A 144,179-nucleotide genomic window follows, 5' to 3' on the forward strand; every position below is an offset into this window, starting at 1 on the left:
AAGAACAAGAGAATGATTTCTAGTGGTTTGGATTTAACTTTTACTAACTAGAAATTGTTGATCTTGAATTTGCAGTTGAAGGATGAAATGTTTTCTGTTCTGCTTTCTTTTTGTTCTTGGTTTGTTGAAGTCTGTTCTGTGTTTTGATGATTGTCTGCTGCTTCTGTCTTTAAGTTTTAATCAACAGAACTGAAATGAACTGGCATGACAATTAGCATGACAATCACTTGTACTAGGAAGATAATCGGTATGACTATCTATTGTACTAGCATGACAATCTGATTGAATTAGCAAGACAATCCTCCTTCTAGTAGAACTTTCGGTATGACAATCGAATGAACTAGTATGACTTTCGGCAAGACTATTGAATGAACTGGTATGACTTTCGGTATGACAATTGATTGTCATACCAGTTCAAATAGTTGTCTTACTGAATTAAAACTGATTTTAATTCAATTATAATTCAGAAAATTCTTAATATTAATTCAGAATAAATTGATCAATTAATTCAATTATTCAATAAATTAATCTTTGCAGATTTAATTTATTTTCTTAATTAAATTATATGACTTAATTAATTAATAGAGAATTAATACTACTCTTGAACTGCAACCATTCTTCTGAAAATCTTCTGATAATCACTGTCAATTATAAATCAATTTCACCACTTCAATATTGACACTCGATGTACTGTCTGGTTCATGAGTGACTAACTTTCATGACGTTTCTTCATGTCTTGACTTTGATAACTTGATTTTCTTCAGATTAAATCCCTGTAATTCTCTGATACCCTGACGAGATCTTTGTCACTTGATTAAATCCACAACCTAGATTTATATCACTGAGGCTTGATCAATTTCTTGAACTTCTTCCAGTGAATTAATTCCTCAAGTCTGTAGATGAACCTTGTTTCTGAATCCTTTGACGGATGTTACTTTGTGAGATCTCTTTGACGGTAGATCCACTATTTACTTGTTACATTCTTATTTGATTTGAGTTAAATCCTCAAATAAACAAATAGGCTATGACATATGCCTTTCAATCTCCCCCTATTTGTTTGTTAGACAATAACAACAAATACCTAGAGGATAACTCAACTAACAAATAAGAAAAAGATGTAATCAGAAATGCAAAGTAAATAGCAGAAAAGTTCTGGATAACATTTAACATTTTCCAGATTCCAAATAGATATTCCTCTAGACTGAACATATCTTCAAGTAGTTTCATCTTCTTTTGCACAACCACATTTCCTGCTGAGAAGCGCATATCTTTCTTGCTTCTCCCCCTATGAGAATCAACTGCTTAAAGAAGATCACCTTCATTTACCACATCTCCCGTACAATAGGATCCGCAGATAAAAACCAATGGTACTCCCCTTTTGGAAAAAAGCTTCTTCCCTTACTAGAAAATCACCTTGTGTTTACCACCTCTCCTGTACAATAGGATCCGTAGTTACAAACAACATGGTGTGGTGTAGTGTACATATGTAGGATCTTTTTCTTCCTCCCTGCTCTTTCTCCCCCTTAGTTGAGGAATCCTCCAAACTATTACTTAAGCTTTTATCTCCCCCTTAGAGAAGGAATGTATGCCGTTGTCTGAAGGAGTTCTCATATTCCACTTGGTTGGAAAAGAAATAACAAGTAGTTTCTCTTTCTTCCTCACTGTGAGTGTGTGATTCTCTTTAGTGTACCTCCCATGTATTTCACTCTTCTCTCCACTCGTGTTTACACTCATTCTCACAAGTGTATCACTCCTCTCATAGCTTCAAAATTCAGCTGTACCTGCAAGGAAAATCACCTTAGTCATCCTTAAGGAGGTCACATGTGGTGCAATGGGAGTTCGCAAATCCCCATTCTTGTTAAACTCGTCAGATGAATCTGAGTCATAATCTACAAGTTGTTTCCCTTTTAGGATTCCAGATTTGAATTCTGGGAAGGTAAACAATGATCCAACGAATTTAGCATAAAGATCAAAGTTCCCTTCTAATGTCTGTGAAGACATTTCCTTGTGACTCATCAGGTAATATCTGAATCATTGTCAACAAGTTGCCGATCTGCGCCTATGTCAGATCCACTATCCGCAGATGCATCCGGGGGATTTAAGCCTGGAGAGGTAGACACTGACCACTGACATATGGCTTTTGGATCAGTATCCTCTCCTAACACCTATAAAGGCAATTGGTCCATTAAAGAACCTTGAACAATCGAATCTGACCTTAAAATGGTCGAAACTCTTGTTTCCGTCAACTCATCCTTTGTGTGTGTAACCTTCCCTTGTGCATCAAGAATTGTTTATGTTTGAGGCGGTGACACTACAACGGATACCCTGGCCGATAGGCAAATTTCAATAGACACACCCTGTTGAGAGAATGAATCTAGTAACTGTTTTTATGCCTTTTCAGCCATTACATCTTTTTGAGAAGATGTATGGGGGCTAGCAGTTGTCTCGGTTTAAATACTACTCATCTATGTAGGAGACAAAGCTGCTGGGTTGATTTCAGAACCTTCCTTATGTGGTGCACTAAGGCACTATCTCCCTCAGGCTCATTCATACTTCATTTTAGTGGTAAGAGAGTGTTGGTTGGTTCTGTTTTTGTGTTTGTCTTTACAGTCTGGGATAGAAGTTGTGGGTTTTCAACCTTATGACTGTCAATGATAGAAAGCCATTGGAGGCTGAACCTGTATCACAGAACATATGTCAATATATATAAAATGTACTTAAGATCTTTAAGGAATGAAAATTATACATTTAATCTTTTGAGAGAAATGATGTACAATAGTGATTTCAAAAGATTTTAATGAAATAAGAAATCACTAATGTAGAAAGAAGTTTGATTTTCTCCTAAAACTCACTGCACATATAAAATAATATGTTTGTGCCTAGTAATAAGAGAGCTATTAATATGACGACTCTACTAGTTTATATTAAACTGTAACTTCAGTTAGAGTGCCATACCATGTTCATGACGATTGCTTGAGTAGTACACTAGTTCATACCAACCTGAAGTGAGATTGTGAAGAAGAGATTGCATAGTCCAATAGACCTGCAACTGCAAAGTCCATGAACTGTGGTGCACTGACTTCCTCTTTTGACTCACCAACCAGGAGTACACTTGTACACATCTTACTAGAGTCCAATTCCAAGTGTAATGTGCATCAGGTGCAATGATAACATTTCCAACTTGCAAACAACCATATCCCTCAGTTAAACCTTTGTTGTTATCTCCAAAGGTAACCAGTGGGCCAGCTTTCTCAACCACATTTGATAGCAGGGCTCTATCTCCGGTCATATGTCTTAATGATCCATTGTCAAGAATCCAAACTACCGGTTCCACCTGTTTACTGCCCTGCACTATAAATGGATTAGACCTTCTTCGGAACCCAAACTTGGTTGGGTCCGACATACTTGTAGAATTGGCCTTTATCAGGCAAAACAACATTTTTAACTTTTATATTTTCAACTTTCTCACTGACTGAACATTTGACCTTGTAAACTGCCTTAACAAATTTCTGTTTAGGCTTAGGCACAAATGTCTCTTTTCTAGCCTTAGAAGGACTAGCAGTCTTAGACCTATCATGCTTCTAATTATTCACATGCTGACGAGGAGTAGTCTTATCACTAGAAATATGCTTACCATTAAAATAAGCATACATCAAATTAAAAGCACAAGACATACAATTAGCAACACCACATGCTTTATGAGAGGGATTAACAGCAGGCAATTTATGCATGGTAGACATGGCATTTTTGCTATCCAACTCATGTGTGTCTGAGTTAGTCTCAGTTACTTTCACAACTTTGACTGGAACTTTCGACACACTTGACTTGGAAACAACCTTCTTATTAGCATGATCTTCAGCACGTATTTCTTCTTGAATAATAGAGGAGGTCGTATTAAATGGTTCAACAATTGATGCCTTATAGAGGGGTTTATCAACACCCTTAAGCACATGTGGTACTTCCCTACCTTTAGCACATACATGAGGAGGGGAGATCATGCCTAATTCTCCAATAGCAGTATTATAATCATAACCTATACCAGATGTTTGATTAACAACTTGCTTACTGTAGAACTCTTTAGCCTTTGAACAAGAATTGAAGTATGCTTTAACTTTAGTCTCAAGACCGGTGATCTTTTCTTTGAGAATAGTTTCGAGTTGTTTATAACAGTTAACTCTATTCTCTAGAAAAGATACTTGTTATTTTAACTTGTCTTGATTAATGTGCACAAGTCTTAATTCATTGACCTCTTTCTCAAGGTCTTTGATATGTTGACTTAACAGTTCATTATCACGACGAGCACAATCTAAGGAACCTCCTAGATGATAAACTAATTCAGCATCAGTAAATTTTACCTCTTTTCTTGATGATGAAGCTTTTCCATCAATAGCCATAAGAGCAAGATTCTCATCTTCTTCATCTTCACTATCAGCATCATCCCAGCTTCTTCCCTTTGCCAGATAAACCCTTTCAGAGTTACTCTTTTGATTTGAATCATAAGAGTTCTTCCTTACTTGCTTTGGCTTCCTGCATTCTGCGGCAAAGTGTCCCAACTCATTGCAGTTATAGCATCTAATGGTGCTCCGATCAACCATCCATGTTTTGTATCCACCACTACTGGTGTTAGAGGATGAAGATCCACCTGTCTGGTATCTGTTGTAGTTGGACTTGTACTTGAACTTGGGATTTCTCTTGAATCTGACATTGGAGAATCTCTTGACAATTTGGGCCATTGACTCATCTTCCAATTTCTCCAGCTCTTCCAAGGAGTAAAAATCATCACTGGATTGATTTGTAGTAGGAGGATCATATTCTGCTACTAATACATTTTCCTCAGCCTTGGAATACTGTACCATTCTCTCTGACTGTTGAGATTGTTGTTGTTGTTGTTGTTGTTGACCTTCAGCTACTAGAGCAGTAGATGTGTTGACCACTCTATCTTTCCCGTAGACTTCCTTCTGCTGAATCTGCTCCAACTCATAGGTTTTTAACACACCATAGAGTCTATCCAAAGAAATCTCACTCAGATCTCTAGTTTCTCTTATGACAGTGATTCTATGTTCAAGATGAGTTGGCAGTGTTAAAAGGAACTTTTTGTTGATCTCCCTGATTGAATAATATTTACCATTCATGTTCAGGTTGTTGATCAAAGCATTGTACCTCTCGAACACTTCAGTAATTCCTTCTCCTGGATTGGATTTAAAATGTTCATACTCAGAGGTTAGGATCTCTAACTTGTTCTCCCTAACTTCCTCTGTACCTTCGTTAATCACCTCAATAATTTCCCAGATGTGTTTGGAATTTTTACAGTTCATCACATGTCTGTTCATCAAGGGATCGAGGGAATCAACTAAAATTAACTGAAGGCTGACATCCAATGAGGCTTCTTCTTTTTCAGCAGGGGTAAAATCCTCAGGCTCTTTTGCGTAGGTTCTAGCTTTGGTAATTACAACATTATCTTCTATCACCTCTGGTTCAATAACCATCGGAGTTTTTGGACCCTTCTTTAACAAGTTCAGATATTTGGGATTTGCAACTTGTAAAAACAAGAGCATCTTCTTCTTCCACATGATATAATTTTATTTATCAAATAGTGGAATTTTAACGGTTCCAACTTTTTGTGAAGTCATTATGAATTTTTGAATGAATAAAAATTCAAGGAGTTGAAAAATCACAAAAGTCTATGATCTTGATTTGTTCGTTAATCTAAAGGCTCTGATACCAATTGTTAGGTCCCAATGTGCTTGTAGAGGGTGGGTTGAATACAAACTATACCGAATAATCGAATATAGTGCGGAATAAAAATTGAAACAAAATTCAAGTTAAATAAAATATTATTAAACTTGAAAGGTGTTACAACAACGGTATCGATTACAAGGAATTAATCTCAAATTAATTATCATAAATCTAGAATAAATTCGACATGAACTTTTTCTATTTTTGCAATAAAAAGATTCAAATGCTAAACGCAATTTGAGATTAAGTTCTAGGGATTATGATCCGCTAGATAGTTACACAAGAACAAGAGAATGATTTCTAGTGGTTTGGATTTAACTTTTACTAACTAGAAATTGTTGATCTTGAATTTGCAGTTGAAGGATGAAATGTTTTCTGCTCTGCTTTTCTTTTTGTTCTTGGTTTGTTGAAGTCTGTTCTGTATTTTGATGATTGTCTGCTGCTTCTGTCTTTAAGTTTTAATCAACAGAACTGAAATGAACTGGCATGATAATCGGCATGACAATCACTTGTACTAGGAAGACAATCGGTATGACTATCTATTGTACTAGCATTACAATCTGATTGAACTAGCAAGACAATTCTCCTTCTAGTAGACTTTTAGTATGACAATCGAATGAACTAGTATGACTTTCGGCAAGACTATTGAATGAACTGGTATGACTTTCGGCAAGACTATTGAATGAACTGGTATGACTTTCGGTATGACAATTGATTGTCATACCAGTTCAAATAATTGTCTTGCTGAATTAAAACTGATTTTAATTCAATTATAATTCAGAAAATTCTTAATATTAATTCAGAATTAATTGATCAATTAATTCAATTAATCAATAAATTAATCTTTGCAGATTTAATTTATTTTCTTAATTAAATTATATGACTTAATTAATTAATAGAGAATTAATACTACTCTTGAACTACAACCATTCTTCTGAAAATCTTCTGATAATCACTGTCAATTATGAAACAATTCCACCACTTCAATGTTGACACTCGATGTACTGTCTGGTTCATGAATGACTAACTTTCGTGACGTTTCTTCATGTCTTGACTTTGATAACTTGATTTTCTTCAGATTAAATCCATGTAATTCTCTGATACCCTGACGAGATCTCTGTCACTTGATTAAATCCACAACCTTGGTTTATATCACCGAGGATTGATCAATTTCTTGAACTTCTTCCAGTGAATTAATTCCTCAAGTCTGTAGATGAACCTTGTTTCTGAATCCTTTGACGGATGTTACTTTCTGAGATATCTTTGACGGTAGATCCACTATTTACTTGTTACATTCTTATTTGAGTTGAGTTAAATCCTCGAATAAATAAATAGGCTATGACATATGCCTTTCAGTCCCTTAACAATATGACAAGAATTACAGAAGGGGGGTTGAATGGAATATTTGAAACTTTTTCTTGAAATAAAATGTTTTAACTCAAATATAAATATAAGTGTATTGATTAGCACAATGCGGAATAAAACTTAAGTGAATCAAAACACAAGTAATTAAAAACAAGAGTCTTTAAAAACTTTCTGGTGGATTTGAGTGATTCCACTAGAGATATATATTATAGATCGAGAGAACTCTGTGTAATGTTCATAGCTGCTTACAAATGTTGAACTACTGAGAATACAGAGAAATGCTAAGAATTCTGCTTACAAATATTTCTCTATTGTTGTATCTCAGATTCATATTTCTATTTGCTACTTCTTGGTTTATATATATTACCAAGATTACAAAGTCAAAAGACAGAATCATTATAAAAACTATCGGGTCTAATGCTTTGCAACTTTGTTCTCTATTACCCAGTTAATAGGCTTCCTCATTTCATTTGCATACACTTCGACGCTTGTGACTATGCTGTCACTGTCAACTGTTATTTGAATTCTTTATCCGTTGAGTACATGATCATCCGTCGATTTTATGATCATCCGTTGATGGCTTCATTGATCATCCGTCGACTGCTATATTGAAAATCCGTTGATAGCCATTTGATCATCCGTCGATGGCTTTGTTAATTATCCGTCGGTAGCTATTTTGGCACTTGACTTCAATTCATTTATGCAGAATTACAAGACATCATCTATGTACAATTAATCAACCTATTCTGCATATCTAGTTAAAGTCTACATGACTTATATGCTACTACAGAATCTATACAAAGGTGTATGTAGAAATGTGCTACAGACTCATTATTACATAAGCTACTCACTCGATGGATAATAAGTCATCATCCGTCGGGACTGTAATGAATTATCCGTCGGGACTATAATTCTTATCCATCGAGTGCTACATTATTTCACCAAGTAAAATCTACTAAGGTGTTTTGTTCATGTAATCATCAAGTACACAACATATGCACAACATACTGCATAAGTAAAGAGTTTACTAGAAAGACTCTACGGTCTAATTAATGCGTACATTCGAGAAAGTTTGTGTTGTCCAATCTGCGAAACTAAGCAATAAAATAATCGTATTTCTGTGTGAATAACAGATTGATGTAAATAAATGGTGAACAAAATAAATAAATAACGAGAAAATAAGAACTAAAAACCCGAGTACAGTACGTGACTGCCTCCTTAAAGTGTACACGCAACATTCCAATTATAAACAAGAAATTATCACTTGTTGCGACTATCCATATGATTGGAGCACACATTCCAAGTATCACTTGTTGCGGATACACAATATTTGCGTACTCAAGTATGACTCAAACATGACTTTAAAAATGTGGGGCTAAAACCCACGTTTTCCAACAATCTGAATTCTCATGTTTCATGATAACTTGCACTTCATGATGAGTCACAACCCCTATAACAACCAAACATAATTTTGTATTTTCCGGCTAGGTCTGTTTACGAATAGAGTTGTTCGCAAACAAACTCGAGCACGGCTCGGTAAAAACTCGGTTCAACTCGGTTTGTTAAGAATTCGAGCTCGAACTCGAATACAAAAATGTGTTTTAACAAAAACGAGCTCGAGCTGAGTTTTTGTATGTTCGGCTAGGGTTCGGCTCCAGTCCGGCTCGAACTTGTTCAACTCGGGCTCGGCTCGAGCCCGACTCGGGCTCGACTCGTTAAAACTCGAAAAAAAAATAACATTTTCAAGATATTTTCATAAGAATTATAGACACCGAATACATATAAATACTTTCCCTGACCTCCATTCACTTCCTCGTTGGATTCTAGAGTATTGCTCCTTACGAGCCTAGCTTTTTGGCAGCATTTGTATATACCTTATTAGCAACTTTCACTCTGTTGATGAACATTATGTTTAATTTGAATGAATGGCTTAAACCCTTCAAAAACATCACCATAAAACCAACAAAGATCGAACCAGACAGAATCTCCAAAATCAAGTCGTTCACACATATAAATACAAAACTCACCACACAATATACATACAAAACTCACCATTAAAATCACAAAAAAAGGACATGCAAAAGATTAGACTAAATAAAATGGGATTTAGGAATTTAGGGATTTAGGGATTTAGGAGATCAGAGAGAAGGATAAAGATATAAATAAGAGAAAATGGGCGTTACGATTTCTCCCGACAAATATTTTGATAATTGGGTTGGGTTTAAATCAGTTGGGTCGGGCCAACCAAGGTTTTCTTTAAACTGTTAACGAGCTGCTCGATTATAGCTCGGCTTGGTTCGGCTCGTTTTTGTTCGTGAACAATCTCATGTTCGGGTTGTTTGTTAACGAGCTCGAACACGATTTTTCGTTCGATAAGAAAGATCGGCTCGGCTCGGCTCGGCTCGATTCGTCAGAAAAAAAATGTTCGATATTCAAAACTCGGCTCGACTCGGTTCTTGAATAGCCCTGTTTCCGGCTATTATAATTTGCAAATCGAATACAACTTAGAGCATCTCCAGGGTTAATAGTCAAAACTGTTAGCTAAAATATGATTAGCTAAAATTTTATTGAACCTGTAAGGGTTTTTACTCCGGTGGTATTATTTATATTCATTAGCTATATTCAAAATAATAAATTTTTATTAATTGTAAATATATATTATTGAAAGTAAATTAATTAACATTATTATATTTATGTCAATATTTTAAAGTAAACATTATAAAATGAGAATAAAAAATTATTATGATCGGTTGAAAATATATTAAAAGACTTAAAAATTAATAGAAAAAATATCTTAATATTATTATATTAGAATTTTTTTAGATTTAGCTAAAAAATAAAGGAACATTTTTATACTTAATATTACACAACATTAGTATTTTATAAATAAAATATAAATAGTACATCAATACATATAATAATAATGACATATATACATAATTTTCATAATCTTAATTAAGTATTTGAAAGGTACCTTAAATATTGAAAATATGACTTAAAATAGCATGTTATATATCTTAAATATAACAAAAACTTTATAATAAAATATAATTAGAGTTACATATAAGAATTTAACATGGATTAATATAGATGATGGGATATGAATCAACATGTAGCGTACTAGTTTCTCGTTATCTAAAATTATACCTAATAGATGATAGCGTTGGAGTGATGTATATTTTACATATTAGGTATAATAGAGTGAGAGGTAGATATTATACCTAACAGTGACTAACTATAAATTTTCTTTTCTAAATAAAAATATAAATGTAAAATTTAATTCAGAAAAAAAATTTGAAAAAAAATATATGCAAATATCTTTTTTTAGTATCTTAAAAAACGTGTCAAAATTCAAAGCGACACTTATTTTGGATAGAGGGAGTAATAATAACTCCCTGTTGGCATGTTTCCAACCAAACAAATACTCAGGGTCTAAGATGAAGATAAGTCGAGAAACAAGTAGCAAGAACTTGCTTAGAAACCGCGGAGAAGACTAATGTCCTATTGGAATGCAATCTTTTTCCAGAAGTAAAAGATGTCCAGACAATATTATTAGCAAAACGTGTTCTGCTTAATTCTCTTTTTTTAAGATCCATCCATCTTTTATTCTGCAGAGACACAGCCTGATTATTTAAAAATGGTGGATTGTGCAGCAGAAAAATGTTCACAACTCAGTAGTCCATCATCTATTTTGGATCCGGAAGATGCAATTTATTTTTCCAAAAAGTTCGAGTTTTCGAGTGAGGATACTGGAACAAGGAAAGTAACTTCTGATGCATTTTTGGCTGAAGGCTACAAGTGGGTTGTCGATTTTTACCCGAATGGTATGAGGTTGGAGGATGATCAGTACATAGCTTTGTTTGTTACACTGGAAAGCAACAGAACTAATGTGATTGGTCATTTTGAATTGATTCTTGTTGATCAAAGTGGGAAGGGAAAACATAGAATTCGGACCAGTTTTGGAACGGATGCTCATTGTTTAATGAAACATCAAGGAAGTCAGTGGGGGTGGTCGCGATTTATAAAGAGATCGCAGTTGAAGAATCCGTATTTGAAAGATGGTTTTCTAGTAGTGAAATGCAGAGTTGGAGTTTTGCACTTGGAGCCTGTTTACTCGGCTATAACGTTGGATGATCAAGTTGAAGAATTGGAAGATTGTAGAATCGAGTAAGGTGAAGTTTCGTTATTGGATTCAGCTGTGAAAATAATATTTGGATCAGAATTGGGAGCTTCCTTTAATAGAAAGTTTGTTCATAGAAAGTTTGTTCAAGTTGAAGAATGGGAAGATTATAGTTCCGAAGATTATAGTTCCGAGGAAGGTGGAGTTTCCTTATTGGATTCAAATCTGAAATTACTACTTCAAACAAAATTGGGAGCTTTCTTTAATGAAAAGCGCGACAAGTTTGATCAGTATTTGCATGCTGTAGATGAGATCCAACAGTGGATGAAGCTGAGGAATATATCAGATTACAAGATTAGAGGAGTTAATTTGATCCAGATGGCCATGGAAAGACTCTTGTTGGAATTCCGGGACATATTACATTGGTCAATCAGTATGGCGGAAGCTGAAACTCTATGTTGCACTGATTGTTCAAGTTGCATCGCTACAAGCTGTAGCCAGGACTTACTGGAAGGAGATTATAAAGGCCGTGGAGCTTTGTCTTCTAAGCAAATATATCGTCTTCGTTGTATGTCAGAGAGGCTTAATTGTGCAGGACGCCTTCAAGAATGTGTTGATGTGTACAATAGTTCAAGGAAGTCTGTGGTAGATGCAAGATTTTCAAGATTTGGTATTGGGAATTGGGTTGATTGTGACATTAGGAGTTTGGACTGGGATGAAGTCGCAAAAAAGATCAATTTTTGGATTCGAGCTGCTCAAATGTGCTTTGTAATCACTATTCCCAGGGAGAAGCAAGCTTATGAGCAAATTTTTAATGGTTTGGAAGATGCTCCATCCAAAACTTGTTTTCTGGTTATATTTAAAGATTTTGCAATTCAGTTGTGCAATTTCGCGGAAATTATCAGTTACAGTCCTGTATTACTACAAAAGCTGTTTCATATGTTGGAATTGTACAAATATTTGTTGCTTTATTTACCAGATATCAAAGCTACATTTCAATCTGCATCAACTAACTGTTTACCTGCTCAAGCTGAAAGGACTCTACAAAGGCTTGCAGAACTTGCGAGGCAAATTCTTTCTAGCTTTGAGGATACGGTGCTTCATGAGCAGCTGAACACACCAATCTCAAGAGGAACATTGCATTCCTTGACAAGGTACACAATGGAACGCATTACTGGTATGGTACAATACAATGAGTTATTAACTGAAATTATCACTTCCGAGCCAACGACGAGTTCTATAGAATCTAATGAAATGGAGTTCCTGGAAATTAGAGGTCAAATACCTTTGGCACGCCATATACTTTGGATCATCATAAGCTTAAAATTTAATCTGAAGGCTAAGTTTGGAAGATACAAAGATATCTACTTGGGTCATTTATTTCTTATGAATAATATACACTATATTGTTAAAGAAATTAAAGGATCTTGTGAATTGCTAGAGATGATTGGAGAGGAATATCTAACAAAATTGAACAAAGATATGATGGAGGAAGCCGAAAGCTTTCTAAGATCCTGGGACAAAGTCTTGTATTGTTTCCGAGATGAAGGATTATATTACAAGGGTTTCTATAAGTGAATTTCAAAGAATGCGTTGAAAAATAGATTCAAGACTTTAAATGCTACATTTGAAGAGATATTCCAGACTCAATCCTCATGGTTTGTTCCAGATTTGCTGCTTCGCGAGCAGCTTCACAGGTCCATTTTAGAGAAGGTGTTGCCGGCTTACGAATCATTTCTCCAGAAATATAAGAATAAAAGGTACATTGAGAAATACATCAAGTACTCACCAGAGGAACTTCATAATGTGGTCCATGGTCTATTTGTTGAACAAAGTAACTCTGTAACAAGAGGAACCACGGGTTCAAGACGTGGTCTTTGAAGACGAGCTTCTTGTGGACTCAGATGAGGAGGATGAGGATTTGTTCATCTCTTTTGAGTAGTGTTTTAGTCAGTGTTCTATGTGTTGCAGGCTTTTATGTCTTTGCTTTGTCTGTCTCTAGTTACAATTTATCCTTGTTTTAGTTAAGCATCTAGTTTAAGTCTCTGTTGTGTTTTCAACCCTTGGTGTAGAAGCTGCAGCCAATATGATTAATAGGTTTCGCATATCTATGAGGCCATATTGATCTTCCCTCAGAGCTACCTACACATTCTGCTACTCTTCAACGGGTGTCTATCATGATTCAATGAAGGGTATTAATAGGTTTGCAACTCTAATTATAATTATCCATGCATTCTTTGAGAACGCTGCTTAATTAGCACGGTAACATTCATACTTAAGAGTATAAAGATGCTATTGCATAAAAGATCATTTCTAGTCATGAAAGAACAGGAAATATTGATCACATTTACAGTATTTACAAGACATCTTGAAATGTACCTTTCTATAGCATATCAACTCAGCTAACGATTAACTATTTCAATGTCAAACTGATATAAAAGGCCTCTTTGACATCCCAAGAAATGTCTTGGCAATTTTATGCGAAAGAGTCTGGAAATTCAGATAGAAAAGTCATGTTTTCTCAACAAATATTATATGAAGGCTTCTGGAAGTAGATTACAAAGACGTAGAAAAGTAAGTCAATGACACTCACCCTCACTAATCTGATAGTGAGGGTGAGTGCCATTGATTTGTGTATAACCGGATGTCATCTCCTTGGAAGTACGAGCGAAGCTTTCTGCTGGCAAATCAAAGAGAGTATACCATTTTTTCTATAGTGGAGTATCTTGTCTCTGCATCTCGTAAGACGTGGCTGACATAATATACAGGGAATTGTTTGTCCCTTTTTTCCCGGATTAAGCATGAGCTTACAGCTCCAGGAGCCACTGTCAGATATAGATACAAAGGCTCACCAAAGAGAGGTTGAGAGAGGATGGGAGGAGAGGACAGGTCAACTTTTAGAGAGTCGAAAGCCTCTTGACAAGAAGGATTCCATTGAACGTCTTTTGACTTGTTTATTCCCTTTAATGCATCGAAAAAGGGAATTCTTCTTTCGGCTAATTTGGAGATGAACCTCCATAAGGACGTTAAACATTCGTTTAACGACTGAATCTGTCTATCCGGGAGTTGTTGGTGAAGGCATGACTTCTATACCACCCCCACTGATCATGTGACCTAGGAATTTTCCATTGGACACTATGAACGTACATTTGGAGGGATCGAGTCGAAGGCCATGGCTTCGGATAGTCAAAAATATTTCTCTCAAGTCATGAAGGTGATCCCCCTTAATTTTGGACTTCACAATCATGTCATCTACGTAAACCTCCAAATTTCTTCCGATCCGGTTGGAGAATATTTTATTCAAGGTTCGTTAGTACGTAGCTCCCGCATTCATTAATCCCATAGGAAGGACCCGATAGGCGTACACAACTCTGTGGGTGATAAAGGCTGTCTTGGCCTGGTCTTCTAGAGCTAGTTTAATTTGATTGTACCCTAAGAAGGTATCCAGGAAACTGAAAAGAACGTTTCCAACAGTATCATCTACAAGCTGATCGATGATAGGGAGAAGATAATAATCTTTAGAGGTAGCTTTGTTGAGATTAGTGTAATCAATGCAAACCCGCCATTTCCCGTTAGCTTTCTTAACCAACACAACATTGGATATCCACTCAGGAAACTGGATTTCAAAGATGAAATTGGCTTTAAAGAGTTTGTTGATTTCTTCATCAATGGCTTGCTGCCTTTCTGGTGCAAATTTCTTTATTTTCTTTTTTACTACTGCTTTATTAGGGTCAACATGAAGTCTATGGATGGCAACGGATTCATCAAGGCCATGCATGTCTACAGGTTTCCAGGCGAAGATGTCCGGGAACTCTCGGAGAAGCTGAATAAGCTCTTGTTTTAGGGAATCTTGGAGATGTTAACCTATAGAAATGCATCATGTAGGGTCTCCTTCTGTTAGTTCGATATTTTTCACAGGCTCTCCAGGTTCATCTTTAGGGGTACGGTGCCACTCAGCCTTTGTCAAGGAGGTTTCTGAATATGAGAAGGAGCTTTCTATCAGAAAGATTTGAGAGACTTCTGCTTTCGGAATTGTAGATACTCAGGAGGGGCTCTCTTCTTTTGGTTCTCTGTGGGTTTTTTTTTGGGTTGGGTTTGGGCCAATCTTAGTGAAGTGGAATAGCAATACTGAGAGGTAACATGATCAATTATCAATTCACCAGGTCCTATAGGTGTGGAGAATTTCACTTACATGTGGGGGGGTGATATAATTGCCCCCAAGAAAAACAGAGTAGGTTGACCGATGATGGCGTTGCATGGGGAGACCATGTCGATGATGTAATATTTGACTATAGCATTTACCTCTTGCGGAGAAGTCCCGAAAGTGGTGGGAATATCGATGGCAACCTGAACTGGAACAACATGGTTTCCGAATCCGTAGACAAGACCTTGCACATCTTCGAACTTCATTTCTTCAAATGGGCTACTCAAACTCATCCTCCTTAAGGCATATTTGAAGATGACGTCAATAGAAGACCCGCTATCTATTAGAAATTTCCTGACGTCTTGGTTAGCCATATCGAGAGTGACAGTAAGCGGGCTATTTCAGCCAACATATCCAGTGGGATACTGGGCATTAGAGAAAGAAATAGAAGTACCAATGAGGCGGAAAGCCTAAAGAGGGGTATCCAATTACATGTTCATAACGAGGTATATATTTACCCTACAATCATATCGATCACATGCCTAGGGGGAGCATTTTTTACCGGACCTTCCGGATGTTGGGGATTCTGCCGATCCTGAGGGGGAAGGTAATCGTTTAGTAGCCCTCTCTTTACGAATCTTTCCAAGAAATATTTAAGAGAAGTGAATTCATCAGTGTTGTGTCCTATTCCAGCATGATAATCACAAAAGCGTGTTCGGTCTCTCTTTTATGTGGGTGTTCTCATGGGGTTGGGTGACTGAAATACTCTTTCGTTCTTATCTGCTGAAGCACGTAAGATGAGGTTTGGGTTAAAGGAGTGAAATTGGCTTCTTCCTGAATCTGCCTGGGAGGAGCCCTTTGATCTGTAGGGAAATTCCTCTACCCCTACCTCTGAAATCTTCCATCCCATCTACCTGCATTGCCCTCCGGTCAGACGAGAAAAATTCTCCTCGAGCGGAAGGGTAGTAAGCACAGATTTTCTCATCAGTGGCTATGTAGACTGAAGCTATATTGTAAGCCTCAAAAAGATTTGTGGGTTCCCGGTTGCATAACTCCTTACAACAATCTCGACACTCCTGGTAATTTATATTGCGAATGAAGGAATCAACAACACTGGTCTATTTTAATTCTTTAACTTTTGAAGCCGCAGTCTTAAACTTTTCGATGTAGTCCCGTAAGGTTTCACCCTGATCCTGCTTGATATTCTCCAGAAATATAGTATGAACTGCATGAGGGGTGTTGACATGAAACTTTGACAAAAATAATACTTTGAATTCTTCCAAAGAGCTTATTGACCTAGGAGGTAGGCTTGGTGTAGGCTTTGAATGTCGATATGGCTATTATTCTTTTTGATTCTCCCAGCATCAAACGTTACAAACAAGTTATGTGTAATGCTCTATTGTAGATATTTGTCAACGGAGTGGGGTAATAATGTACAGTGGCCACTAGGAGAGTGAATTGACCGTAAATCCACAGAGGATAGCAAGTGAAATCAGAGATCAGGGAATTGAATCCATGGCCATTTTCAATGCTCGCAAGCTCAAAATCAATAACCTGCAATTTGTTGCATATGTTTTGTGAACATCATAGAAAATAACTAGGGAGATGTTAGACTTGTATAAGATCCTGCGTGTGAAATTGAGGCCTCTTCTCGTTGAAATTAGACTTGTTCTGTATGAACTTCACAAGTGTGAAATACACAACATCAAGTAATTAATATCTACAACAGAAAGGACCTTGAGTAGAAACAAAGTTTAAAATATCATATTATAAAGAAGCTATAATGTAATGAATAACAGGCTGTTAACATAGCCTCACCCCAAAAACCCTCACTCAAACCCAAGTAGGATAACAAGGAATTAACCATTTCTTTCAAAGTCCTATTCTTTCTTTCTGCCACACCATTTTGTTGTGGTGTATAAGGAGCCGTGGTTTGATGTATTATACTAGTAGACCGAAAATATACCGGATCATAATACTCTTCTCCTCTATCAGTACGTAGATTTTTAATCATGGTACTCTGATGTAGCTCTACTTCTTCTTTATATATTTTAAAGAAGTCAACAGCTTCATCCTTTGCATGCAACAAATATACATAACAATATCTAGAAGCATCATCAATAAAAGTAACTACATACTTTTTATTTCCTAATGATGGTGTAGAATGAAAATCACATAAATCACTATGTATTAGTTCTAATACATCAGACACCCTATTAGCATCTTTAAAGGGCATTCTAGTTATCTTTGTCAACATGCATGTTTTACATTTTTTATTGTTTAAATCAATAGTAGGTATGAGACTCATTTTTGACATATCATTTATTCTTTTATAATGTACATGTCCTAGTCTAGTATGCCATAATTCTGATTTATTCAAACTATTGCTAGTACTAGTATAAGCCATACAAGCAGATCCTTTATTAAATGGAGTATTTACATTCAACATAAACATACCATTACATAAATAGCCAAAGCCAACAAAATTACCATGTTTTGACAAGATATACTTGTCACTTTCATAAACTTGTTTATATCCATGATTATTTAATAAAACACCAGACAAGAGATTCTTTCGAATTCCCGGAACATACAACATGTTATTTAATAATATACATTTTCCAGAAGTAAAAATTAGCTTGACATTTCCTAGTCCTTTGATCGGTTCAGTTGCAACATTTCCCATCTTTAAGATAGATCCATCTTTGATTGGTTGAAAGTCTATGAACCAACGAAGATCTTTACATACATGACTCGTTGCTCCTAAATCAATCAACCAAGCAACATTATCATCCTGCACATAAAATGCCTCAGATATTAGTGATACATAATTCTGACAAGAATTATAATTTTGTATTAAAATCTGACCTTGTTGCTTTCCTGGATCCTTGGATCCACTTGGACCAGCATTTTGCTTTTCCAGCTTGCCTTTACCAACCCGATAATCCTTCTTGAAATGTCCAGGTTTGCCACACTTCCAACATGCCATCTTAGGCTTTTTGTTGGAAGAGTTGTAGTTTTCTTTAAACTTCTGTTTATCACCCTTGCCATCCTTAGATTTCTTAGAAGGTCCACCATCTTCAACCATATTTACAGAAGAATCACCAACTTGGTTCTTGCCCTTAGGATTATTCTCAATTTCTTGAGTTCTCAAAGCCTCTTCAATTCTGAAGTGACTTCCAAGTTCAACCAGCGTCATATCATCTTTATTATGTTTCAAGGTGTGTTTAAAATCCTTCCATGATGGTGGCAGTTTGTCTATAACACCATAAACATAGATATATTCATCCATCTTCAAATTGTGTTGAACAAACTGTTCCAGAATCCTTAACAATTTTTTTTATTGTTCCATCACCGGTCTAGAATCGACCATTTTATAGTTCATAAAATTACTAACCAGAAACTTCTTACTAGAAGCATCTTCTGCCATGTACTTGGATTCAAGAGAATCCCACAATTCTTTCGCTGAATCAACATTTTGGTATACATCGAAAAGGGAATCAAACATATCGTTCAAGATGTAACCGCGACATATGTAATCATCATTTTCCCATTTGCAGCGCTTCCTTGTTTATTCAATAGTTTCATTCTCAATCACTTCTGGCATGGGGTACTCAGAATATACACAACCTTTAGCGTGGTCAACAGATATTGCATCTTCTTCTGCCATCTTCTAAAATCCTGATCCTCAAACTTGTCCAGTTTTGCAAACTTTCTTGTCATATCTTTTGCAGATTCTCCATTCGTCATCTTCAGAAAAAAAATAACTTCAATCTATGTTGGGAAAATATGGTAGTAACTTGGATTTTTCAGAAGTCGTGTGAACACTTTCAGATTGAAGTTATTTGTGGTTCACCCAAATAAATCAATCGGATAAAGTCAGAAATTCTGCAAGAAGAGAGAATGTGTTTTTATTATAAATTTCAAGAAAATGAACCAACCCCTAAAATTGATCAATGCAACACCTATATATGGATGTCAGCAGATGTGTCTTTTCCCAACAAACACATCTCAGTCTTTTGCCAACAGACACATCTAAGTCTAACAGTCATGGCTAAAACTAACAGACACATCTTATTTCAACAGGTGTGGCTGCTACCACTGGACATGTCTCATAAACAATAATACCAAAATCACAATAAACTCGAACAAAGCGTGCACTCTGCACTCTCCCGATTTGTTCAATTTAATATTATGATTATATTGATCAACTAGTCAATCCAATTACACTAAAATATCCAACAGAGTACACTTAGGAACGCCAGAAACTCTACTATAACCCCTGAACAGTTCTTGGGCAAGTAACGCATAGCTAAGATGCTACGTCCTTTAATAAATGCTGACCGATACTTGTCTATAATGAGAGGCATGATCAACTTGAGTCGATTAGCAATAATTTTAGTTATACACTTGTAGGCTATGGAGCAAAGAGATATAGGACTAACGTCGCGCATGTTTGAAGGAGTAATCACCTTAGGAATTAAAGCAATGCTAGTTGAATTAATACCTTTATTCATGATTGAAGTGCGAAACAAATGTAATATCGTAACACAGAAATCCATCCCTACAATGTCCCAAACTTCCAAGAAAAATTCAACTAAAAACTCATGTAGACCGCTCTTGAATAAATCCAAAAATAACACATTAATTTTCTCTCCATACTATGTGAGAGTTTTATGTTTCTCTCCATTCAACCTCAATTCTAAAGGGTGAACCGTGTGAGTTTTATTTTCTCATGGCTCGTGTTATTGATTTGAATGAACAGTTTGCTGGGTTAGATATTGAGGAGGAAGAGAATTCTGTTTTTGTAATTGAAGGAGAAGGAGAGGTTGAAACCAATAAGTATGAATTATGTATGGTCGGTAGATTCCTGACGGGGAAAAGCATTAACGGTAATGCCATAAAAACAAAGATGGCTGAGGTCTGGAAGCCGACGATGGGTGTAAACATTAAAGAGCTGGAAGTAGGGATCTTTTTGTTCCAGTTCTTTCACAAGGAGGATAAGATCTGGGTTCTGAAAGGTGGTCCATGATCCTTTGACAACGCAATGCTGGTGTTGGCGGAGATCCCCAATGGTGAAGATCCTATGAATGTCCCTCTGTGGCACATGAATATTTGGCTGTAAATATTTGATCTTCCTGCTGGGTTCATGTCTGAATCGGTAGGAAAGCTTTTGGGAGACTTCTTTGGTGAATTTTTAGAATATGATTGCAAGATTAACTCAAGTCTGTGGAGAGAGTTTATGCGTATCAAAGTTAGATTGGATGTCAGAAAACCTCTCAAATGGAGGAAGAAAATAACAAAAAAGAATGGAGTGGAGGTGATGGTGATGGTGTCATGCAAATATGAACGACTAGGGGAGTTTTGCTTCACCTGTGGTATGCTAACTCACACAGAAAGATACTGTAAGAAATTTCTTTCTCGAACGAATGATGAGGGTAGCCAGGAGTGGGGTAGTTGGCTTAGAGCCCCGCCTAGGAGAGCTGGTGGCCAGGCAAGAAGCAGATACCTGAGGGAAGACGATGACTCAGGGTGGGAGGCGCGTCAGGGACGGTACGGGCCAGGCCCGAAATCAGGGGGAGTCAGTTACGCAAATGAGGATAACAACATGATTTTAGGCAATGAGGTAAGGTTGGAAAGGCGAAATCAAGGGGATAATACATACGCCTTAATTCCAAGAACAAGAAACTTGGAAAGTAGGAGGGAATATCTAAATTTGGAGACTCTGGGGGAAATTGGGAAGTCAAATATTGAAAGTGGGTCGGATAATGATGAATTGTCTGGGCTTTTAGTTGCAGATAGGAAAAGGATGCGGGGTGGACCGGGCAACTATGACACAATGGACACACCAGGTGGACTTGGACTAGTGACAGACTCAACTGTAAGCAATAAAATAAAGGATGGTGGCCTTTCTGGTTTGGATTGTACATCAACAACTAACTCTCAACTGGCTACGCTTGCTAAGCAAGCTATCCGGACGTCATGAAAATCCTAAGCTGGAACTGCCAAGGCATGGGGACGCCTTGGAAGATTCAGTTCCTTCAGAACGTTATACGTCAACATAGGCCTGATGTAATGTTTATTTGTGAGACTTTAAGTAACTCAAAAAAGATGGAAAAGGTAAGAACAAGAACAGGATTTTAAGGTATGTTTACAGTGGAAGCTCAGGGGCGCAGTGGAGGCTTAACCTTACTCTGGAAAGATCAAATTCAGGTCAATTTACAGAGCATGTCGATCAATCACATCGACGTGGTCATATCCATACCAGATATGCAGACATGGAGAATGACGGGTTTTTACGGAGAGCCCAACAGAAATCATAGAAGAAGAACATGGGAGCTGCTTAGAAACTTGTCTAGAGAAAATAACCTGCCATGGTGTACTATTGGTGATATGAACAACATCTTGCAACAAGAAGATAAGAGAGGAGGAATGTCATCTCCGCAATGGCTGTTAGATGGTTTCAGTGACACTATAGAGGAAGCTGGATTAAATGACTTAGAGCTGCATGGCCACCAATTTACGTGGGAAAGAGGAAGGGGTACAGAAAACTGGGTGGAAATACGTCTGGATCGTGCTCTCGCGTCTAGCAGCTGGTTAGAATTGTTTCCGTATGCAAAGCTGTACAATCTGGAGGGATCCCCGTCTGACCACAGTGCTATCTTCCTTGACACAACCCATAAAGTTTCAGGTACGAGACAGACTCGATTCCGTTTTGAAAATGCTTGGTTAACGGAACCGTTATGCAGTACTATCATTCGAGAAAACTGGGAAACTGGTGCAGCTACAGATGTTCAGCAAAAAATTAAGCTATGTGCAGACTCGCTAAGTATCTGGGGAAGAGAGATAACGGGCTGCTTCAATAAAAGGATCTGAGCTTGTCATCAAAAATTAAAAGAGCTTCGAAGGAAAAGAGATGATTTGTCAATAAAAGAGTACAAGGAGGTTAAACATCAGCTATTTCTAATCTTGGATCAGAAGGAGATATTGTGGCGCCAAAGATCAAAGCAGTTTTGGTTGAACGCAGGGGATAAGAATACGAAATACTTTCATGCAACCTGCAACAAAAGAAGGAGATTAAATCAAATTGTTAAGTTGAAAGATGAATCTGGGAAATGGTTTGATTGGCAAAATGGACTTCAAGCTCTCATCGAATCATTTTACAGAGACCTATTCACAGCAGGACAAGTGGAGCTCGAGGGTGTCATTGACTGTGTTTCTCAGTCGATTTATGAGGAGCAAAATAACAGCTTGAAAACAGAACTGACGCGTGAAGAAGTGAGAAGGGTCTTATTCCAAATGCATCCTGATAAAGCACCAGGGTCAGATGGAATGACCCCGGCATTCTATCAAAGGCATTGGCACATTGTTGGTGAGGACATTTATATATTGATAAAAAACATCTTTGATACAGGGAAGATTTCAGAGGGATTAAATGATACTAATATCATTTTGATCGCGAAAAAAACAAGCCCCTCAATGCTAGGAGGGCTCAGACCAATAGCGCTTTGCAATGTGGTAATGAAGATTGTCACTAAGGTAATGGTAAATAGAATGAAAGAGTTACTCAACAGTGTGGTATCTACTACACAAAGTGCGTTTATCCCAGATAGGCTTATATGTAATATCCCAACTTTTCAGAAAATAGTTATACTTAAATATTCAGCTAAAACTCCAAATTTTATCCATAATAAGAATAAGTTTCTAGTTTTTCATAAAATTCTAAAATCCCAGACATAAATAAAATCAACGAAGCTGAAAATAAAGCAAATCTTGGGAGACGCAGCTCCAATACAAATATAATCACTAAAATATTATTCCAAAGAATCCACCTTTAAGATGTCCCAAAAGCTAAGCACCTGAAAATTTGTGAGTAATGAGCCAAGAGCCCAGCAAGAAAACAATTCTACACTAGTGGATCAAGTATCATAATTTTATAAAATGAAAATCATTTTCCAAAATCCATATGTCATAAGATATAAAATTCCACAGCTCGCTAAGGCAACAAATACCTGGTGACACAGTATCAAAAGTTCATAATTTCTGTCAATAATGCGCCCCTTACTAAGGTATCATAGAGTGTGCGCTCCCGAAGGCATCATAAGTAGCACTCCCTAGTAAGATATCAAATGCTAGTTCCGGAACTATACGCAATTACTATCTGGTTCAAAAGTCAGAGCTCACTGGGAATTCTTATTTCTAAAACAGGGTACTTGATCTATAAATTTTAAAACAAAAGCAGTGCAAAAATATTTAAAAGATTTTAAAATAAAATAAAGTGTGAAGAGTTAACTTACCTTAATAGCAATATCTCCCAAATTATGTTGCCAAAATGAACCTAGACATACACACATACACTTAATATAATAATCCAAATGTTAATTTGTGTATTCCACTAAGCTAACAAAACTTTAACTTTATAAAACTTAACCCACAATAACAATTAAATGTCACTACAAGTAACAAAATAAATTCATATTGACATATAAATACGACCATTCTCATATAATAGTTCAAAATAGTATACCGACCAATAAAAATCTCAACACTTAAAAACATTATATGTAATAATAATAATAATAAATCAAGTCTATATAAACTATTACATTCAGAATAAAATAGATGTACTTTTAATATTTACTATCTATATATATAAATAAAATAGGTAACATATGCTTAAGATTATGCAAGTGGACAAAATATCAATATTGGCTTAAAAAAATTTCATAACCTTACGTGTGAAAATATTATTATACAAAATAAGTATAACCAATTTAATAAATGAGCATATATTTAATTGGTGCACTAATCTAAATGCATATCTAAATCAAACATATATTTAACATATAACACATGAATTATTATGCATGCACAAAACACATAATTATAAACATAAATTCATGCATTAAATATTTACAAAAAAATGGTGATTGTTAACTAAAATATTTAATAATCAACATCAAACTAAATGATTAAATTAAGTAAACTATAGTGTTATACACATAACTATGAAACTAAATAATAAAATAAACTAATAATAAGTGAATTAGAGTAGTCATACATAAGTTCAAAAAAATGTAATTTAATTATATATATATAGAAGTATGCAGTAAACATGTAAAACATAAGTAAAAATATGAGAAATAGAACGTACCTGAAAAGAGAAGATGGTATACATAGATAAATGATATGCTAATAGCCTATTTATACACAAGTTGGTTCAACTAATACTCTGATTCAATGGGTTAGTGGGTACGTGATCACAAATTTAAACAAACATTATCTCTTTGTTAATATGTAGTGTTTGACTAAGTTTTTCAAATACACATAACACGTACTAATAAATATACACAACATAACTACACCTATTTTAAATTCTAGTCATAAAATAAATATATATTAAATTAAAATTATGCACATATAAATTAAAATATTTTTTTTAACCTTACTTAAATATTTTGGATAACTAGAAATATTTATTTTTAATATAAAAATACGAGTCTTTATATTTAATAACAAATCTATATAATAAAATATTTTTTTTTCTAACCAAATAATTAAAATGGGAAAAAAGTGTATATACATATAATTACAAAAATCATGGTTATTACATTCTACCCTCCTTAAAATAAATTTGGTCCCCAAATTTAAACATACCAAAAATATTTAATGATACCAAAAATATTTCTGCATCCAGAAAGTCACAAAACATTTAACCAAAAAAATAAAGTAGTTTTTTTTTAAACACAAATAACTAAACTCATACCTCACCTAAAAAGGCAGTCTACAGGAAACTAACCTAGGCTCTGATACCAACTGTAATACCCCAACTTTTCATAAAATAGTTATACTTAAATATTCAGCTAAAACTCCAAATTAAATCCATAATAAGAATAAGTTTCTAGTTTTTCAAAATAGTATACCGACCAATAAAAAATCTCAACACTTAAAAACATTATATGTAATAATAATAATAATAAATCAAGTCTATGTAAACTATTAAATTCAGAATAAAATAGATGTACTTTTAATATTTACTATCTATATATATAAATAAAATATGTAACATATGCTTAGGATTATGCAAGTGGACAAAATATCAATATTGGTTTATAAAATTTTCATAACCTTACGTGTGAAAATATCATTATACAAAATAAGTATAACCAATTTAATAAATGAGCATATATTTAATTGGTGCACTAATCTAAATGCATATCTAAATCAAACATATATTTAACATATAACACATGAATTATTATGCATGCACAAAACACATAATTATAAACATAAATTCATGCATTAGATATTTACAAAAAAAGTGGTGATTGTTAACTAAAACATTTAATAATCAACATTAATCTAAATGATTAAATTAAGTAAACTATAGTGTTACACACATAACCATGAAACTAAATAATAAAATGAACTAATAATAAGTGAATTAGAGGAGTCATACATAAGTTCAAAAAAATGTAATTTAATTATATATATATAGAAGTATGCAGTAAACTTGTAAAACATAAGTAAAAACATGAGAAATAGAACGTACCTGAAAGAGAAGATGTTATACATAGATAAATGATATGCTAATAGCCTATTTATACACAAGTTGGTTCAACTAATACTACGATTCAATGCGTTAGTGGGTACGTGATCACAAATTTAAACAAACATTATGTCTTTGTTAATATGTAGTGTTTGATTAAGTTTTTCAAATACACATAACACGTACTAATAAATATATACAACATAACTACACCTATTTTAAATTCTAGTCATAAAATAAACATATATTAAATTAAAATTATGCACATATAAATTAAAATATTTTTTTAACCTTACTTAAATATTTTGGATAACTAGAAATATTTATTTTTAATATAAAAATACGAGTCTTTATATTTAATAACAAATCTATATAATAAAATATTTTTTTTCTAACCAAATAATTAAAATGGGAAAAAAGTGTATATACATATAATTACAAAAATCATGGTTATTACATTATATCTGACAACATCATGGTTGCGTATGAGATAATGCACTACTTGAAAGGTAAGAAAACAGGAAATAATGGTTTCATGGCTTTAAAACTCGATATGAGTAAAGCATATGATCAGATAGAATGGGATTTTTTGAGAGCAATTATGTTAAAGATGGGGTTCTCTCGGTGGTGGGTTCAGTTAGTCCTTCAGTGTGTAACAAAGGTTGTGTACTCGATCACTCATGGGGAGCAGGTAATGGGGCCAATAATTCCTACCAGGGGACTTCGTCAAGGCGATCCGTTGTCCCCCTATCTGTTTATTATTTGTGCTGAGGGATTATCTTCGCTGTTGAGAAAGTATGAGCACAACAAATGGATTCATGGAGTTAAGGTTTGCAAGAAAGCTCCGGTGATAAATCACATGCTCTTTGCCGATGACTCATATTTATTTTGCAAAGCAGACCCAGAAGAGGCTATGAGAGTGCGGGAACTGTTGGAGATTTATGAAAAAGCTTCAGGCCAACAAGTAAATAAAGGAAAATCATCAATCTTTTACAGCTCGAATGTCCTACATTACAACAGGCAACCCATTTGTGGCACTTTACAGATGATTGAGGCAAACGAGCATTCAACATACTTTGGTCTGCCAAACATCATTGGCAGAAATAAATCTGCAATTCTAGGATATTTGAAGAACAAGGTTAACATGATGATACATAGCTGGGATGGGTACTTTGTTTCCAGAGCTGGCAAGGAGATTTTGGTGAATCAAGTGGCCCAAGCATTACCAGTTTACGCTATGAATGTCTTTCTATTACCTCAAGATATTACCAATAGCATTGAAAAGTGTTTAACGAAATACTGGTGGATTTCTGGGCAAAGCAACAACTCGAAAGTGGTATGGATGAACTGGGACAGGTTGTCTAAACACAAAAGGGCTGGTGGCATGGGTTTTAGAAATTTCAGAGATTTTAATATCGCTATGCTGGGCAAACAATTGTGGAGGTTGGCTACGAATACCCAGAGCCTAGTGTCAAGACTATATAAAGCTAGGTACTATGACAAGTCTGATGTGCTTCACGCTGGACTAGGTCATAATCCTAGCTTCATCTGGCGAAGCTTAATGGAGGCTCAGCAGGTGCTTAAAGATGGTGTTCGATGGAGAGTGGGTAATGGCAGTTGCATCCAGATCTTAGACTAACCCTGGTTACCTACAGAGGAAAATCCTTATATCATGTCTGAAACATTTGAGTTACAGGGTAGAACAGTTAACTCATTAATGTGTATAGACAAACTGGAGTGGGATGTGGAAGTAATCTCAGACATTTTCAACAATAGGGATAAGGAGAATATTTTGGCTATCCCTTTGTCTACAGCAGACCAAAATGATCAGCTTTACTGGAAGTTTGAAGCTTTTGGTATATACTCAGTTAAATCGGCCTACAGAAGACTGCAAATTTAGAGAAATAACAGAAATATAGATCCGCGTGACAGAGTCTGGCAGATTATTTGGAGCATAAAAGCCCCGCCAAAAGTGATTAATCTGGTTTGGCGAGCATTAATAAACACGTTGCCAACATTAGTCCAGCTCCAGTCAAAAAGAGTACAAGTTCAAGCTACTTGTCCAACTTGTCAGGAAGAGGTGGAAACAAAAGTTCATAGCCTGGTGGAGTGTCAATATGCTAGACAGTGCTGGCAGGTTCTACTTCCAGGTTCTCCCTTTATAGAAGCTCCAGATTTTCGTACATGGCTGATATCTGTGTTTGATATGGTAGATAAGAGCAAGTTTGCAGAAATAGTCTCGCTATGTTGGTCTCTTTGGAGAACAAGAAATGATCTGGTCTGGAACCAGAAACAAACGAGAATCTATAGGACAGTTGCAGCAGCAAGGCAGTATCTTGTGCAGTGGATTACAACCCAATATAGAAGCTTTACAACTCCTCTTCAGCCTAAAGTAAATGGAGATGGAGCCAGTGCTTGGGTCAAGCCCCAACCGAACAAACTCAAGATAACAGTTGATGCAGCGATTTTTGATGATCATGGCGGTGTTGGATTCGGACTAGTGGCAAGAGATTCAGAGGGACAATTAAGGGAAGCTAAGGCAATTTTTCAGCGAGGTCTGCATTCCCCTGTTGAGGCAGAAGCTATGGCTTTTAAGGAGGCTTTGAGCTGGATGGACAGACGCGGCTGGCATGATTTCATTGTTGAATCAGATTGTTTAACAGTGGTTCAAGCAGTAAGAAGCAGTGTGCCTATGAGATCCTACATTGGCAGGATCATTGAGGAGTGCATGAGGGTGTTACAAAGATTGAACAAAATAGATTTATTTTTTGTTAAACGATCCGCTAATATGGTTGCCCACCAGCTAGATAGGGAATCATATTTTTTGTCTGATCGTACGTTTGATAGGTCTAATATTCCTTGTTCTATTCAGAATTGTATTGAGTCGGATTTGATTGCTTAATAAAATCTTCGCTTTCTGTCTAAAAAAAAACTCGTGTAGACCCGGGGCCTTTCTATGAATATTTATATATTTATGAGAGTACTTTATTTTAAATATTACTATAATTACAGTAACTAGACAGACTACAAACTTTGTTTCGTATGTAATATAATAGTATAGATAATGTGTAAAAACAAAGTTGTATTATTATGTGAAAACGAGATAATAAACATTGTATCTTTTATTTCTTAATATGTGTGAAATTTACATAGTGAACTATTGAAATGGATGGAGCAAATACGGTATAATCCTCTATTTCTAAGAATGTTAAATCAGGCAAAAATTTATACTATTTTTTACTGTGTGGAATTAGGGTTACGTGGGTTTCGATAACAATTAAGAAGACTCTTTAGTTTTCCCTTGCATTAAGTTTTACGAAGCATTAAATTAAATACGCTGATTTCTCTTTGCACAGATTGTTATAACTGTTCACTAAAAATAACGTGCAGGGGTTGAGTCGGATTTCATTTTAGTGATTTTAGTGTTTATTCTGACAGAATTGCTCCGGAGTTTTAATCAATAACGAAAGTAATCGGTAATAAATGTAAATTAGACATACTAGTTGGTAACACGTGGCCCGAAATTAAAAATAATAGTATCACATCATTATTTACATAAAACTGAAACTTATAATCCGTGTAAAATACAAATCTAAATATAATATATAAAATATTATTAAAATATGTACTTAAAAAAATCGAAGTTAAGTGTAACTCAAAAATTTCACCATATAGTTTTTGTTTTGCATGCACCTAATTATTTACTTATATAAATCTGACATGTTAACTTACTAATACGATTATTTTAAAGTAAACCGACGCTTGGATGTTTAGCAACAAATAAAAATTGAAGGGAAATAAAATTTACAGAAAGTAGAAATTAATTTTTGTCAGTTGAGACTTTATTACATAAAATTTTAAAAATACTTGTATAATATTTTAGTGAGTACCAAGATTTGGGACATAAACATGATTTCATTATTAGTATAGATAGTTGATAAACTGTGCGACACACGGGCCCGAGACTAAAAATATCGAATTAATATTTGAAGAAAATTATTGATTGTAAAAAATAGTTATGTGGTTAAAAATAATCGAATCAGTTATGAAATTTTCCACTATAATTCTAGTTTTGCATTATTTTATTTGATATAGAAATCTAATATATTAGTTTTATTTTTGTGAAACGAATTGTATCTCTATTTTATGAACAAAATATATGTTCTTTTGATAATTTAATATTAATTAATATAATTTGATAATTATCTTATAATTAGCCTTTTAATAAAATTTACAAAGGGTAGAAGTTAATTTTTGTCAGTTGAGACTTTATTACATAAAATTTTAAAAATAGTTGTATAATTTTCTAGTGAGTACCAAGATTTGGGAACTAAACATGGTTTCCTTATTAGTATAGATAGTTGATAACCCGTGCGACACACGGGTACGAGACTAAAAATATCGAATTAATATTTGTAGATAATTATTCATAATCCATGCAAAACACGAAATAAAATTAATATATTAATATCAATATTAAATTGGTACTTGCAAAAAATAGTTATGTGGTTAAAAAGAATTGAATCAGTTTGAAATTTTCCACTGTAATACTAATTTTACATTGTTTTACTTGATATGAAAATCTAACATATTAGTTTTATTTTTGTGAAACGAATTGTATCTCTATCTTATGAACCAAATATTTGTTCTTTAGATACTTTAATATTAATTAATATAATTTGATAATTATCTTATAATTAATCTTTCAATAAAATTTACAAAGAGTAGAAGTTATTTTTTGTCAGTTGAGACTTTATTACATAAAATTTTAAAAATAGTTGTTTACTTTTCTAGTGAGTACCAAGATTTGGAACCTGAACATGGTTTCTTATTAGTATCAAATAGTTGATAACCCGTGCTAAAAATATCAAATTAATATTTGTAGAGAATTATTCATAATCTGTACAAAATACGAAATAAAATTAATATATTAAATTGGTACTTGCAAAAAATAGTTATGTGGTTAAAAAGAATCGAATCAGTTATGAAATTTTCCACTATAATTCTAGTTTTGCATTGTTTTACTTGATATAGAAATCTAACATATTAGTTTTATTTTTGTGAAACGAATTGTATCTCTATCTTATGAACCAAATATCTGTTCTTTAGATAATTTAATATTAATTAATATAATTTGATAATTATCTTATAATTAGCCTTTTCAATATAGTTTATTTAATATTACTTAATTATCGATAAAAATTAATTTACAAATTAAAAGTAAATAGATGTTATTAAACTTAATTTAATATTACTTAATATAATCTAAATACAACTCATAAATTTTTTATTGTTAAAATATATTTTTTAATTTAAAGTAAATAAATATTGTGACGGACAATAACAAATACAATCCTTAAATCAATAGTTTAAAAGTTAATAAATGTTAATAAAGTCATTTGTTATTACTTAATTATTTTTTAAAATTATATTATAGAAAATAAAGTTTACAGAGAATAGAAGTCAATTCGTGTTAATAGCTTATTTTGTAGTTAGTAGTTTTTAATATATGTTATTTTACTTAATTTAACGTAACTTAATAATTTTTTAATATAATTTATAAATAAATAAAATTTACAAAGAATAGAAGGCAGTTCGTGTTAGTAATTTAGTTAGTAGTTTGTAGTTTTTCTAAAATTAAAAATAAATATAAGTTATTTTACTTAATTTAACGTAACTTAATAAATTTTTAATATAATTTACAAATCATTTAAAAATATTTGTATTTTATAAATTAAATATACGATTGGATGAATACTAACTAAAATTAAAATAAAATTTACAAATAATAGAAGTCGAGTTGTGTTAAAAACAAAATTTATTGATAATAAAAGTCTGTTAGTACCAAATTTGGTACTTTGGTAATTTGGTTTTGGTACTTTAGTACTTTTATCACCAAATTATACATAGTTTTGCTTATTAATAAAGAGTATAGATTCGAGACAAGACTAAGTGAGAGGTGCCAATCATAGAAAATGCCCGGAGCGGACCATAGAAGGGGCTAGGGTTGGCTCTAGCCCTGCTCAAAATTCAGCACATCCTTTAGCATATACAATTCAGCCCCAGCAGAAGTTAAAAAGCAGCCCATATGGTTAGAATATTTGAATGTATTTCTACACATCAATCCGTTCATCAAACTGACTTGACCAATTAAAATCTAATTAAACATAAATAAATTTACAATTCAATCAAAATTTTATTTTGCAATTTTATTTCTTATTTATCCAATTTTATTTCTATGCTTTGGGTATTGATTTTAGTAATAAAAATTACAATTTGTTTCTTATTTGCTACAATTTTTATTTTTAATATGTGTGTTGCTGATTATTTATGTTTTTATTGAAATAGTGTAATAAAAAACCTTGAAAATTTTTTGAGGTAGGTTATGATTTGAGATCAGGAAGTTTTAACTTTTGTAATAATAGTTGATGGAACACAATTTGTATTTTTTATCAATACTTATGCTTTCTATTTCATATTTTCAATTTATGTTGCTCATTTATTAGCTATTTCTTGAGTTTGCCAAAAAAAAATTATTCCAGCCCCGTTAAAAATTAAATCCTAGGTCCCCCGGAAAATGCTATAATTTTGTCAACTGGTCACACGAAAAAATCAATGCATAAATTATGAAATTTTATGCTCTAAAAGTCAGTCTCTTCTTATCCATGCATGTCCTACCAGTCTCTCACTACAAATCTACAATTCAGCCGCCTTGATAATTTAAAACAAAGATTTCTGGAAAAACAGATAAGATAAATTTGGGTCTGCAAATAGAATATTGCGAGGGATGTCCCCGATTCAGCTTCGTTATGAGAATAAGTTAACTGATTTTTGGTATGAGTAATTCAGTATACAAGATAGTAATGTGATCTGAGTGTGTTGATGAGGTCTCCTCATCGTGTATATAACATAAACGTTAATGTTATTCACCGGAGTTATCAGTCAGTTTCACCGAAAAAAAATGTGGACGTTGTGGTTGGCACACCATGTCTTTCCGTGGATTGGGCTGGTCCATCTTCACTTTAATCAGGACAAGCACACTTCGGCCCACAAATGATTCCAATTTTCATCGGCCTAGACTGACTTAATGGGCCTAAAAAGATGGGTTTCCAACCACATGAATTGTTAAATTTTATGCTCTAGAAGTAGACCTGTCAATTCGGATAACCCGTTCGGTTTCGAATCAGATCTACTTTCGAATTATGATTTATTTGAATATCATTCGGATCAGATGTGATTACATTTGGGTCTAATTCGAATTAAAATCGGATAAATTTCGGATTAAGATCGGAAAAAATTCTGTTCGGATTACATTCGGTTCAGATATTTTCGGATCCCAACTTATTTATTTTTTCAATTTTTGAGATTTAAAAAATATCTTTTTATTAAATTTAGTATTTTTAATATAATATAATGTACTTTTACAAAAGAATAAGATAAAAAAGTATGTTATCATAAACATAAAATTGTTTAAAGTATAAATTTTGCTTATTTCGGGTCATATTCGGTTCGTGTAATATAGTATTCGGTTTTAATCGGTTCCAAGTTATAATCGGATCTTATATTTCGGATCATTTTCGGTTCGGGTACTTTTCAGATATGTTTAAATCGGTTTTCGGATAATTATCAGATTGTATGATTCGGATTTCGGATCGGGTCTCGGTTTCATGAATTTCGGTTCGGTTCTTCAGATCCGACCTATTTTGTCATGTCTGTCTATAAGTTAGTCTCATGAATCTATAAGTTAGTCTCTTATTCATGCATGTCCTACCAGTAGTGGTGGCCAGTTGGGCGGTTCGGGCGGTTCGGGCCGGGCCGCCGGCGGGTTCGGTTCACTGATCCCAGGCACTGAACCGACACTGTCAGGTAACGAATCGGACTCGGGCCGGGTTTGAACCGTGAAAAGGAGAACCGGATTCGACTCGCGAGTCGTCACTGAGCTCGTGAGCCCGCGAACCTGGGCGGGTTTGCGGTTCAAAGTTCGGTGGTTCAGGAATTGCACAATAATTAAAAAGAAGCAGAAGTGAGATTTATATGGTGTTGGCCCGCAAATAATAAATATATATTATACCTAATGTCGTCTCTAATTTATTTATTCAATCTATTGTGCTCATGTATTAAATGCTTCTTCTTCCTCTTGTTGTTATTGTAGTTATCAATGTGTATTAATCCCCCACTTGCTAGGCTTCACCCTACTATAATCTACTTTATCACTTGAGAAACTCAAAAATGCAGGCTACAAATATGACTAGGCTGCAAAGGACGTAGAAAAAATGATCAAACCGTGCCGGGCTGTGCGGGTCGGTCCGGGCTCGGGTTGAACTTTTTTGAATCGTATTCGGCTCGTTGTACTGTAACGAATCGTGCGGGTTTCGAACCGGCCCGTTGCGGGCCGAATTAATCGGGCTTCCGTACGAGCCGGTCCGAACGGGCGGTTCGAACCCGCACAACTGCCAGCTCAACCTACCAGTCTCTCACTCCAGATCTACAATTCAGCCGCCTTGATAATTTAAAAGCAAGATTTCTGGAAAAATAGATAAGATAAATTTACTACTAGCAAGACTGTATAGTCTAATTAACGTGTGTGAGTACTGTGTGAACACAAGTCGAGCAACAAGTGGCAAGAGCTTGCTTAGAAACCGCGGAGAAGATTGCAAACTATAGAATAGTTGCTAAACTATAGATTGTAATGCTATTTAAAATAGTTGCTAAGAGTAGTTGCTTAGAAACTAGTGTTCTGCTTAATTTTCTGTTTTTAAGATCTTCCATTTTTATTCTGCAGATACATAGGTTGCTTATTCAAAAATGGTGGATGTAAATTAGCCAGGAACAAAAGCGAATGTAAATTAGACATATTCGAAGCAAGACTAAGCGAGAGGTGCCGATCATCGAAAATGCTATAATTTTGTCAACTGGTCACACGAAAAAAAATGCATGAATTATGAAATTTTATGCTCTAGAAGTCAGTCTCATCTTATCCATGCATGTCCTACCAGTCTCTCACTACAAATCTACAATTCAGCCGCCTTGATAATTTAAAACAAAGATTTCAGGAAAAATAGATAAGATAAATTTGGGCCGCTTAAAGTACATCAAACTCAAACTTTCAACCTCTTGTTATAAGATAAAGAGTTTACTAGCAAGACTCTGTAGTCTAATTAACGTGTGTGAGTACTTTGTGAACACAAGTCAATTCTAATCCTCCCTATGTCTCGTTCGATTCTATATTTTTACTATTTGTACGTATTTTGAGTCTTCTATAAAATATAGTTTGATAATATTTTTTCCAAATTTTTTTTTAATAAATGTTTAAATATGAAACTTTTATTCAGAAAAAAAAATTTAAAAAATATTGTAGAGTTATGTTTTAAATGAACATTGAAAAGCGTGCGAATGTATAGAATTTAATAGGACAAACTGAGTATATAAATAAGTCGAGCAACAAGTTGCAGGAGCTTGCTTAGAAACCGCGGGGAAGATTGCAAACTATAGAATAGTTGCTAAACTAATGTTCCTGTTGTAATGCTATTTATATTTTGCCCCAAGTAAAAGATGTCAACACAACCTATTAACAAAACGTGTTCTGCTTAATTCTTTGTTTTTAAGATCTTCTATATTTATTCTGCAGATACATAGGCTGCTTATTCAAAAATGGTGGATTGTGCAGCAGCAAGCTTTTCGCAAACCAGTAGTCCATCATATATATTGCAGCCTTATATTTCGCATCCAGAAGATGCAACTCATTTTTCCAACAAGTTTCAGTTTTCGACAGAGAATAATGGAATAAGGAAAGTAACTTCTGATGCATTTATGGCTGGAGGCTACAACTGGGCTATTGATTTTTACCCGAATGGTACGAGGTTGGAGGATGATCAGTACATATCTTTGTTTGTTACATTGGAGAGTAACACGACTGATGTAATTGCTCGTTTTGAATTGATTCTTGTTGATCAAAGTGGGAAGGGAAAGCATAAAATTCAGACGAATTTTGGAGTGGATAGTCCTTGTTTAATGAAACATCAAGGAAGTCAGTGGGGGTTTAGGCGATTTATAAAGAAATCGCATTTGAAGAAGTTGTATTTGAAAGATGGTCTTCTAGTAGTGAAATGCAGAGTTGGAGTTTTGGACCCTGTTTTGGAAGATCAAGGTGAATATTTGGAGCCCGTTTACTCGCCTGTATCGTTCGATCAAGTTGAAGAACTGGAAGATTATAGCTTTGAGGAAGGTGAAAGTTCGTTATTGGATTCAGCTGTGAAAATACTGTTTGAAACAGACTTGGGAGCTTTCTTTAGTGAAGAGCGCGACAAGTTTGATCAGTATATGCATGCTGTAGATGAGATTCAAGAGTCTATAAAGTTGAGGAATATCTCAGATTACAAGATTAGAGGTGTTAATTTGATTCAGATGGCCATGGAAAGACTCTTGTTGGAATTTCGGAACATATTAGACTGGTCAATGAATATGCTGGAAGATGAAAATCTTAATCTATGCTGCACTGATTGTTCAAGTTGCATAGCTACAAGCTGTAGCCAGGACTTACTGGAAGGAGATTATATAGGCCGTGGAGCTTTGTCTTCTAAACAAATTTATCGTCTTCGTTGTATGTCAGAGAGGCTTAACTGTGCAGGACGCCTTCAAGAATGTGTTGATGTGTACAATAATTCAAGGAAGTCTGTGGTAGATGCAAGCTTTTCAAGATTTGGTATTGGGAATTGGGTTGATTGTGACATTAGGAGTTTGGACTGGGATGAATTTGCAAAAAAGATTAAATTTTGGATTCGAGCTGCTCAAATGTGCTTCGTAATCATTATTCCCAGGGAGAAGCAAACTTATGAGCAAATTTTTAATGGTTTGGAAGATGTCCCATCCAAAAGTGGTTTTCTGGTTATAGTTGAAGATTTTGCAATTCAGTTGTGCAACTTTGCGGAAATTATCAGTAACAGTCCTGCATTACTGCAAAAGCTGTTTGATGTGTTGGAATTGTACAAGTTTTTGTTGCTTTATTTACCAGATATCAGGGCTACATTTCATTCTGCAGGAACGAAATTTTTACCTGCTCAAGCTAAAAGGACTGTACAAAGGCTTGCAGATCTTGCGAGGCAAATTCTTTCAAGCTTTGAGGATACGGTGCTTCATGACCAGCTGAACACAACGATCTCAAGAGGAACATTGCATTCTTCGACAAGGTACACCATGGAACGTGTTATTCGTATGGTACATTACAGTGAGTTGTTAACTGAAATTATCACATCTAAGCCAAAGACGAGTCCTATAGGTTTTAATGAAATGGAGTTCCTGGAAGTCAGAGGCCGAAAACCTTTGGCACTCCATATACTTTGGATCATCATAAGCTTAAAATTTAATCTTAAGGCAAAGTTTAAAGAATACAAAGATATCTACTTGGGTCATTTATTTCTTTTGAATAATATACACTATATTGTTGAGGAAATCAAGGGGTCTTATGAATTGCTAGAGATGATTGGAGAGGAATACCTAACAAAATTGAACAAAGATGTGATGGAGGAAGCCGAAAGCTATCTGGGATCCTGGGACAAAGTCTTGTATTGTTTCCGAGATGAAGGATTATACTACAAGGTTTTCTATAATGGGATTTCAAGAAATGCCTTGAAAGATAGATTTAAGATTTTAAATGCAACATTTGAAGAGATATTCCAGACTCAATCCTCATGGTTTGTTCCAGATTTGCAGCTTCGCGAGCAGCTTCACAAGTCAATTTTAGAGAAGGTGTTGCCGGCTTATGAATCATTTCTCCAGCAATATCAGAGTGAAAGGAACATTGAGAAATACATCAAGTACTCACCAAAGAAACTTCATAATGTGGTCTGTGATCTATTTGGCTAGCATCTTTGTAAGATTTTTGCTAGTAGATGGCACCAAAATACCTGTTCCCTTTAAGTAAAAATCCTTATTCTTTATTGTTTACTTCTTTGGTTCTGTTGTTAAACTTCTTTGGTTCTGTTGTCTTCCATCTTAGAGCAGATTTCGAAAAAGGTAAGTTGGATGTATGCTGACCTTGCTTTCAGCGGGAACTAGATATCTGAACAGCAACAAAGTGACTCTTAAGAGCCACTATTGCTCTAGTGATGATCATATTGAATCTATATGTTCTCCAGTAAATTTTATATCATCATCAAATCCTCAAACTCGATCCTGGCTAAAACAATTGAATCCATGTGCCATAACACCATGGATATAGACGACTCAGAAACAAGCAATTTAGTTATCCATAGAGAGTTTAACAATAGTTTGGGTTGCATCCATGACTTGCATAGTTTGCGTTTGGGAGATATCAGCTGCAGTAAGTTACGGATACAAACAGGCATAATTGCTTCATTGTATCTTAACTGGGAGTGGAGGGAGGAAAAATTCAGAGCAGGTGTTTGGACATGTTAAAGCTAATAAACGCGATGTTTGCTTCTTTGCCTATTGTTATTGATGTTGCAATTGAGTTGGACATAATTGTATTAGCTTTATATTGTCACAACTGCTGTATCATTTCTGAAGAAGTTTGATGTTTTAGATATGTACAGAGCTCTGTTGTTAATAATACCTAAAATCACAGACACATTCCGCTACTCCTCAGCAGGTGTCTATCATGATGCAATGAAGGGTTTTAATAGTTTTGGAACTGTAATAATAATTATCCATGCATTCTTTGAGGACGCTGCTTCATTGCAGGGTAACATTCATAACAATTCAGACATCTTGAAATGTACCTGCATATCAGTTCAGCTAACAATTAACTATTTCAATGTCAAAACTAATATAAAAGGCCTCTTTGACATCCCAAGAAATGTCTTGGCAATTGTATGTGAAGGAGTCTGGAAATTAAGATAGCGAAGTCATGTTGTCTAAACAAATATTATATGAAGGCTTCTGGAAGTAGATTATAAAGACTTAGATAAGTAAGTCAATGACACTCACCCTCACTATCTCATCTGACAGTGAGGGTGAGTGCGATTGATCAGACCCTAATTTAGATCCTTGTGTGAAGGAGTCTGTTAAAACTTATCATCAGACCTTAAATAGATCCTTGCTAAAACACTAATACTAACTCCACAACTTTTATTTTGTTCTATAAAATTGCACTCCCCCAATGTATGCCGACAAAATGGAAGGAGACTACTCAATACACAGCATTGTATCATCATCATCAGGAACTTTGTCATCCGCGGAAGTGATTAGAGATTTTGGATCTGCAACTGAGCTAGAAGATAATGGAGACGATGAAAAATTTGCTCGTTACTGGGGTGCAGTAGAAACAAATGACATTATGCCATCAAATAACTCAGGTATGATTCCATATCAAGACACACCAGTAAGTAATTCAAATAATTTGCTACAGCTGGTGTTTCAAAGCATATTAGACAGTTCAATCAGTATTATCAACTCAGAGACTTCCTCATCTTACTCGACTAGTGTGACTAGCTATTATAGCTCTGAGTTGCAAGTAGGCAGTCATACTGCCTACGGTGAACTCTCCACAGAGCAAGTTTATCGTCTCTGCAATATAATAGAGCGCCTGAACTCAGCAGGATGTCTTGGAAACTGCAATGAGGTGTACAGAGTTTCAAGGAAGTCAGCAGTGGATGCAAGACTTCTGAGGTTTGACACCGGGAAGTTGACAGTTAATTACTTCAAAGGTCTGGATACGGAAGAATACACTAGAAGTATTAGATTGTGGATTTTAGCAGTTTATAATTGTTACCTAAATATCATTCCTGGGGAGGAGCAATGTTTTCAGAAGATTTTTGACGGTGTCGAAGCTGTCACATATGACAATTGCTTTCTGGCTATAGTTAAACATGTTGCAGTTGAGTTATTTAATTCTGTGGAAGCTATAATTTCTGCTACTACATCATTTCAAAATCTGTTCGACATTTTAGATGTGTACGAAGCTATGCTTGTTGTCTTTCCAAAAATCGAAGCAACATTCCAGTCTTCACAATCACTAGACATATAGTATAGGGCAACTAAGACTATCCACAGGCTCATAATTCTAGACATTCCTTTGGAACAGCATATGACTTGGATCATTATAAGCTTAAAAATCAATTTAGCAAGAAAATCTTGCCATTATGGAGATCCATCTTTGCGCTATGCATTCATTCTATGTAATGTCAACTACATTGTTCAGGTTATTAACGGGTCTCCAAAACTACGGGACATGATTGGAGAGGAGTACATGTCAAAGTTAGACAAAGATGTAGCAGAGGCAGAGCAGAACTATGTTTCAAGCGCCTGGGACAAGGTTCTGTGTTGTCTAGAAGATGACGGATTAAATCAATGGCTTACATTCTATACAGGGGTTTCAAGAAATGCTTTAAAGCAGAAGCTTAAAAAATTCAATAAAGTATTTGAGGAGGTTTGCGAGACTCAATGCACAGAACTCGTGGCACATACTCAGATTCAAGGACAGATTCTTGAGTTGATTTTAAGAAAGTTGATACCAGCTTATAAATCTCTTCTAGACAAGTTAACAGGTAGCGAAAGGTACAGCGAGATACACATTGAATACTCGGTGCAAGACCTTGAGAATAAGGTTCAGAATCTGTTTTTAGAACCCTGACCATTAAAAGATCTTGTAATCTTGTATCAAAGCATTGTGGTTTGAAATCCACTGGAACGAAAATCGATATAGGTTCTCTCATACTTATCGATTCAAACGCTACTCAAAGAGAGCACTCAGAATTGGGAAATACTTGGCTTCTAATACATTCATCGTCGGTGGATACAAGTGGGCAATCAATTTATACCCCAATGGCAAGTATAAACAGTGTAACGGATATGTATCGATGTACATGAGGTCGAAGAGTGAAAAAACTGATGTAGATGCCCTGTTCCAGTTGACACTTGTTGATCAGAGTGGGGAAGAGAAGCATAAAGTTTGCACTTTGCTCGGCAGGGGTCGGGAGGAGCAGCTTCCTGCAATCATGAGCCCCGGAATTCAGTGGGCTAAATGGACTATGTTTCCAGGATTTTACTGTACAAGGAGTTACTAGCAGATACAATGCAGATTGCAGATGATTGGGGAAGATCATTTGTCAAAGCTAAGCAAATTTGTTGAGGATAACTCGTGGTGGCGGGGCCGCTCCTTCGACGGCGTCCTGGATCCTTCTCCGCTGGTGTTCCTACAAAACAACACCGGAAGAGGGGTTGGAGTCCTGCGGCGCCTCCGGCGTGAGAGTAAGAACTAGCTTTTTGGGAAGATGAAGATGAATATGAATGCAGGGTGGCTGTGTGTGTATATGAGTGTGTAAGAATGATTAACCCCAAAACCTCACCTTCTTGGGCTACCAAGGGTAGGATTTTGGGGTTGGTACCTTTAGATCATAGCCATTGGTTCTGGGAGCGGAGGACACCTGGCTGGAGTGGATGCTTTACACGTGTCAGTGCGGGACTGGCCGAGGAATGTTCTGAGGATCCTCTGACACGTGCCCTGATTATTCCCATGATTGATGTGTGACAGTTGTCCCCATCACGTGCATGGGCCAACGTCTCACGTGCTGGGATTTACCAAGGTTAGGCTTGCGGGACTGAGCCAGTTAAGAGTGGTAGTGTGCGGGACTACTCCTTCCAGGAGCTGCGCGGAGTCAGGGGCCTAGGAGTAGCCCTCCCAGGAGCTGCATGGAGTTAAGAGCTTAGGAGTAGTCCTTCCAGGAGCTGCATAGAGTTAGGAGCTTAGGAGTAGTACTTCCAGGGGCTGTATAGAGTTGAAGGCCTAGGAGTAGTCCTTCCAGGAGCTATATGTACTATCATGTGCCCCCCACTCCCTTATGCAGATTATCTGGATGGGGGAGTGAATTTGTGTTTGTCTGTAGAACGTGAGCTTTTGATTGTTGTGTTAGAAGAATTTGAGCTTTTCTCGCCCCCCCCAGTCCAGATTGCGCTGAGTTCGACGAATCAGGACTGAGTTGGTTGTACTTGTCAGGAGTTGAGCTTATCTAGCCCCCAGTCTGGATTGCGCTGAGTTAGGCGAATCAGGACTAAGGTGGTTGTCCTTGTCAGGAGTTGTGCTTTTCTTACCCCTAGTCCGGATTGCGCTGAGTTCGGCGAATCAGGACTAAGGTGGTTGTCCTTGTCAGGAGTTGAGCTTTTCTCGCCCCCCAGTCCGGATTGCGCTGAGTTCGGAGAATCAGGACTAAGGTGGTTGTCCTTGTCAGGAATTGAGCTTTTCTCGCCCCCTAGTCCGGATTGCGCTGAGTTCGGTGAATCAGGACTAAGGTGGTTGTCCTTGTCAGGAGTTGAGCTTTTCTCGCCCCCCAGTCCGGATTGCTATGAGTTCGGCGAATCAGGACTAAGGTGGTTGTCCTTGTCAGGAGTTGAGCTTTTCTCGCCGCCCCAGTCCGGATTGCGCTGAGTTCGGGGAATCAGGACTAAGATGGTTGTCCTTGGCAGGAGTTGAGCTTTTCTTGCCCCCCAGTCCGGATTGCGCTGAGTTCGGCGAATCAGGACTAAGGTGGTTGTCCTTGTCAGAAGTTGAGCTTTTCTCGCCCCCCCCTAGTCCGGATTGCGCTGAGTTCGGCAAATCAGGACTAAGGCGGTTGGCTTTAGCAGGAGTTGAGCTTTTCTTGTCCCCGGTCCGGATTGCGCTGAGTTCGGCGAATCAGGACTAAGGTGGTTGTCCTTGGAAGGAGTTGAGCTTTTCTTGCCCCCCAGTCCGGATTGCGCTGAGTGGTGTAGTCCGGACTTGGAAGTTGAAACGTTTTTTTGGTATTTTTCCCCCAATGATTTGAATTGTTACAGTTGTCTTTTTTCAAAAGACGTGCTGTAATAATGACTATTCAATAATGACCGCTTATGATTGACGTCCAGGATCGTGCCACGTAGCGTGGCTGTTTAGTTTTTAACCCCCTATAAAAGGAGGTGTTGTCTTCTTTGTTTTCTTTTTATTGCTTCTTTAATTCTTCTCTTTTTCTTTCTTTCTCTGAAGGTTTTTCTTTGATGTTCTTGTCGTCGCCGCCTGTCGCTCTAGCTTGGCCTGTGGTTGCTTCTTGGTCATCCCCAGTCACTCCGTTATATCAATCTTGTAAGTGTTGTTCTTTTTATTTGTTTCTGTCTTTACTCTGATTCTTTCTTGACTTTCATGGTTTCGTTGTAGTGGTTCTGTATTCTTGTATTTTGTTTCGGTTGTTTTGCTGTATGTATGTGTATATATATATGTTTGTGGGCATGTTTTGGTTTTTGATTTATGTTAATTGTGTTTCTGGGATTAGGGTTTTTTGTTTGGGTCCAGACTTGGTTAAGTAGTTCGGATTGATTATATTGTTTTTGGAATTTGTAATTGGTTGCTGTTTTTGCTTTATTGTGGCCTTTGGTTTGGAGTAGTAGGGTGGTTTTGAGTCCGGAGTAGCTTTTAGGTTTCGGGTTTTGGGTCTCCGGACTGTTTGCTTTTGACTTGTAATAAAATTGAACATAGTGTAGTCCGGACCATGTAGCTTTCAAGATAAATAAACTGTAGGATTTTAGACTAACCTTTGTCACTTGTTTTAGGTTTATGGTCCGGATTAAAGCTCTAGCCAAGGCTTACATAACTTGCTATCCGAGACCATCTGGTTCAGATTCTGAGGCCTCTGCTGATTCTGAACGAGTTGGGATGGGGAAGAAGGCTTGTACTTCGGACTCTGAGGCCGTACCGAACTTTCCGTTGCTAAGATTTCTGCCCGAAAGGTGCCTTGCAGTCCGGAGGGTCTGTGGGTGGAGAATCTTGGGTATTTTGTTAGTAAGAGCGAGGAGATAGAAGATAGCTTTTATTATAGGAATATCCGGTCAGGGTATACTAGACAGCAGAATGTCGGTCCGGGGCCGTATGATAGGGAAGCGTTTGATAGAAATTCGCTAATAGTATAGTGGCTAAGGAGCACTGCGAGTTGAAGGATGAATATGCGGCTTTAGATCACGAGGCTCAGGATTCTGCCGTCCGGACTGCTTTTCAACTGGACCCCGGATCGAATGGAGGTGGCCGACTCCGGACGAGAGGGCTCATCATAGGCCGACTGATGGGTTTGTTTCAGTGTGGCTGGAGCATCTCCGGTCTGGATGGAATCCACACTGGCATCTGTTCTTAAAGCATTTGTGCAAGTACGTGTACAAGATTTCTCCGATGCAGATAACACCTAATGGTATAAAGTGGATGACTTGGTTTATTGCTTCTTGCAATCAATTTAAGTTTCAGCCCACGTTCAAGCTGTGGCATCATATTTTTCATCCGGTCCGGTCCAGCTAGTTCCCTCTATATGAACTTCGGTTTCGGGCTTCGGAGTGCGGTTATGGTGGCTCCTACAGGCCTGTTATCCAGCAATCTACGCTGAAGTATTGGAATGGGGAGTTGATCATGCTCCGGGGCTTAGACTTATACTACCTCCCCCATATTGCTTCAGAAGGGGTCCGGACTCGCTTCCGTAGAGATGTGCTCCGGGGTGAAGCCATTCGGTTAATGTTTGCATTTTGTGAATATCTGGGTTTCCAAATGACCCGAGACACTTTTATGAATCATAGATCTATGCATAGATTAGGCTGTAAGTAGTTTTGCTTCATGTCCGGACCTCTTTATCTGCTTTCATCTGTTTTGGTTGTTTATTAGTTTTGACTTGTGTTTTTTGTTTGTTTCTTGCAGGTTTTCCATACTACAATATGGACATGTCGTCTTCCGCATACAGTGATGCGTTGAAAGGTCTGGGCAAGGCTTTCAAGTTGCCCAAGAAGAATGTTGCTGCTGGGTCCGGGTCTAACGCCTCTGTGGAGGAGGGATCCCAGAGTAATGCGGTTCTGATTCCGGAACCTGAAGTTCATGTGAACCAATCTACTCTGGAGTACAATGTTGAGCTGGATATCGGAAATGAGTTTGATAATCTTGAGGATCTTGGCCCTATTGGGGAAATTCCGGGTGCTGATTCTGGACGGAGGAGAAAGAGGCTCCGGAATCTTGGGTCAAAACCTCCCCGGGCTGAAAATTTTGAAGCTGGCTCTGGGTCCGGGGCTGGTAAAGGAAAAGCTGTTGATGAAGAGGGTCCGGATGAAGGTGGTCCGAGGCTGGAGGAAAAAGTTGCTCGTTTCATGGCTGGAATTCCTACTCAAACTGAGTGGAGGAGGATGAATCAGTCCGGATTCGATGCGACTATGAAGGAGTGTTCCCGGCTCTGGGGTCAGGTACTTCTTCTTTTTGTTCTTGTTTCTTGTGTTAATTTGCCTTAGAATGTTTTTCTAAGTTTCTCTGTTTTTTGCAGCTTGGTGGGTATATGGCTGGATCCGCCTCTCTTGCATACAATGAGCTCAAAGGTTTCCGGACTGCCGTTGCTGATAAGGATGCTGAGATTAGCCGGCTCCGGGACCAGATCATCGTGAAGGATAATTCTTTGTCCGGGTTGAACAAGCACCTGAATGAAGTGACTATTCGGGCTGAAAATGCTGAGAAGGAGGTTTCTGACTTGAAATCTGAATTGGCTGAGCTCCGGAGGCAGATGTCTGTTGTGCGTCCGGAGGCTGAGGTTATAGAGGAGTTTAAAAGATCTGAGGAGTACGATAGAGCCCTTGCCAATGCTGGTGCTCCAGAGATAGCTCGCTGCTGGCTTGTTGCTGAACGACATATCAAGACCAATCCAGAGGCCGATTGGGACAGCTTCGTCTCAGAGTTTATAAAAGCCAAGGAAGATATTGAGCTCGAATTAGGGGAACCAGAGCCGTTCGACGGGCCTTGCCCCAGCTTCTTGCCTTCCAGTGCTCCGGATTCTTGACGTTTTTATGAATTTGCTATTTCTTGAAGACTGTTGATACATTTGGTTCTTGTAATATTCATACTTTGCTCCGGGCTCATTTGAGTCCGGTGAATCTTTGATTGTTGCTTTTCTTGCTGTTATTTTACTTTGTTTTTGTAGTTTATTTTTGCATTAGAATATTTTTCCAAGTAAAATTTATTGCGCTAGTCCAGACTAACTTCTTGTCCGGACTAGTAGTTAGCTTTTTTACTTAGAAATTTTATTCCAAATAAAAATGGTTGCACTAGTCCGGAATTATAGCATGTCCGGACTAGTGGTGGCCTTTTAGTTAGAAAATTATTCTAAGTAAAAGTGGTTGCTCTAGTCATGACTAATAGCTTGTCCGGACTAGTGTTGGCTTTTTAGCTAGAAAATTAATTCTAAGTAAAAGTGGTTACTCTAGTCCTGAGTAATAGCTTGTCCGGACTAGTTGTGGCTTTTTAGCTAGAAAATTAATTCTAAGTAAAAGTGGTTGATCTAGTCCTGACTAATAGCTTGTCCGGACTAGTGGTGACTTTTTAGTTAGAAAATTAATTCTAAGTAAAAGTGGTTGCTCTAGTCCTGACTAATAGCTTGTCCGGACTAGTGTTTGCTTTTTAGTTAGAAAATTAATTCTAAGTAAAAGTGGTTGCTCTAGTCCTGACTAATAGCTTGTCCGGACTAGTGTTTGCTTCTTTTGGTTAGAAAATTAATTCTAAGTAAGAATGGTTGCTCTAGTCCTAATTAATAGCTTGTCCGGACTAGTAGTGGTTTTTTAGTTAGAAAATTAATTCCAAGCAAAAGTGGTTGCCCTAGTCCTGATTAATAGCTTGTCCGGACTGGTGTTTGCTTTTTAGTTAGAAAATTAATTCTAAGTAAAAGTGGTTGCTCTAGTCCTGACTAATAGCTTGTCCGGACTAGTGTTGGCTTTTTAGCTAGAAAATTAATTCTAAGTAAAAGTGGTTGCTCTAGTCCTGACTAATAGCTTGTCCGGACTAGTGGTGGCTTTTTAGCTAGAAAATTAATTCTAAGTAAAAGTGGTTGCTTTAATCCTGACTAATAGCTTGTCCGGACTAGTGTTTGCTTTTGAAAAATATGTAAAGTAAAAAAGCTTTTCATTACTCATTCATACAAGATAGAAGGAGAAACAGATTGGTTGCTTGCCATATTGGCTACAAGTTTTTTGGTTGCTTTGTTTGCTTTCCTACTGGTAGAATTTCCTTAGCCTTAGTCCATGCCAAGTGTTTGGGACTTCTGAGCCATCCATGTTCAGGAGCTTGTAGGTTCCTGGCCTGAGGACTTCTTTGATCTTGTATGGTCCTTCCCATTTGGGCATTAGCTTTCCAGTTCTTGTGGGATCTGATGCTTCAGTGTCTCGAAGAACCAAGTCTCCAACTTGGAAGTTTTTGACTCTTGACTTCTTACTGAAGTGCTCTCTTGTTTTCTCCTTGTATTTTTCCATCTTTTCTATAGCTTGGTCTCGGACCTCATCAATTAGCTCCATGTTTGTTTTGAGTCCTTCTTCATTTACTTCTTCTTCAAAGTTTATTGCTCTGTGAGAAGGAGAGCCAACTTCAATAGGCAGCATTGCTTCTGTTCCATAAGCTAGTTTGAATGGAGTTTATCCGGTGCTTGTCCTTGGGCTTGTCCTGTAGGACCAAAGGACACTTGGTAGTTCTTCTGGCCATTTGCTTTTGCTTTCTTTAAGTCTTTTCTCGATACCTCGGAGCAGAATTCTGTTAGTTACTTCTACTTGGCCATTTCCTTGGGGATATGCCACTGATGATTTTTTGTGCTTGATCCCGCGCTCTTGGAGGTAGGACTCGAACTCTGATCCAATGAATTGGGGCCCATTTTCTGATACTAGGACTCGCGATATCCCGAACCTCATCAAAATGTTTTCCATAAACTTTATGCAGTCTTGTTGGTTGATTGTCCTCATTGCTTTTGCTTCAACCCATTTTGTCATGTAATCAATAGAGACCAGTAGGTACCTGAGGTCTCTTTTGGCTCGAGGGAAGGGTCCCATAATGTCAATACCCCAAACAGCGAAGGGGATAGGTGACAGGACTGAGGATGGTAGGACTGGGCTTATCCGGGATACGTTGCTGAAGAGCTGGCATTCCTTGCACTTCTTGACGAATTCTATTGTATCCTGATGAATGGTTGGCCAGTAGTAGCCTTGTCTTATAATCTTATGAGCTAGAGCTTTTGCAGACATGTGGTCTCCGCATATCCCTACATGCACTTCTGCCAAACAGTACTTTGCTTCTTCTGGGCCAATGCATTTCAGGATAGGAGATGAGAAGGTCCTGCGGTAGAGTACTCCTTCTTCGAGGAAGAACTTGGCTGCTTTTGCTTTCAATCTTTGAGCTTTTCCTTTGTCTTCTGGGAGCTCCCCTTTGTCCAAGTAGTTTATGAAGGGAGTCATCCAGTTTTGAGTGCTCTCTATCTCCAAGATCTCTCCGGATTCAATGGATGGTTTGTGGAGTTCTTCGAAGTAAACTGAGCAGTCTAGATCTGATGAGTTCCGGACTAATTTGGATAGGATATCAGCTTCTTCATTTTCTTCTCGGCATATCTGAAGGACTTGGTGGCTTGGAATTGAAGCTAAGTAGCTCTAAACCAGTGCTTGGTACTTCGCCAGAGTAGGGTCCTTTGCTATATATTCTCCATTTGTTTGTTTGACCGCTATCTGGGAGTCGCTGTATATTTTTAAGTCTTGGACCCTTAGAGTCCTGGAGAGCTTTAGTCCTGCAATAAATGCCTCATATTCTGCTTGATTGTTTGTTGCTGGAAAGCTGAAAGATATAGCTGTCTGAATCTTGAATCCTTCTGGACTCTTGAGTATGAGTCCGGCTCCTGACCTCTCGCTTGTTGAAGAACCATCTACCTTTAAGGTCCAGGCTCCCGTACTTGTATCATTTTTTGGGTCCTGGTCCCTGTCCATTGGTTCTGGATCTTCTTTTGGGAAGTTGCATTCGATTATGAAATCTGCAAGAGCTTGAGCTTTGATTGCAGTCCTGAGAATGAAGCTTAGATTGAACTGGCTCAACTCCACAGCCTAATTGACAAGTCTTCCCGAGACATCTGGCTTGTGAATTATTTTTCTTAGTGGTTGATTTGTCACTACTCTGATTTCCCTCCCTTGGAAGTAGTGCCTGAGTTTTCTTGAGGTTGTAACTAAGGCAAAGGCGAACTTCTCCAATCTTGGGTATCTTGTTTCTGCATCTTTTAAAACTTGGCTTACATAGTAGACTAGTTGTTGTGTTCCATTATCTTCCCTGATTAGGGCACCTCCTACGGCTTGTGCTCCTGCTGACAAGTATAAGTAGAGAGGCTCTCTGGGCTGAGCTTTAGTTAGGACTGGTGGCTGAGAGAGGTAGGACTTGATTTCTTCGAATGCCTTTTGGCACTCCAGGCTCCAGTTCACCTCTTTCTTGTTTGTTTCTCCTTTGAGTAAATCAAAGAATGGTAGGCACCTCTCTGCTAGCCTTGAAACAAATCTCCTGAGTGCTGCTAGGGACCCTGCTAGCTTCTGCACATCTTTTTGGGTCCTAGGAGCTTTCATCTCCTGGATTGCTTTTATTTTCTCTGGATTGGCTTCTATTCCTCTGTTGCTGATCATGAATCCTAAGAACTTGCCTGCTCCTACTCCGAAGGTGCATTTTTCCGGATTCAGCTTGAGTTGGTTCTTCCTCAGGTTGTCAAAGCACTCCTTCAGATCTTCCACATATCCTGGTATAGTTGTTGATTTGGAAATCATGTCATCGACATAGCACTCCAAGTTTCTCCCAATCTGGGACTTGAATATCTTGTTCATGGCTCTTTGGTAAGTGGATCCTGCGCTGGTAAGCCCGAAGGGTAGCATCACATAAGCATAGACTGCTCTGTGAGTTATCAATGCTGTTTTAGGAATGTCCTTCGGGTTCATCTTTATCTGGTTGTATCCGGAGAAGGCGTCCATAAAACTAAGCATAATGTGTCCGGAGGTGGCATCTATCAGTTGATCAATATTTGGAAGAGGATACGGGTCCTTCGGGCATGCGTCATTCAGGTCAGTGTAGTCCACACACATTCTCCATTTGCCGTTGGACTTCTTAACCATGACCACATTAGCTAGACACTCCGGATATTTGATTTCTTTGATGATTCATGCTTTGAGTAGCTTTTCTACTTCTTCGTCAATGGCTCTTTGCCTCTCCGGAGCAAAGTTTCTTCTCTTCTATTTTACTGGTTTTCTGTTGGGGTTGACGTCCAAGCTGTGCGTTGCTATGGACTCATGTATTCCTGGCATGTCCCTTGGACTCTAGGCTAAAACATCTTTGTACTCCCGAAGTAAGGATACTAATCTCTCCTTGAAGGACTCCTCGAGTCCTGACCCAACTTTCACTTTTTTGCTAGAATTGCTTTCATCTACATGGACTTCTTCTGTTTTAACTGCGGCTTCAATTTTTGCTTGTTCTTTGTTTGAAACCATTTGATGAATCCGGGCTTCAGAGTTATTCTTTAGATAGTAGTTTGCTTGTTCGGGTTCTTTGGTTGCTTGCATGGTAGGACTAGCTTGTTCTGGGACTTGATTTGCCTTATTTAGTACCATGACTTGGTTGCTTGCCAGTCCCTCTGGACTTGTTTTGTTTGCTTCTTCCGTTGTCCGGGGTCGGTGCTTCTTCATGCTTTGTTGCTTGCGAAAGACCGTAGCCTTCCTCTTGTTATCTTGATGGGTTTCTGCCATAACTAACCCCTGGTTGTAGCATATTTCAGCAACTCCGTAATCTCCTTTAATCTCCCCGACTCCTGTCGGGGTTGGGAATTTGATCTTGAGATGGGAGATTGAAGTTATCGCTTGCATCATGGTTAGAGCTGATCTGCCAATAATACCGTTGTATGAAGAAGGAGCATTGATCACATAAAATTTGATGACATGAGTCACTTGGTTAGGAGCAAATCCAAAAATGACTGGTAGATACAAAGTTTCTTGGATCGGGACTAAGTTGTGGCCGAAGCCATAGAGTGGGTCCTCTCAGCATTCATTTGAGTGGACACTCCCTAACTGCATTCTATCCACTGTGTGCTTGAAGAGAATATAAAATACCGAGGAGCCATTATCTATGAGCATTCTTCTTACTTCATTATCAAAGATATCTAGAGTGACCACCAAAGCTGCATTGTTATGAGGGTTGACTCCTTCGTAGTCCTTGCTGCTGAAAGATATCACCAGGTCTGGGAGTGAATGGATTGAGAACACTTCTTCGCCGAAGTCCGGGCTCCGGGGTGGGGAGTGGGATCCACCTAGGACCACATTGACTACATTCTTTCCTCTTTTCTGTGCTTCCCCTCTGTTGTTCCGAACTAAGTACTTGTTCATGTTCCCCTTCTTCACTTGGTCCTCAATGAAGTACTTGAGTGATAAGCAATTCTCAGTCTTGTGGTCATGTGCTTCGTGGTAATCACACTGCCTATTATAAAGCCTGCTTTCCAGAGGAGTTTGCATTGGTTTAGGAGGATAATAGAAAGGCTTGTCTTTTACCTCTTTCAAGATTTCCTTCCGGGTCATGTTGAGAGGAGTCCAGTCCGGCTCCTGCTTTGGCTCCTGGGGCTGCTTCGCGGGTCCTGGGTCACTGCTTGACTCCTTCTTAGGACCAAATCTCTGGAAAATCAGAGTAGTTTGTCTTTCTTGGCCTTGGTTGCTTTGCTTGAACTTCTTATCCTGATGGTAACCCCCTTTCGGTCGGTCCTCATTGTTTTTGCTCCTGGACCCCCCATTCCGGGTCATCCTCATTGCATGGAGCACATTTGTTTCCTTAATGAGTCTGACAGCCATGGAATAAGCTGCTGCCAGACTTTGCGGCTCCTTATTGATTAGCTCCACTATATACCTCTCGTTGTTCTCTGGGTCCAGGTTTCTCCTAAAAATGCTCAAGGCTTCCCTCTCATCCAAACTTGAAACTTTGTTGATTGCTTCCTGGAACCGGCGCATGTATGCAGAGAGGGACTCATTGTCATGCTGTCGGATTGTCTCCAGGTGACACATGTGCATTTCGTGCGTTTTGTTTGCCCGAAATCTCCGAAGGAAGGAAGTCCGAAATTCCTTCCAAGAGTGGATACTGCGGGAGGGGATTCTGCTGAACCATCTCTAGGCCCCCCCTTAAGAGTTGAAGCGAAGAACCTTGATTTTGTCAAGTCATTGTAGTAATACATTTGCGCTATTTGCTCAAAGTAATTCAAGTGCTCCTCCGGGTCTCCTAGTCCATCGAAGGAGTCGAAGTTGTAATGCTTCAAGTTTCGCTGCCGGGGTATAACTTCCAGGGAGTGGCTGAATGGAGTTAATGTTTCTCCAAGCTCTACTCCTGAGTCTCTGTCCATCTTTCTCTGCAATTCATAGATCATGTCTTTGAGGTCCCTCTGCCCCTCTTCTTCTTCGTCATCAGAAATCAGCTCCGGAGTAGGATCTCTCCGAGTTCTTTTGCTCCTAGACTTGGCCAATAGCTTTTCTTCTTCTAGCTGCATTTTCTTTTGGATCTTTAGCTCTAGCTTTGCTTCTTCTTCTTTCCTGATTTGCTCCCGGACTTCTTCCAACTTTCTCTGCTTAGCAACTTCTGCTTCTTTCTTGCTTTGATCTTATTTGCTTTTCTTCCCTTTGGCTCCAATTCGGTCGAACACATACCTCTTTGATTGCTGGGAGTCCCCGGACTCCTCCGGTTCCTCCTCTAGTTCGGCTTCTTCTTGGAGTCGGGTCTGCTCCTGCCTATATAGTCTGATTGCTTCTGCTAGTTCATCACTTGTAAGGTTTGCCATGTGCTCTTCCGCTACCGGGACATTGGTGTACTTGTACTGATTGAGCTCTATGAGGGTCCTGGCATCCCTGGTGTTTACAATTCTCTCCACTACAGGAGTGTGTAGTGGCTGCTCCTGGAATATTTCTCTCTCGGCTCCCGGGTCGAGGGCCTGGGAGTGGTCCGGCTCCTGGACCTGAGTACTAGCAGATGGTCTTCCAGAGGTATTCTTTCCTGGTCTTGCCATTTCTCAACAATACCAACAACAAATAACAACAATATGCCACAGAGAATATCGATCTAAGGTTGCTTTATGAAATTTGCAGAAACTACCCAGAATAACAACATACACTAACAAATAGCTTCCTGGGAGCAGCTCAAACAATTTCTTGGGACTACTCAATGATGAAGTATAACGCTAATGCCATATTCAAACTAGAGCAATAACGATTAAAACTAACGATAGCTCACACAAACGTGACTTAAATAAACAAAACGGGCTCACACAAACGTGGCCAAAAATAACGAGCACACACAAACGTGGCTGAAATAAACAACATTCATGCTTATGGAAAAGGTTGGTTGCTTGGGTTCTTACAAGTTTGAATAAATGGACTCTTTGAAGAGTTTGTTGATGAAGGTGAAATCAGGGGCACCGAGACCCAAGGATGGAGCGGCCCCCTCCTTCTAGCGCCAAATGATAACTCCTGGTGGTGGGGCTGCTCCTTCGACGGCGTCCTGGATCCTTCTCCGCTGTAGGGGTGTAGCTGTGGTTGGAATCCTACAAAACAACACCGGAAGGGGGGTTGGAGTCCCGCGGCGCCTCCAGCGTAAGAGTAAGAACTAGTTTTTTGGGAAGATGAAGATGAATATGAATGCAGGGTGGCTGTGTGTGTATATGAGTGTGTAAGAATGATTAACCCCAAAACCTCACCTTCTTGGGCTATTTATAGCCCAGGGGTAGGATTTTGGGGTTGGTACCTTTAGATCATAACCATTGGTTCTGGGAGCGGAGGACACCTGGCTGGAGTGGATGCTTTACACGTGTCAGTGCGGGATTGGCCGAGGAATGTTCTGAGGATCCTCTGACACGTGCCCTGATTATTCTCATGATTGATGTGTGACAGTTGTCCCCATCACGTGCCTGGGTCAACGTCTCACGTGCTGGGATTTACCAAGGTTAGGCTTGCGGGACTGAGCCAGTTAGGAGTGGTAGTGTGCGGGACTACTCCTTCCAGGAGCTGCGCGGAGTCAGGGGCCTAGGAGTAGCCCTCCCAGGAGCTGCATGGAGTTAGGAGTAGTCCTTCCAGGAGCTGCATGGAGTTAGGAGTTTAGGAGTAGTCCTTCCGGGGGCTGTATAGAGTTGAAGGCCTAGGAGTAGTCCTTCCGGGAGTTATACGTACTATCAGTTGAGGATGCAGCAGAGAACTATGTTTCATACACTTGGGACGGGGTTTTGTATTGTTTACGCGATGATGGATCAAACTTATGGTTCACATTCTACAGAGGGATTTCACGAAAAGCTATGAGGCAGAGGCTCGAAATTTATTCTCAGAACCCTGACCTTCCGCGAAGCATTGCAGTTTTGTTCGATTGGTTTTAGTTCAAGCACTTGTTAAAAATTAACGTCTAAAAGATTAATTGAACTCTCTTTTTCATTTCAAATATTTCTGCGAGTTAGAGTAAGTCCAATACTAGATGCAAAAGACGTTAAAAATTAACGTCTAAAAGACTAATTAAACTCTCTTTTTCAGTTCAAATATTTTTACGAGTTAGAGCAAGTCCAATACTAGATGCAAAAGTATCCGTGTTTAGGCAAGAAGATGATTTTGAAACTCATACATTTCACAACTCAGGTCCACTCTGTCTCTGGGTAGTGCCAAAAACACATCCTAGAATCCAAAAATGTAAACTGTCATTTCTGTGAAATCACATGTAAAACAATAAAACTGTATCATTCCATTATGAAGTATTTAGCATGTTCATTAGATTAAAAGAATAAGTAGCCAGCCTATAACACATATCTGACCAACTTAACATGAGAAAAAGTTATTCTTAATTAAAATAAAATTATAAAATTTGAATACATTTCATTCATGTTATATACCACTAATTATTTCTCCTGCTTAATCAATGGGATATGCCAGACAATGCTTACAAAGATTTTTGCACATTTGCATTGTTACCGGCCTCCGGTAACTCACCTTTTTCATATCCAGATTTTAGAGGCTTACCATCCCGACCGAGTTTCTGGTTAGGAATGTACCAGTACTATGACTGAAAAGGATTAGCTAGTATAAGTGACTTTGATGCCTCATCAGAAATTAATGTGATAAAAGATACTGGTAAAGTAATAGTAGTACTATTTGAATGTCGACGCTCAAGTGTGGATCACACAACTCACAAGCCAGAGACTTAGAGAGGGACCGGGCTGCCATGACCTCAAGTAACACATGCTAAAACAGTATCGGTGACAATTCTTTACAAACTTTAATTTTAAATGATACTATAACTTATTTCATGTCAGATCCCAAGTCCTAACAAACATTTATTAGGGGTCCCCATATCCTAACAAACATATGTTGTAGTTACACTGTCACCAACGTTATTTTGTCAAGCCGGTGTCAAGAGTTTGACTAGATACGTATGTATATTATACATTATTTTGTCAAGACGCTAATAAAAAGTTGGTGTAGTGATTGAGTTCTTAAAAATGATGAGTAATAAAAAGTTGGTGCAATGATTAGTGAAGATATGTGGTTATATAATTATTTAACAAAAATAATACTAAAAACATAAATTATCAAAGAACTTGACCTATTTGTGCAACACTTCAACTTGAAGGCTTAATACAAAATTTTCAAATTGAACAAATTAATATATACAAGAAACTTACAAATAGAAGAGAACCATGTGTCATCATCATCCATCAACCCAAAAACAAAAGAGAATATTAGTAAGACATCAATGTTAACGTTAGAAGATATTATAGATGGTATTGATGTTGGGCACGCAAGTAATTTACCCAGAGTAAGCATCTCCCACATAAAACGGAGTTTTCATATGCTCCCCACTTGTTTATTCAAGGGCTAATTAGCCAAGCATATTCTACAATTTTATACACGTACTACCCCTCAATATATTCTTAATTTTTTAAGATTTGACGCTTTAATTTTTTACATATTTTTAGGTGTTTTGGTTAGAGAACTAAAATTAATAAAAAAAATTTGAATAAAAGTAAATGACTAGAATTTTAATTCACAAAAAAAATTTAAAAATACTAATTTTAACTATCCGGTCAAATCAGCTAAAGTGTCAAAAATCAAAATATCAACTAATAATAAAAAATCGAGGGAGTATATCTTCCTCTTGTCTAGTGTCTAGATTTTCTCAGCCTCTACCCATTGTTCTAAAAAGCGGAATCGACATTGTTCGGTAGACCAACCTTTTGGTGATTAATTGAATAATCGGTAATTAATCGGATTGATTAATCGGATGATTTTAATAAATTATAAAAATAATTAATTTATTATACTAAATATATTAATTTAAGAAAATAGTGTACTGATTAATCGGATTATAAAATCGAATCGGCAGACCATATTAAAACGGTTAATCGGATGATTAATCGGTAAAATCAGTGATTTTAAGAACAGAGCCTCTACCTAAATAAAAGAATCTTCTCAACCGGTAAAAGAAATTGGTTTATTTTTCAAAAATTGTTATTAAATCATCAATAAATTGGTCAAACAAAAATAATTAATAAATTATGAATAAAGTAGTCAAAAATATTTGACCGATTCAATGAATCGAAGATAAATCATTAAATTTTACAAAAATTATCGATAAATAACAAATCAATAACTTAACGGATCAGAGGTTGAAAGTTACTAGAAACCTTTTTAGCAACAATGGAACTAATTTTTCCGTAACGAACAATATATACAAGAAACTAAAAAGAAGAAGAAGACAACCATGTGTCATCATCATCCATCAAGAAATATAAAAGAAAATGGCCGTGTTTTTAAGTTAGTTTTTTTATATAAAATAAATTTTGAATCAAATTAGAGGTTTGACTAAATGATAAATAACTAATTTTATTTCAAAAACTAATTTTTATTTCAAAAACTAATTTTGAAAAAATTACTTGGAGGAGCTTTTTCAAGTAAGTAGTACAAAAAACATTGTTCAAAACTGAATTTAATCGGATAATCATAACAATTAACTCAATCAGGTCTATATTAGTAATGCATCAACGTTAACATTAGTTACATTACAAGAAATTTTTGTAAGGTGATTAATGGCTTAACATAAGGTTTCATTAGAGATTTTGTTTAATCACAATTTTTAATTAAAAATTTTAAGAAATTTTTATTATACACCAACTAATATTAAAATTATTAACAACATTTCATATTAGCCACCATTATTTTAAAATTCTGGCTCCTTCTCATCTGTCCAAAATAAGCATTGCCATATAAAATGGATTTTATCATATGCTCCCCACTTGTTTATCAAAGGGCCCATTTGACCAAGCATCTCAATGACAAGCATGTCTACCTTGTCTACATCTTCTCAACCTCTACCTTAACAAATTAACATAGTTTTACCATAATACCCCTTCATACCGACCAATTTGTTGAGAAAAACAAACAAGTTGGTTAGGAAAAACAAGAAGAATCAAGGGTACATTTGGACAAAAGGTTCAAAGATACATCCATTAAACTCCTAACTATAATATGAATCATCAACATTACTAACCAAAATTAAGAAAATTATAGTAGATTTATATTACAACCACTACTTCAACTAATCTTCCCAAGTCTCTACTACCATGTGCAAAATTAAATGGACCAAAATGCCCATACAATAATTGATTCCCACAATAGCACAAACCTCCCCATTCTTTCACCACTTTTCAAAACGAACCCCAAACTTCCAAAATCTTACAAAACAACCCAAGATTCTTAATTTTTTCACTTTGCACTCCCTCTGCTGATAACTTCCTTATACCTCAGAATCGAATTCATCCTCTGCAACTTCAACTGTTGCTTGAACCTGTTAATAAAATCATCGGCTTTCGTATCGACTTCTTCATCGGGCTCGACAGTACTCTTCTTCTCCCTCACTGTTGCAGGCCTCCTTATCTCCACAATGTCACTCTCTTCAAAATGAGCAAATGGTGACTTCATACTTGCTGACTTCTTCATCTTGGTCGACAACTTGACCGGAACTTGACCGGAAGCTGGCCGAGTTTCTGAAGTAGTTCTGCTAAAGTTACTGTCAGTAAACTGGTGCCCTAGCTGACTGTACACTTCATCTAAGTTCTGCACCTCCTCATCTTCATCTTCATCATCTGTTTCTCTTAATGGGCTCTCATCTTCATGGCCTTGCTCAAGAATGAACTGGGCCTGGGCCTGAGCCCTTACAGTTTCTTGGTGCATGGTTTCTTGATCCAGGCTTTCTTGTTTAATGAGTGCAGCTTCATGGGATCTGAAGTTTCTGAAATTTAGAGATTTGAGACGTTTAAGAACAGATGGTGATCTAAGAAGCTTAGGGGTATGACGGTCATTTTGGAAACTAGAATCTTGATCTTCTTGGTCTTGTTGTGAAGTTTGTTTTTGAGTTAGCAAGTTTGAGTTGAATAAAATGGTGCCTACCATGAGATTGAGAAGAACAAAGAAAACAGTGGGAGTGAACCAGCTGTTCATTGAAGCCCATACTGAAGGATTTGATACAGATTGTGTGAGCATTGTATGGGATAATGTTTCTGCATTCATCGCGTGTGTGTGTGTTTAGAGAGAAAGAATGTGTTTTTGTAGAATTTGGATATGTGAACTTGAGTGCAGTGTGGACTAAATACATGGTGACCATACGCCTTTATGGATATTTTATTTCGGTACTGCAAGTGACTAGCATTTGTCAAATATTTTGGGTGGGACATGCGTATCGGAAATAATTAACGGAAAATATTACATGTACAAAATTTGTGTCAAAATTGATAATCTGGTAAATTTATTATGACATTATCAAATAAAATGTTTTTATACATTTATTCTAAGAGCATCTCCAATGGGAGAAATCCTTAGTAAAAAATTCTTAGGTGGCAACTATTATACATAATATGTATAAATTTGAACAGTTCAACCATCTAAAACCTTTAGCTAAAATTATAGCCAACTTCCTCATCTTGGCTAAATTTGTCAAATGTCTCTGGAGCTGTAAGCATAAATTTAATATTATAGCAAGTCCCATTTGAGCACATTACGTTACAGATTCAGCAAATTTTACATAATCATTATTTTATATTATTTTAGCCAATCATTTTACCTAATATCATTGGAGATGTTCTAACAATACCAATCAAAATATATCATACCGTGTACATGAACAATATTTCGTACCTATCTTTTCACCTCTTGCATTATTCTTAATCAATGTTATAGAAATCGAGAATAAAAAAAAATCGATCGAATTATTGATTTAGGATTAAATCGGGAGGATTAATCAGAGAAAAAATCGGTTGCATTTTATTTTTAAATTATATTTAATTTATCTCCTTATTTTAGTAATAATTCATAAATTAATATATTTATTATATTATATAATTTATAATCGGGAATTAATTATTAAAATCAGGAATTTTTAGAACCAGGCTCGTAATAATTAGTAAACCTAAGGTGAAATCCGAATGCTCTAAAGTCTAGCATGAATTGTTAATGATTTTTATAGATGAAGTCAGAACGGACGAAAAGAAATGAGGTCGGAGATGGGGGGTTCATATACGTTAATATTAAACAAAAGGAGCAGACAGGGACAGCACACAGGAAAGAGGCAGGAAGTTTACAAGTCACAACAAAATAAGGTTACAAAAATCTAGCAACAATTCTTAATTTCATCTTTGTTCTTAATTTTCATTATTGCCTTATTATTTAAAAGGGTGTATTAATTTCAGAATTTAAAGAATTAATAATAATCCATCGATTTTGGAAGATTTTCGTTAATTTTAATTATTCGTGGATTCTGACGGAGTTGATGAAAAAATCTTGCTCTTGCTGATTTTGTGAAGTTTTCCACAAATCCTTCAAAATCTCATGTATTTTAAAGATATTTCACAAAATTAAAAATGAATTAGCAAATTCATTAAAATCCACAACTTTTTCAAATAAAAAAATCCACGGATTTTTGAATGTCATCAGATTTTGATGGACTTTTAAAAATCCAAATTGAATACTGCAAGATTTTAGTAGACTTTTTAAAATCTAAATTGAATATCCTCAGATTTTAAAAAACTTTTTCTAATCTATACTGAATATCATCAGATTTCAAAAGATTTTTTAAAATCCAAATTGAATAATTCAAGAATCCAAAAAAATCCTTTAAAATCTTGATTGAGTACATCTCTTATTTTTGTGTTGTTCGTGAGAGTAAAACAAGATAATGGAACATAGTATGAATAATGTTAGATTCATAAAATTATATATAATTTTCTTCACAAAATGAATATGCGATAGATATCGATTGAAATTAGTCCTGCATTCACATCCATAACTTAATTAAATATCACGAATCACATGTCATATTATTTTGTAAATTTTTTATATACCAAATTTTGTGCATACAATAATACTCACCTATTACATATATTACATGTACCACGTCATTGGTAGAAAAGTTTATTAATAAAATATTTTCTGCATCCTACATTACGTGTCATATTTTTATTATTATATAGTTAAATTGAATAGACTTTGACCGATAATTATGAAAAATTTATCTATTATCTTAAAAAAATTGGAAAAAACATTTTAAAAGTATTAGATATATATTTTTTAATAATATAAATTTTGAATCTTGTTTTGATTACATATAAACATATTTTACGGTCAAAATATAATAAAATTAATTATAAACTAATTAAAATAAAAAACTTAATATGAGACGAGGGAGTAGTGTTCTGAAAACGGCCGACTTGACTCAGTATTCGTTTACTCGCATGATCCATTTACTCATATGAATGCTTTGAAATCGGTAACCGACCAATTCGTTTAAGTGAGTACACACTGCACAGCTAATCACTCGAATGTTACAAACGAGTGTTCAAACAAACAATCAATTATTCAAATTTTAAAAACATAATCGGGCCAAATTTCGATTAATCGGCAAATTGGGGATTAATCGGATAGATTAATCAGAATAAAAATCGGATATTTAAATATTTTAATAATATTTAATATATTTACCTTATTTATTATTAAATATATAATTCAAAAATAATTTATAAATTTTAATCGGATTTCAAAAAATAGATCAGCCAAATATTTTTTAAGGATTAATCGGGGATTTTTAGAAAACTGCTCCTATTACTCGAAATTAAGACGCCCACCGAATCTGATTTAAGTAAATACTTGACTGTATCAATGCTGTCGAAATTGGGAATCGGGAAAAATAGATCTAGTTATCGATTTGGGATTAATAAAAAATCGGGGATTAATTAAAAGGATTAGTCGTAGTAAAAATCAGATGTATTATATTATGAAATTATATTTAAAATATTATTTTGATTATATTAGTTATTATTAACAAATATATATTTATTATATCATAATTTTTATAATTATTCATATTTAAATTAATATAGTATTTTAACTTTAATAAATTATTATATATACTTACAAAAAAAATCGTAAGGATTAATCAGATTTTAAAAATCAAATAGATCGAGTACTTTGCAGAGAATTAATCGGTGATTAATCGATTAAATTAGGTATTTTTAGAATACTGGACGATATTATTAAAAATATTGAGAATGAGTATATATGTCATTAAAAACTGGAGTACATCATGTCTTGTCTTTGAGATGAGACAAGGAGTGGAGGGGGCTGAGTCGCCGTTCACGACTTTAAAACTGTATATGTGGGCCGACTTGCCTAGATAAAAGCTGATCTTAATTTTTTCTTTGAAGTGTTTAGCTTTTTTCACTTTTGCAGGTTTTTTACATTCATGATTCTTGTCTTTTTATTTTTTCTAGATTTAGGTTTTACTTAAGAATTAATGAAAGTTCTTTAGATTTTAAATTTTGAATTATTAATTTTACGTTAAAAGTTCATTAAAATTTGAGTGTAGTTATCTAAGAATCTTAAATAATTCTACAAACTCTAATGGTGTTCAATCAAATTTTATACAAATTATAAATATTCAAATCCAACATTTTTCCTTTTCTTCTTACTTTTACCAACCCAACTATCTTTCTTGAAATGTCCTGGTTTGCCACACTTCCAACATCTAATCTTAGGCCATTTGTTGGAAGAGTTGCTATTATTTCCTTTAAATTTCCGTCTATCACCTTTGCTATTTTTAAAATATAAGATCCACCATCTTCAACCATATTCACAGAAGAGTTACCAACTTGATTTTTGCCCTTATGATTATCCTCATTTTCTTGATTCCTCAAAACCTCTTCAATTCTAAAGTGACTTCCAAGTTCAACCAGCGTCATATCATCTTTATTATGTTTCAAGGTGTGTTTAAAATCTTTCCATGATGGTGGAAATTTGTCTATAACACCATAAACAAAGATGATTATGTTGAACGAACTATCTTAGAATCCTTAACAATTCATTGTATTGTTCCATCACCAGTCTAGAGTCGACCATATTATAGTTCATAAAATTACTGATCAGAAACTTCATACTAGAAGCATTTTCTGCCATGTACTTGGATTCAAGAGAATCCCACAATTCTTTTGCTGACTCAACATTTTGATATACATCGAAAAAGGAATCAGACATACCGTTTAAGATGTGATCGCGACATATGCAGTCATCGTTTTCCCATTTGCAGCGTTTTCTTATTTGTTCAACAGTTTCATTCTCAATCACTTCTGGCATGGGGGTACTTAGAACATACACAACCTTTAGCGTGGTCAACAAAAATGCATATTCTTCTGCCATCTACTTGCTTGTCATATCTTTTGCAAATTCTCCATTCGTCATCTTCAGAATAAAATAACTTCAATCTTTGTTATATAAATGGTAGTAATTAGGATTTTTTTGAAGTGGTTCACCAAATAAATCAATAGGATAAAGTCAGAAATTCTGCAAGAAGAGAAAATGTGTTTTTTATTGTGAATTTTAAAATGAACCAACCACAAAATGATCAATGCAACACCTATATATAGATGTCAACAGATGTGTCTTTTATCAACAGATATATCTCAATCTAACATAGATGTCAACATATGTGTCTTTTGTCAGCAGGAACATATTAATCTAATAGGTTTGTCTAATGTCAACAGACACATCTTTTCCCAACGTATGTGACTGATGCGAATGAACATGCCTCGTAAGCAATAATACCAAAATCTTAATAAACACGGGCATAACATACACTCCGTACTCTCCCGACTTGTTCAATGTATCATTATGATTACATTGATCAACTAATCAATTCAATTACACTAAAATATCCAACATCTCTCATCATTGATTTTTATACCTTTTCCCACGTGGCATTTTGATTTTCCACTGCAACCTGAATTTTCATTTCATTTTCCTTAGCTACGTATAGAGTATTATGACCTATCTTCACTCTCGCATCTGTCAGCCATTTCCTAGTGTTGAATGGATGAATCCCAAACATATTCTGAGCTATTGTCAGCAAACTAGTCTATCATCATCTACATCATTCCACTCGAAAAAATCACAAATGAAATTGGAATCTACGTAGGGCCCGTTTGGGATTTCTTAAGAAACGTAACTTATGACTTAAAGTTGTAAAAGTGATATGAATATCGTAGCTTATATATTATTTAGGTATTTGAATATTTTACGTCTAAATTCCTTATAAGTTGATAATGTGTTTGGTAAATCATAAATTATAAGTTATAATTTTTTTGAAATAAAATATAGTGTAAATTACAAATTACATATATTAATAATTTTGATACATGAATATGCAAATAAAAGAAAATTTAAAAATAAGGATTTCATGATCAGAATAAAACTAAATAATATTACAGTATTCATCCTGACGAAAATAAAATTATAATATTGATCCGGGTTAAAAAAACAAAACTAAACATAATTAGATTTATTTATTTTAGTTGGTATAATATTGCTTTCGGGTTAAAGCAAAATAATATATACTGTAACACCCGAGTTTCACATCGATAGAATTTGAGACTTCTATCCACTTTACAAGTCAAAGTACCCGCATTATGTGCACAAACAAATCATGATATTTTGGGTGAATATGGCTGGCTTGTTTTTTACCCACTTAGGCGGCGAAATTTGACTCAATTTTCGTAAAATACTCGAGATTTAATCCGAGCTGAAAAGATTATACGATGAAACGAGCTGAAATAAAATTAAAATCAAAATTAAAAGACAATTACCCGACATTTAAAAATTTTAAAATTAGCAAATTTTATATCTTAAAATTTTAATCAAATTAAATTTAGAAATATTATGTAGTATAAAAAGTATTTCGTATATCACACAGGGTGTAAGGTTGTACAAATTAAAAAAAAGGAATATATAGAAAGAAAAGGAATGGATTCTCGTCGAGAATGAAGAATGAAACTTGAAAGTTAGGTTTTCTAACTTTCCCTTTTTGACTAAAAAATGATCATATATCAGTGATTGTTTAATTTGCCAAACAGTCAAGTGACTAGATGAACGGGCTCAAAGCCCAAACGAGGCTTTAAAGTGGTAGCCCAAACATACATATAGGTTGACTATTACTCAAGCAACTTACATGTGGCAATGACGTCAATGGTGTCCGCGAACAACTAAGAAGCATTTGAATCCACCCATCACCTATATTTTACGACAAAGGTGATTGCACCACATATAGCAACAATAAAGGAACCAATCGCTATAACATCTAAAGTTTTTTTTTAAAGTAAGGCCATTAATACATCATCTTGTATTAATATTATAGCGCTCCACTTCACTCGAAAATTCATTTATGGGTCGAAGAGTAAATCATGGGAGCCAATCATTGGGCATATGTCCATACTAAATGTGAGAATGTTAGGGGTGGATGAGAATGAGTCATACGACTAGCATGAGCTAATACAATGTCACGGAATCTCAAAGTGTTAAAATAAATCCATTTCCCAGATCTTATATTAATATTTTAACATTTTCTCTTACTCGAAAACCCATTTATGGGTCGAAGATTTGAGGCAGTAATTTGCCTTTCGTGTCTGTTGGTTACAGGCCCAATAAGGCCCATTGAACGAAGGCCCAGTAAGCGGTTAAGCTACTGGGCCGAAGGACCTCCAGGCCCGCGTGACGAAGACCCACAGAAGCCAGGCCGAGGCCCACTACTCGCGGACCGTTGGACAGAACAAGGGACATAACGCCCCCTTTTCACTCCCTTCTTAATGATTGGTAACGGCTGACATTTAAAGAAGAATTGGGTATAAAAACACCTGGAAAAGTTAGACAAAAGAGACACATTCTCAACACTCTGCTTCTCTTGTATTACTACCCTACTTTTACAGCCAGATTCTGATTCTCACACCGGAGGTGAATCAGGGGTACAAACCCTCGCATTCTCTTCACTTTCAGGTACGACCGAAGCCATCTTCAATCCAGCCGAAGCCTGTTCACGCGACCGAAAGGATCTGGGCGTAACATTTGGCGCCGACTGTGGGGAATACGAGAGTTACAAGTTGAGAATGAGACTATGACAGAAACAATTCATGAACATTCACTGCCGCCTGGTTTACCGATAAAGGACAACCGTCCACCCTAATCGATGAGGACGGGGTTATTATGCTAACCCCTGAAGAACAGGCCTTACTCCTAAAGATCCGGGAAGAAAAGGCCGCGGAGAAGGGTAAGGCCAAAGTTGTTCAAGTTGACCAGGAAGCGGAAGCGCGAGCTAAGAAAAGAGAAGCTGATGCGCTCCGGTTGAAGGCCCTGCAACTGCAGAGGGAGGAAATTGAAATGCAAGAGCGAACCCTGAGAGAAGCGATGCGGGCCGACGAGACCGGTAGAACGAATAAAGATAGAAGGGAACGTAGGGCGTATGACGAAGAAGATGAGTCTGACTCTGATTCGCATCCCCGAAGGAAGAGGACTAAGCAACTTTACTCTTCTGATTCAGATGAGGAGCCCGATGGATCCCGCCTCAGGCTCAATCTCTTAGAGAAGGCCCTGTTCGGTGATAGGAGGCCCGATCGAGAACCTGTCGTAACACAAGAGATCGAGCTGTACCGACCCCCTCCGGGCGAGGAGAGACAATTCCCCAAGATGAGCGAGTTCAACGGGAAAGGAGACCCCGAGGACCACTGTGAAAAGTATGAACTCCTGATGGTTGGGATGGGCCACAATGATATCATGCTGTGCAAAATGTTCAAGACTTATCTCAAAGGATCTGCTTCGATGTGGTACAAATCCCTGAAACCTCGGTCTATCGGGTCTTACGAGTAGTTGAAGAGGAAATTCTTAAAGTACTACTCGCACCTATGCCGAAAGGCGAAGGATACCGAAGCCTTAGTCCACTGTCGGCAGAGAGCGAATGAAGAGCTGGGAGATTATCTTGCTCGGTTCAAGGAAGAAGCGGGGATGATCACTAATCTGGATAAAATCAAAGCAATGGGCTTCCTAACGGTGGGTCTAGACCCCTATGAAGGTAAAAAGCTTCGCTCATCTCTTTACGATTTTCCCCCCAAATCCCTAAATGATATATATGTAAGAGGCGAGAATATTCGCCGAAAGATGGAAAGTATTGGGGGGTATAAAGACTCAAGAAGGGATGACCGACCAAAGCGAGCCGACATATATGAGGGCTCAAGATCAGGATCTGACCGGAGGGATAGCAGAAAGGAAGGAAGGAAAGAAATAGATCGTGGGGCCGAACGACGTCGAGATAGAGATTCGGCCGTATTCACTCCTTTGAATGCGCCAATCTCCAAGATTCTCTATGAGATAAAGGGCAATCCAGGGTTTGTTCACCCCGCCAAGATGAAGGTCCCGAACCACAAGAAAAACCCCGATAAGTACTGCAACTATCACAGGGACAAGGGGCATAACACTGATGAATGCTATCACCTCAAGAAGCTCATTGAGCGCATGATCAAAGATGGCGAGCTTAATCAGTTCCTCTGAGATCTGAGATATAGATTGGGACCGAAGAAGAACCCAGAGGAGGAAGTAGAGGCTGATGAGCCAGAGCGAAGGGACAGGATAAGGGGCAAAGTAAAAACTATATCTGGGGGAAGCATCCTGGATAAGGATAGCAAGACAACAAAAAAGAAGTATGCCCGACAGGTGTACAATCTGTATCAATTCGGACAGGCGAAGCCCCACATGCCTATGACCTTCAGCACTGAAGATTACGAGGATGTCATTCGCCCGCACGAGGACCCTCTAATCATCAATCCCATCATCGGGCAGAACAAGATATGGAAAGTGATGGGGGATACAGGCAGCTCGGCCAATATACTGTTCCACAAAACCTACTGTAAGATAAACTTGGCGGGAGAGCAACTAGAGCCCTGTAACGAGGCTCCCCTTTATGCCATCGGAGGAGATCCTATTCAGTTCGAAGGAACGATTACTCTTCCGGTCCTCCTGGGCAAGTTGTCGTATACCGTCGAGAAGCTGGTGAAGTTCTATGTGGTTCGGATTGAAAGCCCGTACAATGCAATATTTGGCAGGCCCTTCTTATCAACCTTCGAAGCAGTGGAGTCTATACCCCACCTCAAACTCAAGTTCCCAACTGAAAAAGGGATAGGAAAAAATGAGGGGCGATCAGAAAATCGCCCGAATCATAATGCTCGAAGACCTTGAGAAAGATCAGGAGTACGAAGGGCCAGATGGAACCGGGAAGAGGAAGCGGGCAGAATCCGAACCCAGCGGAATCCGGGAAACATTGAACATCGAGCTGGAAAAATTTGGGGCCGATCTCTCAAGCCCAATTGCCGAACCCGCAGCAGAAACCGAAGAAGTGGAATTGTATGCGGGCCATTCGGGAAAGATGGTCCGAATTGGAAAAAACATGGGGGCGGATCTGAAGGCAAAGGTAATAGCTGTCATCCGGGAATACCACGATATGTTCGCCTGGGGGCCCGAAGATATGCCCGGATTGGATCCCAAGACGACAACGCACTGCTTGAATGTGCAGCCTGAGGCCAAACCGGTAAAGCAGAAGAAGAGGACATTTGCAGTCGAACGACAGAAGGTAATAGAAGCCGAAGTGGAAAAACTGTTAGAAGCCAAATTTATCGAGGAGATCGAGTATCCTGACTGGCTAGCCAATATGGTGGTCGTGAAGAAGTCGAATGGGAAATGGAGGATGTGCGTGGATTACACGGATCTCAATAAGGCGTGTCCGAAGGATCACTACCCTTTGCCTAACATTGACCAACTGATAGACGCAACGACAGGATATGAGGTACTTAGTTTTTTGGACGCTTTTTCTGGTTATCATCAAATTGCTATGAATGAGAGGGATGTTCCCAAGACAGCGTTCATAACTCCGAAGGGGACTTATGCTTATATTAAAATGCCCTTCGGACTGAAGAACGCTGGAACCACATTCCAGTGAATGGTGAACAAGGTCTTTAAAGAGCAGATCGGGAGGAACATGGAAGCATACGTGGATGATATGATAGTAAAATCACTATTCCGAGATCATGCCGAAGACTTAAAGGAATGCTTCGAAACTCTCCGAAAGAACAACATGAGGATCAATCCGAAAAAATGTACCTTCAGAGTCTCTAGTGGAAAGTTTCTCGGATACATGGTTAGCGCCCGGGGAATAGAGGCGAACCCGGAGAAGATCGAAGCAGTTATCAATATGGAACCTCCCAAATGCATCAGAGATATACAGAAATTGACAGGCCAGCCCGCCGCCCTTCGGCGTTTCATTTCCCGGTCAGCCGAAAAAGCACTTCCCTTCTGCGCCGTGCTCAAAGGGTCAAAGAATTTTGAGTGGGGGCCCGAATGCCAAAAGGCGTTCGAAGAAGTAAAAGAATATTTGACGAAGGCACCACTCTTGATGAGGCCCGATCAGAAGGAAACTCTTCAGCTTTATCTAGCTGTGTCTGACAGAATTCTGGGGGCCGTCCATGTGAAAAATTATGAAGGTAATCAACATCCTGTGTTCTACGTGTCCCATGTCCTCAAGGACGCAGAGACAAGGTACCCCAAAGCCGAAAAATTCGCATATGGGTTGGTTATGGCCTCCAAAAATTGTGACATTATTTCCAAGGCCGGACGATCCAAGTTATCACCAGCCAACCTCTGAAGAAAATTTTGACTAGGCCCGAAGCCTCTGGGAGAGTCGTAGCATGGTCCATCGAACTCGGGGAATTTGATCTCGAATACGTTCCCCGAATGGCAATTAAGGCCCAGGATTTGTCCGACTTCATGGTTGAATGCACATTTTCGGGTCCGAAGGATCTTTCGCCTGATGAACAACTAATCCGGATCCCAGGAAAGTGGAAGCTTTTTGTAGATGGGTCGGTAGCCGGAAAAAAGTGTGGGGCCAGCTTGATCCTCTCCAGCCCCGAAGGATTTGAAATATGCCAAGCCATAAGGTTCGACTTCCCCTTGACAAATAATGAGGCCGAATATGAGGCCCTCCTCGCAGGGATGAAACTGGCCCGAAGCCTTGAGGCGAAGCACCTAAGGGCATTCAGTGACTCCATGTTGGTCGTGAAACACTTCACAGGGGAATATGAGCAAAGGGACCCCCGAACCAAAGCCTATGCTGACAAGGTACGTGAGGCTTCTTTATCATTTGAAACCTTTGAACTAATTCAAATTAGAAGAGAGAAAAATTCTAGGTCAGATGCCCTTTCAAGGCTAGCTTCGGCCGATACACAGAACCTAACGGGTTCTATTTACCTCACCGAAGCCAAGACGCCTTCGATCGAGAAGAAAAAATGTCTAGAAATTCACCAGGGGAGCGACTAGATGACCCCCCTCAGGAACTTTTTGGAAAAAGGCATTCTGCCACCCGACCGAAAGGATGCCCTGAAAATTAAATATAGAGCATCGAACTACACAAAATCAATGGGCGGATGTATCGCCGATCAGCCAGTCAACCCCTTCTGCGCTGTTTGAACAACGAAGAACAACAACAGGCTTTGGAGGCAGTGCACGAAGGAATTTGCGGCGAGCACTTGGCTGGCCGGTCGCTCGCCTTTAAAATTCTCCGACAGGGATTCTTCTGGCCCACTTTGAGGGCAGACGCCATCGACTATGCAAAAAGATGTGTACAATGCCAGTTGTTCGCCACTGTCCCGAAACAGCCTCCAGAAGAAATGACCTCTGTACTAAGCCCAATTCCCTTTGCCGTATGGGCCGTGGATATAGTTGACATACTGCCCACTAGCACGAAGCAAGTGAAATACTGCATAATCGCCATCGACTATATGACCAAATGGGTCGAAGCCCGTCCTCTGTCAACCATAACCGAAGAAGCCGCTAAAAAGTTCTTCCTGGAACAGGTCATTCTCCGATTTGGCATTCCAAAAACCTGCATCTCAGATAATGGAACTCAGTTTATTGGAAACAAATTCCACAAATTTCAGCACCATTTCAGAATTGAACAGAAATTTAGTTCAGTCGCCCACCCGCAAGGAAATGGGGAATCGAGGCGGCGAACAAAGTGATATTCCGGGGAATCAAAAAGAGGCTGGGCGAGGCAAAAGGAAGGTGGGCGGAAGAACTCCCTTGGATCTTATGGGCCTACCGAACCACCCCCCAGACATCAACGGGAGAAACTTCTTTTAGAATGGCCTATGGCACCGAGGCCCTAGTTCCTGTTGAAGTAGGCTTGGAATCGTACCGAATCGAGACCTACAATGTGGTAACTAACAGCTTCGGGTTGAAGGCGAATGTGGACTTGCTGGAAGAAGAAAGAGAAGCTTCACATCAAAGAAACATGAGGTACTTACTACAAGCGGCACAGCACTATGACTCCAACGCGAAGAAAAGGTCCTTCGGAGTAGGAGACCTAGTCCTAAGAGAGTTGGCCGCATCCATGCCGGCCAAACAAGGAAAGCTCCAGCCTAACTGGGAAGGACCCTATAAGATGATCGAGATCGTTCATCCTGGAACCTATAAGCTCGAAACATTGTCAGGCGAAGCAATCAAAAACACTTGGCACGCCAGTCGCCTTCGAAAATTTTATCAGTAAGAAATTTCTTAAAAGTTTGTATTTGAATTATATGTGAAGAATGTAAACAATTTGACTAAATAAAGATGCATTTCCTGTTAAAATTTCTTTATTTATACGTGCTGCGGCCGACCGAGTATTATCTGAGGGCGATCCCGAAGAAGGTAAACCCCTCGGCCGCCACCCTTGTCTAATTTGTTAATTAAAAGACATAAGGGGCAATCGCCCAAAAATCGAACATCACTACACTATTATGACAATTTGAAATTGGTAAACACGAATTAAGGGCCTTAAGGGGCAATCCTGGAATAACGCCCCATCATTCGTCTTCCCTTAATCATTATTAAAAAGGCCTAAGGAACCTCTGTCCCGGGGTGATCAAAAGAAGAACATGGTCCTTCGGCCTCACAGAGGTATTAAAAATTAAACCAAAAACCAGGTTTAGGGGCGATCCCGAAGAAGACCTCCACTTGGACGAACGAACCATGACCTGCTGATCTAGGGGCAATCGCTGAAAGATCAGCACCCATATTCCCTCTCCTGAATTCAGTAAAAGGATTAACAGCCCGAACTCACCTTCGACCTTTAACCTTTGGGGCCGTAAGGGGTAGTAAGGCAGCAATTCATTAAAATCGTTAAGGCGAATGAATAAGCCGAAGATACGATTCATTTTATTCAATTCATTAAAATCGTTAAGGCGAATGAATAAGCCGAAGATACGATTCATTTTATTCAAATTATCAAAATTGTTGAGGCAGATAAAGCCGAAGATACAATTCAACAAGATCGTTGAGGCGAATGAAGCCGGAGATACGATTCATTTTATTATTAAAATTGTTAAGGCAGATAAAGCCGAAAATACGATTCGATAAGATCGTTGAGGCGAATGAGGCCGAAGATAGGATTCATTTTATTATTAAGATTGTTAAGGCGAAAGTAGCCAAAGATACAATTCATTTTGATTATTAAGGAAAAAAGCCAAATATACAATTCATTTTGATTATTAAGGCGGATGAAGCCGAAGATACAATAATTAAATGCAGTTGGACAATGCTGATGAAAAGCAAAAGATGCATTAAAATATAAAACCCCGAAGGCTAGTTAAATTATAAAAGCCCGAAGGCGAGAATACCAATTACAAATGCCAATTACAAAGAGTACCGATTACAAAAAATAGAAATACAAGAAGACGAACGAAGAATGCTGCTGCAAGAGTTGGGTACGACCATAGAAACACCAACGGCAAACTTCGCAATAAGATCATCTTCCGTCATGTCAAGCACCTCAGTGCCGAAGGTTTAGGCTTGAGGGTCTTCATCCGAGAGCTCTTCGTCTTTGCCGGAGGAGACATGAGGGACTTCGACTGCCGGACGGCCGATAGGATCCTCCATGCTGTCGTCCAGCGACTGCTTATAATCCCAGTTCAGGCCATGGACCTTCTCTAGGACATAATCAGCGCCGAACTGGAAGCAGCGTTCCTCCGTCCGGTCTAGCTGCTTCTGCTTCTTCCGAAGCTCCTTTCGGGACCAATTCAGCTGGACGTTCCGGTGGGAGATCCTCCTGTTCGCCCTCTCCAGTTCAGTCTCCAGCCGAGATCTGTCCTCCTTCAGTGCAGCGGCTTCGACCTCGTTCTGGGCTTTCACCCTTAGAAGTTCCTCCTCGGCCGCCGTAGCCCTCCTCTCCAACTCCTTCACCTCGGCCATCAGAGTCTCCATGTCCTTAACCTTATCCTCCACGGCTGCAGCCCAAGGAGCGGCCTGCAAAAGGGCGACAAAAACGTTACTAAAGGTGCCGAAAGGAAAAAGATGAAAGAAAAATAGAAAGATTAAAAAAAAAATGTACCAAGGACAGGAAGGACAGAAGCTCCGTGCAGGCTTCGGTAGTAGAGGCCGAAGCAAAGGTCGGAAGATCGACCGGGAGCTGAAGGCCATGACATAGGTTCGAAGCCACCTCCTTCGTGGATTGCCAGGCTGGGTACACAGTATGGTCGGACGTGAGCACGCCCCACCCCGGGAGATAAGAGCGCACAATCCCCTCCTTGCTCCAGGTCCTCTTGGAAGGGTTCCCCTCTCCCATGTACTCCAGATCGTCCCCTCCTCGGCCTCAGAAGCCGCTCGAGATTGATGGGGCGATGGAGGCTTCTCAGTCTGGGCCCTCTCGCATGTGCCCTCCGAAGGATCGGGCGTAGCCCCCTTATCGGCAACCTTCTTCACCGCCGCCTCAGCCGCCTTCTTCTCGGCCGCCCTGGCCTTCTTCCTCACGATCAAGGCCTCTCTCGAAGACACTGAAATATAAAGGGGAAACAAGTCAGTCCGGGCATATATAAGCAAATTCATAACAAGAAAATATACAGGCGCTGGGACAAAACTAAAGAAAAGACAAAGAAGAAGTTTTGTTACCCCCACCCCACAAGCTGAAGAGCCAGTCCTTGTCCCGAAACTCTCTGGGACCCAACTTCTTCACATTGATGTCCACTAACGCCGTGTAGTTCTCCTTCTCCTCCAAGGTCAGGCTGGGCATGAGAAGCAACGCGGGATTCACATCTCGCCAAACCGACATGGCCGCCAACCTTGGACCACTCATATAACACCAATGAGTGTGAGTGGATTTATTGTTCGAATTGGTCGCCGTCCAATCAGGTCGCCCTGCTCGACGGGCGATGGTGTAAAAACCAGGACTCTTTGGATTCTTCCGAAAGTCATAATGGTACCAGAATAGGTGAGTGTTGGGTGCGATCCCGGCGTGAAGACACCTGTTCTGGTAACAGTTAATATGGATGAACCCATTCGGGTCCATCTGTCCGAGGGCGATGCCCATCTGGAAGAAAATGTGCTTGATCAACTTCAACGGAGGCACCCTCAAGCTGCACTTGAATGCCGCTTCCGAAACACCTATGGCGTAGCCTCCATATCCATCTGGCACCCCTGGAGTATCGTAGATCCTTTCACCCTCCCTCGGCGCATACAACCCACAGTACCCTCGAGGGACGGAATAATCATCGTACATCTGAACCACGCGTCCCTTCGTCAGTTCAGATCGATTATTGGCTGCGGGATAGTCAGCAGCCGAACCAAAAAGGGCCCGTCCCGTCCGCTCGGGGCGAATGGAAGACGTCCCAGCCAAGCTATTCGACAAGGGGTCCCAAGAATCTGGAGGACGATTTGCTCGGTCCATGTCCCTGTATCAGGAACAGAGAGACATTAGTCCATATATTCGGATTAGCAGACATAAAAGAAAAAATAAAAAACCGAGTACATATCCCAGGACCGAGCGAAGCAGAACCTCAGAGGCGGGTTCCGAAGGCTGCTCCTGAGGCAAGCTATCCCGAAGGATGTTCTTGCCTACAGAACCTTTCGCAAACACCACTCCAGACCACATGTCTACGCCCTGGGTCGGCTCCCGAAAGACGTTCTAAAACCAAGAAATTCCGAAGAATGTTCTTGGTTAGAAAATGCCTCGCATGCCATCTTTAAACCCTTGGGGCCTCCTCAAAATTGGTAAAACCCAGAAACTTATATTACCTACCCAGAAATACCCGAAAACCCCAGAAAAATGCAATAGCACACGCACAAAACCCAGAAAAACCCCATGAACCCAGAACAAAACCACTAAGTCCACATGCAAACTCCCTAAAACACGGAAAACTAGCATGCAAATTTAAAACTGGAAAATAAGAAAAGACACTTACTTATTTGGAGATGTTCTTGGATTGAAATGGGATGATTTGGGAAGACGGAGTTGCTGTTGCCCGTGATTGGAAGATTCACCGCAATTTGTCACTGTGTATGGAGGAACTAAAGTGATAAAAAGAAAATGAAACACACAAATGGGCTTATATAGGCGCCTAAAATAAATTTAGAAAAGTGACGTTTGGGGGTTTTTGAAATAGACGTCCCAGATTAAAACGGTTGATATTCGACGACAGAGATTGAGCCATGGAACGACGTGCCAACAGCTGTCACATTAATGCACTACAAGTCCCCACAAGCGTGCCACGTGTACGACCGAAGATCGAGGCGGGACTGAAGCGATCGCCCTAGGGTTTCTTCACCCCAATATGGGCCGAGACCGGTGTCTGTCGGCCGACCCGAAGGCCCAGTCGAAGGACAGGGACATGTTGGTGATAGGCCCAACAAGGCCCATTGAACGAAGGCCCAGTAAGCGGTTAAGCTACTGGGCCGAAGGACCTCCAGGCCCGCGTGACGATGACCCACGGAAGCTAGGCCGAGGCCCCCTACTCGTGGACCGTTGGACAGAATAAGGGACATAACGCCCCCTTTTCACTCCCTCCTTAATGATTGGTAACGGCTGACATTTAAAGCAGAATAGGGTATAAAAACACCTGGAAAAGTAAGACAAAAGAGACACATTCTCAACACTCTGCTTTTCTTGTATTACTACCCTACTTTTACAGCCAGATTCTGATTCTCACACCGGAGGAGAATCGGGGGTACAAACCCTCCATTCTCTTCACTTTCAGGTACGACCGAAGCCATCTTCAATCCAGACGAAGCATGTTCACGCGACCGAAAGGATCTGGGCGTAACAGTGTCCATGATAAATTGTGAGAATATTTGGGGTGACATGGAGTCGAACCTGAGTGCACCTACCCGTCTGAGCTATAATATTATATTGAGAAATCAGTCGCTCTAAAACCTGAAATTGTTAGAGGAAAATACTTTTCAGGATTTTATATTAGTATTTTAATTCTCTCATTCATAGAAAAGTCCATTTATGGGTCAAATAGTGGATCACTTGCGCCTATCTTTGCAACAATAATTTTCGTTTCGTGTTCATGATAAATTATGAGAATATTGGGGGTGTAAGGGGTAGAATCTGAGTCCTCCCTTCAGTCTGACCATGTTGAGTAATCGGTCACTCTAAAACCTTAAGATGTTAAATAGATACCCTTTTCATGATCTTAAATCAATATTCTAAAAGACACAATCACTTAAAAGCTCATTTATTGGTCGAAAAATGGATCACTGGCGCCCATATTTGGGAAATTAATTTATTTTTAGTGTTCATGATAAATTGTAAGAATGTCGAGGGTGGCAGGGAGCTGAACCCGAGTTCTCATGCTAGTATGAGCTCTAATGCCTTATCAATGTCCAGCTAAAACTTTAAGGTAATAAGGAAATGGTCTTTTCAGGATCTTTTATTAATATTTTAACAACAGCTTGCTCGTGTGCTCTATAGAACATGATGTAGATGTAAGTCAAAGTCCCTTTGTTTTTTATTGCATGATACAACTTCGAGAAGGACTTCATAAACGTGTGCATCTATATATCTATATAAAGTAAAATCACTGGTGACTGACGTGGCATATCCAAAATCGGTTCAAACTATTTTATCAGGGTTCTACGCTCTCATCCACTTCACTATTTTCTTTAATTTGTAACTGCAAGATAATAACTGCAAAGGTAAACAGTAGTCGGCTGACCCAATCTGTTTTAACCTTTTCGTCTACCAATTCTCTATATGCCCGTATGAATAGTTTTATTAATTGTTAATTTAACGAAATTGTCTTTTCTTAAAGCTGTTGAAATTTTGTAGTCCAATAACTTTATTGAAGCTGAATCGCACAAGATAAAGCGCCAGATCTAGAATTTAGAGAGGGGTTCTTATCTTACCAGGTAACAAAGTCGATCGGCTAAGTTGATTGGATTTGGATGATTTTTTTTATTTGTTTGAGTTGGGAGTTTTGAACTTTATAATTGTTGGACTTATGTGGGATGAGACTAGGCATGGGACAATTTCTCCTCTTAAGTAGATTGTTGATGGCATTCATATACAAGTTAAAGTAGAAGATGATCTCAATGTATTTATCTACTATAGGCTTAAGTCCTCTTCTTTCTCGCAGGTTACATGTAGCAAGTTTCTTTTTTCGTAATAGTGTTATTTCTCCTGCTAATATTGATTGAGAACTTATTAAAACCCTACAGTCGCCACTATGCTACCATCCATTGTACTCTATCTATCTGACTACTAAGTTATTACTATTGTTATTTCAAACACAAAACAAGCTTTGATGTTAGAGTTTAAGTGCATGCCATTTAGGTTTTAATTATGATGAAATAACAATTGACTCGAGATTGCCATCTTAATATCAAATTGCATAATTTTTTGTTACATTTTTATCGTTCCTTGATTTGGGCTGTTACTTGATTTTTGATATTGGATTAACTATTTGTATTACTCAAAATTAATTTCTTGGCTTTCTATATTGTATAAGAGGAACGTTGAGCTTTCTTTCTCTCAGTTTTCGAGTCTATTCATCTATATCTGTCTATACTAAATTTGTTTTTCTCTTTATATATGTAACTACCAAAGTTTTCTTTCATGAAAGTTATCTATTTCAATTTATATGATAACCGAGGCTTTCGTCATTTAGTATTATGGGTAATTTACATGTTTTACTGCTATCATATTAAGAATTAATAATTTGTTAGAAAATAAAGGTTATTGACACTCGAGTATTTCAGGAATTTTTTAATGGATTGAATCTTTCAGTCTTGCTAATGTACCACACAGATATTTGCGATCTTTTTGATGTTAAAAGGACAAGAATTAAGGAATAACTGAATTACAACAGGTTCTATGAAGGTATACCTATTTTGTTTGGTTAACAATATTATATATAACTTTTTATGCGGCAGTTCCGTAGAGTTGATTTAGTTTCATTATGTAAGCAGCATTTAGCCTTTAATAGACTAAAACTCTTTTTTTCTTCTGTTGTAATTTTTTTCCCAATTGTTATTGTTTGACTCAGATCATTAACTTAAAAAATGGAGTATGTTTTCCTACCAGGACATTGACAATTCTAGAGATGGAGTACAAAGTGGTGGCCACTACATATTGTAAAATTTGTAGCTTATAGCAATGAAAGAAAAATATTAGCTAACCTATTGCAAGGAGTAAGGTTATATTGTGGTTTTACACTATAAGTCTGCCATTTTATTAGGATAAATATAAGGAACCTACAGTAATGCTGTTATACATTTAAGGTTGTAGTTCTATTGACTTAATCTTGTGCAAACTAATGTTTATGTTGGGATACATTTAACTTTTACCATAAGCACAATCTCTCATAATCTTATTTTCTTTCTTTTACAAAGGCCTTGGAGAAATATTTGAGTCACTCCAATTATTTATGTGTCCAGTTACTATTAATGATTTGCTGCATCTTCCGTCCTTAAAGCCTAATAATAAGAGTTGCTTCCATAATATAATGTATGATTTTATTAGTTTATTGTGTAAGGTTTGTTTACATTGTTGTTTCACGAATATAAGTAAATTAATTAAAGAGTACTACCTTTCAAATTATTGTTTAAAAGCAAAAGTATAAAATAAGCATATATTCGTTCTTTTATAAAATAAGACTACAAATATGAAAGAAGAGATTGAATTTTGAAACTCTAGCTGAGATTTTCTTGATCCTTTAATGCCGGATCAAAGTTAATTTTGCTTTGTTTAATATCCGGATAATATTTGCTCTCTGAAAAACTGAATTAATTTAAGAATGACATTTATTTGAGGAGTGTGGACCCGCAAGTTGCAGATTGTCGATGTCATGTATAAATTGAGGTTAATAGTTCACTGGTTCCAAGAGAAGGAAAAATCATAGATGCGGAGATTTAGAGAAGGGCAGAAATAATGTAAATATACCGTTGTTTGGAGGGAGCCTAGGAGGTGAAGAGAGTCCAATCATAATGACCTCTGCATGTGGCAATGGTAAGACATCACACCCTACTGCTTCTTTTACTAAGCACAACATATATATTTGATAACTTCTTCTGGCTTTTCCTAGCATCTATGGTCAAAATATAATGTAAAACAATAACATCACATAGTCATAAGTAGCACTTAATAGAGTACATTGGCTCTGTCGAAAACTCTAAACAATCTTGACTTCAGTTAATTTCATTAGCTAAATTTCTCAAAAGCAAATTTTAATATTTTAATAAATTGTGCTTCCAATTCATTATTTTCTTATTGTTGAACTGCATTTATAGCTCCACCTCCAGCATCTAGGCCTATAATAGATAATATACGCACTGTTAGGATCAGTCGTAGACATGTCCAGTTTGTGGCAGCAACTATAGCAGCAACAATAGCATCAGGTATGAAAGATAATAGTGGGTAGAACCATGGAGGTAGTCAATAATCTCGCATTTTTTCCGCACATCAAACAAAAGGTCTGAGGCAGGGTTAGATAATTTGTTAAATACTTTTTTTCTGTTTTTGAAAGGAATATGAGGTAGAGGTGAGCGGAGCGCGGTGCGGGCGGTGCGGTTTTTACCTCAAACCGCAACCCAAACCGCACATGCGGTTTGATCAAATTTCCAAACCGCAACCGTACCGCGTACCCTCAAAAAACGCATAAACCACACCACAAAAATGCGATACGGTGTGGTGCAGTTCACTGCGGTTTGTACATTACATGTTCGAAATTTTTTAATAAATACAAAACTTATATTAATTAAATCCTGAATAATATAACAAAGTCGCCAATATTCTTCAATAATACAAATTAGAAATTCCACACTATAAAATTTAACGTAAAAACTTAGCTCGGCAATTAAATGGGTTCACTATTAAATAGGTGGCTTTGTACCATGCGTCTCATTATTTTTGAAGAAACACAAATAGGATGATCACCACACAATAATTGATCTTGTAGAAACAAGATGATCACGAAGCAAGCACTCCTAATATGTTAAATGGAATCAAACTTAATAAATGGAATCATGAAATATAACTATTATATATATATATATATTAAATATTACGGTGCAGTGCGGTTTGAACCGTATTTTAGAAATTTAAAACCACAACCCGCACCGCACCGCGCGGTTTATTAAAAATTCAAACCGTAACCGCACCACGAAATTAAAAAAATGCGTTTTGCGGTGCAGATTGGTGCGGTGCGGGTGGTTTTTGCGGTTTGTGCGATTTTCTTCTCACCCTTAATATGAGGTCATACCTTTTATTTCTCTTGCCTTCTTGTGACTCTGGATATTTTAATTCTTTTATTTTCTACACACCTCGTGGCATTGTTTGACATGACATTATTTGACATAGTGAATTTTTATATATAGTCTCAAAACTTGAAGTATGGCATTGTTTTAAATTATTCCAATGTTGGTTAAATTTATGAAGTTCTGGTATGATTATACTCATTTGGCTCTGCACCTACACTTGTAGGGAAAAATGAGAACTTTAGTTGAAAAAGGCACCGAAATTTCTAGGTCAAGCATGGGGCCATGGATCCTCAAAGTGATTGAGCTAGAGAGGGTTTAAGCCTTTAAGGGTTTGAACGAAGAAAGCCAGGGATTCGGTTTTCAACTTTTGCAAAACATCCTTCAGTACCACCACTAACCACAAGTCCACAACTCTCCTTTCAAACACATACACATAATTTAATTAAACAAAGTCTATTTCTTTGCTTTTGCATTATCTGTATTTTTGTTAATTATCATACGTTTCACTTATGTACACTCAGTTCCATTATTTAGTTTATAGACTTAAGTATCATTTTTACGGATTGAATAACGGTGTCAAATTCAAAATGAAATGTAATTTATAATTTTACTGGAATCTTAGTTTCATTTTTAAAATATAATTAGTATTTGACACCAGAAGAATCGTAGTGAGCAAGCTAATTTGTCTTATGTTGTGTCGGTTGGTCAAACATAAAACTAACCTAAGCTAGGTAGCATTTTTTAAACAATTGCTGAGTGCACAAATACATGTCCAACAACTCATTTTTCAAAATAACTTATGAGGACAATATGTTTGGAAAACATTTTTGTCATCTTAGCTAAGCGCTAAGTTAAAATATTTTAATGGATCAGAAAGTAGTAAGTTAAATATAGCTTTGAGATAAAAGTGAAAGTTGAGTTTGTACGTAGTACATATTTGCTAAAATGACGTATAATCACCAATTCTTGATATCAAAAGAAAATATTGTTAATGCGACATATAATATTTATCGCTTTTATTTTAAAGATCGCAAATAAATTAAATTTAAGAGAACATTCTAATAAGTGATCATACATGAGTGATTTAAAACATGTCACTATCTTGATTAACCCATAAAAAAATTTAAAAATACTTTTGATATTTTTTCGAACCGCGCGAAGCGCGGTTTTTTCCCCTAGTTCATTAATAAACAAAATACACCTTGATATCACTTATCAGACACCTTTATCTTGAGTCAGTTCATTTTAATCTCCGAAGTCATTAAATCCCAAAGAGACATCACAAAGTCCTTCCACTCAGCAAAAAAACAACTTTCTTGACATGCCTACTCTTTTTCCGCTCACATATTCCCTGACCTAGGCCTCAAGAATGATCTAAAACATTTTCACTATCATCTTCAAGCACCGGATTATAACATTTTCACTATCATCTTCAAGCACCGGATTATAAGAAAATCTGATGCTTGATATAAATGGTACTCCATCCGTCCTTATCTATACTATCTATACTATACTATAATAACCGGAATGGGGTATAATTTGTAGTTTGGTTAACCCCTTATTTTGGTTATCCCTTTCCATCTTAACTGTCGGATCTTTTTCATCAAATAATCAGAGCCGTTAGATCTAAATACTAAAAAAATACACTACATAAGTTCTCAGGTTCGAATCCCGTCAACAACAAACATTTATATTATTATTTATAAAGATACATATAAGTTCTCAGGTTCGAATCCCGTTAACAACAAATATTTATATTATTATTTATAAAGATACATATAAATTTTCAGGTTCGAATCTCACTAACAACAAATATTAACATAGATCACATCAATCATATACTATTTATACAATTTGAACTTAACTTCAAATTATAATTAATAAAAATACAATTATATAATTATTATTTAGTATTTAGTTATTTATATAAAATTTTTATAAATTTACATAAAATATAAATAAAAATATAAAAATATTTACCGAGACCCGTGCATCGCACGGGTCATAAGCTAGTAGGTTCTTAATATTTGAAACGGAGTGATCGACACGCATTTTAAGACTCTTATCTATTATAGTTTCATAAATTATTGTATAAAATTTTTTCTTCTGAATAAATATTAAATTAATGTTTAAATTTCTTTCAAATTTTTTTTAAACATTAAAATACATGTTGAACACTATGTTTCAAATATTAAGAACCTAAAAGGTATAAGCATATAAGCAGCAGTAGTAACTAACATTTATGCATGTCAATGAGTGAAGCTAGAGTGTTATCATGGAATTGTAGGGGAATTAACAACCAAGTTGTTAGAAGGAACATAAGGACAACATGTCACAAGTCTAGGGGAAATATTTTATTTTTGCATGAAACAAAATGTGGTTCTTGGCACAAAGACATGGAAAATTCTATGTGGAATTCTGAATTGCATGATTGGGTATATCAGAATTTTCGAGGACTCTCAGGGGGTTTAACATGCTCTTGGGACAAGAATTTGTATACTTGTGTGGGTTTTGCACAAGATTGGAACTGGATTTGGTTAGCACTAAGATGTCAGGTTAAAGGAATAATAATAAACATAGTGAATATATATAGTCCAGTAAATCAGCATGGCAAAAGAGAATTGCTAAAAGTGCCCCACTACATTCTGACATGTTATGGTAGTATAGAGTGGATGTTTGTCTAGTTGATGATTTCAATAGTGTAAGGGATCCCTCAGAAAGGGTGAATTGCGAGTATCGACAAAGAAACTCTATCTATTTTAATAGATTTATCGAGGACAACAACCTACTGGACTTGGAATTTAACAATTCTAAATTCACCTGGTTTGGAACAGATGGAAAATATAGTAAGCTAGAAAGATTTTTGTTAAATGATAAATAGTGGAAAACGGTTAACTGGGAGCCAACCACTATGTTGAGGATGTTGTCTGATCATAAACCTATTAGGGGACGTTTGGTTCGTTGAGTGGTATCGGATTGGAATCAGGAATCGGATTAAACGGGTATGAGTTTGGAACTTGATACTTGATATCACCTGTTTGGTTCAAAAATAGGATGATAATGTATTTCGTAATTGATAAACTAATTGGAATCAAGAATCAAAAGACATTTAATTATTTTTTTGTTAATTTATAATTTTAATATTAAAAACTAAAATTATACACGATCACTTGATTTAATCATAATTAGTAAGGCTAAAAATATAATTTTTTTGAAAAATACCTAAGGCTAAAGATACTTTTACAAAGATACTATAATTTTTTAAAAAAATTGCAAAAATACTATTTTCCAATTTTTATTACGAAAATACTACTTAATGCAACTTGATTAAATTAGATGCAATTTTTGACGAATTTATGTCACTCCATGTAACCTCAAATTCAACAAAAAAAACTCGATTCAACTAGTTGTATGTCTGCTTGATTTTGGTTGATTCTATATTTTTGCAAAAAAAAAATAAAAGTTAGTAAAATCGCAAAAAAAATAATTAAAAAAAGCTAGTATTTTGGATATTTTTTCTTATTAAAATATGAGTTAAAAATATTTTTACGTAGTATCTAAGAAAATAAAATATACATTCACATTTTTTATTCATCAATATTAAAGTTTGAGCTAAAATAGAATTATACTTTAGTTAAAAAGAAAGACGAGCCAGAGAAAATAATGAAAATGATACCCAATATATGATTTAGCTCATACCCATCTCTTCACATGGGTTTCTAAACCATATACCTCATGGGTTTAGGGAATGAGTTTTAAAACAAATTTTTTTTAACCAAACACATACTAGTTTTATCCATTCCAACCCCATATCTCATACCAACATTTGTTAAACCAAACACCCCCTTATAGTTTTTAGTGGTCAGAGCAATTTGTTAGATTTTCCAAACTCTCGAGAGTCTATCATAAATAATAACTGTATACATGAACACCCATCCCGGAAATATTGTGGGTTACTTATCTTTTTGCATGCATGGTCAATAGATAAGGTTGAGTGTTGACATGATGTATAAATATGTTAGAGTAATAAAGGTAGTCAGCCATATAAAACAAAATAAGGTGTTAACACAGCAACTAGAAGTCTGATAATATCATCTTGAAAATTAGGAAAGCAGCCTACTCAATGATATACTAATAATCCTAAGCGAGGCTATTTAAGTTGTTTATTAGTGTGTCATAATGATTAAATCATTAAACACAAACCCTACAGCTTTCCTTGTAGTTCCCCAAAAAGTTATTACATTCCCCATAAAATCCATGATACACTGCATGCGTAAGGAGCGAAACCTCTTCATATTTCCCTTTTAAAATAAACCCCTCTAGTTATGAAAAACAGTCAACTATTAATTTCAACTAACCTATTTCTCAGCCCAATAACCAAAAGAGGAAAAGCCTAAAAAAACATTTTTAGAATTTTCTCCTGGTACACTTCTCAACCCGCTCATATTGAAAGAATTCTCAACCTCTTGAGCAAGTTTTCTGGAGATTTCTTGTACCAGCTTCTTACTATCTAAGATTAAGATACTAACTTTTGTTCCTTCTAACATACTCCAGTATCTGTTAATGTTATACAAGCCTTTCTTTCTAGTTCTATGACCGAAGTAACAGTCACCGGCCCTGAGAAAGTCATGATAATCCTATTTGAGTGATCCTTGATCAATCTTCCAGTTCCGGCTAGCGCTCCATTTTCAACATAGTAACTTCCATCTACAAAGCCTATTAAATCATATCCTTGAGACAACAAACTCATTTTCTTTATTCTCCTATTAGAAGTAACTACGCTTATTGAGTTTGAGTATCACCATTCCACTTCCTTATGAACTAGCAGTTCTGCAGCCACACTCCACTCAGTTGTTCTTTGTTTAATGAGAAAAATAACTTGTCCCAAAGTTATTCTTGAATTTTAAAAATGCATGCATTTCTTTCTTCCATAATATCCAAAGACTAGCCGTGATAACAATCTCCCATACAATCCTCCATAAACTATCCGAAAATAGTTTTTTTGTGCTCCACATTGTACGCAAATTTTCTATATAATCTCTTGAATCCAAACCCCAACGGCCACCAACTCAATACAGAAACCCATAATTTTCTCACCAAGCAATATTTAAAAAGTAGATGCTCTAAGCTTTCTTTGTCCTGTCCACATAATGGACATGCAACACTTCCAAAACTATTTCTTAGTCTTTCAACAAGAATGCCTTTCGTCGGAATGACCCCTAAATACATTTTCCAAAGAAAGATCTTGGCCATTGGAGGGATCTTTAGCTGCCATATGAAATATTATTCCACCTTCTGATAGTCCATTATATTCTTTTAACAGCTTATAGCTCCTTTGACAGAGTAGCCATCTTGCAGGGGGTCCAGTTCAGTGAATCCGCTTTATTTGTGAGTTTGAGATTGCATAAAAGCTTAACCATCTCATTTACCTTCTCTATCTCCCAACTTCTGAGATTTCTCTCCTAGAAATCTTCTGAGTAAAGAAAAATCATGAAAAATCCAGAACCAGTAAGATGCTCTCCGCGGCCTGCCTGCCTTTGAGAAAACCATATTGATGCTCATCCAGAACATTTTCTTGGATTAAAAGGATTCTATTTGTTAGATTTTCATCAAGAGTTTGGAAGAATTATTAATTAGGATAATGTATCTAAAATCAATCAAAACACTCGGCTTTGTAACCTTGGGAACTGGAACAATTAAAGAGGAGTTCAAACCTTGTGGGAGTGTCAATTTTTTTGCAAAATTTGCATAACACTCTAGAAGCTTATCTTTGATCTTAGGCCACGAGAACTTCAAGCTGTGTATGTTCATCCCATAAGGCCCGGGAGCCTTGTCATGTCCAGAAATCTTGTTGATCTTCATTATGTCTTCATCAAAAAGTTTGGCATCTAACAAATTGCCAAGAAGCAACAATCTGTGAGGCCCTTTGTTATAGAGGGTACTGAAATGATTTAAAAAGGCCTTCTTTAGCTCAGAAGGGTTATTAAGAATATTTCTATCGACTACAAGTTGCCTAATATTATCCTTAAACCTTCTTTTTTGGATAGCTTGATTGAAAAATCTTGTATTTTTATCCCCTTTAGCTATCCAATTTTGCATCGCCTTCTGCTTTAACCGAGAGTTAAGATTGCAATAGCATTCTTTTAGATCCATTTTGGATTCCTCCACTTCATTACCCCATTTATTATTGTTGTCTAGATAATCCAGTTTCTGTTGCAGCTTTTCTATGTGTGTCTGCAAATAAATCCTGGTCTGTAAACTCCAACCTTTTTTAACTGCTTCAATTTCCTTCAACATAACCTGGACATTAAGATTGGCGAGGTCTATTCTATTTGACTAAAACTCTTCCAGAGCTTTAGCTTTGTTCAGGGAATCTACCTTGAGCCACCAGTTGAATACGCTGAAAGGCTTGGGACCCTAATTGTGTTGGAAGCGCTATGGGCTTCACTTGTTTTTTTAAATCAAACTCTATATATAGAGTAAATAAGATTTGATAAGTAAATAAATACTTCACTTTTATTTCAAGGAAAGCTACAGCTTCTTTGTAATACAAATGCAGGCTACGGTTTTTTTTATTTCACTCACGCATACAACACAAAACCGAGCTTCTCCTTCTTTTTTTGTTTGCAATATATATTTGCAGTCTACTTCTACACATATTCCTGCCACCAGTATATATAGTAGATATATTTGCTAACTTAGCCTATAGGTATTACAGGCTGATGCACATGTACACAAGACCCGCCTGGTTTTATTGAGCTGCAACTATTAATTTCCTTCAACCCACTTTAATTCATGGATTCAACATATGACCAGTTGCTTTCCTTATTTTCAAGATGATATTAGCAAACTTCTAGTTGCTGTGTTAACTCCTTGTTCTGTTTTATATGGCTGCATAACTTTACTTACTCTAACATATTTATACATCTTGTCAACACTCAACCTTATCTATTGACCATGCATGCTTGAAGATAAGTAGCCCACCATATATCCGGGATAGGTGTTCATTTATACAGTTATTATTTATGATAGACTCTCGAGAGTTTGGAAAATCTAACACTCCCCATCAAACTCTACTTTGCATTCTAAACTTCATCTTCATTTTGTGAAATACATCTGGCTTCAATGGCTTTGTAAATATATCTGCCAAATTTTCTTCGGTCTTGCAGTGCACCGGTTCCATAATATTATCATTTACTTGTTCGCGAAGAAAATGTTATTTTATGTTGATTTACTTGCTGCGACTGTGTGACACCAGATTTTTTGCTAGAGAAATAACAAATTTATTATCCACGTAAATTGTAATCGGATCTTCCTTTACAAGATTTAACTCTCCCAATATGTAGCTTAGCCACATAGCCTGACATGCGCACGCTGTTGCTGCAATGTATTTTGTCTCACATGTTGAGAGGGCAACTTTCTGTTGCTTCTTTGATGACCACGAAAATATTATTGAACCGATATGAAAAGCATATCCTGAAGTACTTTTCCCGTCATCCAAATCTCCACCATAATCACTGTCTGAATAGCCGACTAATTTTGAATCTTGAGAATGCGTGTAAAATAATCCGTGATCAAGTGTTCATTTTATGTACCTCAAAATTCTTTTAGCCGCCATGAAATGATCCTGCTTCGGTTTCCCCATGTACCTACTAACCAATCCAACTCCATACATAATATCTGGATGAGTAAAAGTTAGGTATCTCAGACTTCCAACCAAACTTTTAAACAATGTCGTATTTACGGACTCCCTCGTTGAATCAACTCTGAGCTTTATGCTCGGTTCTGCTGGAATGCTCACTGGTTTGCATTCCTCCATTATGAACTTCTTTAAAATCTGCTCCGCATATTTTATCTGTGACATAAAAATCCCATCTTTGCTTTGCTTCACCTCGACTCCAAGAAAGTACGACATTTGACCAATATCTGTCATCTCAAATTCATTAGTCATAACCTTCTTAAAATTATTGAACATACCAGGGTTATTTTCGGTAAATATCATGTCATCCACGTATAAGCACACGATCATAATGTCTCCCCCTGAATTTTTCTTCGTATAAAGGGCATGCTCGTATGGACTCTTCACGAAACCATTTTTCTGAAAATATTCATCAACTCGCGTGTTCCATGCTCGTGGAGCTTGCTTCAAACCATATAAGGCTTTCTTCACTCTGTAAACTTTGTTTTCCTGGCCTTTCTGAACATATCCGGGAGACTGCTCAATAATAGGCTTCTTCTTCAAGATAACCATTCAGAAATGCTGACTTGACATTTATATGAAATATTTTCCACTGGTTCTGAGCTACACTTGCTGTCAGAAGTCGTATGGTATCAACTCTTGCAACTGGAGCGAATACCTCGTCATAGTCAATGCTATATATTTGCTTTTAGCCTTTAGCCACCAACCTTGCCTTGTACTTTTCCATTTCTCCATCTTGATTGGTCTTTATCTTATAGACCCACTTGACACCAATTGCTTTATATCCTTCTGGAAGATCTGTGAGCTCCCAAGTATCATTCTTCTTGATTGCATCAAAATCTTCATCCATGGCTTTGATCCATTTGCTTTCTTCAGAAGCTTCTTCAAATGTAACTAGATCACATTCAACCATTAAGAAAAATAATGAATAATCAAATAATGTTTGTACTGGACTTATTGCTTTATAGATATTATCCAGACTTCACATTTTCCTCGGTATTCCCCCTGAACTGCCGCTTCCTCTCGTTGATGGTGTTGATGCGGAAGTTTGTTGAGTTGGACTTTGTGGTGGAGTTGGATCATTATCTCCATCATCTTCATTGTTGGAGTCGTCACCATCGTTATCATCATCGTTAAAGAATAAACCAATAACTTTTCTTTCTTCTTCGCTCCATCTCCAGTAATCTGATTCATCGAACTCAACATCTCGAGAAATGATTAAATTCTTTGTTAGGGGATTATAGTGTCTGTATACCTTCCTCCTTTTGTCATATCCGCTAAAGATGCATTTTTCACCTTTGTCATCCAGCTTCTTCCTTTTCTGGTCGGAACATGAGCATATGCAATACACCTGAAAATTCTGAGATGTCCAACTGATGGTTTGCTTCCACTCCATGCTTCATTTGGAGTTTTATTTCTTACATATTTTTTGTTGGACAGCGATTCAACAAATAAACTACACACAAAACAGCTTTCGCCCAGAAAGTTCTCGGTGAAGGGTTTTTAGCACATAAACGCAACGAAAATGTAAATTTAAATCTTAAAAAAAAAACCGAAACCCTCCGCAGGATCTATGCGAAAAATAATATTTAATTCGTAGTTCAGTATGTTTACCTTAAGAAGCTTTACGTTAATGGAAAAATGGAGGTCTTTAATAGCGATCCAAGAACGATGAGCAGAGATCCCTAGCAGCTGCTTCTCAAGTGTGAAGCACTCCACCGGTATCCACCAAAAGATCAATGTAATGGAGGAGGAAGAGGCTGAGAGAATTAGTTGCCTCTCTCTATTTCTACTTTAGAATTAGGGTTTTTATTTGGGTTGAGGCAAATAGGGTTTATAATAGTATATTTATAGGCAATATTTTTAGCTGAAAATTTTCCCATAAAATATTATTATTATTAACCCTTTAATTGATTATTCTTATTAACCAATTAACTAATAATTAAAACACCTTTAATCATTAATCCCTTTTCTAAACACTTTAGAAAAATAATTCTCCCACATGATTTAATTTCCAAAATAAAATTCTTAATTAATAATATTAAGAACTTTTCTTAATTAATTTTATAATTAATTAAATCTTATTTAATAAATTATTAAATTTGCTAATTAATTAATTCCACCACCATTAAATCATTCTCTTTTATGGTGTGACCCTGTAGGTTCAATATTAAGCCGGTAGTAGAAATAAATAATAATAAAAATTTTATCGTTATTTACATAAATTCTCTAATTTATTAAATATGATTAATTAATAAGTTAATCATGTTTATTCTACATCGTGAGGGATACTTCTCAGCATATCGCGACTATGCTTAATCATGTGAAATCATATTTGCTTTCCCATTCACTATGCTTAGTTCTAATTAATGTAAATTAGAAACTCCTTTCTAATTTCATTCACTCTGGCCAGAGATTCCTGAACTAGCATAAGTGGATCAGCATTGAACATTTTCTTCCTTCACTGGAAGGGGTAGATCCTTTATTGATCAGATACTATCTTCGTGTACAAATTCCTACACCCAGTAGAACCCTTATTATTATCCCTAGAGACTAAGAACTAAACCAAAGTATAGTTCAGTGTACACAAGATGACTATGATGACCTCAAGTCTAAGGATACTTGTACAACTATCATAATGTGAACATCTGCTGACACGTGAGTGAACTCCATCAGTTGTTCAGCTGTGTGAGTCATGTTCAGTGAACTTATTCTATAATAAGCACCTACATACTAGCTATAGTGTCACCACACAAATGTCTATGAGAACGGACATCCTTTATAATGAAGCAAACATAGTATGTACCGATCTTTGCGGATTACTAATTACCAGTTAGTAATCCTACGACCAGGAAATATTTAAGTTCAGAGTTATCATCTTTTTAGGTCTCATTATTATGATCTCATCATAATCCATAAAAAGCTTTACTCTAAACTATGGTATATCTAATTTAAACACTTAAATAGATAAAGCTCGTAATAAAACCAAAACAAGTCTTTTATTAATATCAATGAAATCAAAATAGATTACATAAAAGTTATTCCTAAATCATCATACATGATTGGACTTAGGACACATCTCTTTCAATCTCCCACTTGTACTAAAGCCAATCACTCTGGTATCTAATACCCATCTTGTCTTCATGACGATCAAAGTGACTTTGAGAAAGTGGCTTTGTTAAAGGGTCTGCTATGTTGTTATGTGTGTCAACTCTCTTGACGTTGACTTCTCCTCTTTCAACAATCTCCCTAATCAGATGAAAGCGTCACAAAACATTTCTTATAAGAAGTATGTCATCCATATACAATACAAGAAATGTTACCGCGCTCCCACTAACCTTTTTGTAGACACATGGTTCATCTATATTTTTGATAAAACCAAACTCTTTGATTGTCTCATCAAAACGGATGTTCCATCTACGAGAAGCTTGCTATAACCATATATGGTTCGTAGCATCTTACACACTAGGTGTTCATTTCCCTTGGAAAGAAAACCCTCTGGCTGTGTCATATACACTTCCTCTTCAAGTTTCCCATTGAGGAAGGGCGTTTTCATATCCATTTGCCAGATCTCATAGTCGTAGTAAGCAACAATCACAAGCAAAAATCCGAATTGATTTTAACAGGGCTTCAGACGAGAAAGTTTCATCAAAGTCAATCCCTTGCCTTTGTCTGAATCCTTTTGCCACGAGCCTGGCCTTATAGGTCTCCACCTGGCCATCTGCTCCAATCTTTCTTTTGTATACCCATTTGCACTCATTAGGTTTCACACCCTCAGGTGCTTCAACCAAAGTCCATACTTAGTTGGTATACATAGATTCCATTTCAGATTTCATGGCACTTTGCCATTTCTCTGAGTAAACACTACTCATAGTCTCATTATAGGTCATAGGGTCGTCATCATCAATGATTGACAACTCATTGTCATTCTCAATGACAAGGCCATAATACCTCTCAGGTTGACGAGACACTCTCCCTGACCTACGAATGGGCTGTTCCAAAGAAGGTTGTTCAGTCTGAATAGGTGTTTCCACTTGAACCGTAGTAGTTTGTGCTTCTTGAACTTCATCAAGTTCAATCTTGCTCCCACTGTTTCCTTCAAGGATAAACTGCTTTTCCAAGAAGGTAACATGTCTGGAGACAAACACCTATGATCGGTGTAAAAGTAATACCCTAAAGTCTCTTTAGGATATCCCGCAAAATTACATTTTACGGATCGAGATTCCAACTTATCTGGGTCAACTTTCTTGACATAAGCTGGACATCCCCAAATCTTAACGTGTTTAAGACTCGGTTTCCTTTCTTTCCATATCATATATGGAGTTTGAGGAATAGATTTGAAAGGCACCTTATTCAGTAAATATGCTTAGGTTTCCAATGCATAACCCCAAATGAATACTGGAAGATTCGCATAGCTCACCATGGACCGAACCATGTCTAACAAAGTTCGATTTCTCCTTTTAGATGCCCCATTCAACTGTGGAGTATATGGAGGAGACTACTGGGAGAATATACTTTTTTTTGAGATAAGCTAGAAACTCTCCATTCAAGTATTCACCACCTCGATCTGATCGAAGAGTTATAATACTATGTTTGGTTTGTTTCTCCACTTCATACTTATATTCATTGAACTTTGCAAAGGGTTCAGACTTGTATTTCATCAAATACACATATCTGAATCTAGATCGATCATCTATGAAAGCAATGAAGTATGAAAATCCACCCATGGCTTACGTAGACATTGGTCCACACACATCTGTGTGTACCAATCCTAGCAAATCTGCAGCCCTCTCTCCATGTCCACTAAAGGGAGATTTGGTCATTTTACCCAATAGACAAGACTCGCATGTAGGATATGATTCAAAATCAAAGGGGTCAAGTAACCCTTCTTTATGCAATGTCCTCAATCTATTTTCACTAATATGACCAAGTCCGCAGTGCCACAAGAAAGTGAGATTTTCATCATCCCTTTTTCTTTTATTAGTATGTTCAATTTGTAGTAAATTATGCTCTACGTCAAATACATACAGACCATTGTTTAAAATACCACTTCCATAAAGAACGTTATCTCTAAGAATTGAACATTTATTATTCTGAATAATAAACGAAAATCCAGCCAACTCTAACATGGAATAGAAATAATATTCCTCATAATCGAGGGAAAAAAATAACAATTATTTAGAACAATAGTCTTGCCCGTAGGCATATGTAAATGAAATAATCTTACAGCTTCAGCAGCAACTCTTGCTCCATTTCACATCCGTAGAACCACCTCCTCTTCTTCAAGAGTTCTACTTCTCCTTAGTCCCTGCAACGAATTGCAAATATGAGAACCACAAGCGGTATCTAATACCCAAGTAGAAATTTGACTTAGTGACATATTAACTTTGATCATGAACATACCTGAATCAGAAGCGGTAGTCTCACTACCCTTCTTCTTCTTCAATTCTGCAAGGTAAACCTTGCAGTTCCTTTTCCAGTGCCCCACCTTGTTACAGTGAAAGCAAATAGCTTTGCTCTTGGGGTCTTCAGCTTTTGGTGGAACCGGCTTTTTCTCACCTACTTTCTTCTTCTTGGAAGGGTTCTTCTTCCTTTTCTTAGGGTTGGAACCTTCACCAATTAGAAGAACATAACTCTTCATAGGGGGAAAATTTGATTCCGCATTCTTCAACATGTTGTGGAGTTCAGGCAAGTTGACATCCAGCTTATTCATGTGAAAGTTCACAACAAACTGCGAGAACGAACTTGGAAGTGATTGCAAGACCAAGTCTTGGCTCAGCTCCCCATCCATGGCAAAACCAAGTTGTCCAAGACGTTCAATCAAATTGATCATCTTAAGTACATGGTCATTCACAGATGATCCCTTAGACATCCTACAACCGAACAGCTCCTTCGATATCTCATATCGAGCTATTCAGTAGGCTTAGGTGAGTCAAGCACATATTCCAGCTTCTCAACCCTGAGAACAATTCTTAGGTTTCGAAGCCACTCGGCAAAATTAGAACCAGTCAACTTGTGAGCATCTAGTATACTCCGGAGTGATAGTGCAGAAGACATAACGTATATAGTAAATCTGTAAATAATGAACACATAACAATACTTAGCAAATATTCAATTTTATTTCAAGACCCACGGAAGCCAGGCCGAGGCCCACTACTCGTGGACCGTTGGACAGAACAAGGGACATAACGCCCCCTTTTCACTCACTCCTTAATGATTGGTAACGACTGACATTTAAAGCAGAATTGGGTATAAAAACACCTGGAAAAGTAAGACAAAAGAGAAACATTCTCAACACTCTGCTTCTCTTGTATTACTACCCTACTTTTACAGCCAGATTCTGATTCTCACACCGGAGGTGAATCGGGGGTATAAACCCTCGCATTCTCTTCACTTTCGGGTACGGTCGAAGCCATCTTCAATCCAGCCAAAGCCTGTTCACGCGACCAAAAGGATCTAGGCGTAACATTTGGCGCCGACTGTGGGGAATACGAGTGTTACAAGTTGAGAACGAGACTATGACAGAAACAATTCATGAACATTCACCGCCGCCGGGTTTCACCGACAAAGGACAACCGTCCACCCTAACCGACGAGAATGGGGTTTTTACGCTAACCCCTGAAGAACAGGCCTTACTCCTAAAGATCCGGGCAGAAAAGGCCGCGGAGAAGGGTAAGGCCAAAGTTGTTCAAGTTGACCAGGAAGCGGAAGCGCGAGCTAAGAAATGAGAAGCTGATGCACTCCGGTTAAAGGCCCTGTAACTGCAGAGGGAGGAAATTGAAATGCAAGAGCGAACCCTGAGAGAAGCGATGCGGGCCGACGAGACCGGTAGAATGAATAAAGATAGAAGGGAACGTAGGGCGTATGACGAAGAAGATGAGTCTGACTCTGATTCGCATCCCCGAAGGAAGAGGACTAAGCAACTTTACTCTTCTGATTCAGATAAGGAGCCCAATGGATCCCGCCTCAGGCTCAATCGCTTAGAGAAGGCCCTGTTCGGTGATAGGAGGCCCGATCGAGAACCTGTCGTAACACAAAAGATCGAGCTATACCGACCCCCTCCGGGCGAGGAGAGACAATTCCCCAAGATGAGCGAGTTCAACGGAAAAGGAGACCCCGAGGACCACTGTGAAAAGTATGAACTCCTGATGGTTGGGATGGGCCACAACGATATCATGCTGTGCAAAATGTTCAAGACTTATCTCAAAGGGTCTGCTTCGATGTGGTACAAATCCCTGAAACCTCGGTCCATCGGGTCTTACGAGCAGTTGAAGAGGAAATTCTTAAAGTACTACTCGCACCTATGCCGAAAGGAAGCCTCAGTCCACTGTCGGTAGAGAGCGAATGAAGAGCTGGGAGATTATCTTGCTCGGTTCAAGGAAGAAGCGGGGATGGTCACTAATCTGGATAAAATCAAAGCAATGGGCTTCCTAACGGTGGGGCTAGACCCCTATAAAGGTAAAAAGCTTCGCTCATCTCTTTACGATTTTCCCCTAAAATCCCTAAATGATATATATGTAAGAGGCGAGAATATTCGCCGAAAGATGGAAAGTATTGGGGGGTATAAAGACTCAAGAAGGGACAAACGATCAAAGCGAGCCGACAGATATGAGGGCTCAAGATCAGGATCTGACCGGAGGGATAGTAGAAAGGAAGGAAGGAAAGAAACAGATCGTGGGGTCGAACGACGTCGAGATAGAGATTTGGCCGTATTCACTCCTTTGAATGCGCCAATCTCCAAGATTCTCCATGAGATAAAGGGCAAGCCAGGGTTTGTTCGCCCCGCCAAGATGAAGGTCCCGAACCACAAGAAAAACCCCGATAAGTACTGCGACTATCACAGGGACAAGGGGCATAACACTGATGAATGCTATCACCTCAAGAAGCTCATTGAGCGAATGATCAAAGATGGCGAGCTTAATCAGTTCGTCCGAGATCTGAGAGATAGATTGGGGTTGAAGGAGAACCCAGAGGAGGAAGTAGAGGCCGATGAGCCAGAGCAAAGGGACAGGATAAGGGCCGAAGTAAAAACTATATCTGGGGGAAGCATCCTGGATAAGGATAGCAAGACAGCAAAAAAGAAGTATGCCCGACAGGTGTACGATCTGTATCAATTGAGACAGGCGAAGCCCCACATGCCTATGACCTTCAGCACTGAAGATTACGAGGATGTCATTCGCCCGCACGAGGACCCTCTTATCATCAATCCCATCATCGAGCATAACAAGATATGGAAAGTGATGGGGGATACATGCAGCTCGGCCAATATACTGTTCCACAAAACCTACTGTAAGATGAACTTGGCGGGAGAGCAACTAGAGCCCTGTAACGAGGCTCCCCTTTATGCCATCGGAGGACATCCTATTCAGTTCGAAGGAACGATTACTCTTCCGGTCCTCCTGGGCAAGTTGTCGTATACCGTCGAGAAGCTGGTGAAGTTCTATGTGGTTCGGATTGAAAGCCCGTACAATGCAATATTTGGCAGGCCCTTCTTATCAACCTTCGAAGCAGTGGAGTCTATACCCCACCTCAAACTCAAGTTCCCAACTGAAAAAGGGATAGGAGAAATGAGGGGTGATCAGAAAACCGCCCGAATCATAATGCTCGAAGACCTTGAGAAAGATCAGGAGTACGAAGGGCCAGATGGAACCGGGAAGAGGAAGCGGGCAGAATCCGAACCCAGCGGAAGCCGGGAAACATTGAACATCGAGCTGGAAAAATTTTGGGCCGATCTCTCAAGCCCAATTGCCGAACCCGCAGCAGAAACCGAAGAAGTGGAATTGTATGCGGGCCATTCGGGAAAGATGGTCCGAATTGGAAAAAACATGGGGGCGGATCTGAAGGCAAAGGTAATAGCTGTCATCCGGCAATACCACGATGTGTTCGCCTGGGGGCCCGAAGATATGCCCGGATTGGATCCCAAGACGGCAACGCACTGCTTGAATGTGCAGCCTGAGGCCAAGCCGGTAAAGCAGAAGAAGAGGACATTTGTAATCGAACGACAGAAGGTAATAGAAGCCGAAGTGGAAAAACTGTTATAAGCCAAATTTATCGAGGAAATCGAGTATCCTGACTGGCTAGCCAATGTGGTGGTCGTGAAGAAGTCAAATGAGAAATGGAGGATGTGCGTGGATTACACGGATCTCAATAAGGCGTGTCCGAAGGATCACTACCCTTTGCCTAACATTGACCAACTGATAGACGCAATGGCAGGATATGAGGTACTTAGTTTTTTGGACGCTTTTTCTGGTTATCATCAAATTGCTATGAATGATAGGGATGTGCCCAAGACAGCGTTCATAACTCCGAAGGGGACTTATGCTTATATTAAAATGCCCTTCGGACTGAAGAACGCTGGAGCCACATTCCAGCGAATGGTGAACAAGGTCTTTAAAGAGCAGATCGGGAGGAACATGGAAGCATACGTGGATGATATCATAGTAAAATCACTATTCCGAGATCATGCCGAAGACTTAAAGGAATGCTTCGAAACTCTTCGAAAGAACAACATGAGGATCAATCCGAACAAATGTACCTTCGGAGTCTCTAGTGGAAAGTTTCTCGGGTACATGGTCAGCGCCCGGGGAATAAAGGCGAACCCGGAGAAGAATGAAGCAGTTATCAATATGGAACCTCCCAAATGTATCAGAGATATACAGAAATTGATAGGCCGACTCGCCGTCCTTCGGCGTTTCATTTCCCGGTCAGCCGAAAAAGCACTTCCCTTCTTCGCCGTGCTCAAAGGGTCAAAGAATTTTGAGTGGGGGCCCGAATGCCAAAAGGCGTTCGAAGAAGTAAAATAATATTTGGCGAAGGCACCACTCTTGATGAGGCCCGATCCGAAGGAAACTCTTCAACTTTATCTAGCTGTGTCCGACAGAATTCTGGGGGCCGTCCTTGTGAAAAATTATGAAGGTAATCAACATCCTGTGTTCTACGTGTCCCATGTCCTCAAGAACGCAGAGACAAGGTACCCCAATGCCGAAAAATTCGCGTATGGGTTGGTTATGGCCTCCCAAATATTGTGACATTATTTCCAAGGCCGGACGATCCAAGTTATCACCAGCCAACCTCTGAAGAAGATTTTGACTAGGCCCGAAGCCTCTGGGAGAGTCGTAGCATGGTCCATCGAACTCGGGGAATTTGATCTCGAATACGTTCCCCAAACGGCAATTAAGGCCCAAGATTTGGCCGACTTCATGGTTGAATGCACATTTTCGGGTTCGAAGGATGTTTCACCTGATGAACAACTAATCCGGATCCCAGGAAAGTGGAAGCTTTTTGTAGATGGGTCGGTAGTCGGAAAAAAGTGTGGGGCCGGCTCGATCCTCTCCAGCCCCGAAGGATTTGAAATATGCCAAGCCATAAGGTTCGACTTCCCCTTGACAAATAATGAGGCCGAATATGAGGCCCTCCTCGCAGGGATGAAACTGGCCCGAAGCCTTGAGGCGAAGCACCTCAGGGCATTCAGCGACTCCATGTTGGTCGTGATACATTTCACAGGGGAATATAAGCAAAGGGACCCCCGAACCAAAGCCTATGCCGCCAAGGTATGTGAGGCTTCTTTATCATTTGAAACCTTTGAACTAAGTCAAATTGGCAGAGAGAACAATTCTAGGTCAGATGCCCTTTCAAGGCTAGCTTCGGCCGATACACAGAACCTAACTGGTTCTATTTACATCACTGAAGCCAAGACGCCTTCGATCGAGAAGAAAAAATGCCTACAAATTCACCAGGGGAGCGACCAGATGACCCCCCTCAGGAACTTTTTGGAAAAAGGCATTCTGCCACCCGACCGAAAGGATGCCCTGAAAATTAAATACAGAGCATCGAACTACACAAAATCAATGGGCGGATGTATCGCCGATCAGCCAGATCGTCCCCCTCTCCCATGTACTCCAGATCGTCCCCCTCCTCGGCCTCAGAAGCCGCTCGAGATTGACGGGGCAACGGAGGCTTCTCAGTCTGGGCCCTCTCGCCTGTGCCCTCCGAAGGATCGGGCGTAGCCCCTTTATCGGGAAACTTCTTCGCCGCCGCCTCAGCCGCCTTCTTCTCGGCCGCCCTGACCTTCTTCCTCTCGATCAAGGCCTCTCTCGAAGACACTGAAATATAAAGGGGAAACAAGTCAGTCCGGGCATATATAAGCAAATTCATAACAAGCAAATATACAGGTGCTGGGATAAAACTAAAGAAAAGACAAAGGAAGAAGTTTTGTTACCCCCACCCCACAAGCTGAAGAGCTAGTCCTTGTCCCGAAACTCTCCGGGACCCAACTTCTTCACATTGACGTCCACTAACGCCGTGTAGTTCTCCTTCTCCTCCAAGGTCAGGCTCGGCATGAGAAGCAACGCGGGATTCACATCACGCCAAACCGACATGGCCGCCAACCTTGGACCACTCATATAACACCAATGAGTGTGAGTGGATTTATTGTTCGAATTGGTCGTCGTCCAATCAGGTCCCCTGCTCGACGGGCGATGGTGTAAAAACAAAGTCTCTTCGGATTCTTCCGAAAGTCATAATGGTACCAGAATAGGCGAGTGTTGGGTGCGATCCCGGCGTGAAGACACCTGTTCTGGAAACAGTTAATATGGATGAACCCGTTCGGGTCCATCTGTCCGAGGGCGATGCCCTTCTGGAAGAAAATGTACTTGATCAACTTCAACGGAGGCACCCTCAAGCCGCACTTGAAGGCCGCTTCCGAAACACCTACGGCTCAGCCTCCATATCCATCTGGCACCCCTGGAGTATCGTAGATCCTTTCACCCTCCTTCGGCACATACAGCCAACATTACCCTCGAGGGATGAAATAATCATCGTACATCTGAACCACGCGTCCCTTCGTCAGTTCGGATCGATTATTGGCTGCGGGATAGTCAGCAGCCGAACCAAAAAGGGCCCGTCCCGTCCGCTCGGAGCGAATGGAAGACGTCCCAGCCAAGCTATTCGACAAGGGGTCCCAAGAATCTGGAGGACGATTTGCTCGGTCCATGTCCCTGTATCAGGAACAGAGAGACATGAGTCCATGTACTCGGATTAGCAGACATAAGAGAAAAAATAAAAAACCGAGTACACGTCCCAGGACCGAGCGAACCAGAACCTCGGAGGCGGTTTCCGAAGGCTGTTCCTGAGGCAAGCTATCCCGAAGGATGTTCTTGCCTACAGAACCTTTCGCAAACACCACTCCAGACCACATGTCTACGCCCTGGGTCGGCTCCCGAAAGACGTTCTAAAACCAAGAAATTCTGAAGAATGTTCTTGGTTAGAAAACGCCACGCATGCCATCTTTAAACCCTTGGGGCCTCCTCAAAATTGGTAAAACCCATAAACCTATATTACCTACCCAGAAATACCCGAAAACCCCAGAAAAACGCAATAGCACATGCACAAAACCCAGAAAAACCCCATGAACCCAGAACAAAACCACTAAGTCCACATGCAAACTCCCTAAAACACGGAAAACTAGCATACAAATTCAAAACTGGAAAACAAGAAAAGACACTTACTTATTTGGAGATGTTCTTGGATTGAAATGGGATGATTTGGGAAGACGGAGTTGCTGTTGCCCGTGATTGGAAGATTCACCGCAATTTGTCACTGTGTATGGAGGAACTAAAGTGATAAAAAGAAAATGAAACACATAAATGGGCTTATATAGGCGCCTAAAATAAATTTAGAAAAGCGACATTTGGGGGTTTTTGAAATAGACGTCCTAGATTAAAACGGTTGATATTCGATGGCAGAGATTGCCATGGAACGACGTGCCAACAGCTGTCACATTAATGCACTGAAAGTCCCCACAAGCGTGCCACGTGTACGACCGAAGATCGAGGCGGGACTGAAGCGATCGCCCTAGGGTTTCTTCACCCCAATATGGGCCAAGACCGGTGTCTGTCGGCCGACCCGAAGGCCCAGCCGAAGGATAGGGACATGTTGGTTACAGGCCCAACAAGGCCCATTGAACGAAGGCCTAGTAAGCGGTTAAGCTACTGGGCCGAAGGACCTCCAGGCCCGCGTGACGAAGACCCACGGAAGCCAGGCCGAGGCCCACTACTCGCGGACCGTTGGACAGAACAAGGGACATAACGCCCCCTTTTCACTCCCTCCTTAATGATTGGTAACGGCTGACATTTAAAGCAGAATAGGGTATAAAAACACCTGGAAAAGTAAGACAAAAGAGACACATTCTCAACACTCTGCTTCTCTTGTATTACTACCCTACTTTTACAGCCAGATTCTGATTCTCACACCGGAGGAGAATCGGGGGTACAAACCGTCGCATTCTCTTCACTTTCAGGTACGACCGAAGCCATCTTCAATCCAGCCGAAGCCTGTTCACGCGATCGAAAGGATCTGGGCGTAACAGTGTCCATGATAAATTGTGAGAATATTTAGGGTGACATGGAGTCGAACCTGAGTGCACCTGCCAGTCTGAGCTATAATATTATATTGAGAAATCAGTCGCTCTAAAACCTGAAATTGTTAGAGGAAGATACTTTTCAGGATTTTATATTAGTATTTTAATTCTCCCATTCATAGAAAAGTCCATTTATGGGTCAAATAGTGGATCACTTGTGCCTATCTTTGCAACAATAATTTTTGTTTCGTGTTCAGGATAAATTATGAGAATATTGGGGGTGTAAGGGGTAGAATCTGAGTCCTCCCTTCAGTCTGACCATGTTGAGTAATCGGTCACTCTAAAACCTTAAGATGTTAAATAAATACCCTTTTCATGATCTTAAATCAATATTCTAAAAGACACAATTACTTAAAAGCTCATTTATTGGTCGGAAAATGGATCACTGGCGCCCATATTTGGGAAATTAATTTATTTTTCGTGTTCATGATAAATTGTAAGAATGTCGAGGGTGGCAGGGAGCTGAACCCGAGTTCCCATGCTAGTATGAGCTCTAATGCCTTATTAATGTCCAGCTAAAACTTTAAGGTAATAAGGAAATGGTCTTTTCCGGATCTTTTTTTAATATTTTAACAACAGCTTGCTCGTGTGCTCTATAGAACATGATGTAGATGTAAGTCAAAGTCCCTTTGTTTTTTATTGCATGATACAACTTCGAGAAGGACTTCATAAACGTGTGCATCTATATATCTATATAAAGTAAAATCACTGGTGACTGACGTGGCATATCCAAAATCGGTTCAAACTATTTTATCAGGGTTCTACGCTCTCATCCACTTCACTATTTTCTTTAAACTGTAAGATAATAACAGCAAAGGTAAACAGTAGTCGGCTGACCCAATCTATTTTAACCTTTTCGTCTACCAATTCTCTATATGCCCGTATGAATAGTTTTGTTAATTGTTAATTTAACGAAATTGACTTTTCTTAAAGCTGTTGAAATTTTGTAGTCCAATAACTTTATTGAAGCTGAATCGCACAAGATAAAGCGCCAGATCTAGAATTTAGAGAGGGGTTCTTATCTTACCAGGTAACAAAGTCGATCGGCTAAGTTGATTGGATTTGGATGATTTTTTTTATTTGTTTGAGTTGGGAGTTTTGAACTTTATAATTGTTGGACTTATGTGGGATGAGACTAGGCATGGGACAATTTCTCCTCTTAAGTAGATTATTGATGGCATTTATATACAAGTTGTTAAAGTAGAAGATGATCTCAATGTATTTATCTACTATAGGCTTAAGTCCTCTTCTTTCTCGCAGGTTACATGTAGCAAGTTTCTTTTTTCGTAATAGTGTTATTTCTCCTGCTAATATTGATTGAGAACTTATTAAAACCCTACAGTCGCCACTATGCTACCATCCATTGTACTCTATCTATCTGACTACTAAGCTATTACTATTGTTATTTCAAACACAAAACAAGCTTTGATGTTAGAGTTTAAGTGCATGCCATTTAGGTTTTAATTATGATGAAATAAAAATTGACTCGAGATTGCCATCTTAATATAAAATTGCATAATTTTTTGTTACATTTTTATCGTTCCTTGATTTGGGCTGTTACTTGATTTTTGATATTGGATTAACTATTTGTATTACTCAAAATTAATTTCTTGGCTTTCTATACTGTACAAGAGGAACGTTGAGCTTTCTTTCTCTCAGTTTTCGATTCTATTCATCTATATCTGTCTGTACTAAATTTGTTTTCTCTTTATATATGTAACTACCAAAGTTTTCTTTCACGAAAGTTATCTATTTCAATTTATATGATAACCGAGGCTTTCGTCATTTAGTATTATGGGCAATTTACATGTTTTACTGCTATCATATTAAGAATTAATAATTTGTTAGAAAATAAAGGTTATTGACACTCGAGTATTTCAGGAATTTTTTAATGGATTGAATATTTCAGTCTTGCTAATGTACCACACATATATTTGCGATCTTTTGATGTTAAAAGGACAAGAATTAAGGAATAACTGAATTACAACAGGTTCTACGAAGGTATACCTATTTTGTTTGGGTTCAATATTATATATAACTTTTTATGCAGCAGTTCCGTAGAGTTGATTTAGTTTCATTATGTAAGCAGCATTTAGCCTTTAATAGACTAAAACTCTTTTTTTCTTCTGTTGTAATTTTTTTTCCCAATTGTTATTGTTTGACTCAGATCATTAACTTAAAAAATGGAGTATGTTGTCCTACCAGGACATTGACAATTCTAGAGATGGAGTACAAAGTGGTGGCCACTACATATTGTAAAATTTGCAGCTTTTAGCAATGAAAGAAAAAGATTAGCTAACCTATTGCAGGGAGTAAGGTTATATTGTGGTTTTACACTATAAGTCTGCCATTTTATTAGGATAAATATAAGGAACCTACTGTAATGCTGTTATACATTTAAGGTTGTAGTTCTATTGACTTAATCTTATGCAAACTAATGTTTATGTTGGGATACATTTAACTTTTACCATAAGCACAATCTCTCATAATCTTATTTTCTTTCTTTTACAAAGGCCTTGGAGAAATATTTGAGTCACTCCAGTTATTTATGTAAACATTTATTTTAGAAACTAAAAATGTAGTGTGAGTATTTTTTATGTGTCCAGTTACTATTGATGATTTGCTGCATCTTCCGTCCTTAGAGCCTAATAATAAGAGTTGCTTCCATAATATAATGTATGATTTTATTAGTTTATTGTGTAAGGTTTGTTTACATTGTTGTTTCACGAATATAAGTAAATTAATTAAAGAGTACTACCTTTCAAATTATTGTTTAAAAGCAAAAGTATAAAATAAGCATACATTCGTTCTTTTATAAAATAAGACTACAAATATGAAAGAAGAGATTGAATTTTGAAACTCTAGATGAGATTTTCTTGATCCTTTAATGCCGGATCAAAGTTAATTTTGCTTTGTTTAATATCCGGATAATATTTGCTCTCTGAAAAACTGAATTAATTTAAGAATGACTTTGTTTGAGGAGTGTGGACCCGCAAGTTGCAGATTGTCGATGTCATGTATAAATTGAGGTTAATAGTTCACCGGTTCCAAGAGAAGGGAAAATCATAGATGCGGAGGTTTAGAGAAGGGAAGAAATAATGTAAATATACCGTTGTTTGGAGGGAGCCTAGGAGGTGAAGAAAGTCCAATCATCATGACCTCCGCATGTGGCAATGGTAAGACATCAGACCCTACCGCTTCTTTTGCTAAGCACAACATATATATTTGATAACTTCTTCTGGCTTTTCCTAGCATCTATGGTCAAAATATAATGTAAAACAATAACATCACATAGTCATAAGTAGCACTTAATAGAGTACATTGGCTCTGTCGAAAACTCTAAACAATCTCGACTTCAGTTAATTTCATTAGCTAAATTTCTGAAAAGCAAATTTTAATATTTTAACAAATTGTGCTTCCAATTCATTATTTTCTTATTGTTGAACTGCATTTATAGCTCCAGCTCTAGAATCTAGGCCTATAATAGATAATATACGCACTGTTAGGATCAGTCGTAGACATGTCCAGTTTCTGGCAGCAACTATAGCAGCAACAATAACATAAGTTATGAAAGATAATAGTGGGCAGAACCATGGAGGGAGTCTATAATCTCGCTTTTTTTCCGCACATCAAACAAAGGGTCTGGGCGGTGCGGTTTTTACCTCAAACCGCAAACCAAACCGCACATGCGGTTTGATCAAATTTCCAAACCGCAACCGCACCGCGTACCCTCAAAAAACGCATAAACCACACGAAAAAAATGCGATACGGTGTGGTGCCGTTCACTGCGATTTGTACATTACAAGTTCGAAATTTTTTAATAAATACAAAACTTATATTAATTAAATTCCTGAATAATATAATAAAGTCGCCAATATTCTTCAATAATACAAATTAGAAATTCCACACTATAAAGTTTAACGTAAAAACTTAGCTCGGCAATTAAATGAGTTCACTATTAAATAGGTGGCTTTGTACCATGTGTCTCATTATTTTTGAAGAAACACAAATAGGATGATCACCACGCAACAATTGATATTGTAGAAACAAGATGATCACTAAGCAAGCACTCCTAATATGTTAAATGGAATCAAACTTAATAAATGGAATCATGAAATATAACTATCATGATATCACTTATCAGACACCTTTATCTTGAGTCAGTTCATTTTAATCTCCGAAGTCATTAAATCCCAAAGAGACTTCACAAAGTCCTTCCACTCAGCAAAACAAACAACTTTCTTGACAGGCCTACTCTTTTTCCGCTCACATATTCCCTGAACTAGGCCTCAAGAATGATCTAAAACATTTTCACTATCACCTTCAAGCACCGGATTTTAACAAAATCTGATGCTTGATATAAATGGTACTCCATCCGTCCTTATCTATACTATCTATACTATACTATAATAACCGGAATGGGGTATAATTTGTAATTTGGTTAACCTCTTATTTTGGTTATCCCTTTCCATCTTAACTGTCAGATCTTTTTCATCAAATAATCAGAGCTGTTAGATCCAAATACTAAAAAAATACACTACATAAGTTCTCAGGTTCGAATCCCGTCAACAACAAACAATTATATTATTATTTATAAAGATACTTATAAGTTCTTAGGTTCGAATCCCGTTAACAACAATTATTTATATTATTATTTATAAAGATACATATAAATTTTCAGGTTCGAATCTCACTAACAACAAATATTAACATAGATCACATCAATCATATACTATTTATACAATTTGAACTTAACTTCAAATTATATAAGTATTATTTAGTATTTAGTTATTTATATAATTTTTTTATAAATTTACATAAAATATAAATAAAAATATAAAAATATTTACCGAGACCCGTGCATCGCACGTGTCATAAGCTAGTAGGTTCTTAATATTTGAAACGGAGTGATCGACACGCATTTTAAGACTCTTATCTATTATAGTTTCATAAATTATTGTATAAAATTTGTTCTTCTGAATAAATATTAAATTAATGTTTAAATTTCTTTTAAATTTTTGTAAGCATTAAAATACATGTTGAACACTATGTTTCAAATATTAAGAACCTATAAGGTATAAGCATATAAGCAGTAGTAGTAACTAACATTTATGCATGTCAATGAGAGAAGCTAGAGTGTTATCATGGAATTGTAGGGGAATTAACAACCAAGTTGTTAGAAGGAACATAAGGACAACATGTCACAAGTCTAGGGGGAATATTTTATTTTTGCATGAAACAAAATGTGGTTCCTGGCAAAAAGACATGGAAAATTCTATGTGGAATTCTGATTTGCATGATTGGGTATATCAGAATTCTCGAGGACTCTCAGGGGGTTTAACATGCTCTTGGGACAAGAATTTGTATACTTGTGTGGGTTTTGCACAAGATTGGAACTGGATTTGGTTAGCACTAAGATGTTAGGTTAAAGGAATAATAATAAACATAGTGAATATATATAGTCCAGTAAATCAGCATGGCAAAAGAGAATTGCAAAAAGTGCCCCACTACATTCTGATATGTTGTGGTAGTATAGAGTGGCTGTTTGTCTAGTTGATGATTTCAATAGTGTAAGGGATCCCTCAGAAAGGGTGAATTGCGAGTATCGACAAAGAAACTCTATATATTTTAATAGATTTATCAAGGACAATAGCCTACTGGACTTGGAATTTAACAATTCTAAATTCACCTGGTTTGGAACAGATGGAAAATATAGTAAGCTAGAAAGATTTTTGTTAAAGGATAGATAGTGGAAAACGGTTAACTGGGAGCCAACCACCATGTTCAGGATGTTGTCTGATCATAAACCTATTAGGGGTCATTTGGTTCATTGAGTGATATCGGGTTGGAATCAAGGAATCAGGTTAAACGGGTATGAGTTTGGAACTTGATACTTGATATCACCTGTTTGGTTCAAAAATAGGATGATAATGTATTTCGTAATTGATAAACTTATTGGAATCAAGAATCAAAAGACATTTAATTATTTTTTTTGTTAATTTATAATTTTAATATTAAAAACTAAAATTATACACGATCACTTGATTTAATCATAATTAGTGAGGCTAAAAATATAATTTTTTTGAAAAATACCTAAGGCTAAAGATACTTTTACAAATATACTATAATATTTAGAAAAAATTGCAAAAATACTATTTTCCAATTTTTATTACGAAAATACTACTTAATGCAACTTCATTCAATTAGATGCAATTTTTGACGAATTTATGTCACTCCATGTAACCTCAAATTCAACAAAAAAAACTCGATTCAACTAGTTGTATGTCTGCTTGATTTTGGTTGATTCTATATTTTTGCAAAAAAAAAAAAGTTAGAAAAATCGCAAAAAAAATAAATAAACAAAGCTAGTATTTTTGATAATTTTTATTATTAAAATATGAGTTAAAAATATTTTTACATAGTATCTAAGAAAATAAAATATACATTCACATTTTTTATTCATCAATATTAAAGTTTGAGCTAAAATAGAATTATACTTTAGTTAAAAAGAAAGACGAGCGAGAGAAAATAATGAAAATGATACCCAATATATGATTTAGCTCATACACATCTCTTCACATGGGTTTCTAAACCCTATACCTCATGGGTTTCGGGAATGAGTTTTAAAACAAATTTTTTTTAACCAAACACATACTAGTTTTATCCATTCCTACCCCGTATCTCATACCAAAATTTGTTAAACCAAACACACCCTTATAGTTTTTAGTGGTCAGAGCAATTTGTTAGATTTTCCAAACTCTCGAGAGTCTATCATAAATAATAACTGTATAATGAACACCCATCCCGGAAATATGGTGGGTTACTTATCTTCATGCATGCATGGTCAATAGATAAGGTTGAGTGTTGACATGATGTATACATATGTTAGAGTAATAAAGGTAGGCAACCATATAAAACAAAATAAGGTGTTAATACAGCAACTAGAAGTTTGATAATATCATCTTGAAAATTAGGAAAGCAGCCTACTCAATGATATACTAATAATCCTAAGCGAGGCTATTTAAGTTGTTTATTAGTGTGTCATAATGATTAAATTATTAAACACAAACCCTACAGCTTTCCTTGTAGTTCCCCAAAAAGTTATTACATTCCCCATAAAACCTATGATACACTACATGCGTAAGGAGCGAAACCTCTTCATATTTCCCTTTTAAAATAAACCCCTCTAGTTATGAAAAACAGTCAACTATTAATTTCAACTAACCTATTTCTCAGCCCAATAACCAAAAGAGGAAAAGCCTAAAAAAACATTTTTAGAATTTTCTCCTGGTACACTTCTCAACCCGCTCATATTGAAAGAATTCTCAACCTCTTGAGCAAGTTTTCTGGAGATTTCTTGTACCAGCTTCTTACTATCTAAGATTAAGATACTAACTTTTGTTCCTTCTAACATACTCCAGTATCTGTTAATGTTATACAAGCCTTTCTTTCTAGTTCTATGACCGAAGTAACAGTCACCGGCCCTGAGAAAGTCCTGATAATCCTATTTGAGTGATCCTTGATCAATCTTCCAGTTCCGGCTAGCGCTCCATTTTCAACATAGTAACTTCCATCTACAAAGTCTATTAAATCATATCCTTGAGACAACAAACTCATTTTCTTTATTCTCCAAGTAGAAGTAACTACGCTTATTGAGTTTGAGTGTCACCATTCCACTTCCTTATGAACTAGCAGTTCTGCAGCCACACTCCACTCAGTTGTTCTTTGTTTAATGAGAAAAATAACTTGTCCCAAAGTTATTCTTGAATTTTAAAAATGCATGCATATCTTTCTTTCCATAATATCCAAAGACTAGCTGTGATAACAATCTCCCATACAATCCTCCCTAGACTATCCAAAAACAGTTTTTTTGTGCTCCACATTGTACGCAAATTTTCTATATAATCTCTTGAATCCCAACCCCAACGGCCACCAACTCAATACAGAAACCCATAATTTTCTCACCAAGCAATATTTAAAAAGTAGATGCTCTAAGCTTTCTTTGTCCTGTCCACATAATGGACATGCAACACTTCCAAAACTATTTCTTAGTCTTTCAACAAGAATGCCTTTCATCGGAATAACCCCTAAATACATTTTCCAAAGAAAGATCTTGGCCATTGGAGGGATCTTTAGCTGCCATATGAAATACTATTCCACCTTCTTATAGTCCATTATATTCTTTTAACAGCTTATAGCTCCTTTGACAGAGTAGCCATCTTGCAGGGGGTCCAGTTCAGTGAATCCGCTTTATTTATGAGTTTGAGATTGCATAAAAGCTTAACCATCTCATTTACCTTCTCTATCTCCCAACTTCTGAGATTTCCCTCCTAGAAATCTTCTGAGTAAAGAAAAATCATGAAAAATCCAGAACCAGTAAGATGCTCTCCGCGGCCTGCCTGCCTTTGAAAAAACCATATTGATGCTCATCCAGAACTTTTTCTTGGATTAAAAGGATTTTATTTGTTAGATTTTCATCAAGAGTTTGGAAGAATTATTGATTAGGATAATGTCTCTAAAATCAATCAAAACACTCTACTTTGTAACCTTGGGAACTGGAACAATTAAAGAGGAGTTCAAACCTTGTGGGAGTGTCAATTTTTTTGCAAAATTTGCATAACACTCCAGAAGCTTATCTTTGATCTTAGGCCACGAGAACTTCAAGCTGTGTATGTTCATCCCATAAGGCCCGGGAGCCTTGTCATGTCCAGAAATCTTGTTGATCTTCATTATGTCTTCATCAAAAAGATTGGCATCTAACAAATTGCCAAGAAGCAACAATCTGTGAGGCCCTTTGTTATAGAGGGTACTGAAATGATTTAAAAAGGCCTTCTTTAGCTCAGAAGGGTTATTAAGAATATTTCTATCGACTACAAGTTGCCTGATATTATTCTTAAACCTTCTTTTTTGGATAGCTTGATTGAAAAATCTTGTATTTTTATCCCCTTTAGCTATCCAATTTTGCACAGCCTTCTGTTTTAACTGAGAGTTAAGATTGCAATAGCATTCTTTTTGATCCATTTTGGATTCCTCCACTTCATTACCCCATTTATTATTGTTGTCTAGATAATCCAGTTTCTGTTGCAGCTTTTCTATGTGTGTCTTCAAATAAATCCTGGTCTGTAAACTCCAACCTTTTTTAACTGCTTCAATTTCCTTCAACATGACATGGACATTAAGATTGGCGAGGTCCATTCTAATTGACTAAAACTCTTCCAGAGCTTTAGCTTTATTCAGGGAATCTTCCTTAAGCCACCAGTTGAATACTCTGAAAGGCTTGGGACCCTAATTGTGTTGGAAGCGCTATGGGCTTCACTTTTTTTTTAAATCAAACTCTATATATAGAGTAAATAAGATTTGATAAGTAAATAAACACTTCACTTTTATTTCAAGGAAAGCTACAGCTTCTTTGTAATACAAATGCAGGCTACGGTTTTTTTTATTTCACTCACGCACACAACACAAAACCGAGCTTCTCCTTTTTTTGTTTGCAATATATATTTGCAGTCTACTTCTACACATATTCCTGCTACCAGTATATATCGTAGATATATATATGCTAACTTAGCCTATAGGTATTACAGGCACTGATGCACATGTACACAAGACCCGCCTGGTTTTATTGAGCTTCAACTATTAATTTCCTTCAACCCACTTTAATTCATGGATTCAACATATGACCAGCTGCTTTCCTTATTTTTAATATGATATTAGCAAACTTCTAGTTGCTGTGTTAACTCCTTGTTCTGTTTTATATGGCTGCATAACTTTACTTACTCTAACATATTTATACATCTTGTCAACACTCAACCTTATCTATTGACCATGCATGCATGAAGATAAGTAGCCCACCATATATCCGGGATAGGTGTTCATTTATACAGTTATTATTTATGATAGACTCTCGAGAGTTTGGAAAATCTAACACTCCCCATCAAACTCTACTTTGCATTCTAAACTTCATCTTCATTTTGTGAAATACATCTGGCTTCAATGGCTTTGTAAATATATCTGCCAAATTTTCTTCGGTCTTGCAGTGCACCGGTTCCATAATATTATCATTTACTTGTTCGCGAAGAAAATGTTATTTTATGTTGATTTACTTGCTGCGACTGTGTGACACCAGATTTTTTGCTAGAGAAATAACAAATTTATTATCCACATAAATTGTAACCGGATCTTTCTTTGCAAGATTTAACTCTCCCAATTTGTAGCTTAGCCACATAGCCTGACATGCGCACGCTGCTGCTGCAATGTATTTTATCTCACATGTTGAGAGGGCAACTGTCTATTGCTTCTTTGATGACCACGAAAATATTATTGAACCGATGTGAAAAGCATATCCTGAAGTACTTTTCCCGTCATCCAAATCTCCACCACAATCACTGTCTGAATAGCCGACTAATTTTGAATCTTGAGAATACGTGTAAAATAATCCGTGATCAAGTGTTCATTTTATGTACCTCAAAATTCTTTTAGCCGCCATGAAATGATCCTGCTTCGGTTTCCCCATGTACCTACTAACCAATCCAACTCCATACATAATATCTGGATGAGTAAAAGTTAGGTATCTCAGACTTCCAACCAAAATTTTAAACAATGTCGGATTTACGGACTCCCTCGTTGAATCAACTCTGAGCTTTATGCTCGGTTCTACTGGAGTGCTCACTGGTTTGCATTCCTCCATTATGAACTTCTTTAAAATCTGCTCCGCATATTTTTTCTGTGACATAAAAATCCCATCTTTGCTTTGCTTAACCTCGACTCCAAGAAAGTACGACATTTGACCAATATCTGTCATCTGAAATTCATTAGTCATAACCTTCTTAAAATCATTGAACATACCAGGGTTATTTTCGGTAAATATCATGTCATCCACGTATAAGCACACGATCATAATGTCTCCCCCTGAATTTTTCTTCGTATAAAGGGCATGCTCGTATGGACTCTTCACGAAACCATTTTTCTGAAAATATTCATCAACTCGCGTGTTCCATGCTCGTGGAGATTGCTTCAAACCATATAAGGCTTTCTTCACTCTGTAAACTTTGTTTTCCTGGCCTTTCTGAACATATCCGGGAGACTGCTCAATATAGACTTCTTCTTCAAGATAACCATTCAGAAATGCTGACTTGACATTTATATGAAATATTTTCCACTGGTTCTGAGCTGCAATTATTGTCAGAAGTCGTATGGTATCAACTCTTGCAACTGGAGTGAATACCTCGTCATAGTCAATGCTATATATTTGCTTTTAGCCTTTAGCCACCAACCTTGCCTTGTACTTTTCCACTTCTCCATCTTGATTGGTCTTTGTCTTATAGACCCACTTGACACCAATTGCTTTATGTCCTTCTGGAAGATCTGTGAGCTCCCAAGTATCATTCTTCTTGATTGCATCAATTTCTTCATCCATGGCTTTGATCCATTTGCTTTCTTCAGAAGCTTCTTCAAATGTAACTAGATCACATTCAACCATTAAGAAAAATAATGAATAATCAAATAATGTTTGTACTGGACTTGTTGCTTCATAGATATTATCCAGACTTCGCATTTTCCTCGGTGTTCCCCCTGAACTGCCGCTTCCTCCCGTTGATGGTGTTGATGCGGGAGTTTGTTGAGTTGGACTTTGTGGTGGAGTTGGATCATTATCTCCGTCATCTTCAATGTTGGAGTCGTCACAGTCGTTATCATCATCGTTAAAGAATAAACCAATAACTTTTCTTTCTTCTTCGCTCCATCTCCAGTAATCTGATTCATCGAACTCAACATCTCGAGAAATGATTAAATTCTTTGTTAGGGGATTATAGTGTCTGTATACCTTCCTCCTTTTGTCATATCCGCTAAAGATGCATTTTTCACCTTTGTCATCCAGCTTCTTCCTTTTCTGGTCGGAACATGAGCATATGCAATACACCCGAAAATTCTGAGATGTCCAACTGATGGTTTGCTTCCACTCCATGCTTCATTTGGAGTTTTATTTCTTACATATTTTTTATTGGACAGCGATTCAACAAATAAACTGCACAAAAAATAGCTTCCGCCCAGAAAGTTCTCGGTGAGTGAAGGGTTTTTAGCACATAAACGCAACGAAAACGTAAATTTAAATCTTAAAAAAAAATCGAAACCCTCTACAGGATCTATATGAAAAATAATATTTTATTCGTAGTTCAATATGTTTACCTTAAGAAGCTTTACGTTAATGAAAAAATGGAGGTCTTTAATAGCGATCCAAGAACGATGAGCAGAGATCCCTAGCAACTGCTCCTCAAGTGTGAAGCACTCCACCGGTATCCACCAAAAGATCAATGTAATGGAGGAGGAAGAGGTTGAGAGAATTAGTTGCCTCTCTCTATTTCTACTTTAGAATTAGGGTTTTTATTTGGGTTGAGGCAAATAGGGTTTTTAATAGTATATTTATAAGCAATATTTTTAGCTGAAAATTTTCCCATAAAATATTATTATTATTAACCCTTTAATTGATTATTCTTATTAACCAATTAACTAATAATTAAAACACCTTTAATCATTAATCCCTTTTCTAAACACTTTAGAAAAATAATTCTCTCACCTGATTTAATTTCCAAAATAAAATTCTTAATTAATAATATTAAGAACTTTTCTTAATTAATTTTATAATTAATTAAATCTCATTTAATCATTTATTAAATTTGCTAATTAATTATTTATTTCACAAATAAATAATTACTAGCCATTATTAATTAATTCCTCCACCATTAAATCATTCTCTTTTATGGCGTGACCCTGTAGGTTCAATATTAAGCCGATAGTAGAAATAAATAATAATAAAACTATTTTATCATTATTTACATAAATTCTCTAATTTATTAAATATGATTAATTAATAAATTAATCATGTTTATTCTTCATCGTGAGGGATACTTCTCAGCATATCGCGACTATCCGGATAATACGAATTCACTGCTTAGAATACCAAGAACCTATTCAATGAATAGTTACCGTACAATTAATTCCTTCTACCCTGCAATGTCACGATTAAATATAAGGCAATGAACTTTTGTCAAGCCTATCTTATTTAATCATTTGCTTTCCCATTCACTATGCTTAGTTCTAATTATTGTAAATTAGAAACTCCTTTCTAATTTTATTCACTCTGGCCAGAGATTCCTGAACTAGCATAAGTGGATCAGCATTGAACATTTTCTTCCTTCACTGGAAGGGGTAGATCCTTTATTGATCATACACTATCTTCGTGTACAAATTCCTACACCCAGTAGAGCCCTTATTATTATCCCTAGAGACTAATAACTAAACCAAAGTATAGTTCAGTGTACACAAGATGACTATGATGACCTCAAGTCTAAGGATACTTGTACAACTATCACTATGTGAACATCTGCTGACACGTGAGTGAACTCCATCAGTTGTTCAGCTGTGTGAGTCATGTTTAGTAAACTTATTCTATAATAAGCACCTACATACTAGCTATAGTGTCACTACACAAATGTCTATGAGAACAGACAACCTTCATAATGAAGCAAGCATAGTATGTACCGATCTTTGCGGATTACTAATTATCAGTTAGTAATCCTACGACCAGGAAATATTTAAGTTCAGAGTTATCATCTTTTTAGGTCTCAGTATTACGATCTCATCATAATCCATAAAAAGCTTTACTCTAAACTATGGTATATCTTATTTAAACACTTAAATAGATGAAGCCCGTAATAAAACCAAAACAAGTCTTTTATTAATATCAATGAAATCAAAATAGATTACATAAAAGTTATTCCTAAATCATCATACATGATTGGACTTAGGACACATCTCTTTCAATCTCCCACTTGTACTAAAGCCAATCACTCTGGTATCTAATACCCATCTTGTCTTCATGACGATCAAAGTGACTTTGAGAAAGTGGCTTTGTTAAAGGGTCTGCTATGTTGTTATGTGTGTCAACTCTCTTGACGTTGACTTCTATTTTGTCTGAATCCTTTTGCCACGAGCCTGGCCTTATAGGTCCCCACCTGGCCATCTGCTCCAATCTTTCTTTTGTATACCCATTTGCACTCATTAGGTTTCACACCCTCAGGTGCTTCAACCAAAGTCCATACTTAGTTGGTATACATAGATTCCATTTCGGATTTCATGGCACTTTGCCATTTCTCTGAGTAAACACTACTCATAGTCTCATTATAGGTCATAGGGTCGTCATCATCAATGATTGACAACTCATTATCATTCTCAATGACAAGGCCATAATACCTCTTAGGTTGGCGAGACACTCTCCCTGACCTACGAATGGGCTGTTCCACAGAAGGTTGTTCAGTCTGAATAGGTGTTTCCACTTGAACCGTAGTAGTCTGTGCTTCTTAAACTTCATCAAGTTCAATCTTGCTCCCACTATTTCCTTCAAGGATAAACTGCATTTCCAAGAAGGTAGCATGTCTGGAGACAAACACCTTATGATCGGTGTAAAAGTAATACCCTAAAGTCTCTTTAGGATATCCCGCAAAATTACATTTTACGGATCGAGATTCCAGCTTATCTGGGTCAACTTTCTTGACATAAGCTGGACATCCCCAAATCTTAACGTGTTTAAGACTCGGTTTCCTTTCTTTCCATATCTCATATGGAGTTTGAGGAACAGATTTGAAAGACACCTTATTCAGTAAATATGCTGAGGTTTCCAATGCATAACCCCACATGAATACTGGAAGATTCACATAGCTCATCATGGACCGAACCATGTCTAACAAAGTTCGATTTCTCCTTTCAGATGCCCCATTCAACTGTGGAGTATATGGAGGAGTCCACTGGGAGAATATACCTTTTTTTGAGATAAGCTAGAAACTCTCCATTCAAGTATTCACCACCTCGATCTGATCGAAGAGTTATAATACTATGTTTGGTTTGTTTCTCCACTTCATACTTATATTCATTGAACTTTTCAAAGGCTTCAGACTTTTATTTCATCAAATACACATATCTGAATCTAGATCGATCATCTATGAAAGCAATGAAGTATGAAAATCCACCCATGGCTTACGTAGACATTGGTCCACATACATCTGTGTGTACCAATCCTAGAAAATCTGCAGCCCTCTCTCCATGTCCACTAAAGGGAGATTTGGTCATTTTACACAATAGACAAGACTCGCATGTAGGATATGATTCAAAATCAAAGGGGTCAAGTAACCCTTCTTTATGCAATGTCCGCAGTTTATTTTCACTAATATGACCAAGTCCGCAGTGCCACAAGAAAGTGAGATTTTCATCTTCCCTTTTTCTTTTATTAGTACGTTCAATTTGTAGTAAATTATGCTCTACGTCACATACATACAGACCATTGTTTAAAATACCACTTCCATAAAGAAAGTTATCTCTAAGAATTGAACATTTATTATTCTGAATAACAAACGAAAATCTAGCCAAGTCTAACATGGAATAGAAATAATTTTCCTCATAATCGAGGGAAAAAAATAACAATTATTTAGAAGAATAGTCTTGCCCGTAGGCATATGTAAATGAAATGATCCTACAGCTTCAGCAGCAACTCTTGCTCCATTTCCCATCCGTAGAACCACATCCTCTTCTTCAAGAGTCCTATTTCTCCTTAGTCCCTGCAATGAATTGCAAATATGAGAACCACAAGCGGTATCTAATACCCAAGTAGAAATTTGACTTAGTGACATATTAACTTTGTTCATGAACATACCTGAATCAGAAGCGGTAGTCTCACTACCCTTCTTCTTCTTCAATTCTGCAAGGTAAACCTTGCAGTTCCTCTTCCAGTGCCCCACCTTGTTACAGTGAAAGCAAACATCTTTGCTCTTGGGGTCTTCAGCTTTTGGTGGAACCGGCTTTTTCTCACCTACTTTCTTCTTCTTGGAAGGGTTCTTCTTCCATTTATTAGGGTTGGAACCTTCACCAATTAGAAGAACAGAACTCTTCATAGGGGGAAAATTTGATTCCGCAGTCTTCAACATGTTGTGGAGTTCAGGTAGGTTGACATCTAGCTTATTCATGTCAAAGTTCATAACAAACTGCGAGAACAAACTCGGAAGTGATTGCAAGACCAAGTCTTGGCTCAGCTCCCCATCCATGGCAAAACCAAGTTGTCCAAGACGTTCAATCAAATTGATCATCTTAAGTACATGGTCATTCACAGATGATCCCTCAGACATCCTACAACCGAACAGCTCCTTCGATATCTCATATCGAGCTGTCCTCCCTGCCACATCATACAACTCTTGTAGATGCATAAGGATGGTGTGAGCATCCATATGCTCATGTTGCTTCTGTAGCTCAATGTTCATGGAAGCTAGCATGATACATTGAGCAACATTTGCATCATCTATCCACTTATGATACACAACATGTTCATCATTATGTACATCGCTAGCACGTTCAGTAGGCTTAGGTGAGTCAAGCACATATTCCAGCTTCTCAACCCTGAGAACAATTCTTAGGTTTCAAAGCCAGTCGGCAAAATTAGGACCAGTCAACTTGTGAGCATCTAGTATACTCCGGAGTGATAGTGCAGAAGACATAACGTATATAGTAAATCTGTAAATGATGAACACATAACAACACTTAGCAAATATTCAATTTTATTTCAAAATACTATATGAATCGGGTCTTTATTCGTAAGTGGCTCCCACTAGTTTATCTAATGTATACAACCACTAAGTGAAAATTAAGCATTCATAATGCTAGTGGGAATAAGGATCCTATATTCCATCACACAACCTCGGCTGTAGCACGAAACGTCATGTGATGTTCAATAGGCAGACAACTCTTGTCAATTACATCTTATGTTATTCCCTCATAAAACTTTAGCCTCTTGAATAATTGAGTCACGGCTGTAGCACGACAAACTAAATATTCTAAGTCAAGTCTAACCCAACATTTCGTACAATTGAATCAGTCTCCAACGGCCCACGGTTGTAGCACGTAACGACCTTTAGATTCTAATTCAATGTACACATCTCTATGTAATAGACAAGTATTTCTTATTTCGAAATCAAAGCCCTCGGCTGTAGCACGAAACGACAATGATTCAAAAATAAGAACTACTTTCTACCATGTTGGAAGGCTTTGACCGACACAAGCCCGTTGTACTACAAGAAATTTGACATTTACCTACCAATTAAAATGGTAGGTAAAACTATTGTATTGGTAATTAAACAACTACACCTACCAATAAAAGATTGGTAGCAATTGGTAGGTAAAAGTTACTGGAGAAAGAGTATTTAGCTACATATTTGTGTATTGGTAAGTAAAATATCAACCGGACCCCACACTTTTGAATTACTGGTGATGAGTCATTAGGTGATGTGTCAGTAGTCTACGTGTCACAACAACACACATGGCGCCACCACATAACACACATGGCAATTTTTTAGTGGTACACTTGGTAGTTTTTGAGCGGTCCATTTGGTACACCCGAATGGCCAATTTGGCAGGTATAGAATTATCCACGTGGCAACTCTAGAATTATCCACGTGACACTAAATAGGTAATGGTAGATAAAAGTATTTTATTTTATTTTCATAAATGCATACAAAAGGAAAAATATTTAAGAACAAACTTCATTTATTTATTTACTTTCCGAAAATTTAAATGAAATAACACTATATTATTCATAAGCAGCCAGTTTACAATGATTAAAAGATACAATAATCTTCTAATTATCTCCACTTTCAAATTTTGTTAGCTGGCCCAATGTCCCATCTTTATAGCAGTGCCACTTATAAGATTCAGAGCACCAAAAGTTTGATCAGTTGGAGGAGTTACAGGTGCTGCTCTCAGACATTTTTGAACCATAACTCGGTCAATCATAAAATTTGATGTGCTCCCGATTATCCATTGTATATTTATAAAGCTGATCTCATCCTCACTATTAAACAACCACCAAAAGTTAGCGCTCTACAAGATATTATTGAGACGAATCTTCATCAGAATGTCATCCCCGGAGCTTTAATTTGATCCTAAGAACAATTTTGTAAATATAAAGAAAGTAAGAAACATGATCACTATAGTAACTCGTGAAGGAAAATAAAATTGTAGAATGCAAACGTATATACATAAATAATAATATGCATAGTCCAAAGAAGATATTGCAGAATTAGATAGAAGCTATTACAAAGGAAATTAAGAATTGTAAAAAATAAAAGCTAAATATTTTGTGCAGGTTAATAAACAGTGTGCAACATATGCATATTTTTTAAAAAAATTAACAGTCAATTATTGATGCAAAAAACATATAATACAACTTGACACCGATATAATTTCTAACTGGATACCATTAAGACATTTTCACTGAATATTTAACTGGTCAAAGTAGGTCCATAGCATAAATATGTTATAAGCCTTTTACAGTTTCATATTAAAGTTCCATATTAACAGGGCAAGATATAAACAAAACCCAATAGTGATTGAGGGAAGAGAAACTACAAGATGACATATCAAAACGATTTAACCAACGCTTCTTAATATCTCAAAGTTACTCCACCATAAGACTGTAGAGCTTTCAAATAGAGTCTCTTTTAATATATAACCAGGTATTTTGTTTAATGAGCGAGACAAAGACAAAAACTAACTCAACCAACCAAATCATACATAGATCAAAAAATTACCATCCAAAATGAGAGAAATAATCACTAAAACTGAACTAGTTCTTTTAATCTACAAAAAACCTAAATGGAAAACCAAAAACCCACTAAAATTGTTAGCTTTTACCATTTAAACATACCTAATATAATTAGAAGTACACCAAATTTGAAAATTGATCACCTAATCATGAACAAACTACGTTTTAATCAACAACATAATTAACAACATACATCACTGAAATCGAGGGGGCGGGGGAGAAAGAGAGAGAGAGACCATTAATGTAGCGATACTCTAATTCTTTCTTTTCTTGATCATAAGAATTGCCAGATTGAGAATGCATTATATATTTCTAATCCAAAATCCTGAAACAGAGATAACCTGTAGTTAATATATAAAAGTGGCAATACAATTAACTATAAAAGAATAAAGATTAAACAGAAGGATAATTCGTCAAAAGATGATTTAGGAATTCTTTGAACTCCGTATGATTTGGGCAGGTACATAAATGGGGATAAAAATGAAAATTTGATTGGTTATCTTGGATGTGGCACACTTATGAGTATGACTTAACACAACTGTCAAACAAAACTACTCTATAAGAAAGGAGTGAATTCTCCAATTAACCTTATCTGCTCATATAGCTCAATTGAAAATTTTAGAAAATTTAACCGGGAGTTTAAAACTTTCACAAAGCAAACACACGTTGACAGCATCATGATGAAACCTTTCTATTTATTTTAAAACCCAAGAAATATTATTATTGCTAAATACATATTTATTTATTAATTTGTAGAGAGAGAACACTCAACAAATGCAAAATATAATTACCAAAAATTAGTTTTTATAGTAAAAAAATATTATTTGTTATGTAATATGTGAATTATATATTAACTCAAATGAATAATTTTAGTATTTTGTCCAAGGGTCCTAATTAATTTAGTAATTCTAAATAATATTTTGTTTTTTCTCATTTCTTATTTAGTCTTAATCATTTGAAATTATTAATAAATATATAAGTGTAAATAAATGCTCTCTTGTTAAAAATATTTGCTTCAAATAGCCAATCCCTTATTAATTCACAAATTTAATATCATACAATTATATTATTAAACTTAGTTAATGCGTTTCTTGATAGCAATTTAGAGAAAGAAAATATGCTAAAAAATTATGCTACTATTATGTATTAAGTAACATGTGTTTTCTCAATCTTTTAAATATTATACATTTTTAGATAATTGGAAAATGGAGAATTGAAACTCAGAACAATGAATAAGTTCTTATCATTAGGAGTCTTGAATCTGTGAATTTTATTTATATATATAATTTTTTAATAAATAAAATGATTTTTTTAGCATATGCCTATTTTAGTGAATAAAATAATTATTTTCCCTAATCAAAATTTTAAAAATGATATGAAAAATCTTTTTTATTAATCGATTACACACATATACAAAATAATCTTAATCAAATATAAAAAAATTGAAATATAAAAAGGGACACGAAGAATTTAGACTGAGTGTGAAAGCTACTATGCTTTTCATTGATTTCTGGGTCAAAGCCAAACAGGACAAATCACATGTTAAAAATGTATTTCCTGTCGTTTTATAATTTGCATCCTCTTTATTTGTACAGTAATTTTCCCTTCCCATACTCATTTATACATTTTGATGTGTATGATTAGTTGTTGTCCTTGGTGACAATCTGCTTGAACAGAAAATTAATTTAGGAAGGACAAATATTGACACCCTTACTTTTAAATAAAAAAAAGTAATTTATAATTGAAAATATAAATTATTCACTTTTAATATTCTTAACTTTAAATTGAAGGTATATGTTTGAATAATTTTACTTAAAATGCATTTATAATCTTAACATATTAGTAAGTCTTATATTTACAAAAAAATAGATGTAAAAATATTTTAATCCATAAAGAGTAAAAATTATGAACAATTGATTGTTCATCCACATGCATGTTAATTTTATTGAACCTTCAATATCAATTTGTCCCATACCGACTAAACAATAATATTAGCACGTCAAATTTATTTAGGTATATTAACATATTTATTTAATAAAAGAAATGTTTTATTATGAATAAATTTTGCAGAAAAAACATTTACCCCTATAATTATGCATAAACATTTTCCTCCATGTCCGAACCATATCAAAGAATTTTATATTATAATAGCATATATAACGGGTCTCCTGCTATAGAACTTTGACAGGACAATCAGTTGAGATATTTTTGCAAGTTTAAGAGGTGGGCTGTTATTTGACATGTCAGAATGTATATCAACAAATTGGATACAAATTTTAAGACTTAATCTATTTTCACAATATTTTGGCGCCAATTCTTTCCCTCCCCGAGTAAAGCGAGCAAAGACTCCTTTCCACGTCTTAAAAGTAAAGCACTAGCCCATTTAGGTACCAATCCTTTTTACAATTGATTATTAGTAGTTGAAAATCAGTTTTACCTACTAATATAAATTGGTAGGTAAATTATTGGTAAGTAAAGATTAAATTTTTTGGCCAATTACTACTTGATATTATTTAATTTTATAGGGATTATATTACGTTACAATCATAATCATATTATAAACATATTCTTCATTTTAAATTAAATATTTCAAATCAATAATTGATAATCAGATGATTCCCAGATCGGGGGAGCATTGTCAAGAGCCGTCACTTAATACCCCTTTCTTACAGATAGAAATCTGTTTTTGACAGAATCATCCTTTCTCTCAATATTGAAAATTCATATTTAATTACGTGTTTCATAAACACAAGAATCTCATGATTGTATTCATAATATTATTGTTAAGGCAAGAAACGATTCCTATTCTAGATTTTCTAGAGCACGCCTTATATTGATTTAAGTTCACCTAAATCTATCATCGCATGGTAAACATAGGCATATATCTCATATATAAAATTAAATAAGCAAGTAAATGTAAAGTGCAATAAAGTAAATGTGTTTGGTTATGGCCCCATCCTATGTGATCTTTATCAAGCTCATGATAAAGATCAAGGTCAATCTAATATGGTGATGGAAATAAATACAACTACTTATTACATAAGTCTTCTTATTTGTTTAGACTTCTTGTATTTCTTTATATCACCTCCATTGGATAGCCTTCTTGAGTCTTCAATTACATTACACGATTGAAAGTAAAACTAATCTAATGAACTTACAAGAATAACTCGAGTTACATTTGTGATTTATGTTTACAAAGATTGACGACATGCAAGTCGTATTTAAAACCAAAACCAAAACCATTACATTAAGGTCGAAAGGCCATAACCATCCACCATGCTCATACAACACATAAAAGCATGTTAAAACACATAATCTGATCTTAACATATCATATTATCCATGATCTAATCATAAAAAAAATATGACAAAAATCAGAATCAAATCAGAAAAACAAGAATCACTGTTTACGGGTAGTAAACGACTTCAAATGACTTACAGACGAGTCGTTGATAGCTGTAGCTATCAGTTTTGTTCAGACGCTCATTTACCTATGGAATAGGGTATTCGTTTGCGTAAATCGGACACCAGACCCAGATTTCAGCAAATCTGCAGCAGCCAATTCAGAATCCGTATCTAATATGATTCTCATAATTAGAACAAACATAAATCATGTATATATCAGTATATATACAGATTACATAATCATCTTATGATTATATAACTCACATGAATATCATATATTCAAAATCATACATATATAAGCATATTATATAAACATCAAATCATGGCGAATCACGTACATGCTCATATATCGAAAACAGGTAAACACATAAACGAATTAAAAACTTTTCGCAAGTGGCCCACTCTGAGGGCAGACGCCATCGACTATGCAAAAAGATGTGTACAATGCCAGCTGTTCGCCACTGTCCCGAAACAGCCTCCAGAAGAAATGACCTCTGTACTAAGCCCAATTCCCTCCGCCGTATGGGCCGTGGATATAGTTGGCATACTGCCCACTAGCACGAAGCAAGTGAAATACTGCATAATCGCCATCGACTACATGACCAAATGGGTCGAAGCCCATCCTCTGTTAACCATAACCGAAGAAGCCGCTAAAAAGTTCTTCCTGGAACAGGTCATTCTCCGGTTTGGCATTCCAAAAACCCGCATCTCAGATAATGGAACTCAGTTTATTGGAAACAAATTCCGCAAGTTTCTGCACCATTTCGGAATTGAACAAAAATTTAGCTCAGTCGCCCACCCGCAAGGAAATGGGGCAATCGAGGCGGCGAACAAAGTGATATTCCGGGGAATCAAAAAGAGGCTGGGCGAGGCAAAAGGAAGGTAGCCGGAAGAACTCCCTTGGATCTTATGGGCCTACCGAACCACCCCCCGGACATCAACGGGAGAAACTCCTTTTAGAATGGCCTATGGCACCGAGGCCCTAGTTCCTGTTGAAGTAGGCTTAGAATCGTACCGAACCGAGACCTACAATGTAGAAACTAACAGCTTCGGGTTGAAGGCGAATGTGGACTTGCTGGAAGAAGAAAGAGAAGCTGCACATCAAAGAAACATGAGGAACTTACTACAAGCGGCACAACACTATGACTCCAACGTGAAGAAAAGGTCCTTCGGAGTAGGAGACCTAGTCCTAAGAGAGTTGGCCGCATCCATGCCGGCCAAACAAGGAAAGCTCCAGCCTAACTGGGAAGGACCCTATAAGGTGATCGAGATCGTTCATCCTGGAACCTATAAGCTCGAAACATTGTCAGGCGAAGCAATCAAAAACACTTGGCACGCCAGTCGCCTTCGAAAATTTTATCATTAAGAAATTTCTTAAAAGTTTGTATTTGAATTATATGTGAAGAATGCAAACAATTTGATTAAATAAAGATGCATTTCCTGTCAAAATTTCTTTATTTATACGTGTTGCGGCCGACCGAGTATTATCTGTGGGCGATCCCGAAGAAGGTAAACCCCTCGGCCGCCGCCCTTGTCTAATTTGTTAATTAAAAGACATAAGGGGCAATCGCCCAAAAATCGAACATCACTACACTATTATGACAATTTGAAATTGGTAAACACGAATTAAGGGCCTTAAGGGGCAATCCTGGAATAACGCCCCATCATTCGTCTTCCCTTAATCATTATTAAAAATGCCTAAGGAACCTCTGTCCCGGGGTGATCAAAAGAAGAACATGGTCCTTCGGCCTCACTCAGGTATTAAAAATTAAACCAAAAACCAGGTTTAGGGGCGATCCCGAAGAAGACCTCCACTTGGACGAACGAACCATGACCTGCTGATCTAGGGGCAATCGTTGAAAGATCAGCACCCATATTCCCTCGCCTGAATTCAGTAAAAGGTCTAACAACCCGAACTCACCTTCGACCTTTAACCCTTGGGGCCGTAAGGGGTAGTAAGGCAGCAATTCATTAAAATCGTTAAGGCGAATGAATAAGCCGAAGATACGATTCATTTTATTCAATTCATCAAAATCGTTAAGGCGAATGAATAAGCCAAAGATACGATTCATTTTATTCAAATTATCAAAATTGTTGAGGCAGATAAAGCCGAAGATACAATTCAACAAGATCGTTGAGGCGAATGAAGCCGGAGATACGATTCATTTTATTATTAAAATTGTTAAGGTAGATAAAGCCGAAAATACGATTCGATAAGATCGTTGAGGCGAATGAGGCCGAAGATACGATTCATTTTATTATTAAAATTGTTAAGGCGAAAGAAGCCAAAGATACAATTCATTTTGATTATTAAGGAAAGAAGCCAAAGATACAATTCATTTTGATTATTAAGGCGGATGAAGCCGAAGATACAATAATTAAATGCAGTTGGACAATGCTGATGAAAAGCAAAAGATGCATTAAAATATAAAACCTCGAAGGCTAGTTAAATTACAAAAGCCCGAAGGCGAGAATACCAATTACAAAGCGTACCGATTACAAAAAATAGAAATACAAGAAGACGAACGAAGAATGCCGCTGCAAGAGTTGGGTACGATCATGGAAACACCAACGGCAAACTTCGCAACAAGATCATCTTCCGTCATGTCAAGCACCTCAGTGCCGAAGGTTTAGGCTTGAGGGTCTTCATCTGAGAGCTCTTCGTCTTCGCCGGAGGAGACAGGAGGGACTTCGACTGCTGGACGGCCGATAGGATCCTCGAGGCTGTCGTCCAGCAACTGCTTATAATCCCAGTTCATGCCATGGGCCTTCTCCCGGATATAATCAGCGCCGAACTGGAAGCAGCGTTCCTCCATCCGGTCCAGTTGCTTCTGCTTCTTCCGAAGCTCCTTTCGGGACCTCTTCAGCTGGACGTTCCGGTGGGAGATCCTCCGGTTCGCCCTCTCCAGTTCAGTCTCCAGCCGAGATCTGTCCTCCTTCAGCGCAGCGGCTTCGACCTCGTTCTGGGCTTTCACCCTTACAAGTTCCTCCTCGGCCGCCGTAGCCCTCCTCTCCAACTCCTTCACCTCGGCCATCCGAGTCTCCATGTCCATAACCTTATCCTCCACAGCTGCAGCCCAAGGAGCGGCCTGCAAAAGGACGACAAAAACATTACTAAAAGGTGCCGAAAGGAAAAAGATGAAAGAAAAATAGAAAGATTAAAAAAAAACGTACCAAGGACAGGAAGGACAGAAGCCCCGTGTAGGCTTCGGTAGCAGAGGCCGAAGCAAAGGTCGGAAGATCGACCGGGAGCTGAAGGCCATGGCATAGGTCCGAAGCCACCTCCTTCGTGGATTGCCGTGATGGGTACACAGTATGGTCAGACGTGAGCATGCCCCACCCCGGGAGATAAGAGCGCACAATCCCCTCCTTGCTCCAGGTCCTCTTGGAAGGGTTCCCCTCTCCCATGTACTCCATATCGTCCCCCTCCTCGGCCTCAGAAGCCGCACGAGATTGACGGGGCGACGGAGGCTTCTCGGTCTGGGCCCTCTCGCCTGTGCCCTCCGAAGGATCGGGCGTAGCCCCCTTATCGGCAACCTTCTTCGCCGCCGCCTCAGCCGCCTTCTTCTCGGCCGCCCTGGCCTTCTTCCTCTCGATTAAGGCCTCTCTCGAAGACACTGAAATATAAAGGGGAAACAAGTCAGTCCGGGCATATATAAGCAAATTCATAACAAGCAAATATACAGGTGCTGGGATAAAACTAAAGAAAAGACAAAGGAAGAAGTTTTGTTACCCCCACCCCACAAGCTGAAGAGCCAGTCCTTGTCCCGAAACTCTCCGGGACCCAGCTTCTTCACATTGACGTCCACTAACGCCGTGTAGTTCTCCTTCTCCTCCAAGGTCAGGCTTGGCAAGAGAAGCAACGCGGGATTCACATCTCGCCAAACCGACATGGCCGCCAACCTTGGACCACTCACATAACACCAATGAGTTTGAGTGGATTTATTGTTCAAATTGGTCGCCGTCCAATCAGGTCGCCCTGATCGACGGGCGATGGTGTAAAAACCAGGACTCTTCAGATTCTTCCGAAAGTCGTAATGGTACCAGAATAGGCGAGTGTTGGGTGCGATCCCGGCGTGAAGACACCTGTTCTGGAAACAGTTAATATGGATGAACCCGTTCGGGTCCATCTGTCCGAGGGCGATGCCCATCTTGAAGAAAAGGTGCTTGATCAACTTCAACGGAGGCACCCTCAAGCCGCACTTGAAGGCCGTTTCCGAAACACCTACGGCGCAGCCTCCATATCTATCTGGCACCCCTGGAGTATCGTAGATCCTTTCACCCTCCCTCGGCGCATACAGCTAACTGTACCCTCGAGGGACGGAATAATCATCGTATATCTGAACCACGCGTCCCTTCGTCAGTTCGGATCGATTATTGGCTGCGGGATGGTCAGCAGCCGAACCAAAAAGGGCCCGTCCCGTCCGCTCGGGGTGAATGGAAGACGTCCCAGCCAAGCTATTCGACAAGGGGTCCCAAGAATCTGGAGGACGATTTGCTCGGTCCATGTCCCTGTATCAGGAATAGAGAGACATTAGTCCATGTACTCGGATTAGCAGACATAAAAGAAAAATAAAAAACCGAGTACACGTCCCAGGACCGAGCGAACCAGAACCTCGGAGGCGGTTTCCGAAGGCTGATCTTGAGGCAAGCTATCCCGAAGGATGTTCTTACCTACAGAACCTTTCGCAAACACCACTTCAGACCACATGTCTACGCCCTTGGTCGGCTCCCGAAAGACGTTCTAAAACCAAGAAATTCCGAAGAATGTTCTTGGTCAGAAAATGCCTCGTATGCCTTCTTTAAACCGTTGGGGCTTCCTCAAAATTGGTAAAACCCAGAAACCTATATTACCTACCCAGAAATACCCGAAAACCCCAGAAAATCGCAATAGCACACGCACAAAACCCAGAATACCCCATGAACCCAGAATAAAACCACTAAGTCCACATGCAAACTCCCTAAAACACGGAAAACTAGCATGCAAATTCAAAACTGGAAAACAAGAAAAGACACTTACTTATTTGGAGATGTTCTTGGATTGAAATGGGATGATTTGTACAAGAGGAACGTTGAGCTTTCTTTCTCTCCTTTTCGAGTCTGTTCATCTATATCTGTCTGTACTAAATTTGTTTTCTCTTTATATATGTAACTACCAAAGTTTTCTTTCACGAAAGTTATCTATTTCAATTTATATGATAACCGAGGCTTTCGTCATTTAGTATTATGGGTAATTTACATGTTTTACTGCTATCATATTAAGAATTAATAATTTGTTAGAAAATAAAGGTTATTGACACTCGAGTATTCCAAGAATTTTTTAATGGATTGAATCTTTCAGTCTTGCTAATGTACCACACAGATATTTGCGATCTTTTGATGTTAAAAGGACAAGAATTAAGGAATAACTGAATTACAATAGGTTCTACGAAGGTATACCTATTTTGTTTGGTTAACAATATTATATATAACTTTTTATGTGGCAGTTCCGTACAGTTGATTTAGTTTCATTATGTAAGCAGCATTTTGCCTTTAATAGACTAAAACTCTTTTTTTCTTCTGTTGTAATTTTTTTCCCAATTGTTATTGTTTGACTCAGATCATTACCTTAAAAAATGGTGTATGTTGTCCTACCAGGACATTGACAATTCTAGAGATGGAGTACAAAGTGGTGGCCACTACATATTGTAAAATTTGCAGCTTTTAGCAATGAAAGAAAAAGATTAGCTAACCTATTGCAAGGAGTAAGGTTATATTGTGGTTTTACACTATAAGTCTGCCATTTTATTAGGATAAATATAAGGAACCTATTGTAATGTTGTTATACATTTAAGGTTGTAGTTCTATTGACTTAATCTTGTGCAAACTAATGTTTATGTTGGGATACATTTAACTTTTACCATAAGCACAATCTCTCATAATCTTATTTTCTTTCTTTTACAAAGGCCTTGGAGAAATATTTGAGTCACTCCAGTTATTTATGTAAACATTTATTTTAGAAACTAAAAATGTAGTGTGAGTATTTTTTATGTGTCCAGTTACTATTGATGATTTGCTGCATCTTCCGTCCTTAGAGCCTAATAATAAGAGTTGCTTCCATAATATAATGTATGATTTTATTAGTTTATTGTGTAAGGTTTGTTTACATTGTTGTTTCACGAATATAAGTAAATTAATTAAAGAGTACTACCTTTCAAATTATTGTTTAAAAGCAAAAGTATAAAATAAGCATACATTCGTTCTTTTATAAAATAAGACTACATATATGAAAGAAGAGATTGAATTTTGAAACTCTAGATGAGATTTTCTTGATCCTTTAATGCCGGATCAAAGTTAATTTTGCTTTGTTTAATATCCAGATAATATTTGCTCTCTGAAAAACTGAATTAATTTAAGAATGACTTTGTTTGAGGAGTGTGGACCCGCAAGTTGCAGATTGTCGATGTCATGTATAAATTGAGGTTAATAGTTCACCGGTTCCAAGAGAAGGGAAAATCATAGATGCGGTGATTTAGAGAAGGGCAGAAATAATGTAAATATAACGTTGTTTGGAGGGAGCCTAGGAGGTGAAGAGAGTCCAATCATCATGACCTCCGCATGTGGCAATGGTAAGACATCAGACCCTACCGCTTCTTTTGCTAAGCACAACATATATATTTGATAACTTCTTCTGGCTTTTCCTAGCATCTATGGTCAAAATATAATGTAAAACAATAACATCACATAGTCATAAGTAGCACTTAATAGAGTACATTGGCTCTGTCGAAAACTCTAAACAATCTCGACTTCTATTAATTTCATTAGCTAAATTTCTGAAAAGCAAATTTTAATATTTTAACAAATTGTGCTTCCAATTCATTATTTTCTTATTGTTGAACTGCATTTATAGCTCCACCTCCAGCATCTAGGCCTATAATAGATAATATACGCACTGTTATGATCAGTCGTAGACATGTCCAGTATGTGGCAGCAACTATAGAAGCAACAATAGCATGAGTTATGAAAGATAATAGCGGGCAGAACCATGGAGGGAGTCTATAATCTCGTTTTTTTTCCGCACATCAAACAAAGGGTCTGAGGCAGGGTTAGATAATTTGTTAAATACTTTTTTCTGTCTTTGAAAGGAATATGAGGTAGGGGTGAGCGGAGCGCGGTGCGGGCGGTGCAGTTTTTACCTCAAACCGCAACCCAAACCGCATATGCGGTTTGATCAAATTTCCAAACTGCAACCGCACCGCGTACCCTCAAAAAACGAATAAACCACACCACAAAAATGCGATACGGTGTGGTGCAGTTCATTGCGGTTTGTACATTACAAGTTCAAAATTTTTTAATAAATACAAAACTTATATTAATTAAATTCCTGAATAATATAACAAAGTCGCCAATATTCTTCAATAATACAAATTAGAAATTCCACACTATAAAGTTTAACGTAAAAACTTAGCTCGGTAATTAAATGAGTTCAGTATTAAATAGGTGGCTTTGTACCATGTGTCTCATTATTTTTGAAGAAACACAAATAGGATGATCTCCACACAATAATTGATCTTGTAGAAACAAGATGATCACTAAGCAAGCACTCCTAATATGTTAAATGGAATCAAACTTAATAAATAAAATCATGAAATATAACTATTATATATATATATATATTAAATATTACGGTGCGGTACGGTTTGAAACGTATTTCAGAAATTTAAAACCACAACCCGCACCGCACCGCACGGTTTATTAAAAATTCAAACCGCAACCGCACCACGAAATTAAAAAAACGCGTTTTGCGGTGCAGATTGGTGCGGTGCGGGCGGTTTTTGCAGTTTGTGCGATTTTCTGCTCACCCCTAATATGAGGTCATACCTTTTATTTCTCTTGCCTTCTTGTGACTCAGGATGTTTTAATTCTTTTATTTTCTACACACCTCATGGCATTGTTTGACATGACATTATTTGACATAGTGAATTTTTATATATAGTCTCAAAACTTGAAGTATGGCATTGTTTTAAATTATGCCAATGTTGGTTAAATTTATGAAGTTATGGTATGATTATACTCATTTGGCTCTGCACCTATACTTGTAGGGAAAAATGAGAACTTTAGTTGAATAAGGCACCGAAATTTCTAGGCCAAGCATGGGGCCATGGTTCCTCAAAGTGATTGAGCTAGAGAGGGTTTAAGCCTTTAAGGGTTTGAACGAAGAAAGCCAGGGATTCGGTTTTCAACTTTTGCAAAACATCCTTCAGTACCACCACTAACCACAAGTCCACAACTCTCCTTTCAAACACATACACATAATTTAATTAAACAAAGTCTATTTCTTTGCTTTTGCCTTTTTCTGTATTTTTGTTAATTATCATACTTTTCACTTATGTACACTCAGTTCCATTATTTAGTTTATAAACTTAAGTATCATTTTTAAGGATTGAATAACGGTGTCAAATTCAAAATGAAATGTAATTTATAATTTTACTGGAATCTTAGTTTCATTTTTAAAATATAATTAGTACTTGACACCAGAAGAATCGTAGAAAGCAAGCTAATTTGTCTTATGTTGTGTCGGTTGGTCAAACATAAAACTAACCTAAGCTAGGTAGCATTTTTAAAACAATTGCTGAGTGCACAAATACATGTCCAACAACTCATTTTTCATAATAACTTATGAGGACAATATGTTCGGAAAACATTTTTGTCATCTTAGCTAAGCGCTAAGTTAAAATATTTTAATGGATCAGAAAGTAGTAGGTTAAATATAGCTTTGAGATAAAAGTGAAAGTTGAGTTTGTACGTAGTACATATTTGCTAAAATGACGTATAATCACCAATCCTAGATATCAAAAGAAAATATTGTTAATGCGACATATAATATTTATCACTTTTATTTTAAAGATCGTAAATAAAATAAATTTAAGAGAACATTTGAATAAGTGATCATACATGAGTGATTTAAAACATGTCACTATCTTGATTAACCCATAAAAAAATTTAAAAATACTTTTGATATTTTTACGAACCGCGCGAAGCGTGTTTTTTCACCTAGTTCATTAATAAACGAAGATACACCTTGATATCACTTATCAGACACCTTTATCTTGAGTCAGTTCATTTTAATCTCCGAAGTCATTAAATCCCAAAGAGACTTCACAAAGTCCTTCCACTCAGCAAAACAAACAACTTTCTTGACATGCCTACTCTTTTTCCGCTCACATATTCCCTGACCTAGGCCTCAAGAATGATCTAAAACATTTCCACTATCATCTTCAAGCACCGGATTATAACAAAATCTGATGCTTGATATAAATGGTACTCCATCCGTCCTAATCTATACTATCTATACTATACTATAATAACATGAATGGGGTATAATTTGTAGTTTGGTTAACCCCTTATTTTGGTTATCCCTTTCCATCTTAACTGTCAGATCTTTTTCATCAAATAATCAAAGCCGTTAGATCCAAATACTAAAAAAATACACTACATAAGTTCTCAGGTTCGAATCCCGTCAACAACAAACATTTATATTATTATTTATAAAGATACATATAAGTTCTCAGGTTCGAATCCCGTTAACAACAAATATTTATATTATTATTTATAAAGATACATATAAATTTTCAGGTTCAAATCTCACTAACAACAAATATTAACATAGATCAAATCAATCATATACTATTTATACAATTTGAAATTAACTTCAAATTATACATAATAAAAATACAATTATATAATTATTGTTTAGTATTTAGTTATTTATATAAATTTTTTACAAATTTACATAAAATATAAATAAAAATATAAAAATATTTTACCGAGACCCGTGCATCGCACGGGTCATAAGCTAGTAGGTTCTTAATATTTGAAATGGAGTGATCGACACGCATTTTAAGACACTTATCTATTATAGTTTCATAAATTATTGTATAAAATTTTTTCTTTTGAATAAATATTAAATTAATGTTTAAATTTCGTTCAAATTTTTTTTAAGCATTAAAATACATGTTGAACACTATGTTTCAAATATTAAGAACCTATAGGGTATAAGCATATAAGCAGTAGTAGTAACTAACATTTATGCATGTCAATGAGAGAAGCTAGAGTGTTATCATAGAATTGTAGGGGAATTAACAACCAAGTTGTTAGAAGGAACATAAGGACAACATGTCACAAGTCTAGGGGAAATATTTTATTTTTGCATGAAACAAAATGTGGTTCTTGGCATAAAGACATGTAAAATTCTATGTGGAATTCTGATTTGCATGATTGGGTATATCAGAATTCTCGAGGACTCTCAGGGGGTTTAACATGCTCTTGGGACAAGAATTTGTATACTTGTGTGGGTTTTGCACAAGATTGGAACTGGATCCGGTTAGCACTAAGATGTCAGGTTAAAGGAATAATAATAAACATAGTGAATATATGTAGTCCAGTAAATCAGCATGGCAAAAGAGAATTGCTAAAAGTGCCCCACTACATTCTGACATGTTGTGGTAGTATAGAGTGGCTGTTTGTCTAGTTGATGATTTCAATAGTGTAAGGGATCCCTCAGAAAGGGTGAATTGCGAGTATCGATAAAGAAACTCTATCTATTTTAATAGATTTATCAAGGACAATAACCTACTGGACTTGGAATTTAACAATTCTAAATTCACCTGGTTTGGAACAGATGGAAAATATAGTAAGCTAGAAAGATTTTTGTTAAATGATAGATAGTGGAAAACGGTTAACTGGGAGCCAACCACTATGTTCAGGATGTTGTCTGATCATAAACCTATTAGGGGTCGTTTAGTTAGTTGAGTGGTATCGGGTTGGAATCAGGAATCGGGTTAAACAGGTATGAGTATGGAACTTGATACTTGATATCACCTGTTTGGTTCAAAAATAGGATGAGAATGTATTTCGTAATTGATAAACTAATTGGAATCAAGAATCAAAAGACATTTAATTAATTTTTTTAATTTATAATTTTAATATTAAAAACTAAAATTATACACGATCACTTGATTTAATCATAATTAGTAAGGCTAAAAATATAATTTTTTTGAAAAATACCTAAGGCTAATGATACTTTTACAAATATACTATAATTTTAAAAAAAATTGCAAAAATACTATTTTCCAATTTTTATTACGAAAATACTACTTAATGCAACTTGATTCAATTAGATGCAATTTTTGACGAATTTATGTCACTCCATGTAACCTCAAATTCAACAAAAAAAAACTCGATTCAACTAGTTGTATGTCTGCTTGATTTTGGTTGATTCTATATTTTTGCAAAAAAAATTAAAAGTTAGTAAAATCGCAAAAAAGATAAATAAAAAAGCTAGTATTTTTTATAATTTTTCTTATTAAAATATGAGTTAAAAATATTTTTACGTAGTATCTAAGAAAATAAAATATACATTCACATTTTTTATTCATCAATATTAAAGTTTGAGCTAAAATAGAATTATACTTTAGTTAAAAAGAAAGACGAGCGGGAGAAAATAATGAAAATGATACCCAATATATGATTTAGCTCATACCCATCTCTTCACATGGGTTTCTAAACCCTATACCTCATGGGTTTCGGGAATGAGTTTTAAAACAAAATTTTTTTAACAAAACACATACTAGTTTTATCCATTCCAACCCCATATCTCATACCAAAATTTGTTAAACCAAACACCCCCTTATAGTTTTTAGTGGTCAAAGCAATTTGTTAGATTTTCCAAACTCTCGAGAGTCTATCATAAATAATAACTGTATACATGAACACCCATCGGGGAAATATGGTGGGTTACTTATCTTCATGCATGCATGGTCATAGATAAGGTTGAGTGTTGACATGATGTATAAATATGTTAGAGTAATAAAGGTAGGCAGCCATATAAAACAAAATAAGGTGTTAACACAGCAACTAGAAGTTTGATAATATCATCTTGAAAATTAGGAAAACAGCCTACTCAATGATATACTAATAATCCTAAGCGAGGCTATTTAAGTTGTTTATTAGTGTGTCATAATGATTAAATCATTAAACACAAACCTTACAGCTTTCCTTGTAGTTCCCCAAAAAGTTATTACATTCCCCATAAAACCTACGATACACTGCATCCGTAAGGAGCGAAACCTCTTCATATTTCCCTTTTAAAATAAACCCCTCTAGTTATGAAAAACAGTCAACTATTAATTTCAACTAACCTATTTCTCAGCCCAATAACCAAAAGAGGAAAAGCCTAAAAAAACATTTTTAGAATTTTCCCCTGGTACACTTCTCAACCCGCTCATATTGAAAGAATTCTCAACCTCTTGAGCAAGTTTTCTGGAGATTTCTTGTACCAGCTTCTTACTATCTAAGATTAAGATACTAACTTTTGTTCCTTCTAACTTACTCCAGTATCTGTTAATGTTATACAAGCCTTTCTTTCTAGTTCTATGACCGAAGTAACAGTCACCGGCCCTGAGAAAGTCATGATAATCCTATATGAGTGATCCTTGATCAATCTTCCAGTTCCGGCTAGCGCTCCATTTTCAACATAGTAACTTCCATCTACAAAGCCTATTAAATCATATCCTTGAGACAACAAACTCATTTTTTTTATTCTCCAAGTTGAAGTAATTATGCTTATTAAGTTTGAGTGTCACCATTCCACTTCCTTATGAACTAGCAGTTCTGCAGCCACACTCCACTCAGTTGTTCTTTGTTTAATGAGAAAAATAACTTGTCCCAAAGTTATTCTTGAATTTTAAAAATGCATGCATTTCTTTCTTTCCATAATATCCAAAGACTAGCTGTGATAACAATCTCCCATACAATCCTCCCTAGACTATCTGAAAACAGTTTTCTTGTGCTCCACATTGTACGCAAATTTTCTATATAATCTCTTGAATCCAAACCCCAACTGCCACCAACTCAATACAGAAACCCATAATCACCAAGCAATATTTAAAAAGTAGATGCTCTAAGCTTTCTTTGTCCTGTCCACATAATGGACATGCAACACTTCCAAAACTATTTCTTAGTCTTTCAACAAGAATGCCTTTCGTCGGAATAACCCCTAAATACATTTTTCAAAGAAAGATCTTGGCCATTGGAGGGATCTTTAGCTGCCATATGAAATACTATTCCACCTTCTGATAGTCCATTATATTCTTTTAATAGCTTATAGCTCCTTTGACAGAGTAGCCATCTTGCAGGGGGTCCAGTACAGTGAATCCGCTTTATTTGTGAGTTTGAGATTGCATAAAAGCTTAACCATCTCATTTACCTTCTCTATCTCCCAACTTCTAAGATTTCTCTCCTAGAAATCTTCTGAGTAAAGAAAAATCATGAAAAATCCAGGACCAGTAAGTTGCTCTCCGCGGCCTGCCTGCCTTTGAAAAAACCATATTGATGCTCATCCAGAACTTTATCTTGGATTAAAAGGATTCTATTTGTTAGATTTTCATCAAGAGTTTGGAAGAATTATTGATTAGGATAATGTATCTAAAATCAATCAAAACACTTGGCTTTGTAACCTTGGGAACTGGAACAATTAAAGAGGAGTTCAAACCTTGTGGGAGTGTCAATTTTTTTGCAAAATTTGCATAACACTCTAGAAGCTTATCTTTGATCTTAGGCCACAAGAACTTCAAGCTGTGTATGTTCATCCCATAATGCCCGGGAGCCTTGTCATGTACAGAAAGCTTGTTGATCTTCATTAGGTCTTCATCAAAAAGCTTGGCATCTAACAAATTGCCAAGAAGCAACAATCTGTGAGGCCCTTTGTTAGAGAGGGTACTGAAATGATTTAAAAAGGCCTTCTTTAGCTCAGAAGGGTTATTAAGAATATTTCTATCGACTACAAGTTGCCTAATATTATTCTTAAACCTTCTTTTTTGGATAGCTTGATTGAAAAATCTTGTATTTTTATCCCCTTTAGCTATCCAATTTTGCATAGCCTTCTGCTTTAACTGAGAGTTAAGATTGCAATAGCATTCTTTTAGATCCATTTTGGATTCCTCCACTTCATTACTCCATTTATTATTGTTGTCTAGATAATCCAGTTTCTGTTGCAGCTTTTCTATGTGTGTCTGCAAATAAATCATGGTCTGTAAACTCCAACCTTTTTTAACTGCTTCAATTTCCTTCAATATAACCTGGACATTAAGATTGGCGAGGTCCATTCTATTTGACTAAAACTCTTCCAGAGCTTTAGCTTTATTCAGGGAATCTACCTTGAGCCACCAGTTGAATACTCTGAAAGGCTTGGGACCCTAATTGTGTTGGAAGCGCTATGGGCTTCACTTTTTTTTAAATCAAACTCTATATATAGAGTAAATAAGATTTGATAAGTAAATAAACACTTCACTTTTATTTCAAGGAAAGCTACAGCTTCTTTGTAATACAAATGCAGGCTACGGTTTTTTTATTTAACTTACGCACACAACACAAAACCGAGCTTCTCCTTCTTTTTTCGTTTGCAATATATATTTGCAGTCTACTTCTACACATATTCCTGCCACCAGTATATATAGTAGATATATTTGCTAACTTAACCTATAAGTATTACAGGCACTGATGCACATGTACACAAGACCCGCCTGGTTTTATTGAGCTGCAACTATTAATTTCCTTCAACCCACTTTAATTCATGGATTCAACATATGACCAGCTGCTTTCCTTATTTTCAAGATGATATTAGCAAACTTCTAGTTGCTGTGTTAACTCCTTGTTCTGTTTTATATGGCTGCATAACTTTACTTACTCTAACATATTTATACATCTTATCAACACTCAACCTTATCTATTGACCATGCATGCATGAGGATAAGTAGCCCACCATATATCCGGGATAGGTGTTCATTTATACAGTTATTATTTATGATAGACTCTCGAGAGTTTGGAAAATCTAACACTCCCCCTCAAACTCGACTTTGCATTCTAAACTTCATCTTCATTTTGTGAAATACATCTGGCTTCAATGGCTTTGTAAATATATCTCCCAAATTTTCTTCGGTCTTGCAGTGCACCGGTTCCACAATTTTATCATTTACTTGTTCGCAAAGAAAATGTTATTTTATGTTGATTTACTTGCTGCGACTGTGTGACACCAGATTTTTTGCTAGAGAAATAACAAATTTATTATCCACGTAAATTGTAACCGGATCTTCCTTTGCAATATTTAACTCTCCCAATATGTAGCTTAGCCACATAGCCTGACATGCGCAGGCTGCTGCTAAATTGTATTTTGTCTCACATGTTGAGAGTACAACTGTCTGTTGCTTCTTTGATGACCACGAAAATATTATTGAACCGATATGAAAAGAATATCCTGAAGTACTTTTCCCGTCATCCAAATCTCCACCATAATCACTGTCTGAATAGCCGACTAATTTTGAATCTTGAGAATGCGTGTAAAATAATCCGTGATCAAATGTTCATTTTATGTACCTCAAAATTCTTTTAGCCGCCATGAAATGATCCTGCTTCAGTTTCCCCATGTACCTACTAACTAATCCAACTCCATACATAATATCTGGATGAGTAAAAGTTAGGTATCTCAGACTTCCAACCAAACTTTTAAACAATGTCGGATTTACGGACTCCCTCGTTGAATCAACTCTGAGCTTTATGCTCGGTTCTGCTGGAGTGCTCATTGGTTTACATTCCTCCATTATGAACTTCTTTAAAATCTGCTCCGCATATTTTTTCTGTGACATAAAAATCCCATCTTCGCTTTGCTTCACCTCGACTCCAAGAAAGTACGACATTTGACCAATATCTGTCATCTCAAATTCATTAGTCATAACCTTCTTATAATCATTGAACATACCAGGGTTATTTTCGGTAAATATCATGTCATCCACGTATAAGCACACGATCATAATGTCTCCCCCTGAATTTTTCTTCGTATAAAGGGCATGCTCGTATGGACTCTTCACGAAACCATTTTTCTGAAAATATTCATCAACTCGCGTGTTCCATGCTCGTGCAGCTTGCTTCAAACCATATAAGGATTTCTTCACTCTGTAAACTTTGTTTTCCTGGCCTTTCTGAACATATCCGGGAGACTGCTCAATCTAGACTTCTTCTTCAAGATAACCATTCAGAAATGCTGACTTGACATTTATATGAAATATTTTCCACTGGTTCTGAGCTGCAATTGCTGTCAGAAGTCGAATGGTATCAACTCTTGCAAATGGAGCGAATACCTCGTCATAGTCAATGCTATATATTTGCTTTTAGCCTTTAGCCACCAACCTTGCCTTGTACTTTTCCACTTCTCCATCTTGATTGGTCTTTGTCTTATAGACCCACTTGACACCAATTGCTTTATGTCCTTCTGGAAGATCTGTGAGCTCCCAAATATCATTCTTCTTGATTGCATCAATCATTAAGAAAAATAATGAATAATCAAATAATGTTTGTACTGGACTTGTTGCTTCATAGATATTATCCAGACTTCGCATTTTCCTCGGTATTCCCCCTGAACTGCCGCTTCCTCCCATTGATGGTCTTGATGCGGGAGTTTGTTGAGTTGGACTTTGTGGTGGAGTTGGATCATTATCTCCGTCATCTTCAATGTTGGAGTCGTCACCATCGTTATCATCATCGTTAAAGAATAAACCAATAACTTTTCTTTCTTCTTCGCTCCATCTCCAGTAATCTGATTCATCGAACTCAACATCTCGAGAAATGATTAAATTCTTTATTAGGGGATTATAGTGTCTGTATACCTTCCTCCTTTTGTCATATCCGCTAAAGATGCATTTTTCACCTTTGTCATCCAGCTTCTTCCTTTTCTGGTCGGAACATGAGCATATGCAATACACCCGAAAATTCTGAGATGTCCAACTGATGGTTTGCTTCCACTCCATGTTTCATTTGGAGTTTTATTTCTTACATATTTTTTGTTGGACAGCGATTCAACAAATAAACTGCACACAAAACAGCTTCCGCCCAGAAAGTTCTCGGTGAAGGGTTTTTAGCACATAAACGCAACGAAAAGGTAAATTTAAATCATAAAAAAAAACCGAAACCCTCCGCAGGATCTATGCGAAAATTAATATTTAATTCGTAGTTCAATATGTTTACCTTAAGAAGCTTTACGTTAATGGAAAAATGGAGGTCTTTAATAGCGATCCAAGAACGATGAGTAGAGATTCCTAGCAGCTGCTCCTCAAGGGTGAAGCACTCCACCGGTATCCACCAAAAGATCAATGTAATGGAGGAGGAAGAGGTTGAAAGAATTAGTTGCTCTCTCTATTTCTACTTTAGAATTAGGGTTTTTATTTGAGTTGAGGCAAATAGAGTTTATAATAGTATATTTATAGGCAATATTTTTAGCTGAAAATTTTCCCATAAAATATTATTATTATTAACCCTTTAATTGATTATTCTTATTAACCAATTAACTAATAATTAAAACACCTTTAATCATTAATCCCTTTTCTAAACACTTTAGAAAAATAATTCTCTCACCTGATTTAATTTCCAAAATAAAATTCTTAATTAATAATATTAAGAACTTTTCTTAATTAATTTTATAATTAATTAAATCTCATTTAATCAATTATTAAATTTGCTAATTAATTATTTATTTCACAAATAAATAATTACCAGCCATTATTAATTAATTCCTCCACCATTAAATCATTCTCTTTTATGGTGTGACCCTGTAGGTTCAATATTAAGCCGGTAGTAGAGATAAATAATAATAAAACTATTTTATCATTATTTACATAAATTCTCTAATTTATTAAATATGATTAATTAATAAATTAATCATGTTTATTCTACATCGTGAGGGATACTTCTCAGCATATCGCGACTATCCGGATAATACGAATTCACTGCTTAGAATACCAAGAACCTATTCAGTGAATAGTTACCGTACAATTAATTCCTTCTACCCTGCAATGTCACGATTAAATACAAGGCATGGAACTTGTGTCAAGCCTATCTTATTTAATCATTTGCTTTCCCATTCACTATGCTTAGTTCTAATTAATGTAAATTAGAAACTCCTTTCTAATTTCATTCACTCTGACCAGAGATTCCTGAACTAGCATAAGTGGATCAGCATTGAACATTTTCTTCCTTCACTGGAAGGGGTAGATCCTTTATTGATCATACACTATCTTCGTGTACAAATTCCTACACCCAGTAGAACCCTTATTATTATCCCTAGAGACTAAGAACTAAACCAAAGTGTAGTTCAGTGTACACAAGATGACTATGATGAGCTCAATCTAAGGATACTTGTACAACTATCACTATGTGAACATCTGCTGACACGTGAGTGAACTCCATCAGGTTTTCAGCTGTGTGAGTCAAGTTCAGTGAACTTATTCTATAATAAGCACCTATATACTAGCTATGTACCGATCTTTGCGGATTACTAATTCCCAATTAGTAATGTCTATGAGAATAGACATCCTTCAAAATGAAGCAAGCATAGTATGTACCGATCTTTGCGGATTACTAATTCCCAATTAGTAATCCTACAACCAGGAAATATTTAAGTTCAGAGTTATCATCTTTTTAGGTCTCATTATTATGATCTCGTCATAATCCATTAAAAGCTTTACTCTAAATTATGGTATATCTTATTTAAACACTTAAATAGATAAAGCCCGTAATAAAACCAAAACAAGTCTTTTATTAATATCAATGAAATCAAAACAGATTACATAAAAGTTATTCCTAAATCATCATACATGATTAGACTTAGGACACATCTCTTTCAATCTCCCACTTGTACTAAAGCTAATCACTCTGGTATCTAATACCCATCTTGTCTTTATGATGATCAAAGTGACTTTGAAAAAGTGGCTTTGTTAAAGGGTCTGCTATGTTGTTATGTGTGTCAACTTTCTTGACGTTGACTTCTCCTCTTTCAACGATCTCCCTAATCAGATGAAAGCGTCACAAAACATTTCTTATAAGAAGTATGTCATCCATATACAATACAAGAAATGTTACAGCGCTCCCACTAACCTTTTTGTAGACACATGGTTCATCTATGTTTTTGATAAAACCAAACTCATTGATTGTCTCATCAAAACGGATGTTCCATCTACGAGAAGCTTGCTTTAAACCATATATGGTTCGTAGCATCTTACACACTAGGTGTTCATTTCCCTTGGAAAGAAAACCCTCTGGCTATGTTATATACACTTCCTCTTCAAGTTTCCCATTGAGGAAGGGCGTTTTCATATCCATTTGCCAGATCTCATAGTCGTAGTAAGCAACAATCGCAAGCAAAATCCGAATTTATTTTAACAGGGCTTCAGGCGAGAAAGTTTCATCAAAGTCAATCCCTTGCCTTTGTCTGAATCCTTTTGCCACGAGCCTGGCCTTATAGGTCTCCACCTGGCCATCTGCTCCAATCTTTCTTTTGTATACCCATTTGCACTCATTAGGTTTCACACCCTCAGGTGCTTTAACCAAAGTCCATACTTAGTTGGTATACATAGATTCCATTTCGAATTTTATGGCACTTTGCCATTTCTCTGAGTAAACACTACTCATAGTCTCATTATAGGTCATAGGGTCGTCATCATCAATGATTGACAACTCATTGTCATTCTCAATGACAAGGCCATAATACCTCTCAGGTTGGCGAGACACTCTCCCTGACCTATGAATGGGCCGTTCTACAGAAGGTTGTTCAGTCTGAATAGGTGTTTCCACTTGAACCGTAGTAGTCTGTGCTTCTTGAACATCATCAAGTTCAATCTTGCTCCCACTGTTTCCTTCAAGGATAAACTGCTTTTCCAAGAAGGTAGCATGTCTGGAGACAAACACCCTATGATCGGTGTAAAAGTAATACCCTAAAGTCTCTTTAGGATATCCCGCAAAATTACATTTTACGGATCGAGATTCCAGCTTATCTGGGTCAACTTTCTTGACATAAGCTGGACATCCCCAAATCTTAACGTGTTTAAGACTCGATTTCCTTTCTTTCCATATCTCATATGGAGTTTGAGGAACAAATTTGAAAGGCACCTTATTCAGTAAATATGCTGAGGTTTCCAATGCATAACCCCACATGAATACTGGAAGATTCGCATAGCTCATCATAGACCACCTCGATCTGATCGAAGAGTTATAATACTATGTTTGGTTTGTTTCTCCACTTCATACTTATATTCATTGAACTTTTCAAAGGCTTCAGACTTGTGTTTCACCAAATACACATATCTGAATCTAGATCGGTCATCTATGAAAGCAATGAAATATGAAAATCCACCCATGGCTTGCGTAGACATTGGTCCACATACATCTATGTGTACCAATCCTAGCAAATCTGCAGCCCTCTCTCCATGTCCACTAAAGGGAGATTTGGTCATTTTACCCAATAGAAAAGACTCGCATGTAGGATATGATTCAAAATCAAAGGGGTCAAGTAACCCTTCTTTATGCAATGTCCGCAGTTTATTTTCACTAATATGACCAAGTCCGCAGTGCCACAAGAAAGTGAGATTTTCATCTTCCCTTTTTCTTTTATTAGTATGTTCAATTTGTAGTAAATTATGCTCTACATCACATACATACAGACAATTGTTTAAAATACCACTCCCATAAAGAACGTTATATCTAAGAATTGAATATTTATTATTCTGAATAACAAACGAAAATCCAGCCAAGTCTAACATGGAATAGAAATAATATTCCTCATAATCGAGGGAAAAAAATAACAATTATTTAGAACAATAGTCTTGCCCGTAGGCATATGTAAATGAAATGATCCTACAGCTTCAGCAGCAACTCTTGCTCCATTTCCCATTCGTAGAACCACCTCCTCTTCTTCAAGAGTCCTACTTCTCCTTAGTCCCTGCAACGAATTGCAAATATGAGAACCACAAGCGGTATCTAATACCCAAGTAGAAATTTGACTTAGGGACATATTAACTTTGATCATGAACATACCTGAATCAGAAGCGGTAGTCTCACCACCCTTCTTCTTCTTCAATTCTGCAAGGTAAACCTTGCAGTTCCTCTTCCAGTGCCCCCACCTTGTTACAGTGAAAGCAAACAGCTTTGCTCTTGGGGTCTTCAGCTTTTGGTAGAACCGGCTTTTTCTCACCTACTTTCTTCTACTTGGAAGGGTTCTTCTTTCTTTTCTTAGGGTTGGAACCTTCACCAATTAGAAGAACATAACTCTTCATAGGGGGGAAATTTGATTCCGCAGTCTTCAACATGTTGTGGAGTTCAGGCAGGTTGACATCCAGCTTATTCAAGTGAAAGTTCACAACAAACTGCGAGAACGAACTCGGAAGTGATTGCAAGACCAAGTCTTGGCTCAGCTCCCCATCCATGGCAAAACCAAGTTGTCCAAGACGTTCAATCAAATTGATCATCTTAAGTACATGGTCATTCACAGATGATCCCTTAGACATCCTACAACCGAACAGCTCCTTCGATATCTCATATCGAGCTGTCCTCCCTGCCACATCATACAACTCTTGTAGATGCATAAGGATA

At 37.1% G+C, this 144,179-nt stretch overlaps 9 protein-coding genes across 10 annotated transcripts; 7 read left to right on the plus strand and 2 right to left on the minus strand.

The window, feature by feature from the left end:
- The first annotated feature begins 21,512 nt into the window (after positions 1–21,512).
- Positions 21,513–28,816, plus strand: LOC141686452 (uncharacterized). The gene is made up of 5 exons (XM_074491487.1): positions 21,513–22,056; positions 22,264–22,904; positions 26,405–27,521; positions 27,642–27,770; positions 28,065–28,816. The coding sequence occupies exons 1-5, from the start codon at positions 21,513–21,515 to the stop codon at positions 28,814–28,816; spliced, it is 3,183 nt and encodes a 1,060-aa protein (XP_074347588.1).
- A 5,783-nt stretch (positions 28,817–34,599) lies between these two features.
- Positions 34,600–37,857, plus strand: LOC141683431 (exocyst complex component EXO70A1-like). 2 transcript variants are annotated; one of them, XM_074488150.1, is made up of 2 exons: positions 34,600–34,704; positions 35,551–37,857. In XM_074488150.1, exon 2 carries the CDS (start codon positions 35,566–35,568, stop codon positions 37,774–37,776), a length of 2,211 nt encoding a protein of 736 aa, XP_074344251.1. In that variant the 5' UTR covers positions 34,600–34,704; positions 35,551–35,565; the 3' UTR covers positions 37,777–37,857. The 2 variants fall into 2 exon arrangements, with proteins under 2 accessions (XP_074344251.1, XP_074344252.1); XM_074488151.1 differs by lacking the exon at positions 34,600–34,704 and having other exon boundaries at positions 35,360–37,100; positions 37,388–37,633.
- A 1,189-nt stretch (positions 37,858–39,046) lies between these two features.
- LOC141686453 (exocyst complex component EXO70E2-like) lies at positions 39,047–40,504 on the plus strand. Its single transcript, XM_074491488.1, has 2 exons — positions 39,047–39,841; positions 40,073–40,504. The coding sequence occupies exons 1-2, from the start codon at positions 39,047–39,049 to the stop codon at positions 40,502–40,504; spliced, it is 1,227 nt and encodes a 408-aa protein (XP_074347589.1).
- A 226-nt stretch (positions 40,505–40,730) lies between these two features.
- LOC141686454 (uncharacterized) lies at positions 40,731–45,766 on the plus strand. Its single transcript, XM_074491489.1, has 4 exons — positions 40,731–40,920; positions 42,869–42,964; positions 44,552–45,084; positions 45,162–45,766. The coding sequence occupies exons 1-4, from the start codon at positions 40,731–40,733 to the stop codon at positions 45,666–45,668; spliced, it is 1,326 nt and encodes a 441-aa protein (XP_074347590.1). The 3' UTR covers positions 45,669–45,766.
- Positions 45,767–48,288: 2,522 nt separating this feature from the next.
- Positions 48,289–48,618, minus strand: LOC141686455 (uncharacterized). The gene has a single exon (XM_074491490.1). It carries the CDS (start codon positions 48,616–48,618, stop codon positions 48,289–48,291), a length of 330 nt encoding a protein of 109 aa, XP_074347591.1.
- Positions 48,619–50,691: 2,073 nt separating this feature from the next.
- On the minus strand, positions 50,692–52,178 carry LOC141686456 (uncharacterized). The gene is made up of 3 exons (XM_074491491.1): positions 51,777–52,178; positions 51,463–51,633; positions 50,692–51,318 (listed from the first exon to the last, which is right to left on the minus strand). The coding sequence occupies exons 1-3, from the start codon at positions 52,176–52,178 to the stop codon at positions 50,692–50,694; spliced, it is 1,200 nt and encodes a 399-aa protein (XP_074347592.1).
- Positions 52,179–68,799: 16,621 nt separating this feature from the next.
- Positions 68,800–69,381, plus strand: LOC141686458 (uncharacterized). The gene has a single exon (XM_074491492.1). It carries the CDS (start codon positions 68,800–68,802, stop codon positions 69,379–69,381), a length of 582 nt encoding a protein of 193 aa, XP_074347593.1.
- An 823-nt stretch (positions 69,382–70,204) lies between these two features.
- On the plus strand, positions 70,205–70,609 carry LOC141686459 (uncharacterized). Its single transcript, XM_074491494.1, has one exon. The coding sequence runs from the start codon at positions 70,205–70,207 to the stop codon at positions 70,607–70,609; it is 405 nt and encodes a 134-aa protein (XP_074347595.1).
- A 53,081-nt stretch (positions 70,610–123,690) lies between these two features.
- Positions 123,691–124,095, plus strand: LOC141686460 (uncharacterized). The gene has a single exon (XM_074491495.1). The coding sequence runs from the start codon at positions 123,691–123,693 to the stop codon at positions 124,093–124,095; it is 405 nt and encodes a 134-aa protein (XP_074347596.1).
- Positions 124,096–144,179: the final 20,084 nt, after the last annotated feature.

This window comes from Apium graveolens, chromosome 9 (assembly GCF_009905375.1).
Source record: "Apium graveolens cultivar Ventura chromosome 9, ASM990537v1, whole genome shotgun sequence".
Lineage (NCBI taxonomy): Eukaryota > Viridiplantae > Streptophyta > Magnoliopsida > Apiales > Apiaceae > Apium > Apium graveolens.

Excerpts from the sequence above, each read along its gene's own strand:
- LOC141686459 (XM_074491494.1), top strand. The coding sequence starts at position 70,205 with ATGGCCTATGGCACCGAGGCCCTAGTTCCTGTTGAAGTAGGCTTGGAA.
- LOC141683431 (XM_074488150.1), top strand. The coding sequence starts at position 35,566 with ATGGTGGATTGTGCAGCAGCAAGCTTTTCGCAAACCAGTAGTCCATCA.
- LOC141686454 (XM_074491489.1), top strand. The coding sequence starts at position 40,731 with ATGTACATGAGGTCGAAGAGTGAAAAAACTGATGTAGATGCCCTGTTC. Across the intron at positions 40,921-42,868 it reads TATGTTTCCAGGATTTTACT|GTTTTTCTTTGATGTTCTTG; the intron begins GTACAAGGAGTT and ends CTTTCTCTGAAG. Across the intron at positions 45,085-45,161 it reads GTTCCCGGCTCTGGGGTCAG|CTTGGTGGGTATATGGCTGG; the intron begins GTACTTCTTCTT and ends TGTTTTTTGCAG.
- LOC141686455 (XM_074491490.1), bottom strand. The coding sequence starts at position 48,618 with ATGGACAGGGACCAGGACCCAAAAAATGATACAAGTACGGGAGCCTGG.
- LOC141686456 (XM_074491491.1), bottom strand. The coding sequence starts at position 52,178 with ATGCAGCTAGAAGAAGAAAAGCTATTGGCCAAGTCTAGGAGCAAAAGA. Across the intron at positions 51,634-51,776 it reads CAGCAGAATCCCCTCCCGCA|GAAGCAATCAACAAAGTTTC; the intron begins GTATCCACTCTT and ends CGCCGGTTCCAG. Across the intron at positions 51,319-51,462 it reads GACTCATTAAGGAAACAAAT|AGATTTGGTCCTAAGAAGGA; the intron begins GTGCTCCATGCA and ends CTGATTTTCCAG.
- LOC141686452 (XM_074491487.1), top strand. The coding sequence starts at position 21,513 with ATGTTTACAGTGGAAGCTCAGGGGCGCAGTGGAGGCTTAACCTTACTC. Across the intron at positions 22,905-26,404 it reads TAATGAAGATTGTCACTAAG|ATAATGCACTACTTGAAAGG; the intron begins GTAATGGTAAAT and ends GTTGCGTATGAG. Across the intron at positions 27,771-28,064 it reads CTGGAAGTTTGAAGCTTTTG|GTTCTCCCTTTATAGAAGCT; the intron begins GTATATACTCAG and ends TTCTACTTCCAG.
- LOC141686458 (XM_074491492.1), top strand. The coding sequence starts at position 68,800 with ATGGCAATTAAGGCCCAGGATTTGTCCGACTTCATGGTTGAATGCACA.
- LOC141686453 (XM_074491488.1), top strand. The coding sequence starts at position 39,047 with ATGGAAGGAGACTACTCAATACACAGCATTGTATCATCATCATCAGGA. Across the intron at positions 39,842-40,072 it reads ATGTGTACGAAGCTATGCTT|GTTATTAACGGGTCTCCAAA; the intron begins GTTGTCTTTCCA and ends TACATTGTTCAG.
- LOC141686460 (XM_074491495.1), top strand. The coding sequence starts at position 123,691 with ATGGCCTATGGCACCGAGGCCCTAGTTCCTGTTGAAGTAGGCTTAGAA.